Consider the following 135,170-nt stretch of genomic DNA (forward strand, 5'->3'; position numbering starts at 1 on the left):
CTTGCAGGTCCAGGACGGTCCACCACTTGGAGACGTGTAGTGTACCCAGAGTGTGTCACTCTTCTGACTTGAGGAAAGTGCTCGGGCGCGAGACAAGAGTCAATCCCGAGTCCCAAGTTTGGAAGCGAGACCGCAGCATTGGGTTTTTGCTGAGATGTGACCAAGTACGCGGTATCGGCTGCGAAAGGTCCCAAAGGAGACACACAAACTTGGAAAACTTGACAAGTTGACAGATGGAGAAGCTGCCGGGTGAGGGCATCCCGGCGCAGCCCAGTGGGTTGGGGAGCAAAGAACTGCAAGGGGAAGTTTGCTTTTTTCCCCTTTCGTGTCTGCTCTCTGCCAGTCTGTCATCGGAAGAAATCCAAGCAGGTAGACAGACGGGTCCCGGTTGACAGCTAGGCAAACCTGGTTCTGGTTACGTCCGGCAGCAAAGAGTGCGGACCAAGAGCGGGCTTGAGCATGAAGATGGCAGACGGACGGTGGACCGGGGGTTAGAAAAAGAAACGACGATCATCACGTTTGGCGTGCGTCGGACAACAAGGACCCAAGCCCGTTCGTCCCTATTTGCTCGGTTACCAGGAGATCCTTGAAGGAGGACAAACGGAATAGGAGAAAAGACTTTTGGAGCCTGGAGGTTGAGGAGAAAGCTGACGGCGCCCAGGACGCTGGGTGGCCCTGGCCAGGGATATGCGGTAGGGGTGCAGCGCGCACGGTGGCAGTATATGCAGCATGCAGCATACAGCGATGTGAAGCGATAGCGATGAGATTCGCTGCAGTTCCCAGTGGTGGATGGTGATGTACAGCCAGGGTGCTCATATCACGGTCAGACCTGTGAGAGGCTGGGTTTGTTAGAAAGGTACTTGTCAAGTTGTCACTCCTCTCTTGCTATGTTTGTCTTGTTGGAATATCCGGTGGAAGAGTGCAAAGTAGAAGCTGGAATTTCTTGGTTGGCGTTAGTTTCTGAAGTGTCTTGCCCTGGACCCACGGTGTGACCAATACACTGGGGCGGCAGCCTCTTGTGTCAGATGCTCAATGGAATGATATTAGATTCTTTTGGCGTTGTTGGTAATGATTCGGCCTGCCTCGTAATTGCCTACATTGTTTCCCTCTGTAAATGGTCTTTCTTGATGTTGATCGGCCCGAGGTGTTGTCGATGTAATTTGACGGGTATACCCAAGATTGCCATGGGAAAACAGAGTACCGAAAGAGGTAATGATGCGACCGTTTTCATATGACGGGAACCCAGCTAGAAAAGAGAATAGTCGAGGATGAGTGGTGACTAAGAAATTAAGCAGGAACTAAGTCGATTCCGTGTCCGTCCGCAAGAATAGCAGGACATTTGTGGCTTGTTTTGGCTTCTCTCCGTCATCTCCCAGGCCGTCTTCCGTTTACAATTATGAGTTTTGCTCTACGGACATAAGATAAGGTACCTTGTAAGGCATGCAGAGAACGTCGGCCGTTTTCTCGGTTGATAATGTCTCACAACCGCGTTGTGTTTAATAACACACAATGAGCCTTCTTTTCATTTGCAATCTTGGGTTCTGTACACAATGCCAGTCAAAATCATCGCCAAATGAGCGAGATTGAAATGATAGAAGCAACGCTAGCTTCGGCATGTTCCCGCCAACCTAGACTGCTCATGTTCTGAGAGGCTTACCTTACCTAAGGTCGATGGATAGGGGAAGAGTCTCTCACTAACAGAGACGATTCACAAACATCTCACAATCCAAAACCCGGCCGTCCCAACGCCGGCAACGGGCTCAAGCGCTAGTTCCTCCTCCCTAGTCCTGAATTCCTGCATCTTTCAGGCCCACCACCAGCACGAAAAAGGCGCGAGGTGCCCGAGAGTGACGTGACTTGTCACCTCGAGCCTCTCACTCACTCATTCTTCACTCACAACTTGTGACTTTCACTTGACCCAAGTGCAGGGAGTGAGTCTCAGCGCATCTGGCATGAAGGAAGCTTATCGGCTTATGCAGCGCACAAACCGCATCGGGCTGATATTTTGGGTCGGGGGGTTACATTCATTAGTTCCGTGGGCTCTTGTAGATCTCATCCGACGTGTCGACTATCTATCTGTCTATGGAAAGGAATGCGAAGCTACTGAAGATATTTACACTCTCATACACTCACACACACAGCCTATGCTTGGCTCACAAATTCTGCAATGCACGCACATTTCAGCTCTTTGCATCTTCGTCAACTCTTCCCCCTGCCTCAATACAACCCTCGGTGCATTCATAGCTTGGTGGTCCATGCACTGCTGAAGTCCCCTTTCGTTGCCCTCTCCCGATCTTCCCCCTTGCTCGCGGCTATGAATAATGCATCGGATCGCTGGGTAACCATGCACATGTCCTTGACTTCGTAACCCCTGCCCGGCATCCAGCTCTGCACTGCACCGCCAATGATCCATGCACAACTTGCATCCCGCTCGCTAAACTTATCCCAATGATCTCCGTGGAGCTTCCCCCCCCCCCCCCTTCCCGTCCGTCCAGCCGGACGCATCCCCCGTGAGGGATCCTCCCTGCCTCCGATTCCCGAGGCCTGTCGAGCCCTGTTTGGCTGTTCCCACTCTACTTGGTCTATAGGGGTAAGTTTAATCCCCTAGCTCGGTACCGATCCACAGACAAGGGTCAACGCACTAGTTAAATAGTTAGTGCTAAATAGCTAATATAATTAATAATTATTAGATCTTAATTAATTTTTATAGCTAAATTAATATTTAATATATATTTTATTAATATTAATTATTACTTAGTAACGCGCGGGTATTATACTTAATAGTAAGTATAGGAAGTCCTTTAGAAAGGTATCTTAGGCCTCCTTAACTTATTATTATAATACGTTATATAAGGGGTTTTTTTATATATTTATAAGTTCTTATATATAATCCTTTATTTAATTCTAGTATATTTTAATAGGGTTAAGGTTAAGTAAGAAAAGTAGCTAGAATATTAAGTAGATACTATAGTTATTAAGCTCTTATTAAGTTAATTTTATATTATATACTAAGGTACTATCTTATATTAAAATAAAGTTATTACTATATATTTATTAATAAAGGCGAATTTAATTATTAATAATTAGTATAGTATATTCTTAATAAGTATTAATACGAATATTACCCTAATCCTTTTTTTAAAAAATACTTAGTCCTTTTTAATCCCTAGAAAAATATCCTTAGAATATCTAACCCCGCTTATATTAATACTTTTTAATAATATACGTTAGGTCCTATTTCTTATTATAATAGTAAGTAATATAGAGCTTATAATAATAACTACTCGTAACTTATATTTTATTTATTTATAGGACTTTTTATTAGTTTTTAACGGTTTAGTAAAGGTATTTTTAAGCTTAAGTAAGATATTTAATTTAATTAGTTTTAAATATAGGGAGCTAATAATAAGTAATATAATAGTAAAATCCGAGCTAACGTAGGGCTACTCGTATTATATAAGTACTAAATTAAAAAAAAAAGAGTATAGTTAAAAATAGTAAAAAAGAGGCCTAGTAGCCGTTTTTAAAAAAAGTAACGTATTTAACGAGGGCTTCTTTTTATTATAAAATTATAATTTACAGGTAGCTAGAATGCGGCGCAATTATTATTAATAAGGCCTTTATAGCTATACGGACTTAGTTTTTTATAAATCTAATTAATTTAATTATTTAAGCTTACGTAAATTTTATATTAATATATAGTATACGAATTTATTAATAATTAGCCTCGGTAAGGTACTTCGTTATACTACTTACTAGCTATATTATATTCGTAATAATTTATTAAAAGTAAAGTAAGTAAGTAAATAGGTAGGTAGTATATAAGAGGAAGAATTCGTAATTAGTAAAAAAGTTAGGCTGGGCCAATTAGTGGGCCTGTGCTGAAATAGTGGCTTCTGATTGGTTGAATTGCCCATGGAAGGTGGGCACGGGCCATCCCCACCGGTACCTAACAAGGGGGTTAAACTTTAGCCTGATACCGTAGTATTCAACTCCATCCCTCCACATCGCTCCAAAAGCTCGGCTTCCTTCGCGCACTCTTTTACCTGCTTGCTGTCTCCCTTTCCTCCCTTTGGACCCTTTCCCATAGGTAATGCTGACCAAACCAAAGATCCGGCCTATCGTTACCGACGACAACCGCATGATCGAATCGCCCTCCCGACAAGACCCCGTGCCGGATCGTGATGCTACTGTACGGTGACGACGGCAAGGTAGTATTCCGCAAAGAGACCCCCAGTCGCCGGGCACGCCACGGCCTTTCGGCCTCGGCCTCGACCTCGACCTGAACTCTCGGCTCCATCTCCCTCGCTCTCCCTTGCGAGGCGAACAGACCTTTTTTTTTTTTTTTTTTATCTCTCTTTCCCCCGTCCACCATCCTCATCACACACACATCACATTCACGACACATATCACACATCACCATCTTCAACTCCAGGCAAAGCCTAGAGTTCTACCTAGCTTTCCTACGCTCTAGGCTCTAGCCCTCCTCAGTTCCTAGTCATTCCTTTACGCCCCCTCCTTCCCCATCTTCCATCCCCCGGTCCGCTCAACAATCCCGCTTGACCCCTCTGTCTTACCTCCCATCCCTCATCCGCAACACAGGCCGCTCTGCAACCCTTTCTTTCACTCTCTCCGCATGCGCAAGAGCCGAAACATTTGTCCCAGAAACAAGAAACGACCCATGTCTGCGCCGTGCCGAACTTGTCCGACCCAAGATTCAAGACTTACGAGATCCAGCCATGGGCCAGGCAAAAAGCACATACCTTGATCTTCCCAGCCCAGCATCGCCTACCCACCAGAGACACCTAAAAGGGGGACCGTCGTCAGGGATCTTGTTGCCAGCTTTTGCTGAGTTGGTGCAAGCTACGGTTAAGCTGCCTTTGGAATGGTTCGCACAGCCAGACAGGGGACACCCCGTCCTCCCTTTCTATACAAGTCCATCCCATCCAGCCCGAAAAGAATTGTGTAACTGCCCGTCAAAACCTTCAGACGAACGAATGACACATGTCTCCTCTCTCCACAAAATCATTCAACCCGAGGTGCCTGACCTTGCTTGACATCCACCGTGCCATCCTAGTCGCTCATCCTCTTCGTCCTCCACATCCTTTTCGTCTGGGCTACACCAAGGTATTAAGTATTGGTAGGCACCAGCAAACTCTGCCTGTGTCTTTGGAGTACGGACTACGGAATACGTTCCACAAAAAATGTTTCTCTCTTTTTCCTTGCCCAATCTGAATCACAAACATCTGAATCATATTCTTAGTTACGCTGAGAGTCAGACACAGCATCTCGCCCTCCAAGTTCTAGGCTCCCGTAAACCAAGATCTCGCTCCTTCTTTCCAAGCCTTCCCACCATGGTCCATCTATCAAATTGTGAAAAAGAAAGCAAACTCTCCACAGAGGCTTGACTAAGAGAGAGACGGTGCCCCGAGCAACCGAATCTTGACTCGGCCGTCCCCTACTCCTCCTCCAAGTTCTCGGCTCGCCTATCCCTCCCAGGGGAGTAAGGCGTGTCAGGCTCACCCAAACGGGCGGAAGAGTGCTCACAAATTGTTTATTCCAAGCCCCCGAGATCTATCATTCGTCGCCTCTCGTAAAAAGACAGAATTACAAGCCACACAAGCAGCCAAAGAGGGGAAACGCCATGTGGTTTTCCCGCTACCGAGCCACGTTTGCTTTGCTTTGCTACGCTATGCTTCTCTTTTGCCTCGCCTCGCCGTTTGATTCCTTTCTTTCCACGCACATAGTCTCTCTTTTTTTCCCACAAACCTCACCAGAACGGAGTTGACAAAAGTACAAATTTTCGGCCGGCACTCGGACACACACAAGAGTACTTACACGACCCCCTCCGTCTATCACCAAGCACCGCCAAGACCATCCAGTCCACAAAGTAAGCCAACCACACATCTAGAAATCGCAACTCCGAGACGACGGCCACCGCAGGATTACCCATCCCCCGGGATGGACTGGCGCAAGTATCGTCGCAGTATATACGATAGCTTTCGCGCCCAAGCCCGCCCGCCGCCCGCCGCCGCCGACCGCCCGTCCGCCAGCCAGCCCATCCGGCACCGAGCAAACCTCCCTTCTTACTACCGTAGCCCTCCACCAAGACCTAGAAGACACACCTGCCACACCTGCCACACCTGTCTCCTCGTCAAAACGTCCGTCCGAGATCCGCCATTTAAAAAAAAACGGCTTTTCCGGTGATGGTCCCGTCTCACCAGCAGCGTCCCGTCACCACCCCCCGGGAAAACATACGGGTATCCCATCCGTATCGTCCGTGTCTCGTGTCGGCTAACCGCGTCAAGCTAAAAGGGCTCACAAAGTCAAAAGGCAAGCGTGACAACTCACGCCATCATCATACGAACAAGTAAACCCCAAGCGAGAAACTTCAAATCTTGTCGAATTCGACCAAAACTAAGGTGATCGACGATGATGACACTACACTGAAACTTTCCTCAACTTTCCATTCCCCCAACCTCCTCCTCCTCCTCCTTCTCGAAAACACAAAACCTCGAAAAGGAAATATCAAACGCCAAAACGGCGAGGCTTCTAAACGCGAGGACAGCCTAGCAGCTAGCCAGTTTAAAGTTTTCTTCTTCTTCTTCACAGTCTAGGCTCTCCTCCGAGTTCGTCTCTCTCTCTCTCTCTCTCTGCCCTGCTTACACTTAAACCACGCTTGCTCACTAGCTCTTTTCTCTCCTCTCCTCTCCAACACATCACATACTCTCCCCAATCATCATCACTTTCGCTGTTTCTAAAAGTGTCCAAGCCACCCGAACACACGCGACGCGAAAAGCGCGACGACGCCTTGTTTCCTTGATCTAACCTGAATCCCCCCCCCCCCCCCCCCCCCCCCCCCCCCCCCCCCCCCCCCCCCCCCCCCCCCCCCCGCTCCCCCCACCCCCCCCCCCCCGCCCCCTTTCCTTTCTCCCCCCAACCCCCCCCCCCCCCCCCCAGAAGGCGCCACGCGCCGTCGCCTCTACGATGCCCCTGCCATGTCTTGGGTTCCAACAGGAACCTGCTCCGTACGGGACTCTGGAGTAGGTATTAGTTTTGCCTTCGAGATGCCGTGATGGAAGTGACGAAATTGAAAAGAAAGAAAAAAAGACTGAAATCCATGCAAAAAACTAAAATAACAGCTAACGTTCCATCTAAGAGACTCGGTAAGCCCTCTGCTGGTTTTCTCTTATCCCCCAACCGTGACAATTCGTCTAGAGAGTTTTCCGAGGAACTCGCGTGCGCGATCACATACTGTACACACGCCGTCGTCATCCCGCCGACGCTTGTGAAGAACAGAAATTTTTTAGGAGCCAAACTACGGGAGAGCGGGATGCTATCCCCGGCCCCTGCATAAGTGGCCGCCTCACCAAGTTGATGAAGTCCCGCTCTTTCTCACCAACTCTCAACGCGATACGATGCCATGTCACTTTCCTGCCCATTTTTCCTCTTCCTAAGATAGTCAAGAGGCACGCGCGTTGAATGATAAATGTGCCTCATATGGACGGCACAGCATTATTCGGCCTACCTAAACCTGATGCCGGTCACCAGGGCTCGCCTCGCTTTCCTCCGCCGCCTCTCTCTGCCCCAAAGCTGCTTTTCCTAGCTGCTTTCTAGCTTTCCCCCTAATGCATCCTTGCCCTGAGGGGCCAAATGTCCGTGCCAAAGAGCTCTTTTTCTCTCCTCATGGCCAGACCAAAAGATAGAATTCCCTAGAGGCAAGCAAACCTTGTTGCCGTCACAAGATGATGCCCAATGTTTCCCCTTGCTTCAAGAAACCTGTAAACGCCAGGAGCTCATATGTCCCTTGTCTCCGTGATGCAAAAACCCTTGTTGTGCCCAATTCAGGCAGCTGTATCGAGTCTACTCTAACAAAAAATGGAAAAAGAATCGTCGCGTCGCAATTCCGATAGGTTGGCCTAACGTTTGTGAGGCTTTCTCTGAATGAAGGGATCGGCCTTCTGCTTCTTCCTATGGATGACTGGTCCGTTTGGTCCACCCTGTCCAGGAGGCTGGGGTTTGTGTTAGCCTCGTTCAGAAGTTCAGGGTCTCTTAGCTGACTTACTCTCTGTGGCAAATTACGGTTCTGCGGAAGTGAAGAGTTGGTAGGCAACGTCCTCGAAGACGATGCCGTCGTCTCCATCGCCGGCGGTCGTGCAGCTGGTGTCAGACCGAGGGCTACCATGGCAGAAGGGTCCTTCGCCGGCTTCGGTGCCTTGGGCTCCTTGGCCTGGATCATGGCTTTGGGCCCCGTCGGTGGCGGTCTGTTGGGCAGCCGGTTCTGTTCGGTCGCCATCTATAATTGTTGTGTTAGGAATTGCTGGGGAAGATTCTCTGCTAGTATCATTGCTCGTGTCGTCACATACCCTCTTTGCGCCACGCTGTCCTTCATTGGCATCAGATGGTCTCTTCTTGGACTCTTGCTTCGCCGTAGATGATTGGATAATTGGTGGCCGATCCGAGTTTCGGGCGGCAGAATGGTGTGCGTCGCCTCGGTTGTTTCCCTCCCAGGAGCCTGATCGACGCTCCGGGACGGGGTAGTTTGTCGGTGGTTGCTGGGCCGCCTGAGACGGCTTTCGGGGCTGCGCCGTGGGCGCCACATCTGCCAAGTCCACGTCTTTGATCTGAAGCTGGTCCACTATCTCAGCATCAAAGTCATTCTTCTGCGCGGGTTTCGGCGGCGACGGGGGCAACGCCTGTAGAACGCTCGGCTTCTGCAGCATTGACATGACATCTCCCTTGGTGTAGAGTGATCTTTGCTTGGCGTTGTCGATGAGCTTATTCCAGAACTCTCCCTGCACCAGGGCTCTAGAATCTCCCAAAATCCACAGAGAGGATTTAGCACGGGTGAGACCGACGTTCATACGTCTAATATCCTTGACGAAACCAATACCGCCGGTAGGATCAGCTCGGACGCAAGAGAAGATGATAATCTCGCACTCTCGACCCTGGAAGGCATCCGTGGTATTGAACTCAATGTCCTCGGTGATCGACTCTCCGTAACGACGCGCGAACTGCCACTTCAGCTCTTGCAACTGAGCTTTATACGGCGTAATGATACCAATCTTGCCGCGCACATCGTAGTTTCGTCCGAAATCCGTCTTGAACCGCTCGTAAAGCTGCATGGCAACCTTCAACTCGGAGTGGTTGACCAGAGAGCGACCCTTGCTGCCCTTTGACTGGGTACCCTCGACATCGAAGAACCGGTAGGGGCCAAGGAGGGCGCTTGCGTGCCAAGGCTGGCGACGGAGTGCGCTCATATCTTCTCCGTCCACAAGCTTGCCTTCGTAGAATTCCAAGCTGGGGAACAAGCTGATCTCGGGGTGCATACGGTATTGGCGGTCGAGGAGATGGACATAGTCAGGATGATTTTGCTGCATTCGGACGAACAGACTCTGGTCGTATCCAAATCTAGCGGCGGATTGAGAAAGCACAGTGGGTGGCAACTGCTTCGGGTCACCGACGAGGATACACTTGGTGCAACCGTACTTCAACGGAATCAGGGCGCTGAGCTCAACGCACTGCGCTGCCTCGTCGATGATGACCGTCTCGAACTCGACGTTGAGGTTCTTGAACATCTCGTGACCACTACCGCTGAGCGTGGCGCAGAGAACCTGGGCTCCATCAAGAATCTCTTGCTGGATTTGCCGGCGTCGAATCTCGGCTTCACGACTGACTGTGTTGCCGCTCGTCTTGTCATCGTCAATCTTGGCTCCAATGTTAATCTGAGCACGCTTCAACTGATCGAAAGCTCGCTGCAGGGCTAGCGAAAGATTGCGGTCACCGTTTTTGCGCGCCTCGTCCAGTTTGGGTCGGAGCTCCGCCAGTTCGTCTCTGATTTTGGCCGCGTCATTATGCATCTTGTCGCGTTCCTCCTTGGCTTTGTTCTGCGTGGTGTCTCCCTCGAGTTTTTTCTTGACCAACTCATCGAGAGTGACGTCTCGGACGGCGGCGTTGATTGCATCGCTTCTTCCCAGACGAAGCACATTGATCTTGTGGAAAGACCCGGTCATCGTCTTGACGCCCTGCTTCAGACGCAACACCAGCTCGTCTACAGCGGCGTTACTGGGAGCGCATACCAGAAGCTTCTTCGGCATGGCGGCTTGGCCCTGAGTAGGAAGCTTGGGCTTGATAGCCGTTCCAGGGGGTTGGATGTTGCCGGTGAGCAGCGAGCCGACCATGGCCACAATTGTCTTCGTCTTGCCCGTACCGGGAGGTCTGTAAAGTGTTAGCGTATGTATAAAAGATGAGAGGAACGAAATGGTCCTTACCCTTGAATCAAGGTGAAGCCATCGTTGTCCTTAGCACCGAGAATGGCTTTGGCCTGACCAGGGTTGAGCTGGTAATTCTGCATGACGCCCTTGACAGCCTCGTCGCCGTACTTCAGAATGGGCGATGGCTCGGCTTTGAGAACCTCAAGCATGAGGTCGTAGTATTGCAGACTCTCAAGGGCTGCATACTCTCGCTCAATAGTCGTCATGTTGGTGATCTTGACGGCTTGGAGTTCAGCGCCAACACCGAGGGCATTGATGGCAAGCAAGGGGTTATTCTTGCTATTCAAGCGGTATGTCACTTCCAGCCTTTCCTTCTTGTACGTAGTTTTCCAAATTCTTGCCAGAGCATGGGCTTCAGACTTGTCCGTCAGAGGATCAGTGCTATTTGACACCAAAATAATGTCACCCTCTGATAGCAGCCTTTCCTTGCTCTCAGTCTTCGGAATGCTGGCAGTCACTTCAAGAAATTTATCAACATTCATACGAGACGCGATCTTGAGTCCGTACGGCTTAGAAGTCGACTCATCTTTGGCAGTCACAAAAGATCGCCAGGCTTCAGAAATCAGGAGACCCAAAAAGGTCTGCTTGTACTCCTGAGGGTGGGCATACGAGCTTGCAACCCGTGTAATCGCCATTGAAGACGAGGTCGAGGGCGGATCATTGCCCTCGTGGAAGATGTCCCATTCCAGGATGGCTTGATGAAGTTGATCCATCGGGGGGATCAAACGCGCACGCATATCCTTGGCAGAGCGTTGTACCTTTACCTTCTTGACTGGGCCTCGCGTCTTTTCGAGCAGTGCCCGTTCGCGACGTCTTTGGGCTTCATCAACAGCCTTTTGGCCTTGTTGGCCCTTGTTAATGAGGTTGTTGAGATCCTCCTCTCCAGAATCATCATCCTCTTCCTCGTCGCTGTCGACCAGGATTTGACTCTTCTGCGTTGTGTGTTCTTTGCCAACTACACCACTAAGTCCCTTTAGCCCCGAGCCCTCACCCACATTGGCGGCTCCCCGGAGAGCGCGAACTCTTGCAACCTCATCGGCATCTCTCTTAGCTTTCTCCAATTTGGCTTTCTTGCGCGACTCAATGAGGGCGTTCTTCGATGCTTGAGTGACCACTGGCTCAAGCTTGGGCTTGACGGCCATGCGGGGGATGGCTGGCGGCGCTTTCTGGCGAGCGGCCATTTGGTCCAAGATTGATCTTTTCTTGTCGACGGAACTGCTGAGCTCGAGAACGTCGTCCTTGTTTGACCGAACGGCCTGGGACGTTGGTGTTGAAGAACCGGACTTGGACCAGGCATCGAGGAAACTCTGTTTCTTTGGCTTCTCCTTAGAAACTGGCTGGATCTGGATGATTTCAATGTCATCATCTTCACCCAGAGCTTTCAGAAGCTCGGCACGCTGTTGGTCGTTCATGTTGGTAGTGACTGGGTAGCGGCCGGTTGTCGATAACTTGATACAGGAGTCTTGGACGTAATTCTTAGAGTCGCTGGGGATGTCGATTGAATTCTCACGCAGTCTCGTCAGTAACTTAGCCACAACCTTAACTGTGACTTCAACCAGGTAGGTATCCCTCAGTCGAAGCATCCTGACAATGCCAAAGAGGTGACGCTGAGGATCCTTCAGAAGCTGTTGCATCTTGGTCAGTTCTTCTTCTTTCGGCTTTGCCTGCTTCACGTCGTTCTGCGAGGTAGTAGCTTGCAGCGCCGATGCAAATAGACCATCCTGGGCAAGCATGCCGTCTGCCAACTCGATGACATCGCGACAAAAGTCCTGCATCACTTTGATATCGGCAAGATGAGACCAGTTGCCGGTAGATGTGAACGCGACCTCGATGTATCTCCAGTGGGCAACCCACCAGCCAGTGACGGCGATCTGTTCATTGCTGTCCAAAGTCTTGGATCTGAGGATGCCAGATGAAAGATCACCGAGACCTGAGAGCACGACTTTGGCGGTGTTGATGATATTGCGAGCGGGTCCCCATGCTGCATGTGCCGGCTCCATGATTCTTCTTATTGCGAAAATCATTGAAGAGAGAGTGGTGCTAAGGTTCCGTTCAAGTAAAACGGTGAGTGCGTCCTCCTTGGAAGGCTGTTCGGTAATCAACTTGATAAGTTCGGCACTGGCACTGCTAATTTCGTCCTCGCCGTGGACTGTGAAAGCAATGATGGGCCGAATGCTCTGGGCCATGAGGCACAGCTCGTTGAGTTGCGTTGACGTAAACTCGCACATTCGCTGCAGAACGCGTCCGAGTGCCTCCGCAACCATTTGGAAACGGGTATTGAAGCTCTTCTTCGCCGGATCCAACTTTTCAGGTTCCTTTCTATTGGGATGGAATCTCTCAACGTTGATAAGAGGAGCCATTGCCATCAGCATGGTCTTGGCTAGGATGAGCTTGCCTTCGTAAAGGTTTTCCAGGAATCCGTCCCACAAGTCTGCCGATTTGCGGGTGACGGCAGTCTGGATCGGCTTGGGCGTAGCCTTGCGAAGTTCGAGATGCTCCTCAGCAGTTACTCTAGAGTCCAAGCTCAAGGCGGCACTAATGACGCTCATGGCTGCCTTGGGCACACCCAGTGTGTGTTGATCCGTGCTTCTGGTGTCCGCTCCTTCGTTGATGATATCTTTGTACTTGAGAGTGACGTTGAGAATTGTGTTGATGTAGACAGATGTGGTGCCTGAGATGACATCAATTGTAGGGTCCAGAAACGATCGCAGGACATGGTCTAGCGCATCTAAGCCAGCCCTGATACAAGCGGCCTTTCCTTGCTCTCCGATTCTAGCATCGTGGATGACTTGCTCGAAAAGCAGGTGAAGCAGCTGTTCGCAAGCATCGCCCTTTTGCTGACGTTTAAGTGAGGCAATCCATGTGTTGATCCACGAGGTTGTGATTGACTCGACCGAGTCATTTTTGCCCGTGCCATCGTCATACTTGATGGCGAAGGTCAAAGATTGCGCAAGAAGCTGCTTGAACAAAGGCTGGGAGAGGAGCTGCTCAATGACGACGAATGGTCTCGCGTCACCAATAGTATCCCAGAAAGCCTGTGGTGACGTTTCGAGCAGGACAGTCAACGCTTGAATGATGAGCAGCAGGATCGCCTCCGACTCGCACTGCATATGAACGAAGAGCAAGTCGTAGATGCTGGGCTTGATCTCCATACCCCGAATTCCGTGCAACAAGAGCTTCTCGTCTAGGGTCTTGATGATCCAGTTGACGGCTTTCCAGAAACGTTCGATCTCCGGAAGGGATGCGGGATCTCTGGGGTTGAGTGCTGAAACTGACTGAATAGCGACCACCAAGTTGTCGTGAATAGCCCAATTGAATTGCTCTTGTGTCAAAGACTTTGGCCGCAGGCGCTCCCAGGACTTTTCGGCGAATTGGAGGCGGACCTTGTCTTCTCCAAAGAGGAATTGGGTCATGGCAGGGAGCAGGACGTTTTCACCCAGCTTCAGTGGCTTCTTGCCAGAGAGGCGGACGAAGACGAACTGGAACAGAGTTCTTTTCTCCGGCACGCTGACGTATGCCATACAACATAGAGCCTCGTAAACAGTGAGCAAAACTGCGCCCTGTTCCTCGCCCAAGTCGCTCCTCGCAAAGGCGCGGCCTTCATTCTCAACCTTCAATATGATGTCCTTGGCCCATTGAAGACCTTTGTCGATTCGGTCGAAATCGAAGCGGTGGAGGCAGTTCTCGATGCCGGCGACGGCTTCCTCTGGCCATTTTCTAAAGTACCATTAGTTTGGTCACGGCGAACGCTCGTGGCGTTCTGGCTAGTCTGAACTTACTCGGAAAAGACCTGAAGATACTTCTTGCGATACATGTGCCAGTTGAGGACGCACTTGTCGCAGTTGTGGAGGTTAATAGCCATCCGGCTGCCCCAGGCGTCGAGCCAAACACCAGCCTTATCTTTGCCATAGGCAAGGAGAAGACTAGTCCAGTAGGCGATGTCGAGCCGCTCCTTCCATTTTTCTACTCTCTCCTTCTTCTCTAGAGCTGTGATATCTTCGCCATCAGTGTTTAGGTCGTCGTAGTCCTCAAAATCATCCTCGTCAACCTTGGGACAGAGAAGGTGGAAGTCGGGAGGAATTTGGGTAAACTTCCGATAGCTCTGCTCGAGGATATCCTCGACCGGTTGTGACTCCATTTTACTGCAGTGATCGAGCCCGTCGAGGCATATCGTGAGGGTGATCGAGATCGGACAAGCGCAAGATAGCTCGATGGTTTGCGTTGAGTGACTCGCGATGCGACAGGCGAAGGAGCTTCAGCAGTGGTGGTGGTGAATTCGGAAGGAAGGACTCGTCGTACTCTTGCGACCAAGACGGAAGGTGGTGAGATAGCTGAAATCTGCGCGCGATTCAAGTATGAAGCAAAGTCAGACCTTGCGGATGTCAGCTTGAGAGACACACGTGACAGGTCTTGCGTCTGCGAGCCGGAAGATTGTCGATTTTCGTGGTTGTCTCTCCTCGGTTGCTCGGTGTTGCGATAGAAACGGTCTCAAGGTCAGGCAAACGGAAATAGCCTCGTGGGGAAAAGAAAAATAGGCTTCAGCGAAACAGCCCGCTGTAGGGAACGGTGAGCTTGGAGGAGGAAGGCCGCGGGAAGGAAAGGGAAAGCCCACGATCTTCTGGTTTGGTTGTTGGAGGGGGAAAGAAGGTTGCTGGAGGCAATCAAAAGGTGAAGCCAGGCAAGTGGGCTGCAAAAATGGCAGTGACACGCTCCGGCCCGGCCAGGACGCGGCCAGGCGTCAATTCCCATTAAAGCGTGTCGACAAGGGGGTGGGGACTTGACCCATCGTGAGGTACCTCATTGGAGGTAGCGCGTGGCAGGCTGAAAGGGTACTGGAGTTTGTGCAGTGGCTAACTTGGACAATGCTGTGGCACAGGAACAAGGCTTTCACTGTGAGCGCACAGACCATACCTTAAATCTCACCTCAAAGCATCCAACATTGGTCCATTGATGACCTTCTTGGCCCTGCATTCTTCAACAACACCATAATTGAACTTTAGCTTAGCCCATGCTAATGAGTCCATGTCATACATGAATGAATTCAACGAACAACTAAGCATTTCTATTTCTGGCAAACCAATATCTATCCTGGCTTCCTGAGACCGCACCAGCGGCGTCTCTCTGAAGTCTAGAATTACAGTATGGCAATGTCGGAAGACCAACATGAATAGAAATCCATGACTGGGCTCTGTCATGGTGTTCATTACCTCCAAAGCGACCACTGGCATTTAGATTTTGTACTCAGTTGGATATGAATCACAGACAAAGTCGTCCCAAATAGCAAGGAGCTCCCTCGGGCTCAAGTTAGTGCAATAGCAACATTAATGTATGGCATAGTGGAAATCAGGGAGTGTCACTGCCTAGCAGTTCTCATTCATGTTTTTGCTCAAGCTAGTTGAATCCCGCCGGTCCGCAATCAGATCTCCCAAATGAGAGCACCCCCCATATGCCCTTCTGGGTAACTTCGTGCGCCCATCACACCATGCTATGGATGAGAATGGCGACCCGCCGCAGATGATAGATCCTCCAGATGCCTCTCCCAAAAATAGTCTTTTCATGACGTGTCTCTTTTGCGGATGATCCATCTCGATGATAGACCCAGCCACCTAAAATCAATGTAACGCATTCCCTTGGTCCCAGAGACCCAATGCTCTCCTCCCCGGGCTAAACGATATGTTCGTCTAATCGGCCCCTGATACACCAGCTTGAGGCTTGGTGGATTTTACCCACACATCGAGTGTGCCCGACTCTCTCACACTCTTGTTCTTTACCTTCGCCTGAGTCTGTTTCTTGTCACGAGCCAGGAGGTGCTCAAGTGGACAGACAGTACTATTCCACTTCGTAGTACCTTCCACTGTCGACCCTTGGCAACGGTAGCAATTTCCACCGTGCTCAATGAACAACTGATGAAGTCCATACTTGAGGTGGTCGGGTACTCGAAAGTCGCAGTGCATGTATGTGTCGTTTGGGCTTGCTTTCATGGGGGCCCATCCCAGCCATCTTGTCATCCGATGTACATGGGTGTCGACCGCAAAGCTGGGCATCTGCAAATTGAATAGTAGAAGACAAGAAGCAGTCTTGACTGCGACCTGGGGGTATTTGACGAGTTCCAGCATTGCATCATGTGGCTTCATGATTCGGATGTGATCCAGTGTTAGTATGCCCGCATTAATCTTGCTCAGCTGGTGGTCCCTTTGTTCTGGGCTCAATCTCGCTGTCCCAGGCGAATTGCTGGGATCTTTCGTGTCTTTCTCCTTGAGGTACATCTTTGCCCTTTTCTTGTTATCTTTGCGAATCATGCTGAGGCACGTCTTGATGGCATTATACTTTGTGGGACCAAGTCCACCTGGTCGAAAAGCCTCCAGCACTGCATCTTTCGGGGCCTTTCGCAGAGCATTCCAATTGATACTCTCTGGGCCAGGTCCTTTCTTGTCAAGCATACCAATCAGTTTGATGATATTTTCTATCACCTTGTCGGCGCTTTCTCGGGTGACCGACTGGCTGATGATTGTTCTTATCATGGCATCAACCAAGCATGGCACTTCTCCACACCCAGCGACATTGGCAGAAGCTGGCGGTATTGTGGCTGGTTGGACAAAGTTAAGTGCTTTGCGCTTCGCAGGCTCTTCACTCTGCTCTCTCTTTTGATATTCCTGAACAAGGATGTCGTAGACAACCTGGCACTCCCCTGCACTAGGTCCAGGCCAGTCGCGGTACGGTGTCTCTCCTGGCATCAGTCCATAATCCTTCTCCTTGACGACCTTCTGTTCGTCCTCTGAATCTAGGTCGTCAGTTGAATCTGGATCGCTTCCTGCTTTGTCGATCGCCTCTTCGTTTGCCTCACTGAGATCCACGGTCGCTGTTGTCGGCTTCTTTAATCGCCGGTATCTCTTGGAAGCTTTCTCTAAATCTTTTGCAGTCATGTTCTTTCTCGTCGACGCAAAATCATCAGAGCAGCTGTTTGGAGACGAGTTCTCATCTCTGACGATGACCTCCAGGTTGGGAATGTAACTTCCTAAACCATGGGGGAGATCTACCCTGATCTCCTGGGTAGATGATACGTCCTTAGATGCGGCTTTCACTCGCTTAATCGCTTGTGGATGGTGATCATCCTCTTCATTGTCTTCAGCGTGTCTCTTCACCCCAGGAGCAGCCGATCGTAACATTCTTGTGCCCCTTGAAGGTCTTTTGTTGGTAGCGTTCTTGATAGAAGTCAGCCAAAACTTTCTGTCTTCTTTTGGTGAACGCACGTTTTCTTGGTCCGCTGGCTCTGGAGGACTCCTTTGGGGGGTATGTGTGGTAGAAGTTTGGTAGAATGCCTCTTTATCTGCTGGTCGACGGACCGTCCCGTTGTGTATCGGCAATTGAATCGCTCCTGCGTCCGCTGGAAGTTGGATCGCTCCAGCATCGATTGGTGATAAGATCGCTCCTGCATCAGCTGGTGGTGGGATTGCTTTTGCACCCACGGCCAATTGGACTGTTCCATCTTCTACTGGTGAAGGAAGTTTTCTCCCATCTACAAGTGAATGTGTGCCTCCTTCGTCTGTTAGAGATACGACACTTTACAAGGTGGCACGCTTACCAGGAGACTGTTTGGACGTTTCTGCTTCTTCTAAAGGTAAAAGAATCTTCTGGGCAGCTCGCCTGGTCGCACTTCGAGTTTGCATGATTGTGCAAGAAGAATAGGACAATAGGTCAACAGTCCACGAAGACTCAGTAGCTATTGATTGATCCAGTGAGATAGCGCGAGTACAATGTGCTCTACTTCGTGGCACAAGTGTAGGGGAATGTTATGGCGATCAGGGGCCCAATAGCAAAAGAGGTATCGGTAGGTTTCTGGCTTGTTTCGAGACTTGATGCATTTATTTTGTAGAGACTTTCCCTGAGTTGATGTCTAGAAAGTTTATGGGTCGTTGGTCGTTGTCAATCACGCTTTGAGGGGCGATGTTGGGATGAGGTTGGATGAAAGCGTGAATCGCCGTTGTGTATTACGGATGAATTAAGCGAAGTCTTCCATCCCAACTACGTACCTTATCTAGAAGGATCCATATGGGATTGATCGAAAGTTGCCTGGCCTCGATTTTGGAAGGAAGGAATTCAAGCAGAGGTGGGAAGGCGTCAAGAGGTGTGGGTGCCTGCCTTATTTCCCCGGGTCCCTGGCGTTACATTTGGTATCTACTGCTGTTCACGGTATCGCTACTGCCTGAGGAACCTCACTCATGCAAGTTTGTGTAAGAAAGAAAAGGTTCCTGTGTTGCTTTAGTAATGTTTGAGTGCCAAAGAAAGAGATGGAAGAGAGGGAAGAAAGAGCCTATGAAACCAGCTTAAGCATTCACTATGGTCGTTGGTGAAGGGAGGCAAGGCCCACAAGGAAAAGTCCAAGCACTCACACAATGAGTTTGGAGATGTTTTGAGGACTTTGTGTCATTCGTCGATGTGAAAGTCACGGAGGGAAGTTATGACACGCTTAAGCAAGCAGACGATAGTCAGGCGTCAAGGCGGTATGATGTTATTCTATGTGATTTATCTCGCCATCTCGGGAGCTCAAATCTGTACTCGGGCCTCTGAGGTGGCGTTCAAATGGATGAGAATATGACTGAAAGACTTCACATGAAAGACTTCAAAGTTGCTGTTATGATCTACCTCTGGGTCAAGAGGTCAAGAACAGCCATGGGAGGCGAGGTGAGGGCGAGAGCAAGTCGGGTTATCCATTTCAAAAGAAGCAGGGGATTACCTGACCAGTGATCTATCCGGTTGTTTTCAAGTACTCTACCAAATATTCAGATGGTCTGAATCTTCTTCACATGCTAGATCCATATCAGAAACTTCTCCACCCTCAAATACTCCTCGTTCTTCCCTATCCTGTCCTCCATTGGGCAGGCAGTAGCCGTAGCTCCTGCCTCGAGGGCAACTTCAACCCCTTAGGTACGCCCAATCGGCTTCATCTTCTCAATCTGAGAAATTGACGCCTCACAGACTTTTCACCTCCAACTATCCCACTTGGACCTTTCGTTTTGACAACATCTCGAGCGGCGCAACCAAGATCTGAGCGACCAAGTGCCTGAATTGGCGCCAAGCAGCAGGCAAGGTTCAACGAACAAGTCCATTATAGGGTGGAAGAGGATAGTCTCACCAAGGTTCGTCAGGCTGAGACCAACAAACCAACAGACTCGAATACCGACAACTTTCCATACACAGTTCTTAGGCACCCTCTTTATCTTGCACCCCCAGCTGATCAGACAGTCAGTCCTCGACCATCAAAGCAATGGCTACCGCTGTATTCTCGGGCAGTAGCCCCTGCGCTGCCATCGTCGTGGATGATGATCACACATCTGAGGATAAAACCACGACAGAATGGCAGCGAAGGGTCAATGCCTATCGCCCTCAAGGCCGAGAGAACTCTGTCGTCACCATCAACAGTGATTTCGACGTCCTGGAACAGAAAGAAGAGGACATCGCCGACAGAGAACTCGAAAATCTTATCGATCTTACTGTTGAAGATGACCCGGTTGTCCGACACCGTCGACGACGTCGCCAACCGCTCCCCGCCAAGAATCCTGAGCGTCATCACCAGAGCATAGAAACTGGCCAACGGCTGATCAAGCTCAAGAAGTTTTATGAGCTGGATCCTTCGCAATGCCCCAAATCGGCGCTAGAGCCGCATTTTCTTCTGGTGAAAAAGATCACGGAGGATTTGATCACCAACAAAATCACAATTACCGGACTGCCGTTTGTCAGAGTACGCTCACTCATGGCCAAGTTGCCGCGAAAGTTGAATGAGGTGGCCGTCGTCTACGAACTAGACGAAAACGACGACAGGACGATCAACGAGCAGGCAAGCATTGAGGTCCCCTTGTCGGCAATCATCGGACCTTCCAGAAGCTTTCACACTACGAATGCGCTCTACCCGCACCATCGCTATGACCCGAAAGCCTTCGCCAACCTAGAAGCAGTCGAGAAGGAAGGTCCACTGGTGTGTCGGTGGAAGTACTTCATTCACTACCGAGACTCGCGCGAGAAGAAAACAAGCAAAGCTCATCATTGGACGTTGGAACGTGTTCGAGAGCACGAAGTCGAACGAGAAGACTTTAGGGTATCTGAGGAAGATTTGCGATCTGACTGGCGAGGCGTGACAATCCGCGGAGGCGCACATCTTCCAGAGATGCAGCCTCAGGTGCTTGGAAAACCCACCGAGAAGCAGAAATACACAGTCTTCGATTCTTTCTGCGGCGCCGGCGGCTTCTCGAGAGGCGCCGAGCGGGCAGGGATGAAGGTCCAACATGCCGTCGACTCATGGGACCGGGCGTGCAACACCTACCGCCAAAACTTCCCGGATACCAATCTCTTCGAGATGACTGTCGACGAGTTTATTCTTCACCAAAAAGATGTCCCAATGAGAGTTGACGTTCTCCATCTATCGCCACCATGTCAGACATGGTCACCAGCTCACACCGTCGCGGGACAAAACGACGAGGCTAATATCGCCTCGCTCTTTGCCTGCAGAAGTCTCGTCGAGAAAGTGCGCCCTCGACTCTTTACGCTGGAACAGACCTTTGGAATACTGCAACCGGCTTACTCGCCTTTCTTCAATACTCTTCTGATGGGGTTCACCGAGTTCGGGTATTCTGTAACTTGGAAGCTGGTCCATCTCCAGACCTGGGGGCTCCCTCAAGTCCGAAAGAGACTGATTATGATTGGCGCCTGTCCCGGAGAGAAGTTGCCCCCCTTTCCCAGAGCAACCCACTCTGAGACGGGAGCCGGCGGTCTGGAAAAGTACGTGACTATCAAGAAAGCACTCGAGAGGATCACGAATGACTGCACCTGGCACAACCCGGAGGAGGAGATGAGAGACACTTTGCCCACGGGCTCAGTCGTGTCCAGCCCGGATGAGATCTTGAAGAGAGCCATCACATGCTCGGGAGGCGGAAATATGCACTATTCGAATACCAGAGCCTACACGGTGCGTGAGTTCGCCAGCCTTCAGGGGTTCCCCTTCTGGCATCAATTCCCCAAGGCTCCCAAGTCAGTCTTGAAGAAGCAAATCGGGAATGCATTCCCGGCGTGCGTTGTACGACCGCTCTATGAGCACCTCAAGAATTGGCTTCTAGCCGAGGACGGCCTCGCCCCTGCCTGCGACGTGAGAGCCAGCGTTGGCGGAAGAGCCAGCGTTGGCGGAAGAGAATTGGTGTTCCTGACCGAGGCGCCTGCGCCTACGCCTACGCCGCGCCGCGTCCCTGTTCCCGTCGCGATGCCGTCGCTCTTGAGAACCCAGGGAGACTCTGCGAACAACGCTATGGTGCTTGATGAAGATGAAGATGATCAGATTGAGATCAAGTTCTACGGGGACTCCGACATTGAGATGTCTGACGTGCCCGAGGCGTCTAGGAGCCCGGATACCCCTGACACGCCGCTGTCTTATTACCGGTACCGGTCTCGGTCGAGGACGATGTCGCTTGGACCGTCTCCAGAGCCGGTGCAGTCTGGGCTGAAGGACTCGCCTATTGTGATTGACTGAAGGGGTACAAGAAGGATTTTATTGTGTGTGTGTGGAAATTTGCGAACTTTGTCACGTTATCATTTCTGAACGACGACTTTGCACGACAGAATAGGAACAGGAACGAAAAAAAAGGAGTGGTGTTGAACACTGGGCTTTCTCAGAGACTACGAGGAATGGGCCGAATGGCACGGATCTTCAACGTCACGCAGGAAGCAGATGATGAATGTTGCACTGAATGAAATGGAACGAGAGGAAGGGAATTACTTTTTTTCTGTAGTCTAGTTTTGAGATTAATCTGCCTTTTCTCACTAAACAGTCCCCCCTAACCATTCTTCTTCACCACAAGAGCGAGGCATAGTCACCACCACCCTCACGACCTCAACACACTCTGGTCAACCCAGCTAACAAACCCAAACTCCCCCTCGGGCGTCTGGAACACGTCCTTGGGTTCCCTGTACGGCGCCGCGCCCGCGTCGTCCAGCACGATCGTCACATTGCTCGCCTTCATCTGCTCGGGCGTCCAGCCCGGTCCGCGGTCGTCGTAGACGGCCATGAAGGTGTAGTTGTTGACGCGCGGCTCGCTGGCCTGCCACTCAATGTAGCCCTGGGGCTTGATCGAAGCATCAAAGAAGGACTGCATGAAGATGGAGCGGTGCTGGGCGTTCCAGGGGCGGCCGAGGGCGCAGGCGCCGCGAATGGTGGGCGCGACGGAGGCGTTGGCGGCGAGGACTTGGGAGTCGGAGATGTAGACTCCGTACTTGTTTTCAAAGGTTGTGTTCGTTCCTGTCATCTTTTGTGTTAGTTTTTATGGGATGATGGTGGCTTGGGAGAGACAGAGAAAGGAAAACATACCCTTCCAAGCAGTGATACCGCCGCCGCAGTTCCTCAGCGAGAGCGTCGACTTCTCAATGTACGCCGTGCCGAACCCGTACAGGAAATCCGTCTGGCCTGCAATAACATTGTCGTAGAAGTAGGCGTTGCCCAGCTTCCCGACGTACAGCGTATCCTGCCACCCGTACAGCCCGCACGAGTAGAACCCGGCGTTGGCCCTGCTCACGCCCACGGCGTGCGCGGGGCCGTTGGAGTACGGGTACTCGTCGTTGCGGAAGTCAATGTTGTAGGCGCGGAAGTCGGCGCAGCCGAAGGGCGTGTCGGCGGGCACGGGGAAGCCCGTGGGTCCGGAGCCGGTGAGCGTGGCGTTGAGGGTGGGGCCGACGGAGAGGACGCTGGTGTAAGCGTTGTCCGGGAAGCGGACGTTGTGATTTGTAGCGTTGAAGAGGACTTGGACCTCGTTCTGGGCGTTGCCGGCCGTGGCGTTGCCCGAGGCGGAGTAGGAAATTCCCGTGCTGGGGGAGTCGGTCATGCCCAGCAGGGTGAGGGGGCCGGGGCGGGTTACGTTGAGTTGTTCTACGTAGATGCCTGGTGCGATGAGGATTGTGTGGGCTGTTGTGTCGTGGGGGAGGGAGGCGATGGCGTCTTGGATGGTTGTGAAGTTTGCGTGTTTGGAGGTCTTTGAGACGAAGATGGTGTCTGGGGGGCAGCCCTCGAAGGGGTTATTGCAGGTCTTCTTTTGGCATGCTGCGTAGGTCTTTGCCGGGCCTGAGGGGATCGCGGCGATGGCCAGGGAGGCGAGGGCTCCGGAGAGGAGGATGGATGCCTTCATCTTGGAGCCTGTTTCCTGGTTCTCTCACTTACAAAGTTACTCGTAAAGAGAGAGGAAGAGGAAGAGCTAGAGGAAGGGGGAAGAGCGAAGACTCGGCCGAGCTTGAAAATATATACAAAAAAAAAGAGCGTGGTGGTTGAGGTGGCATTCTTCTGAACAAGCTGAACAAAGAGACCCGATGATCGGGATGGGGTTTGCTATATATCCTTCCCGTCCGTCCCATTGCTACCTACCCTTGACTACCTTGGCCAGTGCTACTCTGCCAGCCTGAGCTTTCCCTTGCCCATATTACCCGATGCTTGTCACAATCTCCTCGACAGCTCGCGAGTTGGGGGCGGGAGCAGGTTTTCCGGGTATCCCCCCTGTCCCGGGTTCAAGTCTCGCCGTAATAGAATCGAAGGGCTGTCAACAACTTGCACACTTACAAAGAGCAAGGCAAACACGCATACAAAGCTCAAGCGCGCGTATTGTGGGCGGAGTCAGATGTGGCACTTGCAGTGGCAGCGCCAAAGTATACCATATTGGCCCCTCAGGAGAAAAGCGAAAATCTCGCAAAACTCGCAGTTCGCGGCCTCCATCGACTATCAACAGTACGAAGTACATCGGCCCAGCTTACGACTCTCCCTCTCTCTTTCTGTTTCTCTCTCTTCCCTCTTCCCCCGGGCTGGACGCGCGGGGTAAAAGACGGAGTTATTACCCCGGAAATCCCATCGCCGGCAGACGTGTCCAAGGAATATTTGTGTCCCATGGGGAAGAAGAAGCGTGGCAATGGGACGAACATGATGAGCACATGGGAGTGCCGTAGGCGACCAGGTCAAAAGTTGGGGAAAATGAGGAGGTCGAATCCCCAACTTTTGGGGCTCTGCAGGGCTTCTGCAGACGTGCAGGTGGAAGAACTGCAGCTGGCGGATTCCACGAACCACAGCTTGCAGGGCCTCGCAGGGCACTTACACTAGCCATAAGCCACGAGATTTAGTGTCATTAAGTGTCAACGGCGGTTGTCGATGACGCGGGGAAATGGCAACTTGACAGCCGGCGAGAATATACTAAGACATATGAAGGGGACATATGAAAGGGGCCGGAAATCAAGCAAAAACCAAGCAAAACCAAGCCTTCGGAAACGCGGCATGGGCGTAAGCCAACCGGCTTGGCCTGCGAGCTCCCCCACACTGGGTACGTGGGGTAACCCTGGCAAGTCCACCTCAGTACGCAGTACATAACGCTGAAAGTCCACTGCAGCGACTGCGCGCCTTCAGGGGCACCAATCAGTGAAAGTTCGCGAGAGGTGCCCCTCTGTTGGCCCTTAATTAGCGCTAGCCCGCACTGTAATTGATAGCTTGGAATTGCCCAATAAGCACTCGGGAAACCTTGTCATTGGTCCACTCTTTTTCTTTTCCGTCGCCTTTTTCTGCCCGTCTCCAATTCCCGTTCCTCTCCTTCTCTCTCTCATACTGACTCTCACTCTTACTTTCACTTTCACTCTCTTTGAATCGTACACGTGTAAGTTCTCTCAGCCTCCATCCCCTTCAAAAGAAACATTATTTCCCCTGAGGGGCTCGCCCGGGACTCCATGTCCAAAGTCTCCCAAAGCACCATCACTATATTCATCTCCTGCCAGATTTCCTCCTGCTAAGCTTTTCTCGGAAACGGCGGAGATCACCGCAGGCTACCACTCACCAGCATGTTCCCGGTTCCGCCATATAAAACACAAAAGCTTGATTTTGTTGGCTGTCTTCTCTCTTCCTTCGTACCCAGACGTTCAGATGAATAACCGTCCGCCTTGTCCCCCTCATGGTTTAGCTCCATGTATCCGTTCGCTTTCCGTCCATCAAAGGTCTGCGAGTACCTAATGACGGCGAAGCTTTGCCGTCTCGTCCGTCCATCTCATCCCCATGTGCCCCTGCCGTTCTTCCCTGAAGACTCAAACCCCTTCATATGGACGGAAAAATTGCAGCCATGGTCCCATGCCATGTGCTCTCTCTCCAATCTTGCCCTTGCTGCTAGCTAGACCCCTTCTCTAGTGCCCCTGCTTCACCTACAGTAGTCATCCCTAATCGAGCTATCGCCGTGTCATTCATGGTGGATATCCTTCCAACGCCGAGAAGCTTGCCCCCCCTGCTCCGCATCGGCGCATATCCCCTTCCCGAACTTCAAAGGGCTCCAACACTCACTGTCACCGCGGAAGATCTGATATAAATCCTTTCCCCAGCCCTTTCGCAGCGTAGCAGTCTCAAAACGGCTTTGTACAGCTTCTCCAATTGCTTGGCAAACTACCCCCAATCGTCCTTGGCATCAGAACAATCCTGGCCGCCGTTACATTCCTTTGACTTGTTCATTCTTTTTTTTGCCCATCCAATTACTGTTCACCATGGTCGCTCCAACCCTGCTCGGTGGTCTCCTCGCCGCCGCCCTGGTGCCCTTCACCCACGCCGCCGCCGGTGGCCGCCCAGACATCAAGGCCGCCCCCTTCCACCCGGGCCGCGCCTTCCCCGCCTCCGCCCCGAGGACAAAGACCTGCGCCGTCAAGGCCGGCACCAACGGCAGCGACGACTCGGCCGCCATCCTCCAGGCCTTCCACAGCTGCAACAACGGCGGCACCGTCGTCCTCGACAAGACGTACACCATCTGCAACCCGCTCGACCTCACGTTCCTCAACGCCGTCGATGTCGCCCTCACCGGCACCGTCAACTTTTGCGACGACATTGACCACTGGCTGCCCCGCACCTTCAAGTACACCTTCCAGATCTCTTCCTCCATGTGGAAGTTTGGCGGCAAGGATGTCAACATTTACGGCAACGGCGTCGGCACGCTCAACGGTAACGGCCAGAAGTGGTGGGACCGGTTCGCGTCGAATGCTACGCTTGAGAGACCTATTCTCTTCGTCACTGATGGTCTTCATGGCGGCTCTATTACCGGCTTGAAGATGGTCAACTCCCCTCAGGTAAGATTCACTCACCCGTTCACTCATTCACTCTCACCCACCTCTCATGAACTCTCATCCACCTCATTTGGAATCTAAAGAACGACCACTAAAAAAAGCCTCCAAACAGTGGTTCAACCTCATCGCAAACAGCACCGACGTCCTCATCTCCGACATCAACATCAAGGTCGGCTCCACCTCCTCCAACCCGGCCAAGAACACCGACGGCTGGGACACCTACCGCTCCGACGGCATCGTCATCCAAAACTCCGTCATCAACAACGGCGACGACTGCGTCTCCTTCAAGCCCAACTCGACAAACATTGTCGTCCAGAACCTCGTCTGCAACGGCTCCCACGGCATCTCCGTCGGCTCTCTCGGCCAGTACATTGGCACCTTTGACGTTGTCGAGAACCTCTACGTCTACAACACGAGCATGTCCAACGCCTCGGACGGCGCCCGCATCAAGGTCTGGCCCGGCATGGATACCCCTTTCCAGCCCAACCTCTCTGGCGGCGGCGGCTCGGGATACGTCAAGAACGTCACCTACGATACCTTCCACAACGACAACAATGACAATGCTATTACTATCGATCAGTGCTATGGTCAGAAGAACCAGACTATCTGCAACCAGTACCCTGTAAGTTTCTCCCGGCAGGTTTTGATGTGACGAGAAATAAGAAATCGGAGTACTGACACCATCCGTCTTAGTCCAACATGACCATCAGCGACATCTACTTCAAGAACTTTGACGGCACCGCCTCCTCCAAGAACGACCCCCGCGTCGGATCCCTCGTCTGCAGCAGCCCCTCCGTAAGTTTCTCTCTTCCAATCCTCTTCCCAAAAGTCCATGGCACTAATAACCAGCCAGAAATGCGTCAACATCAACGCCTCCAAGATCAACGTCAAGGCTCCGAGCGGCAAGAACCCTCAATGGCTCTGCGTCAACCTCGACACTGGTCTTCTCGACATCAACTGCGTCACCAAGGTGACCAAGAGCTAGAAATAAGTTCTTGGTCTCGTTCAATCTTATTCTGTATATTTGAATTTGTTATTTCTTGTATTTAAAAGGGAAACTTTCCCCGGGTGATTTCATGTAAACACCCATAGGTACAAAATTTCCTAGAAGGGAAAAATGGTGGATCTTACACATATTTGATACCTTCATCTCTCCCATGCCTATAGACTTTGTGAAGGGTCAGAAATCGACTGATCGCTCAAGGGAGGTTCGACCTTATTAAAGACACAATCCTTCCCATGAATTGCCATTTCGTCGGTCGAGTCTAAAAAGCCCCACCGAAGGGCCGAAGAATGATCGGTCAACCCTTCAAGCTTGACTCGACACACTGTCTGAAGGTTTATCAAACCTCCACACAGCCATATCCCTCATCTCGGCAAACCGCCACACCTTGATGCACTCCTTTTCGACGGCAACGAGCCTCCCGCCGCACTTTTCACAGACTCTCATGCTGCCTACATTCTCTAGATCAACCTGCGCAATGAGGTGCGTGATCTCGATCTGATCTCCGTCGTCATCGTTGCTCTCTGCGCCTCTAGTAGCTGCCGTAGCCCCATTACCTTTGATCTGCAACCCTGGATCCAGATCTCCAGCAGAGGAGGCATGGGCACCATCATCTCCTTGTTTGCTCTGACCTCCTGTTGCTGACGACCGAACCTCGGGGACAACAACCATATCCCTCCTCGGAGCCAACCTCATACGACTCCAGTACATGTCCAAAAAAGCCGTGATCGTGCGCGTGGCGTACCCTTTTCCCCAGCAATCGGACCGCAGCTTGTACCCGATCGACAGTCCCCAAGCTGATACCGTCGTCGTCCTGATACTTCCGATCATTTTGGTCTCTCTGGTGATGTCGGTGGCAGGAACCCCGTCGTTGCCGCCTTCCGCCGGTAATGGAGGAAGGGACGCGTAGTCCGAGACCATTACGGCACAGCTTAGGTGCCAGGGTTCAGTCCCTGGGTTGTTGACTACTATGCGCTCTTTGGAGGCTTCGAGGGTAGTTGTGCGGAGCCGGGTGCTTTGTAGGCATGAAAACTGATTAGCGATTTCTCTCTCTCTCTCTCTCTCTCTCTCTCTCTCTCTTTGTGTGTATTGTTTGTGTGATACCCAAGGGATGGCAAGTAGAATTCAGGAACAGTGACATTACCTCCAGAGATTCGCTTTCTCATCGGAACATAGTTCGTGGAAGCCTTGAAGGTGTTTGTGGGGGTCCAATAGCTCTAGCCATAAGTCCGGTCTGGGTGAGTGTAAGGACATCGTGAGGGTCTCAACTAGTCTGAAATAAGAGTGTGAATCATCAATGGGAATAGGTATCGGACAATCAAGACGTGGCAGTTGGACAGGACAAGATCATTGGTTTCAACGGTGCCGTTTGAAAGGGTTGTGAGTTATTATTAGGTCGGCCTGAAAGATCGCCCGTTCCAGTGAGTCACGCCATCCTGGCTAACTCTATGGATGGTGTCAGACTGAGCTTGTCCGGGGACTTCAGCAGTAGCGCCTAGCTCCTGGCTCTGAATTTTGCAGAGTTATGTTGACTGAGGATAATGTTGTAGTTCAGAGATGTGCTTTCTCATTATAGATGCTATTGTCGCTACAATTGGTGCTTATTTGTACGGGTGCTGGGAGAGGGGAAGTAAGATTTTACAGAATAGGTTCAGTTGTAGCAAGTGCTTGAAGTGCCACGAAATCATTGTGAAAGAAATTGAGCTTTTTCATAGGCGTGCGGACTTGGAAATCAGAGATATGAGTTTACAGAAACTTGTTCTGCTCAGAGTGTCTTCTCAGCTTGAGCCAGTGAGATGAAAGAAAGCTTGAATACCTCAAGGCATCCTGATGAGTAAGGTAACTGAAGAGGCAGGAGTGAACGTCGCTGCTGCAGACCCCACATCGTGCGCCCCTCATTTTCGTCTACCCACCCCAGGGGCATCTGCAGAGCTTCCCCGATAAGATAAGACATTTTTCGAACCTCCAAACTTTCCAAGCTCATAGAGAGTCACCTTGACGCGACGACGCAACAACCCAATCCCCACTCATTGCACTCGCGCCATGTCCAGCAATGTCGGCAGCAGGTTCTAACTCGAGACCCCTAAAGTCCGCCTTCGCCAACAAACGGAAACAGGGATCCTCAGGCGACAATGGCGGAGGGAACAACGGCGCAGCAGGCGGTGGAGGAGGATGGGCGCAAAAGCGCGTCAAGATCCGCCAGGACCGCGAAATCGCAGCGCAGTCCTCGGACGCGGCCCTGCGCGACGGCGAGCTCGATCTCCAGTCCTTCCTGAACGCGCGCGAGTTCGAGATCCGGGCGCTCGAGGAGAGCATGCGACACACCAAAGCCGAGGCCACGAGCCGGGCGTTCCAACAGGTGCCCCGCGGGCTGAGGCGGCGGACGGCGAGCCACAACGCAAAGAGGGTACCCAAGAGGCTGCGTAGGCGGGCTTTGAAGGAGATGGCGGAGGATAACACCCCCGTGGTGCTCTCGAAGCGCAGGAAGCCCAAGACGACGAGGGCGCGGATCCGGGCGGAGACGGCAAAGAGGTTGGGGATGCTTGCGGAGAAGAAGAGGAGGAGGGCGATGAAGGCGGAGAAGGCCAAGGCAAAAGACAAGGACGGCGAGGGGCACACGGACAAGACGGGCGTTGACGGACCGAGTAAAGGCGCAGTCACAGTCGCGACACGGCCGCCGCGGCCCAAGATCCGCCGGAACCAGCTCAAGGAGCCGCCGCAGCGCAAGTCCAAGTTTAGGAAACGGCAGATCAACAAGACGTGGCTGCCGACGCACCTGTGGCACGCCAAGCGGGCGCGCATGACGGAGCCCGCGAACCCGCTCTGGCGGTTCGCGATACCCCTGACCCCCAACGAGAAGACGTATCGGGCGACGCACCGGTCCCACGGCGATAAGGGCGCCGTCGCTTGGGACACGAGCTACGTTAGCACGATTGGGCTCTACGGGTCGGCCAAGGGCGTGGAGCAGGTCCTGCGCCGGCTCGGCGTCGTGCAGGAGAGTTGTTGGAATGAGAGGGGGAGGAAGTGGAGGGAGGGCACGCGGCACTGGAGCGGGTTCTTGAGCAGGGAGGTGAAGGGAGGAAGCCTCGGGGGGAGGCGGGAGGTCTGCCCGGCAACGATTCTCTGGAACCCCCTTGAGCCGGTTGCTGAGGATCGGGATGAGGCGCAGACGGTCAAGGTTCAGCGACAGGTCTTTGTGAGGGTGCACCCCTCCGCGTTCCTCGAGGTCTTCAATGAGCTTCTTCGGCTCGTGAAGATGCAGAATCCCAGGATGTATATCGAGGATCTGCGCTTCGAGATTGGCAGCATCGAACTCACCGGCCCCGCATCGACCGAGGCCCTCCTGGGCATCCTGCACCCATACCATACGCAAGAAGGATTCAGAGAACAGCACGCAGACATTTTCGAGGGCCTGAACAGCCTCATGAGTCCCGCGTCGCTTCCCCTCAACGCCACGTTGAGTTTCTCCATCATGGACCCGCGCCTACGATACCCCCCGAGGAAAGTCGCGCAGCCCGACCCCGACGACGAAGAAGAGCAAAACAAGTCTCTCGAGCTACTTGCCAACTGGCCAGCGGACACCAACCTGAAGCCCCACGGCCTCTTCCACCGAGACGCGCGGGCTTCAGCCACAAGACTCCCCTCGCAAAAGTCAATTGACAGGCGCAAAGGGGCAAGGCGTCCCGGTACAGACCTGAGCGTCTCGGACGCAGATCCGCCGATACCCGTCATACTGGTAGGATCACGCGCGGCCGGAAACAGTAGCAACGGCAATAGCAGCTCTCAGGGGAACTGGACGGTCCTCGCGCCATGGCGGTGCATCCAGCCTCTGTGGCACAGCCTCGTCCACTTCCCCCTTAGCTCGGGCGGCAATCCGCGCTTCTCTGGGCTGGATCAGATCCGGCAGGTCGCGTTCGAGCGGGCTACGCCGTGTTTCCCGTTTGATTTCCTCGGCACCGACGCCGGCGCCGCGTGGGAGGTGGAACAGCGGCGCCTGCGCAAGGCGAGCTGGGAGCGGCGGCCTAAGAGTAAGCGGGTCGCGTGGGCGTCGTTGGATCTGGGTGCCGGGCGGAAGGGGGAGGTTGGCTGTGGATGGGCGTGTGACGTAGAGTTTTTGTTCCGAGAGGAGACGACGACAACGACGACGGATAAGGGTCGAGAAGAGGAGGTGAAGAGGAGGGCTGCTGCTTCGGTGGATGCAGATGAGATGGACGTTGATGAGCCTTCTCCAGCAAAGAAGGAAGAGGAGGGAGCCGCCGCCGCCGGTGATGCCGCGTCCGAGGGGGAGTTCCTCAAGACGCTCCAACATATCCGCAAGGACGCCTTCAAGGCACACACATCTTCGCCATCATCAGCAACACCAGCCCCGTTACCGCCGCGATCCGTCATCAACGTAAAGATCTCAATCCTCAACCGCGGCGTCGCCACCGCCTGCGCGAGAATCTACCGCCTTCCCTCGCGCCCCGCGCCCACCGATCCGACCTCCTCCGCCGAAATCCCCGCCACAGTACCGCCACCCCCGGCGCCAACGACATCCGTCCAAGGCGGCGACAGCAGCAGCAGCAGCAGTCTACCCCCCAACCTCCGAGCCCAATGGCTCGCCACCCTCCCCGTCTCCAGCGCGAGCGTGAAATACCCATCCAAGAAGAACGGAAAAGCAACACACCAACGACACCAGCAAACCAAGCATCTGCCCCTCGAAACCCAAAAACAAATCATCGCCCAGAAACTCCTCGCCTCACCACCTGCCGAGGTGTCATCACTGCTACCCGCGAAACCGAACCAGGCGGATATGAACGGGCACCACCCTCTCGTCCCCGACGAAAGCGATCTGCTGGGCTTCGTGACGACGGGGTCGTATTGTCTCGCTGAGGGGCGGGGGACGGCGATTGGGTGTTTAGCTGCCGAGAAGGCTGCTGAGGCGGTGAGGGATGGTGGCGGTGGTGGTGGTAGGGAGGGGACGTTGTGTATTGTGCGGAATGCCGGGGAGAGCGTTGGGTGGATTGCGCGGTGGGAGGTTGTTTGAAAGCCGAGAGGGTGTTTTGTTTCTGCACACACACACACATACACATACACGACAAACCACTGTGAATGGGACGTGGGGTTTCGTTGTAGATGTGTGAGGTCAGGTAACTTTTGTCCGGCAAGGCCAGGAAAGGAGACATTGGTCCCTATGAGGATGCGTTGACACCAGGAAAGCCGATCACTAGATTAAAAGATAGGCAGACCGTCCTCGGGACGGAGGTGAAAAAAAGCAAGTCGCCCGACAGACGGGGATGATACGTTTCGTCAGAGCCAAATAATTACATATCCACGACCCCCCCCCCCCCCTCTGCCTTAAGTCTTGGTCTACCTCAGGACACGCCATCTGTTACTTGAAAACGATCAATCTGGTTGGGGATCCCAAGTGAGACTGAAGCATGTTCAAAGCACTCACCAGATCCCCGCCCAAAATGGGTGATGAAATAAGATGTTAGTCAACACGAGACTACGATGCTTACTTGCCTACTGATTATTCCTAACTTTCTAATTCCTTTCGTCTTTTTATTTCAAGTCTCGACTACCTCGATTATTTCTACTGTCCCTATTATATTTACTATCTTTACTCTCTCTATATTCATTAGAGAATACTCTTGAGGAGAATACTCTTGAGAAGAATAACAAGGAATGATAATAATAAAAGAGCTAGGTACCGGGATACCCAAAGAGCGGCAAGCGATTATTTCACCCACTTGCCCCCGTACCAAGACCCCTTTCGACGCAAATGAGAAATCAGACATCTTTGCACATCGTTATCGTCACAGCACAAACACGCACACACAGAGAGAGAGAGAGAGAGAGAGAGAGAAAGACCTAACGTGACGTGGGTAGAACACTCGACTGTTTTGGCGAGGTTAATTCTGTTCTTGCGTAGGTACTGTAACTGTCTAGCCCCTGGGCTGAGATGAAAAACAAGAACAACAAGACGCGTTTGACTGTGAGATATCCTGCCTGGGTTGGGCTCGCCCGTAAAGACGGGGCAAAAGAAGGCCGCCTTGATATGTGAAGAAAAAAAAAGGAAAGCCAATAAAATGACAGTAACTCCTTTTTTGGTTCCTGCTGTAAAAAACGCCGTCATTATATCACCTGCCGCTCTCGATGAGGGTGATTTTCTTTTGAAACACGCGCGATAAGACCTCTCTTCTTCCAATGACTTGCCCAGGGAAATTGACTCTCCCCTCGCACCTTACCAAGGCGAGGAGTTTGGCAGTTGGAAGCCTCTCAACAAAAAAGAACAAGGAAAGCACCACCAGGACGGCGGGGCCTCTAATCTTCCTCACTGACCTCACTCTCCTCAGCGTCGCCGCTATTCGCAGCCTCGAGCTCCTTCTCCAGCTCCGCCTCCAAATCATCTTCCAACGCGTCCTCAAAGTCGGGCTCCGAGTCAACCTCCATCTGCTCCACCTCACCCTCGGCATCCTCATCTTGGTCGTGATGGTGTTGCTGTTGCCGCTGCTGTCCGTTCATCGGGCTCGGCAGGTTAAAGTTTGCGAAATCGCGCTCTTCCAGGTCCGACTCGCCGTCGGCGTCGTCGGCCTCGGAGTCGCGCAAAAAGTCGGAGAAGCTGCGGACCTGGATATTGGGCGCAAAGGCGGGCGAAAAGTCGGCTCTCTTGTTCTTCTGCTCGTCGGGGTACTCTATCGTCAGGCCAAAGTCGTCATCATCGTCGTCGTCCTCCTCGTCCGAGCCCGCGGGCGCCTTGGCCTTCTTCTTGGGCGGCGATGTGGCCTTGGGCACCGGTGGCGGCGCGTCGTTTGTCGGCAGGGCGAGGGTGATGTTCTTTGGTGGCGGCGGCGGACGGGCTTTCTTGTTGCTGCTGGCCGAGGGCCGCTTGGGACCGGCGGCTTTGGAGGCTGGCTTCGCGGGGGACTTGTCCTTCTCCTTGGCTTCGGCGGCGGCGGGTTTGCGAACCTCGGGGGTGGCGGTTATGGATGTGTCGAGCTGCTCGAACTGCTGGCGCAAGGTCTCGGGGTTGTCGTTGGTCGGGGTGCGGGTAACGTTCATGTGGAAGGTGGAATCGATCTTGTCGAGGATGAAGGCTTTCCTATTGGGATCGAAGTAAAGGACATATTGGTTATCGTCCATAGTACGAGTACCGGCGTAGCCGTACATGCCATTGTTGCCGTCGGGAAAGGAGAGGTCGAAACTGGACTTGCTGCCAGGGGTCTCGGGTTTTAGTCTGGCTGTCGCTGGCTCGGAGGCTAGTTCTGGCTTGTGATTGTCTGCAGTGAGGTCGCGAAGGCGAAGATGTTAGTCCAGGCATCGGCATCGTGGTTCAATGATGGAATTTGGTGCGAGAGTTACGTACATCGTACAGAGGTAAAGACCTCCTTCTGGGTACGCCCGAGGAGAGTGTCGCTCAGGATAACGGGATATTTTCCCGTCTTTGTCGGGTCGATGAGGCCATTCAGGTTCTTGGGAAGGGCCTTTTCCCTGTGATTTGGACGGAGAGCCGACATTGTGGCGCCTGTCGCAAGGAGGGCAGTGATGAGAGTGAGGTGAGGGAAGAGAAGTGGAGGGAGGGTAGACGGTACTGCGACTGCGTAGACCGATGATCGTTGAAGGGAAGTGGGGAGAGGGGACCTCGTAGCCTGTAGGGAGGAGACGGGATGATTAGAGGCGGGAACTGGGGCCGGTCCCTCTGCAGATTGCAGTGAGGTGTGCAGTCGAAGCGCTGCTTCCTTCCGTTGCCGCAACGGTTCCGCTAATTACGAGTCGCCTACAACTTTAGGGTCGTTCCGCGGAGGGTGCGCTGATGTTCCAGCTCTTCAGGCGGAAAGGCCGAGACCGCAGGTGGGTTGCACTGCTAAAAATGCACGTTGACCAGGGTGGGGGATGCAGGGCAGAAGCCTGGTGACGAATGGTTGATGACAACGGAAGTATGGAATGGCGACAAGAAGGTGATGGACACGTTGATGGGATTTGAGGTGGAGATCTGGTTCGTCGAAAGAGAAATATTCCTACCGACCGATGTTTGTGAAAGACTCGTGAAGCAGACCAGCAACCCGGGAGGCTCTACCTACCTATTCGCTTCGCCTACTTGCCTTACCTAAGATAAGGTGGTCTGAGGCTAAGTGAGAGGTCGGATGTGAATTACACTTCAGGATCCGGTCGTTTGATTCGGCTTCATTGCCTCCGTTCAATTTCCAGATGCTTTCACGTCGCCGTCGGTGAATGGAGTCTGTGAGGTGGGATATACCTGGGGCTGACGCTTGGACGCCTGAATCAGTGGCGGCGACAGGTAACACTGGGTAAGGTCTTACTACAGGAGGATTGTTGTTCAAACATAACTTACATTGAGATCAGGCTGCCGTCAACAGTTTGGACTGCCATTCGGCACTCAACAGGATAGGACCCTTCGTGTGCGGCTGTGCTACTGATTTGTAGGTATCCAAGAATAGTCCGTGACGAAAGCCAATTTCAGTCGGGCGAGCCAAATTGAATTTGGCTTACTCAACTGCCCGGCGAACGACAGTGCTCAGACGTCAATCAAGGCCTTTGTTCAAGAGCATGCTGTGATAGGTACGATTTAAGTGAGGCCATCGTAAACTCACAAGTCGGAAGAAGATGACCGGATTTTTATTTTCATTCTTCCAACGGTAACTGCTTGATTTTGGGCGCGACTACCTCAAGCCAGTGCTAATCAATACTTCTTGACGCCATTTTCCAGTTCTTGAAAGGAGACAATCTTGTGTTTTTCGTCAAGGCTAGGACGAAGCATAATTGCTCTTAATGCGCATCTAATCTCAAATGCACTTCCTCAGTATTGCAATCTTTCCGGCTACACAAGTCACCCAGGATGTCTTATGATACAATCACTGCGGAGCTGCCAGTGCCAAACTGCAAGGTCATTGAAGGACTAGTATGAAGAATGCATACCTTGGGCAGAGCATGTGGCGTAGGTAAGGTAAAGAGCGATTTCTCGACTTTCCCCGTTATCCGCGGGAGCCCCAGATTTTGCGATAAGATTGAGTTCGTCCTTATCTAGAACCCGCCACTAGCCGAGGAGACATCCGGGTTTTGCACGGCTCGGTCGACATCCCCCTCTGCGTGCACCTTAATGGGGCATTGGCGTCCCTCTGCCATCTCACTTGGCATCACTGAGATTGTCTTGATTGCTCAGAATGCTGTGCAACTCTTGAAAGCATTCGGTTCGTCAATCGAGTGGTTTCCGTCAATTGATCATTCATCATCATGCTGTGCTGATTCCAGGGCAACTGATGTATTGAACACCGGCGGGGAAATCACAGGTGCTGGCCGGGGTTCTCCATATTCCTCTCCCAAAGGCCCCAACCTCGTCCAGGTTCACGTCAAAGCTCCCCCATTCCCCCGCCCGCTGCCCCAGGCTAGAGAGGAGCAATTCAGGCCCTGTGGGCTGTAGCTCTCGAATGCCATCATGGCCCGCCAGGGGTAAGCGCAGACAACCTCGGATCAAACAGCCACACAAGCTTCGGCAACGAGCGGCACCCTACCATCCTTACCCTGCCTCCCTTCCACTTGAGCGAGACAAAGCTCCAGTTGCTACGGCGTAGAAAATACTGCTCTGCCATTCTTCTCTTCCTTTTCCAAACTCTTCTTCTTCCTGATCCGAGTGACCAAGCAGAAGAGAGAAAGAGGCATTGAGACTGTGACAATACCCAAATATCATTGATACCCCCCCAAAGGCCATCCACTTCTCACCACTCTTCTCCCAATCAATTGACCTGCATACATCCATCACACCTCCTCGCGGTCATGTCTGCGGCGGTCAACCGAGGTCTCAGGACAGCTTCCCGATCATTGCGTCTCCAATCGCGAAGCGTCCGCCTGGCCACTCCTCTCCGCGCCGGTCTCGCCTCCACTAACTTTGCCGCCCGCTCCGCACCTCAACAATCCCACAACTTCACCACCTCATCTGCGAGACAGAGCGCCGCACCAGCCATGGCCGAAGCGAGAGAGTACGATCCTGAGATCAAGGACATTGCCAACTACGTCCAAAGCTACAACGTCGATTCCGAGCTTGCTGTAAGTCTTTTTTTCTTTCTTTTTTCCTTTCCATCCTTCTTTCATAGCCTGGGCGACCCGCCCGAGTTTTACCCCGCGTCACAGTCAGATCGCCGCCGCTAACCGCCGCTTTCGTGAGAATAGTTCGACACCGCACGATGGGTTTTCCTGGACACTCTCGGCTGTGGTCTTGAGGGCCTCCGCTTCAAGGAGTGCAGCAAGCTCCTGGGTCCCATTGTCCCTGGCACCGTCGTTCCCAATGGCCCCAAGGTCCCTGGTACCGACTTTCAGCTCGACCCCGTCAATGCCGCCTTCAACATTGGTGCCATGATCCGTTGGCTCGACTACAACGACTGCTGGCTCGCCGCCGAATGGGGACACCCTTCCGACAACCTGGGTGCCATCCTGGCCGTGGCCGACTGGATCACTCGTACCAACAAGGCCGGCGGTAACATTGCTGGCGGCAAGCAGTTCACCATCCGCGATGTTCTCGAGGGTATGATCAAGGCTCACGAGATCCAGGGCTGCTTGGCTCTTCTAAACTCCTACAACAAAGTCGGCCTCGACCACGTTGTCCTCGTCAAGGTCGCCAGCACTGCTGTTGTCTCCAAGATGCTCGGCCTCAACGAGAAGCAGATTGCCGACGCTGTCACCCAGGCCTGGGTCGACGGCCAGAGCTTGCGCACCTACCGTCACTCCCCCAACACCATGTCCCGCAAGTCATGGGCTGCCGGTGACGCCTGCCAGCGCGCCGTCAACCTGGCCCTCAAGGTCATGAAGGGCGAGCAGGGCATTCCCACCGTTCTGTCTGCCCCCGTCTGGGGTTTCTACGATGTTCTCTTCAAGGGAAAGAAGTTCGAGTTCCAGCGCCCTTACGGCAGCTACGTCATGGAGAACGTTCTCTTCAAGGTCTCCTACCCTGGTAAGTAATTCATGGTAATACTCATAATTCTGAGCATGTCAATTGACGAGACACAGCCGAATTCCACTCCCAGACTGCCGTCGAGGCCTCTTCCAAGATTCACCAGCAGCTCAAGGCGATGGGCAAGTCGGCGGCCGACATCAAGGGCGTCACCTGCCGCACGCACGAGGCCTGCATCCGCATTATCGACAAGCAGTTCAAGCCCATGGACAACTTTGCCGACCGTGACCACTGCATCCAGTACATGGCCGCCACCATGCTCGTCTTTGGCCGCCTCGAGGCTACCGACTACGTCGACGGCAGCGAGGCCGCGACCTCCCCTCTCGTCGAGTCCCTGCGCCAGAAGTTCAAGTGCGTCGAGGACCCGCAGTTCACCAAGGACTACCACGACCCCGCTCTCCGAACCATCTCCAACGCCCTGACTGTCGAGTTGAACGACGGCACCGTGCTCGAGGAGGTTGTCGTCGAGGCACCTCTCGGTCACCGCCTGAGAAGAGAGGAGGCCAAGCCCGAGATCCTCAAGAAGTACAAGAGGCACTTGGAGCCCCACTTCGATGCCGGCAGGGTCAAGCAGCTTGTCGACCTTGGCCTGGACCCCAAGAAGTTGGAGGCCACTCCTGTGGATGAGTATGTCGATCTGTATGTTGCCAAGGACAGCAAGTTCATCTAGGCGGTGGCGCATAAATGATTTCTAGGGAAAGATCTAGGAAAAAAGATTGGATACTATAGATGTTATGTTTCTAAAGGATTTAGATATGGAAATCTGACAAATAGTAATGTGGCGCTCAAAGGAAAGGTCCATCTTTGGTATAAGGGGTTTCGTTCCTCGTGTCGGCACCGTGTACGAGGAGTCATCGGTCAGTGCATCTGAGTGGCTGTCTCTAAAGATGATGTCCGTTTGGATATGAAAAGTTTAGGCGATACGAGTATTGTTGGACACCCGACTGGCTACGCGCTAATGGCTTGTCGCTGACGAATCCGCCCCTGCAAGAAGCTCCTACGGCGCCCTCCCGACTCGGACAAGTCCTGCCCAGGCACGGCCAGGTTTGGCGGGCACAGCCTCCCCGAAGCTCTTTAGGGGATGATTGGCTTCATCGTAACCCAAGCACCCAAAATCTGTACGGGAGTATAGGCAGTACCTTGGATGACTGATGATCGCCAAGCCCAGTTCCCTGAGCTGGAGTCTGGGCGACGTTCACCTGGTGGGTATTTTTCAGTGGATGTTTCTCCTGGAGCGGTGGAAACGGAGACGACGAGGACACCAGGACACCAAGAGAAACGGCTAGCTCGGGTCACGGCATTGTTTTGCGTTTCACAGGCCAGACACTTTTCGTTTTCCAGAGTGTCATTTGGAACCACAGGGACCACCAAAAAGGTGAGGGACTCCAAGTCTCGAAATGCATGGTGTGTTACCTAAGCCGCACTGCCACTCACCTTGGGTACCTACCGTGCTACGGCCTGCCGACGGATACTTGTACGGCGTACGGTCTGTACCTCCCACTTGGCCCTCCACCAAGAGCGCCACTTTAGTCCGTACTGATCTCCTGTTCGGACCTTTACTTCACTCCGACCGCATCTGTTTGTTCTGGAAACAACTTCGCCTCCTTCGATTTTTCCAACGTCTGAATCTGATACCCTCTTGCTTTTCGACTCACGAGAAACCGTTTGCTTTACTCACCTTAATACCGACCGACAACAACACTCGACTTTCCACTGCACACCTCTCGAGCAACACTTTGATAGCCCATCTAGATTCAAGTGGGGGTTAGTCTCACAACAGGCACCATGGACAGGCAAACCATCATCGAGACCAACCGGTCGCTGCGCACCATCAAGAACGTAGGTCAATTCCCGACACCTTTCCGAGGCTGTCGAGAGAGGCGCGGACGATGCTGGTCAACTCTGGCTGCTTCCGATTCCAGATCTCTCGACATCCCGCCCGATCCGCAATCCCACGGAACCGCAGAAGCACTCTATGCTAACGTACCTTGACTTCCAGGAACTCGAGAACCTCCTCGAAAAGGGCGTCATCTCCGAAGATGCCTACGACAGCATGCACGCCACCCTCCCCGCCGAGACCCCCCTCCACGGCGCCGCATCCCGCGCCGCGCCCGCCGCCGCCGCTACCCCCGTCCAGCACAACAACCCAACCTCCCCGCCGGCCCCGACCGCCGCCATGGCCGCCCTGAACGTCAACCCCTCCGCCTCCCCGGCGCCCCCCTCCTACAACCAGACCGGTCCCCCCTCCCTCCCCGCCCGCACAAACGAGAAGCCCGTCCTGGCGCACGCCCGCGCGCTGTACCGCTACGCCGGCGCCGACGCCCGCGACGTGGCCTTTGAAAGGGACGACCGCATCGCCATCCACGAGTACATGAACGCCGACTGGTGGATGGGCCGGAACCTCCGCACCGGCCAGGAGGGCATCTTCCCCAAGACGTACGTCCTCGTCGAGCAGGACATGGCCAAGGGGGCCTTAGCTCCCGTCCCGGCTCCCGCTCAACCTCAGTACGCGGCCCAGCAGCCGCAGTGGGCTCCTCAGCCGCAGTACGCTCAGCCTCAGGGCCCGCCGCCCCAGCAGAACCCGTATAACGCCGACGCGCCGCCTCAAGCTGTCGCGGACCAGAGCACGGGTGGTAAGGAGGGCGGCGGCAAGGGGGCTGAGATGGGCAAGAAGTTCGGAAAGAAGCTTGGTAACGCTGCTATCTTTGGTGCTGGTGCTACCATTGGTTCCAACATTGTCAACAGCATCTTCTAAGTGTGTTGTTGATGGTGAGGTGCTGAAAAATACGTTGGTGGTTTGCTTTGTGACATACGGACAGAAATGGTTCTTTCTGCTCGAGGATGAACATTGCTGGAAGGAACTAAAGGGCTAGATTGCCTGTCCTCCTTTTTCGTTATCTGCTGGGGAACTGGGTGTATATCTGAAATTGTCCTCAGGAAAGCTCCAGCCCAACATGCCCCGCCAATCGTGGGGAAGCTCGGCTGAAGTTGCTTTGAATCGGGGTTGCTACATGGAGAAGATTGGCACATATGGACACGCTCATTCTGTTGTTGTTCCCTCTCTCCCGCTAATTGGTCATGGGCCCAGGCGTTACATCTGAATTTTACAGGGCCATTCCGTATATTGGAATCAAATGATATACTTTTTTATACAAGCTTCCCGGTGACGTGATACCGGGGCTTTCCACGTTTTTTCTATGCGTCTGTTTGTCTGTCGTCACTTGTTGGGCTCAATCTATGAGTGAACTATGAGTGAACTATGAGTAGTAACGTGACAACCTAGAAAGTCAGCCTGCTTCGTTCAGGTAAGCTAGTCGATCGAAAGGATCTCCCGAAGGCATAGACTTGATTGGGTGGAGGGGGTTGTATCTTTCGTGGGCAAATCAACTCGGAAACGGCTTGGTCGGTGGGCAAAATGACTCCAGGTTGCTACCGGAGGATTTCCATGCCATGCCTCCGTCTTCCTAGGTGTCCTGTTTTGTGTGTACTATACCCAAAACACGCGCTTCTGAGATTCGAAACTCCAATCAACGCACGAGCTTCGGGGCAAAGAACGTGTGAACGAGAGAACGAGTACTAGAAGAGAAGGGGGTATGTAGATGGATGACTTCGCGGCTCGGTCACCCCGGACATCCGAGGTTGTCTGGGTCTGTGGACCGCACCCTTCTAAACTGCTCGTTACCGGTCTGACGGGTGGTTTCCCTTTTGATCGGGGGCACCAGGGTTGATGGAGAGGAGAAGAAGGGGGGGATACTAGGTTTGGGAGGTTCGGAGGGCGAAGGTATGTGTGTGTGTGTGAACTAGGGGTAGGGGAAGGGGGAAGGGGGCGGAGGGTGGTCATGGCTCGACGATGGCTTCGTTTTGCTTCTCCTTTGAGGTATTTCGCAGAGGGAGTAAGAGAGAGACCCACGGAGGAAGACGGAGATATGCCAACATTGACCAGTCGGGTCTGGTGTATCTTGAAACCAGAAGCTTGCTCGCCCTCAGGCGATAATACGTCTCTGTTATTCCTCACGGTTCTATGTGTTCTCCTTTAAATCCGGGGAAAGTGATGGATACCCCGGGATTTGACGGTATGCTAGGTGGACTCAACCTTGTAAGATGACGAAAGAACGGCAACTTTCGAAGGTTCGTTGTCTCTTCTTGTCACTATAAGCCAGTGGATTGAAGAGAGGCGCGGTATATCGTAGACTTAGGGCCTGCCAAGCTGCGTATATCAAAGTTGTGCGTCAATACTGCCTGCTTTCAAGTTCGCTTGATACAGAATCCGATGTCATCATACCCGTCTCTGAGAGAAAATATCTAATAGGGATCATGCCTCAATAGGTAACTTTCGGGACAAAAGCAGAGATGTGAAGCAAGAGTTCTTGATTTCCTCTGACGATCTATCGTATCCCACTCATCCCACCCGTACACACACATACACTTGCCTACCTACGACGATCAAGAGAGGCGCACGCTGTGCACAAACCAGGTACTGCCCTCCCGTCCATCTCTCATACTGATACGCCGGTGTGAAAGTGCGAGGCAACCTCTCTCGTCTCTCCCTATCCTGGATACTTCTCCCAGTCCCAGTCCCATCCCACCGCCAAAACTCATCCAATCCCCATCATCCCCCCGGGTGAGATCTCTCCGACCCTCACCCTACCCCCCTCCCACACATCACTCTTCACCAAACCCCAGACTTCATACATCACCCACCCCAGAGTTCCTTCCATGGATTAACCCCCCTTCTATCCCACCACCCTCTTCGAAAACCTCCAACGGGATGAAAGGATGTAAGGTTTAATCGAATCGCGCTGCTCCGTCCATCCCTCCTTCTCTCATTTCGCCATCCATCCCTAACCGGGTTATTCTTAGACTTTCTTCTAGTTCCCTTGGTTCAAATGTCGGTACCGAGGCCGTGGACGAACATGTGCTCGGTTCGGGGAACGGAAAGAGATCGGGGAAACAGAGAGGGAAAGAGACGGGGGGAGGGGGGGAGAAACGTGGGCAATCCGGTTCGGGCGTGAACTTTCACGCCTTCCACCCCCGTGTTTGGTCAGTCGTGCTCCCCAGACTGGGGTAGTTCTTCTCATGAACGGGGAGGGGATCCGATGGGAGTTTGGGAATCTGGGGGTTCTTGTGCGTGATGGATTTGGATCTGGGGATGCCGTATGCAGTTCTGATTACGAGCTTCCCCATGGATAAATCGATGTTTGTTGGGTTAGGTACTCTCCAATCGTCACTTTGGTCTTTTCATGAGGCAATCGAGCAATAATCATATCTTCGTGTTCGTGAGTCTCACTGATTTTGAAGTGTCTACCGTGATTCGATAGCCCAGGTAATGTGTACATCCTCACATCTCATCCTCTCAAGATGGTAGTAGTCCATCGTATCGGCGTTCTCCTTGCGGTCACAGTCGCAAAACATCACAGAGAGCATCAAAAGTTCAGGACAAAAAGAGGGTTGATATTCATTCCGCCATCCAATCTACCCCATCCTCCGTCGTGCCGAGAGAAACTTATGCCTACAGTATCTTAGAGAACACATACTCCTCCCAACCTCAACGGAGTACCATGGAGTAAAATGAACAAGTTCACCGCCTCTCCCTCGAGAATATCTCTCAACAACATCCAAGTGTGGAAAGACTTTGCTTCTCCCCAAATCTTACCGCTGCCACAATGCAGCTACAAAAGACGGGATTAAAGAGATGAGGTTAGTGAAAAGGGGACAGCAGAGCGAAAACGCCAACAAAAACACCACCAGTCTAGCAGGCTCCGAAAACACGTTCCCGCTCAACCCACCACCGCCTCTTTACTTCTTCTCCGAGAGTGAAAATGAACATAACAGACCCGAATCGAAGTACGGGTCTGCTGGCGCTGGTGGAAAAGAATTCGGACATGACGCTTCGGCCACTCGTGGTGCATGCGCCCTTCCCACTTTGTGACAGCTTTCCAAAGGGTGGAATTGCAAGTTCTTCTCTGCTCCGCTTCATCCTCTACAGCAAACGCTGAAATGCTCCTCTGTCTCTCCGTATTGAACATTCTGTCGTTTTGTTTTCTTTCTCTGCAATCTGTCGTACGCTTGCGTCTGTCACGCAGGGGCTACTACACGCACTTCGAAAAGTTTGTAGTCCCCTCGAGAAATGGCAATGTGTATGCCTTTACATCGGCCGAGCAATGCCAATGGGAGTACCCATCTTCTCGTCCTGCCACTGTGGGCGCTCGTTGTTCCAGTACTGGTCGTCGTCCTCGAGCGTCTTGGCCGGGGCGACCTGGGGCTCGAGGCGGCCGGCGGTCCAGGCACGCATCGGCTTGCCGTACTTGTACATGACGGGCAGCAGCATCGAGACACCCGCGAGCGCTGCGCTGTAAATGCCAAAGTTCTTCAAGAAGCCGAGCTGCTCGATCCAGGTGGTGACGTTGAAAGACATGATGAAACCGATGATGAGACGGGATGAGGAGACGTTGACCAGGACGGGTCTGACCACACATGTTAGCTGCGAGATTTGAGTTTGGTGATGGGACAAAAACTTACCCTGCGAAACGGGGATAACTCTCAACCAAGTACACGGCGAAAATGGTGTTGGCGGTCAACAAGCCGAAGCCGATCAAGAAGATGGAGACAAGCACAACGATCGAAGGCAGTGTTCGAATGTTCTCACCGGCGTACCCGAACAAGATCGGGCCAACGATGGAAGCGAGAAGAGGGAATATCAAGCTGAGAAGATGGGCCTCGGGCTCACGGCGACCTCCATTGCGCTTCGCGATATAGTTGGAAATCTTATCGGCCACGTAACCGCCAAAGAACCAGACGAACGGACTGGCGATGACGATGGGGATGACGGCGAAACCAAGCGTCTCGAACTTCCAGCCGGCGGCAATCAGGAGTGACGAACCGACCTGGCCGGCGGCACCCTGCATGGAAACAAGGATGGAGTTGATGATGATGACCCAGATGATGTTGGGGAAGAGAGTCGTCTTGAACATGTCAATGACGGATTGCTTGGCCTCCTTCCACTCGTAGCCGTAGTTGAAGACGCCGAACTCATCCCAGTTAGAGCGAGGGCGGAAGGTCGATTCGTCGATGCGAGGACGGGTTTCACCGGGGCGCAGGGGGTAGACCTCCTTACCGGCTGTTCCATTTCATTAGCCATATACATCAATGTTTATATGATGATACTCACCAAGCTCATCGTCGCTGCGGATCCAGCGGGTCTCGGGCACGAGCAGGATGAGACCAATCCAGGCAATCACACCAACACCGGAGGTGATCCAGTAGATGAAGCGCCAAGAGAGGCGGGAAACAATAATGGGACTGTTTCAAATGGTCAGTCACCGTAGAGAGCCACTAGTGTATTCGACAAGTGTTTCAAAGTCTCACCTCATGATACCCAAGCTCACAATCAGGAGACCTTGAGAGGCACCGACGGAAGAGATGGCCTTGTTGCGCTGGTGGATGAACATCATGTCCTGGATGATGAGGGGAATCAGAGCCTCAACGGCACCTGCACCGAATCCCTGGAAGCAACGAGCAGCCAAATGGCTTCCGAGACCCTGTGAGAAGCCAGCCCAGAGACCTCCAGTCCATGCCAGGAAACCAGAGAGCAGAAGCACGGGGCGACGGCCAATGGCAACCGAGAGCGGAACAAGGAGGTAGGAACTGAGTCCGTTGACGAGCAAGGGGACGGAGGCCAGCAGGGCGACCTGGTACAGTGGCGGTCCGCCAAGGCCAGAAAGAAGCTTGACGGGGTCGAGGTTGACTTCGCCGGGCTTGTTCAGGGCCGTGATATCGATCTGGCTGAGGATGTGGGGGTCGATGCCAGAATACTCCAGCACAAACACTGGTACCAGGGCACCAACAATGAACTCAGCCGCGAGGGCGAGTGAGCCGACAGCGGGTTGATCAGTATCCAAACAGATGTTGTCTCCCAATATCTCACTTACAGAAGCAGAGCGCGCCAATGGATGTCCATTTCCTCCAGTTGGGCAAGTTCAGGGGATCTGTCAAGCCGTGTCAGCAACCATTATGCGCCATCAAGCCGATCATCCCTCTCCAAATTCTAAGTCACCATAGTCGCAGACTAACCCTTGGGATCCGGTGTGGGCATGGGCACAAATCGAATAACTCCTCCCTCGAATAACTGCGTCGATCCCACGACCAGGGCATTGGGGCTCTCGACCCTCTGCACCGTGGCGAGGTTATCCGTAGATTCGGTCCAGCCGCTCTTTGACGCCATCTTGAAAGTCCTGTCCAAGGAACTTATCTAGATGTCGGATATTGTCGTCGTCGCCGTTCTTGTACAATGTATCGTGATGTATATCGGCCAATTTCCAATCTCTAAAATCTTTGTTGATCACGGAGTCGCTTTCGTATTCCTCCCCGCGGAATTTAGTCGTCTGGCCAGGAAAGGAAGCAAGAGTCTCCGGGAAGGATGGACGGCGGCGAGGGTTTGGAAATATACTGCTGCATGTCGCCGTGCGGTGACAGGTTGGCACGAGGGGCGAGCGCTCTGTCATAGGCCGGCCGCGGTTAGACGAGCAGTCTAATCTGAGACGAAGGCCGATGTGTGCAACTGCGCAACTGTTTGAGCGCACGGAGCAATGTACGGGGGGGTAAGAAGGGATAGACTCGAAGCATTTCCAAATTGGTCAACTCATGCGGATGTTTGGGGGGTGATTTGATTTGGGAGGGATGGGCGGCATCGGATCGACCTAATCCTGGCCTCGCATCTGTTGGTCAAGAGCCTATTCGGGCAATACGTCAACCTGGGTCTTAGTTAGCAAGACTCAACAACTCTACGGAGTACGTAGTATAGCCCTCCACTGGCCCACACAAACAAGACAACCTAATGGAGCCTTCAGTCGATCTGCCCCGCGCTGAGCCAAAACGAACAAGCTTTATGAAATAATCGTGTTTGGTCCGCCTCTACTGCCGAAAAAGACAGCAACGGACAAAGTCTCTTTCGGAACGGACCAACGAGAAAGTGAGATCATGATGGCAACCGACATGAACTTTGGTAAGCACGACAACTAGAGAAGACAGAGAGAGACAGAATGAGAGAAAGAAAGACTGCCATGCCATCCCTCGGGAAAGCTCTCGTCAACTCATCACTGGAAGAGGTCGGGCCTTGCGAGCAACGTATAGTTGGGATGGTTGCAAAGTGACGGCACCGTCGACCCTTGTGTCACTCCTGAACCGCCACGATCCCACTGTTGTAAAACTCTCAGATACGGCGAAGAGTTTTGAGTTGTTGCGATGGAGGGGTGGGTTGGCCTCGAATTGGTTCGAGCTGAAACACCATCACAGTAGTCTATGCAAGGTCAACCCTTGTCTCTCTGCCTTGAGCCTCAACGCAGCCCACCCCGGTAGTGGGCGGCAACCTACAGTAGACCAACGGCATCGCAGCGCTCGGAGAATTTGAAAAGAAAAAATACAACACCTAGAGGTTAATTTCGACGAGCCGGCGTAGAACTTACGTACGATCCCACAATTTACCCCATACTTTACCATAGGCCCATCAACTACTCCGTACGATCCATGGCAAACACGCCGACACTGTCGTGAACTTGACATCCGATTTCGATGAGAGTCATACCCTCTGATGTGACGCCAAGTTTCCTACGCACCCATACATCTTCCAAACATGCTTCGACACGGATGAATATTTACTAGTGTACAGGCGAAGCGTGGGCCGCCATGTTCCACCGCCACTCTCGGCCCGCTTTCACAAGCTGCCGTTCATGGGATGAGCCTCGGGCCAATCTTTCGAATCCCAAAGGCCTACTTAGTTACGTGTTTGCCTTGTTCGGATTCTTCATTCAAGACTCGTCGTGTTGTCGGTAAGTCACTTAACACCAGACGTCCGCCGGCAATGAAAGAATCTGAAATAAATCGTCCATTCGTGTCCGGTTCCCCTTTCATCGCGCTCGCCAACCGGCACTACCTGATCCGCCCGTCTGTGTCATGAAATGCTGCCATCCGTCCACCCGTCATCGCAAAATAGGGTGTTGAGAAATGTCAAGCCCCTTTCCACCTGGTGACTCAAGGAAACATTCGCAACCAATGCTGCTAGTGCAGGTGCTAAACCAATGAGTGGTATCCATGCCCGATATGTACCAAAACCTCCAAACTCCTTGTAAACATCAAAATCCTAGGTATCTGTGCGCGACGTACGAAGCCGAAGAACATTCGGTTGCAGGTGATGCTACGAATCGAAAGCAAACGTTGATGCGAGGCGGCGGCGAAACTAAATTAGTCCCTGCTTGGGAGAGACTCGGGAAGTGATGATGCTAGGATCTCATCCTGAGTCTCGGTATCGTCAGGCCATGTGGGCAGGTCGAGCGATGCATACTGCTCGCCAGTCTGTTCCTCCAGTTCCTTTCGGAGTATTTCGATTGCAATCAGCCAACGTCGTTGCAGTCTCTGCTTGCGGTCATTAAAAATCTTGACCAGGGTATCTTCTTCTTGCGCAAAATCCGTTGCCAGATTCTCTATATCCTGCTCCTTCTTGTCGGTCAGTTTCTCGAGTTCTTGCTCCTGTCGTTCCAAAAGCTCCTCCATGCGCTTGGCCTGCCGGTCTCGCAAAACGTTGATTTTTGCCTGATGCAAACGCTCCATGCCATCTCGCACGTTGTACTGTTGTCCCAGCAGGCGTAGGTCCCTCTCTGTAACTACTCGTGGTGGCAGATCAGCATTCTGCGTCCGGCCAAGCCCATCGCAGTACGCCTCCATGTGCTTGAGACGAATCTTGACACTCTTTTCGCTCTGGTCAAGCGTTGACCGAAGATCCATCTCAGCCTCAATTTGACGTTCCTCCAAGTGAGCAGCCGTCTTCGCGTGACGCTCTTTCATCTTATCGATCTGGTCCGAGTATCGGTCCGTCAAGGCCTGCTTCTTCTCAGCGTGTCGCGTCCACATGACCCATTTCTTCTTCCTCAAGTACGCCCGGAATCGATCCAGCTCTTGGTTCATCTCGTCTTGCAACGCAGCGAACTGCGCGTTCTCACGGGTCCGCTTCTCTGCTTCAACCTTTTCAGCGGCTTCGGCGGCTGCCGCTGCTTCTTGAGCAACCTTTTCCGCCTCCAATTCAGCTTCTCTGGCCTCTTCCTCCATTCTCCTGCGCTCCAACTCTTCGTCTCCGTTGCAAAAGTTGGGGCAACCCACGGATGGATCCCAGATGGCGCCACAGATGTAGCAAAACTGAGCTTTGCATCTGCAGGTCATGTGGGTGCACCCCTGGCTTAACTCGACTAATGTTCGACACTTATAACAACGTCGCCAGCCGGATTTCTCGCCCATCTTGAGAACGGCCTCCAGTTCCCAGTCAGAAGGGCAATCTTTGCCTACGGGATGGGCATTACGTTTGCACATGACGCATACCCGTGTCCGACATTTACGGCACACCACATCAAAAGGGTGCTTCGGGTCGATCCGGTTGCGAGGAGGGATAAATTCACCACAGGCCGTATTTGGGCAAAAGATCCTAGCTTCCCAAGGTGTGCTGAATTGCAAAACCGCCTTCAAAAAGGCATGTTGCTCCTCTCGGTTGAGGATTCTCTGAATGATGGATCCCGGGATTGGCTGTGTGCAGCATCGAGGCGGCATTTTGGACTCGTCCGTCGTAGCTTGCTGGATCATGATACTGAGGCATTCGGCACAGTATGTGTGGCCACACGGTAAGCTGTGCAAGGCATTCGACTTGTTGAAATCATTGCGACAGCATATGCAAGAACTTGAGGTTGGTCAGCGCGGATACGAAAGTAAGAGGTGGGGGGATTACATACACTGTGGATTCGAGCAAGCCAGACTTGCGCTTCCATCGTATTTTCCTAATGCCCTCTTTGATGCTAAAGTAGCTTTTTCTTGAAGTCACGCTGAAGAGGCTGTGTGCGGTTGTATCGTGCGGTATGGCTGGGGAGGCCTTTTGGATTTTTGGTTGGTGGATATTGGGATCTATTTGCGATAGATACTTGTCGTACTGAGAGAAACTGAGGCTCTTGGAGCGTTTTCTTGCGAGGGAATGCGGAGGAACGTCGGCGGCAAGCGGGACAGCATGTAAAGACGGATGAGATGTCAAGGTTGTGCTTGCTGAATCTCGCGAGGCATTTGAGAACGTTCGGACATGTTGCGTCGCGATGGTCGAGGTCTGCGATTCCGCGCTCGAGGTATTGCGCTTATCGTGTGTGAACCGGGACGTTGGAATACCCAAGGCGGCTGCCTTTGCGACCAATTCCTCCTCAACATCTGCTTCTGATCGTTGCGACGACAGCCGCAACACCTGGGCGCGATATTCTACCTCGCCATCGTCTGGGGTAGTCATGAGAGGCGGCGGACGGGCCATGTCCGGAGATGAGCTCGTCTGGCCAGCGAGCGAACCCATGGCGGGCAGAGGGGTCGGAAAAGAGGAAATCGTCAAGTCAGGGCAGCGCGAGCAGAGGCATCGTGGTTCGGGGCTCGGTGTGGTTGACAGCTCTCCGGACCTCGCCGGCCGGTCAAGCAGACGAAGGTGGTACGACTAATTGGCAATTAATGCGCAGATGGTTTGAAACGGAAGTTGCAGGTACTGACTTGACATCGAACGGATCAAGTGAGGCCGGAGAAAGGATGAACCCACGAGGCAGGGCAACCACAAGCTCTGGCGAGTAGGCGAAGTGGACAGCGGCAATGATAGGACGAGAGGAGAGCCAAGGTTTGCCAGTGGTGGAGGGCAAGGAAGGCCCAAGGGCGAGAAGCAGGAATAGGTGCGGTGGGATGTGCAGTAGGTATTGGTAGAGGGCGCGAAAGGGTGGTGTACGTCGTTTCTTTTTTGGGTGTGAGGGCGAAACGGCGAATTGGGATGCGGCCTGGACCGCGAACGTGACTTGACGGGATAGGAGGATGATGCAAGGTTTGGTGAGTGTCGATTGATTGTCGAGGAGGGGATGGGGAGCCGAGCTGAGCGTCGCTGCGTATGCCGGAAAGACGATTGAGTGTGAAAGGGCGGTTGATGGCAGGGGCGTAAGCGCAGATCTTGGGGACCCTTGAGAATGACAAGGGGGCTATCCGTCCACGGCAGGCTAGAAACGGAGCGGGGAGAGGCAGTAACTGGTCGTGCTGCGACGCTGTGGTGGTGAGATGGGCGGGTAGGGACTGTAGTAGTGACGGTACGGATGGAGACCAGACCGTAAGGAGGACTCGGGCGGAGGGGCTCTCCAAGGTGTCGACAATCAACGTGCCGATGCTAACGTTTTCGAGACAAGGGCCGAACGGTGAGTGCGATTCAAGCCGGGTAGGTGTGCGGTGAATCGGTGGAATGCTAGAGAGAGATACCTCTCCGTAGACAACAGCGGCGCAGGTAAATTCAGGCAAAGGGAGGAAGCTGTGGATTGATTGCCTGCCGCGGCCTCTTACTCTGCTGGTCTGGTACTTTGTCGAATGCAGAGAAGAGTTGGGTGAGAGCGGGACCGCAGTATGATTTGTTGGTGATTTGTCGGCTGATGTGTGACGAGAGCGATAACAGGACGGGACTCTTTCGAAGGGAGTGTGAGAGGAAGAAAAGGAGCCCCGACTGGAGACTGCCCAGGTGGGAATCGGGTAGCGCAGGGCGGGCAGGGGCGGTGGACAGTGGGCCTCCCAAGGTGAGAGCGGTGTTACCTTCTTGTTCGCTGCCCGTGTGGAGAGATGGACACTAATACTCATGGAAGGTACAGGAGACGGTAGGGATGGGGACCCGGGCTTTCAGAGACTACATACTGCGGACAGACTGCAGTCAATTTTCGAGGCAACACAAGATGGCTGGTAAGAGATGACAGAGACATCCAGATGGGCATTAGAGAGCGAGCATAAACATCATAAGAATCAAGATGCAGGCGAGAACCACTGGTTTGGGAAAGATTGGAACAAACGGGACAATGGAGGGACATGGTGACATGGGATTGGGCTTCCGACTGTTGGCGCCACATCCGACATGACCTGATTCCCCATTTCCTGCATGGCTCGACTCCCGTCCGCACTCTGCACTAATGATGCTGAACTCCGTACTTATCTCATTTCACGTGTCTTTACTGCTTCGCGTCAGTAGGTATCTGGGAGGATTCAATAAGTGCCTTACTGGCTGCATCTTCATATAAGAAGAGGTATACGTAAGGTAAGGTACGGCAGCAAACATATAAGCTATTCCTCAGTACAAATCTGCCTTGGCACGCTTGGGCAAGATGTAGCAGCAACAGCAGCCGCCAAAGTTGGCAGGCACCTTGCATCCAATCCCTCCTTCTCTTGCCTTACAACTTTAGAAGGCCCCGCCGGTGCCGCCGCCACGGACAGATACGTACCGAGCCCCGTCCCACCCCGGGCACCTGCACCAACTAAGGTACTTCTAAGGTACCTTAGGCATCTCAGCCATTGGATCCCCAGTGGAGAACCCGGAGAAGGAAAGAACGCCCTTGCGCCGCCTTCCCTTTCCCAAATCCCGTCCTGGGTACGGAGTAGGTACATACAACATAAGGTATTCAGTGCGCCTGACCTGCGTTGCCTATCGTTCCAGTGTGAACCTGCCGCAAAAAACCTTCTGACCGGAGGTAGATTTGCGTCTCATGCTTCTACGTTGATCCGCTTGGACCTCAACGAGGACAACTCCACCTCAAGAACCTTTCCCCCAGTCAAACCACAATCTCCAACTCACTTTTGACAATGGACTTTACAAACCGCAAACGCCGCCAGCAACCCCTCGCACCTTGCAAAGCCTCCTCGATAGACAGGCGATAGATGGACCTTAGCCGCCCAGTGGTGGGCCAACTGACTTGGACAATGTCACAAACTTGACTACCACAGACGGAACCATGCTGATAACACCACTCCTGGCTTCTTCGTCATTGTCGGTCCCTTGACCAACTGCCATCCTCCAGCCTCTACCATGTGGCACGTCGACGTGCCACACTGTTAATGTACAACGTTGGCGCCTGGCGGTGAGCGAACGAAACCGTCCCCGGATACAAGCCTTTGAAGCAGCCTCGATCAAGGCAAAGCTACATTCGGAAATGCATCTCATTCGTTTGTAATACGTGCTATCTGCCCTCTCCTAGGCACCCAGGGGTTATTGTTTCCCCTTTCCCTGTCACCGCCAATAATAAGTTCTGTGCTTGGTCGGCCTGTTGGTACTGACGGCAAATCCAGGTCTTCAAGTTCTCCGGCCTTCACCACAGATCCGACTTTCCTGCATGTGCGACCGGGGAAAGCCACGCTCATTCTCCAGCACCCTCTCGAGCGCCGGCCGTTTCCCTCCATCAGACACCGTTGGCACCCAGTCATAATTCCTAGTATCCGTCGTATGCAGCACTAGATTTGCCGAACCCGAGAGTCAATCCTTATACAGCTTGCCGCAACAATTCGCAATGCATCATGAGCTTTGGCCGGTTGAAGGAAATACCGGAAGCTATCCGTCCCCATGGTACCCGTACCGAGTACGCAGGCATATATCAGCCCACTTTCTCCAAGAACCCCATCCCTCTTCCCGCCGACCGGGGTGAGGCTTTGAGAGGCTCCGTCAAGACGAAGTTTCGTTTCCCACTTGTTTCCCATTCACAATGGCCTTCTACTTACCCGCGCTGCCGATTTCTGCATGCGCTAACAATATTCCCCAATGCTGAGGGGCCTCGGGCTGATGGTAATCAGTCTTCCTGAGGAGACAGACACTCAACGTTCATGTCAGCTACGCCCATGGCACCATCCAATCCCGAATTTGGTTGCCTGACAACTGCATCCTGGACTTCAACACGCAGCCTCGAGATGATCTCGACGCCCACAATGCCAAAATTCGCGTCTCCAACAACTACATTAGCAGTACATGCGAAACTATGAGCCCTTGCCTGCTCGCCACTTAAGCTTTGGAAACGTCCGTGACACTCAAGGTCGATAATAAGGTCGGCCGATGGTCTGAGCTTCGCACAGCTCTATTGACAGGGCCAAAGTTACTCATGACTCCAAAGATACCTCCAATGTCCCCTCAAGACGACCGCCTTGACTCGCCGACGGATTCTCAACCATATTGGAGGAGCTCCAATCGAGATTCTCCTCCACAACTCTAATTGCACTCGGGAAGTATGCTGCATGGCTCTCTTGCCCCTTTCCCCGATTCCCCCGCATTAATAACTCGAGTCCGAGTTCCCGCTTCATGCGGGACTTACTTTAGCACCAAGAACTGCACCGCACCGGCCCCACATTGCGCCGTCCGCTGCCGGAGTCATATCCGGGCTGCCGGAGTTCATTCACATTCACCATGAGACCTAGATCTACTACACTCGCAATCACCTCATCTAAACGCGCAGGCGCCAAAGTAAATGCTGCTTACATCGAAAAACTAATGGTTGGTGGCTGGGAACAGGTACCTTTAAATGTCTCAAGTTGGCGACGGTTGGTTTTCCTCACTGCGAACAGAAACAGAAACCAACAAAGAATGGGAGGGAACAGGACATTGAGCACAAAGCAAAAGGAAGAGCTACGGCTTAACCTTTGCACTCCAACGAAAGTGAGCATGGCCTAGATTGAGGACTACTGGCCACTCAAGCTTCCTGGTCATTTCCCCTTCGACTAGTGATCATTCAGTGCGATTCCTGAACCACGTTCCAAATTCAGCAAGGCTGTTCCGGTCAACTCATCGCAATCAGAAATGCATTCTCCATTCGGCCTTTCTATCATCCCAGAAAACTTCGTAGAGAACGAAGGATGCCGTCAACCCTGCTGCTGCAAACAACTCGCGAAGAAACCAATGGAGATGTACAGGCTGCAGCAGCCCTTCTTGGCGCCCGCAGCAACATCGAGAACTAGCTAAAGCCATGTCATTGTCCTTCTCCCCATCGCTTACTTGTCGAGATCATTCGCCTCCTGCCCAATATTCGTCGCCGCACATCGAAAGGCATGGCCGCCATCGACCATGGCATTACGTATTTCGGTTCTGGGTAAGCGGCAAGGCGAATAGCTGCTCTTGATACCTGAAGCGGGGGGCGCGTCTCATAAGAAGAGGCTCTCTACTAGAAATTACTCCTCGTCATCGATGCCCATCCCAACAGGGCTCTCCCACGTATCCAGGAGTAGGTTTCTGCCAGAGATGACATGGTACCCAACTTTGATCAAGGAAAGCTACCAAGGTCTCGAAGTACACCGCTTTTCACAACGTGGCAGTACTTTATGGCTTCCTCCCAGGCCGTTTGCTAGCAAAGACCACACCGGAATGCAATGCCACCCTACGCTCGAGTCAGTCGTCTACATAACACCGTACGCCTTCCACGAAAGCCGGGGTAAGGGTGGTCTCAGCAGCCCTTGTCTGCCCAATGCACCTAAATGCAGTCACAGACTCCCGAGCCCGTCTTTCAACAGCTGAGAGCAGCAGCACATCAGACTCTCGTCACTGTGATCTGGTTGAGGGAGCTCTGACCCTCCACGCCGTTTCTCAATTTGAGGTCCGGCTAGCCTCTTGATGCGGCTAGTAGTAGTGGCTTACCTGCCAAAGCTTCGCGAACCAGCGCATCCCCTCGTGGCAGCGGTACTGATATTGGGCTGATTCGCTCGGACATGCCATGCGGAACTCTGGCTGACCTAGAACCGCAAAAGAGAGGGGGAGTAACTTCTCTTCTGCAGCAGCGGGCTCTCTGATGCCAATAGACGAAGTCGTTTGAGGTTTCTCGTTTCTTCATCGCCTCGTCACCCTGCTTCTGCCGTCAAGTGCAGATAGGTGGCTTGGGTGGGTAAGTACCATCGAATCGATGCCGGCTGGGAACCCGACTTTGACGTTTCCGGTCGACGCTCTTTCTTGTTCCAGCCGATCAAAGGAAAGCGTTAACCCTAGCGTCTTTGTGCAATCACCGACTTTCCTCAAGTCTGGGTGCCCTCTTTTCGCAAGCCCATCTCGATGGAATGGGAAGAGGCTGAGAAAAGTTTGAAGTCGCCACCGGGCATTGGTGCTGCTGCTTCGATAACTTGCGGGGGCCATATCCAAGTGCTTGTTGAAAGAGAGGCGGGCAGTGCCTTGCTGCAAGCTATCAGCTGTAGTGCTTCGTACAGTCGAACAAAAGTTCGGATAGGCGTCTGGGAATTGACAAGTCTCGATGATACAGAAACCGACAATACTAACAGTGGGATCCCTCGAGGAAGACTGCATCCAGGAAACGCCATTGAATCTCTTTGGATTGGAAAGGTCTGTTTGTGTCTATCGAATCTATTGGGGGGTTGTGTTGGGTATAGTTACTATGCTGTTCGTACAGGGGTGTGTGTTTTCTAGCCGCGCAACGGAGTATTTACAGGCTCTCTCTCCTTCTAATGAGCTGAGAAGATGGTGATTTGTCTCCCGTGTGGAGGAAAGAAACCTTGACAATATACAAGCCGCATGTGTTGTACAGAATTACGAATGGTAAGAAAAAAAGAGGAAGAGAGGGGGGAGAAAAAAAAATGTTGCTCGTTAGCGCTCGTATAACTCTTTTTTTTCCTTTCCTCTGCGCCTTGCGCCTGCTTCCGGAAACGCCGCCGCCGTCGTACAGTCCGTTCTAGGGATTGAGTTTTTTCGCACCAAGCCTTCAAATGCTTGAACAGTCTACCTTTCGCTGATGAAAGGCTCATGTGGTTTTCTGTTATTTCCCTGCTCTGGAGAAAGACGCGATCGCCGCGCTTAAGGCTGACGTGCAAAAGGCATGCAGGAAGCAGCCCATAGGAAGACGATGTCGGGCTTTGTCGGTGGTTTGCTCTTCTGTTTCATGCCCTGCCCGTTGGAATTCGTTTCTTTTTTTCTCCCTGTTTCCTGTTTCGTTTTCTTCTTTGTCGCTACCGAGGCTTAGCTCACTGGAACCATTTCTTGGTCGTGCTCTTGGCATTCGCCGCCGCAGCAGCCTTTTGATTCGTCACGCGCCGCATCTTTTCGCGGTTCCTCGCGTCCAGCTGGCTCCCCGGCCCGTCGTCCTGGAACCAGTGCTGTTGACCGACGGCCTGCTGCTGAGCGTGCGCTGACGATGACGAGGAGGAAGACGAGGACGACGACGACAGCAGGGAGCGAGTGTTGCGCGTCAGGGGCCCGCGCTCGTCAAACATCATTTTGACGCGCTGGACCTTGCGGAGCTTGACGAGGCCGTACCAGCAGACGATGAGGGAGCAGATTGTCGAGGTGATTGTGACGCCGGCGAAACCCCAGTTGGTGTCCTCGATGAAGTTTTCGAGGTTCATGCCGTAGAGGCCCGCGAGGAAGGTGCCCATTGCTAGGCCTAGGGTGCCGACGCTGAAGCGGAGGTCTAGGAGCATGAGGGCGTTGCGGTTGGCGTCTAGGATTGCGCGGATGCTGGGTGGGTTTTCCATGTTAGTGATGTGTTCGAATTGTGGAAGCCTCGAGAGTCGCTTTTGGGAGTAGAAAAGGGGGGGGGGCTTACATCTCCTCAGTGTTGCGGATGCCAGACACCAAGTTCTGAGCCTCCTGGACGATTTCATCGCAGAGCTTGTTGTACGATTCCAGCAGCAGCTCCACCTCGGTATGGTCGTCGACGCCGCGGTAGAGGTCGTGGGCCTTTTCGGTGAGGTACATGGCAGCCAGGTCGTCGTCGGCCTCGAGCAGCTCCTCAATGGCGTCGCGGACCAGCTTGGCCTTTTGCTCAAAGGTGCTCACGCGCTTGGAGAGGATGAGTAGGACGCGCAGCTTGTGGCGGTCGATGTCGTGCTCGAGCTCGCTGAGGACGCGGATGACGGGGTCCCGGACGGACTCGAAGTCGGCCTCGAGCTCCGACGTCACGGAGGTGAGGACGGCCTCGAGAGCGCGGAACTCGTAGGGGAGACCGCCTACGCCGTTGCCGCCGCCGCCCTGGGCGTTTTTCTGTTTCAGCTTGCCTTGCAGGTCGTACATGAAGGCAGATTGCGGGTAGGACGTCTTTGAGCCGTAGACGTCGAAGAGGAGGACGCGGTCCTTTTTGATGAGGACTTTGAGGTGGAGGAGGTTGAGGAGGATGGCGGACTGGCGGACAAAGATGTGAGGGAGGTTTGACGAGTCAATCTTTCGCAAGTCGCGGGGTAGCAGGCCGTACTACAAAATATCATATCTTTCGTCAGCGATCCAGTCTCTCATCACCGAGTCTCCCTCATTATCTATTCCCCCATGGAGCACTTCTCTCACCTTTGCGATGAGCTCCGTCTTCTTGAACTCGCCATCCACCAAGATGACCTCGCCGTTCTCGTCCACCTCTGTGCACCGCAGCCTCGGCTCAAGCGCAGCTTTGGCAGTCAGAACGCGGCGATTGTTGAACATGGAGCCCCCTTCGTCGTGGAAGGGGAGGTCGTTGGGCTTCAGCGCCTTGGCGCCGCCCCAGCTCCTGATGCCCCAGAGCTTCTCCTTCCAGGTCCGCCGGCGGGGGGCCGATGGGTCGTCGTCACAGGCATCCTGCCTCACGCGGGTTGTGCTAAAGAAGGCGGTGGCCGTCGAGGGCGACGACGATGCTGCTGTCGCTAGTGGTTCGAGGGCTCTTGGCCTGCGGGATATCCGGGCCGCGGCGGTGATGTGGAGCTCGGGTCGTCTACAGCTCGTCGTCGTCGTCGTCGTCGCACTCGAGAGGGATCTCGTGCCCGTCTTTGGGGTCCGCCTCGCGAGGCACCGGGAGTATTGAGCTGCTGGTCGAGGGGAGCCGCCACATCGGGAGATACAGGCGGCGGAATCGATGCCTTGGTTCCGGCTGCTGAAGATTGGGGCCTCCGTTTGCGACCGCAGGAATCGGAGCAGATTTGTCGAGGGTACTCGAGTCTGCATCGCGGGAGGCATCGCGGTCGAAGGACCCTTCACCGCATATAATTTTTTATGCTTCCCTCGTGGAGGTTGTCGGGTTCACTTGCACGGTGGTCTGCAGGGTCGGAATTGGCGACGCGAAAGCTCTCAATTGTCGTCACTCAACCAACTTTTTTTTTTTGGTCGTTTTCGCAGAGAGTTTAAAGTTGGGACCACTGCTGCACGGTCCAGGTGATCACGGACAGTCTTTGATGTCATTCAATACGGCTCTCGCACAGTACGAAACCCACAGGGGGGGAAATCTCGAGGACCCTCCAGTAACTTAATTAGCGGGTTGAGCGAAAAAAAAAAGGGCATTTGTTGAAGGGTTTTCACGGGGAGGCAAGAATATCTGCAATCAATCTGGCACGCCTGCTTGGCTGCAGTATTTCTCTTTGGCTTCTTTTGCATAGTATCTCAACTGCCGAGCGCATCGTCCCTTTGAAGTCCAGACGAGGTTTGATAGTTGGAGGCACAAGGTTTTTCACTTACACCATTCTTACCTCAGCTCCAGCTTTTTCTTCAAACCATCCTCATTGATACCCCTCTCATAGAAAGGTCTATCAAGCTCGGCAATTATTTTCGACTCTCATCTCTGAAATGAGACCGCAGAGATAAAAGCCCGTCTGGGGATACGAGAGAGCGAGAGAGAGCGCAAACGGGGAGAAAGGTGGCTGTCTGTCCATGGGCAGATCATGCAGTTGACCCCGATCAAAGTCCGAGGCAAGCGTGGCAAAACCGCTTCCTCCAAACCACAGACCAAGGAATCATCATCATCACTGGCGAAGAAGCGGGCGTCACGCCTTGCAAGTCGTCCAGTCGCCAAACGCTTCTCGCTCTTTGAGCAGAACTTTCCCCTTGAGATCGCCGAGCATATATTCATCCTCAGTGAGAATCTCAATCTTCCCCGTTGCAGCCCGCGCATCGGCGCTCTGCTGTCTGGGCGATCTACTCTTGTCAACATCATCATCGCCGCCTTCCATCCGACCTGGGACTGCTGGTTTGGTGTCGATAAGCGAGTGATCAAGACGGCTTTGAAACAAGGCGCCGCAGACGACGGGCGAGGACTATGGCGTTATGAGAGCTTCCCTGAGTTATTCCCAGGTGATTCTGAATTTCAGGTATGACTCAATTTCACCGCAGGAAAACTTTCCATCTTGCTGACTTTTATGACCAGTCTTCGCTACTGAGCAGTCCATGGATCAACGTAGACGTCATCTTTGAGGCCCGACAGGTCTGGGCTTGGCGCTTCGCTCGTAACAGGTGGTACTCACACTCCCACGTGAGCCTCAAGAATGAAGAAGATACAGAACAGGATAACCCCCTCGAATCACCGCACGATCGAATAGGCGGCTTCGGCCACTTTGACTCCCGCGGCTGTTTCGAATACGACTGGCTCTCCTACGGCCTCAACGGCTCGAAACCGGCACTCGACTTTTACGTCGATGTACACCCAAAGACGACGATCCCAGACGATATCCTCACCGGCCCGTGGACGCTCGAGCAGCAGAGGCTCCTTTTCTGGCTCCGGAGAGGCGGCGCCAAGATTCAGCCAGACAGTCAGACCTGGGAAGTAAGTTGACATCTAGCTAGAAAGCATTGTACTTGCAGCAAGTTTAAGGGGGCTTGCTAACACGCACACAGACTCTTCGCGTCGGCCTCCAAAATGCCGTCACGCATCGCAGTCCAGGCAACCTAGACGGCCGCTTGATCGAGGTGCTCCTCCTGGTGGAAGATTATTTCCCCTCTCACGCAGTGGAAGACAACGCGTCGCTGTGGCCGCTCGAAATTCTGGAGGAAGAGCACGATAAAGTTGGTCGGCTGCTAGCTGCGAGGGCCCGCAGTACCGCGGGGCCTCTGTTTGAGCTCGTTGAACTTGAGAAACGGATGATTGAGTACCATCGCCGCGTGGTCGATCTGCTTACATCAAGACTTAGCCGCCACGATCGATTGGCGCCGTCTTCTATCATGGCTGCTGGTCTTCTACCCCAGCCGCGGAACCGTTGAAAAGTACAGACGGAAGGGAACAGCCTATGTGGATTGAAAAGCATGCATTGGTGTTGCATATGACTTATGAGCTTACGGGACTTACATGCCTATTGTAATGTAATCCGGGTGTATGGGCGACGAGTGAGACAGGATGAGCATGAGCAATCCGGGCCAAGTGGGATCTTGAGTTTGAGATATCAAGATACGAAAAAGAATCAGCTTTTTCATGTGTCTGCTTCAAAACTATCATAGTGAGCGGCATGGACATCCGCTGACTTCACGTCCCTACATCCTATTACTATTGCCATCATTGTCACTGGTGCTATCCTTACTTAGCCAATTCTCTCGAAAACAAGAAAAGTAATTGGATTAAATGCACCCCGAAAAGCCTAGGAAGGTAGCAGTAAGGCTAGCATCGTTGAGGAACTGCTTAATCATGTATCACGACTACATCAAATGTGTGGTACCAAGAAACCGCTTGCTGGTGACAGCACGGGCAGAGGGGCACAGACAATCACTTTGTTTACTTGGATGCAAAATGAGACGGGCAGGATATTGTAGACCAAGATTTTCCTATCTTGCGTTAAATGATGTCTGTGGACCTCCTGTGGGAATTTGTCGCAAAGATTTGGCGTTGTGGGGCGAAGAGGTACTTAGGATTGCTGTCACCCCCCGAACTCCAACACCGAGCGGAGCAATAGCTCCGATCCTCCCCTTGGTGTAGTTGGTTCATCACGTTCGACTGTAATGGTTACATTGTCATCGAAAGGTCTCTAGTTCGATTCTGGAAGGGGAGAACTGCTTAATCTTTTGCGTTTTTTGGGTATGTTTCCTTTTTGGAATTGGGCCGCAAGTTTTTTGGCGCAGTCGATTTTGTCGTTTGTCTGTTGGGAGTCAAAGGAGGCGAGGGAACCACAATGTTGCGGAGCTCTCTCCCGGTTGTGGAAGCTGGGCGTTTGCTTTTTGCAGTCCTAAGGGTTTTTGATAGTAAACTGGTCGGTTGACGTTTATCAAAACGGATACCTAGAGGAAGAAGAGTCTTTCTATTGCCCTACTTTCTTTCCTCGTTGGATGAGATGATTTTGTTGGATAGAAGGTATGTGAGTTCCTGTTCCTCACTCCACATGTGTTTGCACTAGATTTATTTCGTTCAAGAGACACATTTTAGTGAGGCAACAATATCTAGTGCGTTTCTTCTGTCGGATTGAATGGAGGCATGAGAAACAAGTCGAGCAAACACCTCACGAAGATCGAAGTACATATAACCTTCCCCAATAGTTGAAGCAATGGTTAGGAGAAACACTTTCGGAAAGGTCCAAGAAGCTAACGCCGTTATTCTCTTGAGTGCTACATTCTGATTCTCAAGCACAAGGTTTCAGGGCCGCCTGGCTGAGAACCACCGACCCCGAGGAAAACTGCCCACTTGAGGAGAAGCGAGTAAGCCAAATGAGAGGTACCCTGGAATTGAAATGGTCCTTTGAAGACTCCTCGCATCAAGAAGACGCAAGATAGACTCACACCTGCCTTGCGAAGCTCGCTCCTTTGTTGCATACTAAAACATACCATCGTCACCTTCTAGGTTTGATATTGACCAAGAGCATGAGCATCAGGAGCAAGGAAACTCGAGCTCGAACATCACCCCTCCTGCTGCTGGTATCAAGCATCAAAGCCCATCTACTCCCATGCCCCAAAGCGTGCGCGCAAACGACATGACATAAACAATCCATCAGAAGATCCCCGTTACCCCCTCGAGCAACTCAGTCAAACACCTCCGTGATCCCCAAGATTCTGGAATACCCATTCACTTCCCAACCGCCGGATCTCTCGGTGCCTCCCCCACCCTACTCCGCCCGGCCTGCGGGGCAGGAACACATCTGCAAACACATACAGATACATTGCATAAGGTAGGTAGGCTCCTCCGGTATCCGCGCCGCACGCATTCGCAGCTCTCTTCCCGTGCCAACTTTGATTAACCCCAAAATCATCTCACCGAAGGGTAAGATGTTGGAATACCCCTCTCCACTCGGCGAGCTGAATCGGGCAGGCCGGCCGTCATGTCTTCCCCCTTCCCCTCTCCTTATGTCGATACTTCCGTCACAGAAATAGAGACGTAGAAAGTAAGAAAACATTTCTATGGGCGCTGACCGAGTGAGCAAGGCGGCCAGAACGGGAAGACTTACCGCACCGGGATATCCGGATCAGAAAACCCCCAAAAAGTCGCCGACTGCAAAGGCATCACTTACACCGATGACTGGTTTCCACTAGGAAACAGATCATCCAGCTCCCCGGGCCCCTCGTCTCGGCGTCCCTGATCGAGTGTAGTTGACATCTGACGCCCTTTCGCATCCGAAAAGAGTCATCCAACAAACCTTCGAAAACTCTTCAGAGAATCAGCACGGCCTGTATCCTCGCCGCCTTTGAGAGTGATGCGGGTAGAACGGGCCCACGGGTCCAGGCAGTCGAGCAAAACGTGACGAAACAGCCCTCTCCCGGCCCCCCATCATCGCCATCCACGACACGACTGGCTGCCTGCCTGTCTGCCTACGAAGACGAACCCAAACGAGCCATCCATCGTGACGAAAACCTCAGAATCCAGGCTCTCCAGGCTCTCAAGCTCCATCGTAAGTCCGTGACACCAAGAACCACGCCCCCCTCGCCATCCAAAACGAGAAAGACACTCGTCATTCCGATCCAAGGAAACCAAAGGCCCTCAAGAACCCTCGTGTAAGGCCTTCTCATCGGGCACGTAAACCCGCCCCTCAAATCGTGAAATCCATAAGCGCCTCCCAGAATATGCGTTCCACCACTCGGTGACATACCTCGTCCCCTTGCTCCATGAATCCATCCCCCTCTTACGCGGATGACAATAGTCACCAGCATTCCCTCACGCCGGAGCCCAAAGTGTGAAAGGTAAAACGGTGAGTGACTCTCACTATTCATCCATCTTTGTAAGCAGCCGTGATATAACAAAATTCAACATCATGCTGAATCGTCCCTCCATCACCTTCCCGAAACCTCCGAAACGGGCGCCTGGGACCGTTTCACGCATGGCCTCTCCCAGACTAGAGACTGGCTAGTCCTCATAGAAGAATGAAGAAGCACCGATATGCGGGTGTCAGCCACTCATTAGCGTCTTGTTACAAGGAAAAAAGAACAAAAACCAGACTTCACATGACAAACCTGTATCAAAAGACCTACCTTGCCCGGCGGCCCCCTGCCCGATGCGTGACCAGGGTAGTGCAAAAGGAAAAGAAAAATCTCTTGCTCAAAAGTCCATACTGGACTTTCCTCAAGCGGCAAGCGGGAAACCCACCACCGAACATCGGTTGGACGGTGGTCACCGCCAATGGTGGTGACGCTGGTGAGGTGGTGGTGTCGTTGGAGGCCGGGACCACGGGCGGCGGCGGTGCGGTATGACTCACACTCTCTCACGCTCGCTCACTTTCGACAACCCCCCCCCCCCCCAGCCGGCCGCGCGCCGCGTTATCGCCGACGAACCATCGGGCGTTAAGGTATTCGTAGTGGTAGCAGCAGCAGCAGCAGCAACCGCCGCGCTGCCACCAAATGACATCTCGTCATTTTTTCATGGGTCAAAACGCTTGTCAAAGAAAAATCAACCGGTTTTTTGTAGTCTGTTGCATCAAGCTTCCCCGTCTCGGGCTCCGTCTCGGACGGTTGATTGAGGTCAGACTGAGGTCCGCAGCTTGGTCACGGTCAACACGTTGGTAGCAGCTCCGTATCAAAAGGCCTGGCTCAACTACTGACAGTCAAACGTAAGAGGCACCTAATGTCACCGTATTAGCAGTCATCGGAAGCTCTCCGTTCAATGAATAAGCAGTCGCAAGTACACCAAAGGTACTTGCTTTCACAAAGCACGTTGTCAACAAGGCTGTTTCCAGCACAAAGGTACACAGAAGAAAACTCGGTTCCAAATCTGGTAAGATTTTGATTTGATAGGCCAGACAAAGCAACAACTTATGTCTCGTGGTCGAAAAGCTAGCTATGAATCTCTCGAGTATAGCTTCATCGCTTTCATGTGAAGTTGTAGTAACACGTGCCGTGTCGTTTCCATGCGCTTTTGCGTGATGAAAACATATCCGATGAATCGCGGCGGATGACAGGTGCCGCTCTCAGCGAGTGAGGTGATGTGTTTCTTGATGGCTCGTTTTGGTCGCCCCTTTCGGATCTCCCATCGAGCGCCCAATCACACTCTCCCAAACTCTGATCGCGGGCGATTCGATGCGGAAGACCCTGTCGTCTCCAAATCCCAGAGTGCAAATAGCCTGAGAACCAGCGATAGCTCGATTCCCAAACCGATAAAAAACGCAAAAAAATTCAAAACGCATATCAACTCTCTTCTTCGGCGTGATCGTACAAACACAAAACGCGACGAAAATGCCGCAGTAGCTTCTTCGCCATCCACCGCCCCCATATGCCTTGACCTGTTGATGCATGCAAAGATTATCACGCTTTTCGTGCCGTTCCTTGACGCCATCTAAGCTGTTCTAAGGACTCGATGAACCGCCAAGGTGGTATCATTAGCACTTTCCGTATCCCGCCGCCCCGTATTGATTTCGTTTTTGACAAAGGAAATGGAGGATATTGCACAAAAAAGGTCAAGATGTGTTCAACTGTTGACCAGTGGGTATCTCGGGAGGTGTGCACAATGTGCTCAGTTGAGAATTCCCTCCCACATGCCCGGTCCGCGGTATCCGTCGATTGAATGAAGCATTGATGCCTCGTAAGCCGGAGCAGCCTCGCTAGCGCAGCAGACGCGCTTGCGAGGGGTGCCACGGTCGTTTGTGCCCATCTGGCTGTTGCGAGGGCGAACCAGATCCTGGGTCCATTGCTTGCCCGAGTAGTTACCGGTGAGCATATCCCGAACATTCTCCTGGAGGCAGTTGTCGACGATTGAGACACCTCGAGCGCGCTTACGGGAAGACATGGCAGTAGGAGTAGAGTCGTCGGAACGGTAGTTCTGAAGCTCCTGTAGTGCCCGTGCGGCGTCATTCGCGGGATCATGCGTCATTTCATCCAATTCGCGTTCTCTCTGAGCCAAAGGAGTATCCAACGACATTTCGCAGAGTCTGCCAACCGGGCCGGTGTAAGACTCAGGCGAAGAGGTGATGCAATTCTCTTCGTAGTCCTCAGGAACCGAGGCGATAGTCGGTCTCAAGCTTGACCTCTCACTGCACAGCTTCGCAGACCGGAATCGCGCCTGGACCCCCAGAGGGGCCGGCGCGTTGACCAGTGAGGAGGCAGATGAGATGGAGGAGGAGCGAGAGGTGCGCGAGGTATCAGAAACCATGGATTCGGGAGAAGACGCGGTTGAGATTGAAGTGGCGAGAGAAGAACGACGAACGGGGAAGTAACCCTGAGGAGACGAGGTGTTGGCAACAGGCCAACGATCGAGGCACTGGGTTGCACTGACGCATGAGGCCTGGGCCATGGCGAGGCCCATCGCGCTGCCCTTGCTGAGGTGGGATGCAGCACCCACGGCAGGAGTGCTGTATCCGCTCGACTGGGGCGTCAGACGCGGGGTGGGAAGTAACCCGAGAGCGGGAGCCAGCCGGCCCGGAGTGTATACGGTGGCCGGGGAAGGCTCCATGATATTCGGGGTTTGGTAGGATCTCGGGGTAGGGGTAAGGTCGGCTGAGTCGTACCCCAATCCACAAGCGCCGGTCGTAGCCAAAACATCTTGCGCCGCCGGCAGCATGGTGCGGTGACGAGGTAAGGTGCGGGAGCTGGGAGCGACGTGCGCCGTGGGAATCAAGCCTTCGATATTGTCCAGCTCGGGATTGAGTTTGAGAATAACCATCTTCCAGTTCGAGCTCTGTTGCGCATACCATTGGGCGGAGGTTCCGGGAGCGGGAGGGGACGGAGGGGTGTACTTCAAGACGATTTCTGTCCAGCGCTGGAAGACTTCGTCGGTGATGTGCAGCTTCCAGTCGACCGCCAGCAAGAATGCAATCTCGTTTTGGTTGATTTCCCCCGTGTTGAGCCCGGAAATCTTACTCCAGGCTCTGGCAGAGTAGTTACGATCTTGGAGGTACTTGGAGGCGAGGATGAGAGCGGCGAGGAACATGCGGCGGCCGCATTGAAGTGCGCGGCACTCCTGCTTGTCGTCGGGCTGTTCCATGGTGAAATCGTGCTTCGGGACGTGGGGCTTAATCAGAATCAGGTAGTACAGCGCAACCTGAAGGGTGGAATAGCTGGTGCGGGAGCGGCGCAGGGTCTCCTGAATGAAGGTGCGCAGCGGTAACACCGCCTTGTTGCCGAGTTCATTGCGACATACGACTGAGGAAAGGGGCCAGATGGCCTCGACGATCTGTGTCGAAGAATCTAGAGTGACGATTGGATTAGGAGACTGGACGGCTGCACACATGTTCAATACTGCTTACCAACAAGGTTGTCGACAAAGTTGACCTTGCGCTCAGCCTGGCGAACCAGGGTCGGGGGTGCTCCAGAGCGGGTGGCGCTCCCACTGGTTCGTCTGGGGTTTTGTCGCAGCTCCTGGGGAATGGCAGCAGCGGCTTGCTGAGTAGGTTGTCTAGGCCAGGGGCTTGTGAATCTAACAGCAGTGTCGCATGCGGCCGAGGGTCGCGACAAGCAATATACGTCGGCGGAATCGGAGTCGGAGGTGTTGGTGGGGGATGTCGAGGTAGATGATTGAGAGGATACAGCAGACCAAACCGAGCCGGACGATGTGGAGGTCAGGGATTCGAGGGAGGAGCTGTAGGTGTTGTTTTGGTAGGTGCTGATGAAAGCCGCCGAATCATCGGTGGCGTACTTCATCTTGGATATAAGTGGCGGAGGGTATTTGGCGTTTGGGGGTTTTCGATATGGGAGTGATTCCTCCAGTCGCCGTCAAGCTAAGTCAACCGGGTAAACCGTGAAAGGGTTCGTATGAGCAGATCGTGATACCGTATCAGAAACGCGCAACTTCACAACAGCTACTAGTTACTGTTGTAAAGTCTTTGAGAGTCGTAGATAGGGGTGGCGGCTTTTAGACGCAAATGTCCACAGCCGACGTTACACGAAGGATCAAACCGGAAGACGAAACAAGACGGGCGACTGGAGTAGATTTTGTAATTCGAAGAGGCATCGTATGTTTAATGCATCTAATAGGAGGGGCTAAAAGGTCCTGATTATATGGTGAGCTACTGCAGAGCCACCATTGATGCGATGCGATGAAGTGTATAATATTAGATGTATAATAGGTGAGTGATGATAGGGTGGCTAAGGGTTGAGAGGAGAGTTGGTGAGGTTGATTAAAGGAAGGCGAAGTCGGAGTCGGAAGGGTAGAGTGAGGGGAGAGGTGAGGGGAGGCAAGGCGCTGGGCCAAGTGTGGCTGCGAGGAGAGGTTATATCCAAGCAGGTGGGATGAGGTGTGACTCTTTTTCGCCTTGCGCCGCCCGTGGTATCTCGAACGAACGTGTTCAGAGGGGCGACTTGGCCTGGCGTGACGAAGTCGGAGGACCCCTTGGGTGGCTCAAGTCTGGCTCGAGGGCCCCAGATTGGGTGTGGATGACTCTTTCGGGTTTGGGGTGGCGAAGGGGGGTGAACCTGGTTGGGTTGCCGCCCAGGCAGGTGGCTCCAAGTGACCGACAGGTGTGAAGATGGAAGGGGGGGGGGGGACCACACAGGGGAGAAGGGGAAAGTGCAAAGTGCGTGAGTGCGTGCGCGCGGGAAGGAAAGAGAGTGAGTGAGAGGTGCAAAAGGTGGCAGTGGCAGTGGCAGCCTAGGGAAGGCCGAGAAGGAGACCCCGGGGGTGGACAGGGGGTGGGTAAGAGTGGTCCGGTTGAGTGCGTGATCGCTCTCGAGAACCAGGAGAGGCAAAGGGGAGAAGAGTGACAGGCAGGCCGGATAGGTAGCGTTGTCTCTCTGTTTCTCTCTCTATGACTCTCACTCACTCATGCTGCTTCTCATCCACTTTTGCGGCGTTTGACGTGTTCGTGCTAGTTGGTGCTGGGCTGGGAGGAAAATGCTGTGCAGAAAATCAAACTGGGCTTGGTACTAACCTTGCAGGCAGTGCTTCGAGTCCCTCGGCTGGAGATGTCTCTTGGCGACTACAGAGGAGTGTGGCGAAGGAGATGCTGGGTCAGCTGATGAGAAGCCAGGTTGAAAGATGAGTCGTAATCGTCGTGTGAGCTATTGTCGTGGATATTGCCAGGGCAAGTTGATTAAAAAGGAATGAGTATAATGTGTCAGAGCCGAATGAGATAGTTGCAGGGTATCGGAGAGATATTTTTTTGTTGAAAGGCAGGAAAATGAGTAACTGTGAGAGACAAGGAGCTTGCGTGAAAACGCTGGTAGGCAGGTAGGCAGCAGAGGGTCCGTTGGGTGATGATGAGAAAGGCGTATGACTCTATTGAAGCCTTAATCCGATCTCAAAATATCCCAGCGTAAGAGGGATTGAAAGCCTGCGTGCCTGGGCTGGATGGTGATGGTTGTTGCTGGTGGTGGAGCTTGTGCCGAAAATGGAAAGTATCCGTAGGTTGATGCCTTTGTTAGCCGCAAGGAACAAGTGAATGCCGCTGCGGTTGCAAACAAGGAAGCCTAGGAATGGCGAGGGTCAGGCGGTTGTCGTGTGTTGTTGAGGATGATGATGATGTGTTGCGGTGATGCTCGATGAGTAACGTGACCGAGGGTGGCCGAGATGACTCTTGGAGGCGAGGATGAAGGGATCCGGTAGATTAGGACACGGTGAGTGACTGATCTGCTGGCGAGGACGGGAGTGAGAGGAGAGAGTGAGAGGCGTAGTAGACGTGTTGCTACACGACCTAGAAAGCAAGTTTACAAAGGAATAAGCGGAGAGTTGGTCTAGAGTCTCTTCCCAGGGATTCCCGAGATGAGGCACGTCTAGCAGACTTCGGAGAGTCGCTGTCGTACAAATTTAGACCTTGGAATCGAACATGGCGATGGCGATTGTTCGATGGATCAAAAGGAAAAGGAAGGGGGGAGGACATAGGTGCACGGCGATGTGGGCGCGGCGATAGTTTTGAATGCCTGGGGGAGCACTCACACACCCAGCCAGACTCCACGGGCAGGTCTCTCCTACTCTCTCTTTCACTCTGACCCTGCTGTCGTCGCGACGGTACGGATACAGGCAAGAGCAAGCCCGGTAGGAAAAAGATACATTGGACGGGACGGGCAAAGGTACATGGAGACAAGTACCGGACACTGGATTCTGGTATGGGAAACTGGTGTGGGCCACTGGGAACTGGAACCTGGGAATTTGTGCACACGTTGATTCGAAGGCTGGAAGGCGTAGAAGGGTGGTACCTAAGGGTTGGTGGGAAGGAGCAGATGGGGACTTGCTGCCACTTGCAATTGCCTTGCACCGACCTCTTGCTGGCCACTACCACCTCACCTCACCTCACACCTCACTCGGTTTCCCTGGGAAAGAAAAAGAGAGGGGAGAGGGGAGACCTGAGAGAAAGGATGCAGCCGGGGCCCGGAACACCCAGCGAGTCTCAGCATTCGGCCACTGTCTTTTCTTCGTCTGTCTTTTCATTGGCTCATACAGTGATACAAAGTGGGTCGCGTCGTTCTCCTTCCCGGGGTGGAGGGCATATTGAAAACCAAAAAAAAAAATAGCCACCGTCTCCACTCTTTTTCCATTGCTCTCAGACTCACACTCTCATCCACCTCTCTTTCTCATCTGGAAGCGAGTGTGTCTTTCCCTCGCTGCTCCTCACTCATCTTTACTGCTATTACTCATACTCATCCAGCTACTCATACACACCTCTCACGCAGCACACACACACACCAAATGCCCCCAAAATGCCCTTGCCTCCTCTTACTCACACTCTCTCACATATTGGTAGCTGCATACCCAAACTCCACTTTACCCACCTCTCATGTGTCTATTCCAGTGTTGCTATCCTCAGGTCGTTATCTGTTCTCTGCTTGTTCTCTGGCCAAGGCCCCAAACTGCTCAATCATCAACTGCGTTCCTACCTGCTTCGGTGCTTGTCCTCTCATGCCCATGACCGTTCAGGTATCTCTGCTTCTGTTCCCACCCGGCCCAAAAGCCCGAGATGATGCCCGAACTTTCCATCGCCACCAACCAGACCAAACGGCACTGTGACCTTGTGGTAGACTGTGTACCGTACTGCAAAGTAAGGTATCCATTTCCATTTCGTTCCATGTAGCATTCATCCCGCCCCTTGATGCCTAGCAACCTTGGGGTCTGTCTGTCTGGCTTTCTGCTCCGGTGCCTGAGCTTTTGGAGCTTGGAGCTCTTCCCAAGTTCGCTATCCCCTCACGGCCTGCGTCAAATCTTCTGCACGACTATTTTGGCTCTGGCATCTTCCGTCGCCAAGTGGCTGCTCACGTCGTAACCTCCTTCTTGATTGGTCAAAGTTGTTCCACGCCATGTCGTTTGAGGTTAGCCCCGCCAAGCCTAAAATGGCTTCTCAACCACTCGTGTGCGGCAGCAACACACCCTCTGCAGTGGCCCAGCCTTTGTGGTTTCTGGCAAGCTGCACCGCTGAATGGCTGCTGCTGCCCAGCCCCAAGCCGGCCAGGCAGGAGCAGACTGAGGTGCAGTTGCAACTTGCAAGAGAGAGAAGGAGCCCCCCGGGGTAAGGCAGCGTGGCAGGCACGGATGCTAGCGCAGGGAAGGAGGGGGGGAAAGAGTCATCGTTGACCATCAAGCCCCCCCTCCGCCACGCCATCGCAATCAATCCTCATCCTGTGCCGTGGACTTCGAAATCTGCAGACATTGACGCCCTCTTTCAACGACCTACCCATGCCTTTCTCTTCCGCCCATCCACACCTGCTCCAGCTATAGCGCCACCTTTATTTGGTTATTGCAATTACAGCCAGGCGACAAACCCAGATTTGCAGGATGAGATAGAGACACAGACCTTCGATAACCCTTGCAACCTGGGGATGAAGCACGCCGTGTCTTTCGTGTAAGCATGAACACGCCACGGCTTGTGCTTATGAGGGTATCACGAGTCTGGTCTCAACGAGATATTGGCCTTGAACATTTTCGATTTATTAATCCGGCGAGCTGCAAGCGAACCCACTCGACCCCCGGCGCACGCGACAATCTTCGAAGAATCGACTGACAACAGCTGTTGTCTCGCCCAAAGTCTCGCCACTAGACAACCAAGCTTTGATCCAGAGGAATATCTCGAGGGGGGAGAGATTGCGTGCCATCATCCTGTCTCATCATGCCACCACACACCCTTTGAGAGCTCGGGGAATCGGGGCAAGCAAGCCAGCCAACCGCAATGCTCCTAATTACCTTAGCCACAGCCAGAAATCACCTACGAGAGATACCGACACGCGCACGCACCACACAAAAGCGTCAGCTCCAATCAGCGCTGTTGGCGAATCTCGATGGGCTACCGAGTTGAGTTTACACGGCCATGCAGACATTGACCTGACCACTGATGGGGCATACGGAGTACTCAGTGTATGAATACTGCGGCCCGGCTTACAAAGTCAAAGCAACATTCAAAGGGCGTCAGCCCCTACCATCGCGAGCACTCTTCCACCGAAATGCCGTAGAGCGCGTCCAACGATGATATCACCCCAATTTCGCTGTCGGACTACTGATCGAGAGCCGACGGAACTTCCTGCCGAGGTCGACAACCTGAGCTCCATCAGGTATCCATACAGGAACGATGGGCCTCTGGACGGGTCGTTCTAGGGTCCTCAGAATCCTCCCTAGACAGTGACCTCATACACACTCAGAGCCCAAACCCCAGTGGCTCAGTGGTCTTTGCAAGCCTGGAGCATGACAAACTGTCGCTGAGAAAGGGTTCATCCTCCAACTTGGGTACGGATACCGCGCTGCAACTTGTCCGCCGACGACGGGCTCCCGTGACACTCAGTGGTTCCTCAAGCCCCGAGATACCGAAGTGCGCCCCCTCAGATTCCGCCACGAACTCCGCTTCAGGTTCAGAGCTTTGTTCCTGAATTACAAAGGTCAAAAGAGACGCTCGACGGGACGCTTACGGACCACGGCATGCCAGTTGCGCGTCTCCGGCGCTTCCTTTTCTCAGAGGCGATTTCTCAGCCGCTCTACCTAGTTTACATCTTTGTCAGCCGTCTAATAAGCTACAGTGATACGGGTGCACCAACTTGGTTTTGGACTCTCACAAAACACGGACGTCTCGGGGACAATGGAACAGATCGCATCCGGTGGATTCAGCCACACTGTCACCAGCATCCATCTCATTTTACGTATCCTCTACGGAGTACCTATCTTGGATCCACAGACCAAGCCTCACTCTTCGATAATCCTCCAGCTCGATATTGCCATCTTGTCCCTCCTTCCACGACCCGAGGGTGCCGTCTGCGCGTCTTGTCTATCAACTGCTTACGTGGTTGCACGTTGCATCCTTTCTAAAAAGACGCAGTCGTCTCGCAAATAAGCACAAGGCCATTCACGCTTCAAATCATTCCTTAAACATAGAGAATGATATTAAATGTTTGCGAAGCATGGCTCTTGCCTGGTCTTCAAACACATTACACCTGCTTGACCTTCAAATAGATGCCTCGAAACATCCCAGGCGAGAACCCTGATACACTTTTGTGAGGTCAATCATGTTGGAACGACCTGAGGCAGTACTTTCAAGCTAAACCCCCACACGCTGCATATCTTCATTGCGAGAAAGGTGCACAATGTGCACAAGTCACCCAAGCAGACCATGGATGCTCTATACTTTGCTGGAAGTACCTGGCCCCAGATAAGAGGGGAGCACCAGAGCAAAGTGTCAGTATCAAGAGGGCAAGGAGTACAGGGGACACAGGACAGGGAGCACTCTGTTTGTCAAGAAGTATACGGAAAACGCTGCGGGAGAGACAAGCAGCCAATCAGTGCCAAAGGTCCTGGGCGGCTGCTGTTGCTCATTCGCCTGATGGTCTTGGCTTCTTCAGTTCAATACATGGGCTATATGTACCGACTCGTCTCGCCCGCCGGACTGCACTCGTGGCTCTGTACTGGGCAGAAATGGAGACGGCTGGGCGCGCGGGAGACCGACCGCCAGTTTAAACCCCGGCGACTACGAGATTTGTTCCGATTCGTACCGAACCTGCAAGCTTTGGCATCATTGCCCAGTATTTCCTCAAGTACCTTGTCAGGCTTGTCAAGCAATACTCCGGGCGTACACCAAAAATGGCCGGGTTGATGATATGCTCCCTCAAATATCTCACAACTTCTCCCCACCAACGGATATTCATAGCTATGAATCTTCTAGAAGTTGGGGGCCGGGAATGGCATCAAGTTTGCTGAAGGGGGGAGGGAGAACGTGAAGATCCGAGTCTGCTTGCCTCGAAATGCCGTCATCTGGCCACCGCCCCCCTTGTGCAGTTCGCAGGCATCACTCGGTCTAGCTGCAAGCTGCAGGAAAGCCTGCAGCTTTACTGGTATTGCCATGTCACACACCTCCGTCGCAGCCAGCCCCGCTCCGCCCCGCGGCAGACCTTCATTGGAGGGCTGTCCTCAATCTGTCCAGCATTGCCGTCTTGGATGCAGGCCAACGAACTCAGATTGTCGTTCGGCGGCAGGGCAGCGTCGATGAAGGGGAGATAAAGAGGGGCGAAGAACACACAGCTGGCGCTCATTGGACAAACTCTCACCGTTGTCTGTCCGAAATCTCATTCGCCCGAGGAGCTTACTCCGAGAGCAGAACAATAGCGTGGAGATCTGTTCTCCAAGCTAGGACGGAATTCTACGATATCCGTACACATGATCGGATTCCGTGCAACAGGTTCGTTGTCTTACGGAGGACTGTGGATGTCCCTCGTGAAGCCAAAGACTTGCGTGTGCCTTGCAAAGAGGCACATATGTTGTTTCCCAGTTCGTACGGGATCGCGAGTAGGCTCTTAACATCCTAAGCCCCCTGTGATACGTGATCTTCTTTGACCAATGAGCGCCGGGTTCTCATGCTCTCAATACGTCTCAAGCCTCGACAAAAGAAATCAAAGAAGCAGAGGGATGCTCTCCTATCATGTGGCGGCTTGAAGACTTGCGTCTCCACAGCGCCGTGGCATGAAAAGCGAGGCTTCGTTTGCGCATCCCCTTAGATTCTCGGATTCGCTCGATTCGGCCCACGAGATAAGGAGTTTTCGCAAAGGCCTATGCTATGACTGTATCATGTTCACGATGGTTTCAACGGAGACACGCTGCTACTATTGAGGGAGAACGACGACGGTGAGTTGCATGACACCGCTGCCGTGGTTTGCCGCGCGGCTGATGCACACGACTCAAGCAAACGGTGAGCTGGATTACAGCTCAAGCCTCGAAGTTCGAACAGCGCGGCGCGCAACCCAATATTCGTATGACTCTTTTCAGCTACACGCCGTTCTAGCCTTTCGGTAAAACTCGCTTCGACATTGCACCGGACCATGAAGACTTTTCGCTGATGGTGCGCATTCGATCTCGAACAACACACCATACTGGTTTTCAGATACACAAAGTGCGACACACCAAAGGAGTCACCGAGACAAAATTTGGTTGCCTGCTGAAAAGAATCGGTTGGCCCAGGCCAACCAAGGGCCTCGAGCGGTCTAAAGCGGAAGGCTTCGAGAAGATCGCGGCTTTCTAGCTCGACTGGCACACCTCATCTGAGCGACAATCTCGCTCTTTTTCAGCATGACTAAGGCCCAGCGATACAAATATTCCCTGATATGGCTCGCTTACGGACATCGGCGATAGCGAGGAGTCCTTTCCGTGATCTTCTCGTGCCCTCTGGAGTCGGGAATCTGGAGTCTGGAGACATTGAACGTCCCACCCGGATCACCCCGCGTGTTGGTGAATGGGGAGATCTACGGATAGACATCACTCGATGGTGATGTTGAGCGACTTGTTTGCGAGAAACGCAACGCAGACCCGTGATGCGGAGGTTTCGACATGTGGAGAGACGTCTGCCGTTATTCCGTCAGCGTGATCCCACGGAACACCGCTTGTCAAATCGAGAAATTGTCATTTGTCGACGCCATTTACTCATAAGTCATCAACTGCGGGGACGTGATTACACCACTAGGCTTCAGTCACGCTTCGTCGCCGGCGATTTGCCGTCACTCAGGTGAGCTAGCGAGTGAAGTTTGGCCAATATTGACGTTAGACAAGCTGTTGGTGGCGGACGGAACCCCTCATTTTGCCCCCCCCCCCCCCCGCCTGGCTAATACTATGTGAACTGGCAAAGTCGTCTGAACGGCCTGCTGTTCAGTAACATCAAGAGGAGGCAAGCACAGTAAGCGGCAGTCCAAACGTATTCCACACCAAGGTATGGAAGGTGGAGAACAGTCCGCTGCCCCGGAAGTGTCGGTGATTGGGACGTTTGTCTTTTTGTTTCCTGTAAGCAAGACGTGAACTAGCGTGAGCAGTCAGATTGCCTACTAGCATCTCGTCCCCTCGATCCTCGATTCTGCGAGGCCATCACTCAGACAGCTTGGCGCTAGCGGCGCAGCCTGTGGGAACTTGAGCCTGGTTTCACGGCTATCCGTGAGCTGAGTTGTTGGAGAGACGCGACAGCGGCACCTCGCGTGACCCTTCAGCTCTGCAGGCGGCGTTACTAACGATATGGGGGCCATTCCAGCCACGTCCCAAAGTCCGACTACCTTCGTCGTCATCCGTAAGGTATTATCTATGGTATAATGGAGAGACGCTGGCGTCGACGATGGGGTTCCGGAGGCCTATCCGAAGAATCAAGGTCGAGGCGTCCACTTCCACAGCCTTAGCAGTTAGATACTCTTAGTCGGGCACCGTTGATGAGACATGCTCGCATGGAAAACGGACCCGGAGAAGAGTTGATGGGCGAATCACCTTGCCACCCTGCTTCAACAATGGATCTATCTGTCTATTCCTGGTGACCGCTCTCACCCACTTGTTACGGGCGAGGGATCACCGAGCCCTTTGGGGGCCCGTCCTCCCAAATCCTGAACCAGGCAGCAGCATGGATTGGATGTCATCCACCCGTCTGCAACCCCAGCTTCACCGGCACCACAAGGCGAATCACCAAGGGAACAGTAGGAGGGGCCTACAGAGTATGGATACTGATTGGCCTTTTGGCTCGGCACGACAGCCTATGGGGACCCTTCAACAGGTCATTGTCAAACAGGCAGCCCAGCCATCCCTCATCCATTGTGCAATTCTTCACGCGCAGGCAGCTGAGCAGTAGCCTTGCATGGGCTTACGGCGTGAATCTCATCTCAGATCTGATCCCCCGGGCGCCAGCGGCTAACACACAGCTCCGGTCTTAGTCTAGACGTCATGAAGCGCGAAATCCCTTGAACAGTACGGAGTAGGGTTTTACAAAATGCGAGGACGAAAGTGTCCCCCCCAGCCTCGGGCAAATGACTCCCTGGGAATCTCGGGACAGGGCTGGACCAGCCTAGCGACGCGGAGCATCGTGTAAACTTCACAAGTTCGCATCACCGCCGTCACGCCCTTGTCGAAACCCGCCAGGTAGCACCGCGTGCACGCAATCGCTCCAGCGGCCTCAGGTTTGGGAAGAACACTGTGGATTCTGCAAGAGGAGGAAATGGACCGGTGTCGGCGATAGAGGGACAGCGTGGGCGATTTAGTCACCGGTTCGCCGACGTGTCAACATGGAAGCGACCTATCCTCTCTGTCATAGAGAATGACTCTTACGATGTGCTGTCCTTATCACCGCAAATATGGCCCGTTGCGGGGGAGACAAGTCCGAAGAGGTAATTTTACTGGACTGGACGGTTGAACCTACGATGCCTCTTTCAACCCGACCTCTCCCGTAGAAAGCGAGCCCGAACGATCGGAGGCAGAAAGGGCCAAGGTGTTCCGAACTCTTTGTCGAAACCGTGTCGATTAGCTGCAATGGTTCCCGCTTTGCGCAATCCGAGACTCCACCGCCCACCTATCCGGCTCCCGCGTGACAGCTTGCTGGAGTCGCTGCGGCCCTGCGGCCATTTTTGAGTCTTGGCCTCTGTCCCCTCCCCGCCGGATATGCTTTTGCCCCAGATCTTGGGTTTCGCGCACGACTCGCGGTGGGAAGACTTGTGTCCAGTGACGAAGTCTCTCGGCTCCTCAGGGTCCCTCTTTTTTTCTTCCCTTAATTGTAATTAGAGTATCGGTACACTTTTAGCACGCATTCGAACGGAGTCCACGATGCTCTGTCTTTGCATTCGTAAGGGACCCCAGGTGCTGGTAACCGAGGCACACGGCGGACGCGGCTGTCCCCAGTGAAGGTAGGCGCGCGTACGCAGGCGCAGGCGCAGCAGGAAAGCCAGCCAGCATTCGAAAGCAGAAAAAACGTAGAGATTTAGAGTAGGTTGGCTGCCCGCGCTTGATTCAGCCTCCTTTTGTGGCTGTGTTTTTTTTTCCTTGCTGCGACGAACATGGGAAACGTAAGGCTATCAAAGAAAAACGCATGCGCCTTACGGGCTGGCAGGCAGACTACAGGGAACTATGACAATGATTGTGGGATTTTACAAAGGTCATTTACGGATACGTTACGGAGTACATTTCATTGCGGAGCGGAGTCCAACATGAAGACGCCACGATCACGGCACGGCAGCATGCCAACGTTCATAGCCGTGTACGAAGATGCGAAAAGGAAAAGTGAAAGTAGGCTTTTGGCTTTCCGGGTATGCGGCGCTTGCGTTTGGCCAAGCCTTGTACTTTTGTTGCGTATGACATAGGTTCGGCAGGCTGTCTTGCAGGCTGGGCGGTATAATGTCTTTCAGCCGCTTTTGAGGGGTCAGGCTGCGAGGCTTTGTTGGTTGGTATGTAGGCTGACTTTGTTATCTGGCTAAGGCTGATATTGGTGAAATCGAGGTTGGGAGCCTGACATGGAGTTGGTGCATGGTAGCTAGGTTTTTTGCATCGTCTGCTTCGTTGCTTTTGATGCGTCATATGTGATCTCGTAATATATGTGAAATTTTCTACAGTTACCGGCTGGTGATTCTCTGTAATAAATGACTTACCTAGCAGTCAGGTAGGCAGGTAGGCAGGTAGGCAGGTAGGCAACGAGGCCGATTCAGGACCGAGGCTAGCTAGCTATCTACCCATTCCGTTGAAGAGTGAGGGAAGCAAGAGGAGCACGGGAGAGTACGGGTAAGCATGTGAATCATCGTCGTTTTGAGGCCTCGTGGTGTTTTCTGCCTGGCTTGGCCGTTCCTCGGGAGGTGACGGGTGAGACGGCCACTTTGGGTTATTGGCCTCGCTTGGAAGCGGGAGGAAGAAAGGTGTGGAGGGACGAAGAGGATTTGTGTCCCTTTCTGTGTAAGTCATGCCTGATTGAAGAGTTTTCCTTGGGTGTCATGGGGGGATGTGATGACTCTTGATGTAAGCTTTCTCTTCTCTGGCGGTCGGAGGGCTTTCGGATCTGGGTCGGGCTGGTGTAAGGGAAAAGGGTATGAGATAGCTCGACAATGACGGCCATGGTTGCTGCGATACTTACGCAGAGTTTTGGCGTGTGGTTTCTGTTTAGGGATGGACATGTTTGCATGCTGAGGCTGTTTGGTTGGGAAATTTGCGAGGCTGGATGTTACATGTCGAGGTCGAGGTGAGGTCTGAAGACTTTGATGGTGGAACCGTAGTTATCAAAGGTGCACAATACTCGCTCTGCTGGAGTTTCCAAGTTGACAGTTATCAGATTACCCTGGCCATGAAACTCGTTTCCTATCCTCCCTTCGCGACGTAGAAGCAGATTGTGCTGCGGAGCGAAGTTTTTGTTGCAAGATGGATTTTAATCTTGATAACTAGTGACGCTGTCCCCAAAACCAATCATGTTGGGAATCATAGGGAAATGTGTTCCCCTCACAAGGGAGAACACTACCAGACGATATTCTGCATGTAATACTGAGGAAAGAGATTGGAAATTGAAGGTATAGATAAACCTTGTAGTAGCTCAAGGAATGAAAATCAGGCAACATAAACTCTCGGACTGAAAGTCATGGGTTCCACTCACTATATTGCTCACTATGTTGCTTCGCCTAAGATTTATAGATGTATCACGACAGCATCGATGCTCGATTCCAAATTCTAAGTCCCCCGAATTGCTGTCCTCTGCCAGTCACATATTCCGCGAAGAGTACTCCATAGCTAAAGGGGTGGAGCATGCAAGGACTACATATAGTGAATCATGTATCAAGACTTTGAGTCGATGCTCCAGGAGCGACTCAGGGGGGCCGACAGGCTAACAGTTAGTAGCACAACAGAAGAATGAAAAAGGTCTTCCCACATCTAATGGTTGCCTTCTTAGACACTGTAGGATCCTGCAAAGAAAGGGTCTCTCAATATTCGCGTCGGGAACTGAGCTCTCAGTACCGGAAATCACCTGAACTACTACTGGAACAGCTTAGTTGGTCGGCTCTGATTCCAATGGTAGGGCTCGTGTCTGGTGTGTGCTTTGATGGGCGCATCAGGGCGAGGAAAGAAGCGTCTGGAAATGAGAACCGTGAGCAACCCACTCGGGATTCCTTATGTTATCTTGCAGATGGGAATGGTGTCATTTCTGTGCGACCAGTATGGCAAGCATGTGCTAAATTATGTTGAAGACGATGTGGCGAGGTCGTGATCATAGTGACAGTGTCAAAGCGTGGTCACTAGGAGCCCAATTACTGGACTCTAGACATGGTGATGCATAAAGTTCGATCCTTTCCTGGTCTCTCTCTGCTCTCGTACGCGTAATGTACCCTCGGCAACAATTGATAGCGGAAGACTGTGATGACGACCCAGCTCCAAGACAAGACACCTCTAGAAGCCGTTTGCGACAGCGTTTCTATGGCAGGGGCCTCTACGTTGCGAGAAGCAGACATAGATGTTGTGGGTTCGCAGCAAGCATGAGCCATCGAATGACTTTGGGACACGCTGAACCGTTCTGCATCAAGTATCGAAACAATGTTTGCCTCCAAAGATCTTTGACAACCATTATGCAGTAGAATGCATCGTAGGCAGGGCGTAGTATCAGCGATTATCAGCTTTCTTAGCTCTTCTTAGACTTGCGACTTCTAAACACCGTACTTCTTATCAAGGGGCCGGCCGTGAGACGATATCAAAGCCCCCTCCCCTTACCATTTGCCTAGTGTCGCTTCACCATTTAGGGCCTCCGAGATGTTGCTACACCTCCGAGATGCAACAACCTTCTGACAGGAAAGAGCAAAAAAGAGGCCGGGTGAAGTGTCCCAGCGCGGACGTGACCTCTGACAGCTCTCCGCTAGCTACACATACCAGTCTAGGCTATTCGCCATCAAGCAGTGCTGCTTCTCATGTATTGCCAGTGGAATAGGTAAGCAGTGACAACTATGTTCATAAACTTCCAGGCTGCTCTTGTTTTGATGATGGTTACAAAGACCTACGAGGAACCTTCCCTCAGCTTTCCCTTGGCGACTTTGAGAGCTGTTTCAACCGCGTATTGAGAAACAACAACCACCGATACGGCCTTCGCGCAGTGGAGAGCCGAGTCAGCATATTCAAATCAACTGTGGGCGGGTTGCCGAGTATGTTGCTGCTCCAGAACCACTTCTTCACCGTGCCTAGCAACCTTGCAGAGGTCACTAATCACTTGATGGGGGACCTTTGTTTAGAGGCTGTGAGATAGGGCAGGATTCAATACAGTCGGTGTAGACCCTGGAGTTGCTTGACTTGTAAAGTCTTTCATCGATGACATAGCGCGCACTTACCATAAGACGACGTGAAAGCACAAGTATCTACACCTAATCATCCTCCTCCTAGGAAAGGAGGCCGAGTATTGTGCTAGACTTCAAACGGAGAATACTGGGCCGGGTAGCGTTCATCGGCGTGGTAAAGGCGTTGTCATCGTGGGCACCCAAGCCCGGACAAGACATCTGCAAGCCAGGCTAGAAGCTAGAGTATTGCACAAAGTGACAGCATGGCCTAAGCCGTAGCATCCCGCAGACCGAGCCTGTCGTGGGAAAAACATCATACAATTGATCAATTACAATGAGCGTGGTGATCCAGTCTTGATTCCATGTTGATAACTACTCTGTACAAACAGCAAGAGACCTCTCCGTGAGAGGCTTGATAGACTTTTTCTCAGTTGCACTTTAAAAGCAGCTTCATTTCTTCCCTTTTGCGTGACCGCTTTGCGTGTGCGTCACCCACGTCCAAATTTTGCAATTTCCCGAAACCAGAACCAAGAAAATACACCAGCAGATTACTCTGCCAAACTGTGGCATGACGCGCTTAAGAGGCCATGTAGGTGCTGGCATCGATACCCTCCTTGGGGAACTCACTAAGAAATGCGTTAGAGACTTGACAAGATAAGCTAAGTGTTTTGAGAGAAACTTACGGAAGAGCAACCTCGAAGCGCTTCTCAATAGACTTGAGAACCTCCTGGTCCTGGTCAGTGCTCACAAAGGAGATGGCAAGACCCTTGGTACCGAAACGACCGGCACGACCGACTCTGTGCAGGTACGAGTCGGCATCGGCGGGCAGATCGTAGTTGATGGCCAGGTTGATACGCTCGATATCAATACCTCTGCCGAAGACATCGGTAGCAACGCAGATACGCTTGTTAAACTCCTTGAACTCTTTGTAACGGCGGATACGCTCCTCCTGGCTGACGCCGGAGTGGACGGCGATGGAGGGAAAGTTGCACTCTCTCAGCAACTTGTCCAGCTCGGTCGCACGGAGGGTGCTCTTGACGAAGATGATGACCTGGTTGAACTGAAGGTCGTCCAGGAGTTCGTTGAGCTTGCGGTTCTTCTCGCGCTCCTCGAGCTTGATGTAGTATTGCTGAAGACCGTGCAGGGTGAGCTTGGTGTCCTCGTCTACATAGTGCTCGGTAGGGTTCTGCATGAACTTTCTGCAGATGGGCTTGATGTCATCGGACAGGGTGGCTGAGAACATCATAACCTGCTTCTGGGTGGGGGTAGCGCGGAAGATCTCCTGGACGTCACGGCGCATGTCTGGTTGATGTTAGAGGTTTGGTCGGCGGCGGGTGTGAGGCCGTTACTCACCGATCTGATCGAGCATCTTGTCGCACTCGTCGAGGACGAAAATGCGGACGCTGCCGAGGCGGAGAACCTTGTCGCGGACCAACGCGTTAAGTCGGCCAGGGGTGCCCACGATGACATGGGGGCAGGTCTCCTTGTTCTTGATCGTCTCGACATCCTTCTGGATGGGGGTACCGCCGTAGAAGACACCAGTCTTGATATCGGGCATGTACTTGCTGAAACGGTTGTACTCGTTGCGAATCTGGAAGGCAAGCTCACGAGTGTGGCACATAACCAACACGGAGACCTCGCCCTGAACGGGCTCAACTTGTTGCAGGGTGGTCAGGACGAAGACGGCTGTCTTTCCGAGACCAGACTTGGCCTGGCAGATGATATCTCCACCGAGGAGAGCCTGAGGGATACAGGTTTGTTGGACTGTTGGATCGCGCCGAAGTTAGATATGTGTTCCAAGAGCAGAAGAACGACGTAGAGGGCGTGCAAAGGGCCCGTCCATCTGCGCAAAGAAGCCATTTTGTCGAGTTGGTCTCCTCCTCCACTACGACAATACGCCAATCATTCAATCAAGATGATGACCGGGGCAGAGCACGAGTCGCGAGCGTCGGCGTCGCATGCGCCCCGTGTCGCTCGCGACTGTGATACAAAAGAAGCCAGACCGCCGTGAGCCAAAGCTCTAGCAGCGACCGACCGACTGAAGTGCACTCGGGAACACCGCAGTGTTCGCGCAGCCTGGGGGTGCTGTCACGCTTCCCCCGAAACGGCCGCTTGTATAAATCCACCTGTCACCGGTGAATTCGCGAGCAGTGCCCGTACAAAAACTTGGATGTCCAACTTGACTCCCGCTTCTCGGTACGTTTTCTTCTCTCTCTTCTTCGATGGCGACGTCGATGGCTTTTTGTTCTTTGTGTGGCTTGCGAGATGGACGGACGCTTTGCTGATGGGGGAGGGGATGATGTATGGGTTAGGGTATCATAAACTCAGGACTGACCCTCCGAAGGATGCTCGAAACCGCAATCGCCAATAGCGCGGAGAAGCTCGGGCTTCAAAAGGAAGTCGCGGAAACCGGTCGAGTGGATGCCGACATAGCTGCCCTTCTTGTCGACGGCGTTACCGGCGGCAGCGTCAGCCTTCTTTCCGTTGGAGGCGGCCGCAGTCTCGTTGGTCTGGAGCTCCTCGTCGGAGTAGTCGATGAGATCCTCCTCAGCAGACATGTTGTCAATTGTCGGGGGTGTCGTTATTGAAGTGTCGGAGAAGAAATGGCCGTTGTACTGATGCGCAACGGCGAAAAAGGAAGGTCCCAAGGCTGCGGATGCGAAGCTTGAGATGTCAGGAGAGGCGTGACGATCTGTGTCGCGTGAAGAGGGAGGGTCGAAAGACTATAAAAATCGCAGGAATGAAAAAACCCGCGTATTCGTGTCGAGAAAAGTGCACGACAGGCGGGGGGGATTAAAAGCGGATGGCAACTCGAGGTGCAGGGTTGGAGGGCGTGATGGAAGGAGGCGCCGTAGTTGATGTGGAAGTGGAAGATCCAAGGACGACGTGGAACTGGAGGCGAAGGGTGAGGCGGGCAGCGCAGGTCAAAAGCTTTCGCGTAAGGAAAGGCGGCTGAGTCTCACCCCCAAAAGGCGACGTCATGTGACCAGACCCGTTTTTGAGAAGACCGTGTCCATCTATGGTCCACACGGTGAACACCTGCCTTTAACCTTAACCTTTGAACTGGAGAAACACTCATGTTTGGCAGCCATACATCCCCACCACCCCTGCAGAAGTTTTTACGACAAGGTCCAACACTGACTCTCGTTGCAACGCAGACTTCAATGCCATTCAGGGTCTGAAACGTGGGACAAATCGCAAGGAGGACGAGCGAGAATGGCAAAGCCCAAGAGCGAAAGCCTGCCAAACCGGCACGCATATACGCGGGTATCCTACCTGCATCAGGCCGCCTCATACCTGGCGACTCTGCAGATCCCGGGCGCCGACTCACTCCAAAACTCATCATCACGGTCTCAAGAAGACGCGCAGCTCGCCAGGATCGAAAACTTGCGCTCGACAAATGAGAAAGTTGCTCGTCGATTTGTCTCTGATATCCGAGCCGTCTCTCTCAAGGCCCAAATTCGCCCGAGCCCTTCGGTCAAGCAGATGATGTGCAAGTTCTGTGACTCACTGCTCATCGAGGGAATGTCTTGCACTACGACGGTTGAAAATATGAGCAAGGGCGGGAAGAAGCCTTGGGCCGATGTTATGGTCATGAAGTGCAAGACCTGCGACAATGTCAAGCGGTTTCCTGTCAACGCGCCCCGTCAGAAAAGACGACCATTTAGGGAACCCAAGACTGTTGAAGGGCCGGACGCAATGATTGAGGACACGACGGCTGAAGCTTCTGCTCAATCAGCTGGAGGTGGATGAGAATTGGCTGCCCTTCTCTTCACCGAACTAAAACACCACCAAGTGATACCTGAGTGGTAAGCTGCTGTCAGAAGGCTCCTACATAGGGGAGACCGGAGCTTTCCAAGAAGAAGCTATGTCGCTCGTAGAGAGGCCAAAAACCTGGCAAACTCTTACATCAGGTATGGTCTTTCTGGGGACAGGAAAACATGGGAATGCCTAACAAGACTATTAGAATCACTCGCAAAGCGCGCAGCTTATAGCTCGGCTCGACTACCAGGTTAAAGACACTCCCAAAAGAAGTGGCAGCTAGATACCCTACCTCAAGCTTAGACTAAAAACATAGAATAAGCTTGGTGCATGGCTATTTATGATTTTTATTCCGGGTCGGACGCTGCGATGGGTTCCAGAGATGTTGAGACATGAGCAATCCTCGATGAGAGTAGACTCATAATGGTCCCTTGGGTATGAGACGCCCTTATTACTATCCATATGGATTTGCCGATCGGGCAAATATTACCAAGGAGATCTTGAAGCTAAAATGTCATGAAATTTTCGCTGCTACCGTTGTACCGAAATTACTTGTTTGCCAACACCTCTACGCCTTAGCATACCGCACGATGAATACCATCCTCCATCTTTCTAACTCCATCTTCGACCCCCTTGGCAGCGCCCCCCTTCTTGTGCTTCTCCTCATCGCCCTTGACGCGCACCCGCCTGCGGCTGTGATGCTTCTTCAGAACCTGCAAATCGATCTGATCATTCTCAATGAGTGTCTCCGTGACCTCGACAATGTCCGTCAACAATCGCTCAAGAAGATCGAACGTCATAGTCTCGCGGACAACGACGCGAAGGATCTCAATCTTTTCCTCATTGGGTGGGAGCGGGTAGTTGGGAATGATCCAGCCCTTGGCGCGAAGCATTAGGGAGACGGTCTCCTGCTTGATGTGTTCGTACTTGGCCTTGAACTCATCCGTCAAACGGAAAGAGACGACAGGCAGGCCAGCAACGTAGTCGGCCGAGGTCTCCCCCGGGGCAGCACTCTCGCCTCCAACGGCGGTGGCGGCCTGGTTCACAATCTTCTTTACAGCGCCGCTGGCTTCCTTGTGAGGTGCACGGCGGTGGATGTCGGAGACGACGGTGTACCATCCCGTGGCCTCGAGGCTCTGAGCGAGGATACGGGCGTTGGAGAGACAATTCTCCATAATGGAGCGGTAGCCGTCGAAGCCTAGGTGGATAAGGTTGTAGTATTGCACGATAACCTGTGCACCTGGGCGGGAGAAGTTGAGAGTAAAGGACTTTTCTGTGCCTCCGAGGTAGTGAAGCTCGAAGATGAGGTCCTCTGGGAGGAAAGACTGGTCGCGCCAGATGATCCAGCCGAGGCCGGCGTAAACAAGGCCGTACTTGTGGCCTGAGACGTTGATTGACTTGACACGGGGAAGCTCAAAGTTCCTGCGGGCTGTAAGTATATGATCAGAAGAGAACAAGCCAATATGACTTACCACTTGGAACCGCCGGCCCCTGCGTGGGTGAAAGGGGCGATGAAGCCACCAGAAGCGGCATCGACGTGAATGGGGATGTCGATGCCAGTCTCTTCCTGGTACTTGTCGAGAATTTGCGAAATCTCCTCAACGGGCTCATAGTGCCCCGTGTATGTGCTTCCGAGAATGACAAAGACGCCGATGGTGTTCTCATCGACATTTTCTCTCACAAGAGCCGGATCCAGACGGTAGTGGCTCTTCTTGCTTACGGGCAAGATGCGGGCCTCGACGTCAAAGTAACGGGCAAACTTCTCCAAGGCGACCTGCGCGTTGGAGCCCATGAGAATGTTGGGCTTGGAGGTGTCCTTGCCCTGTTCCTTGCGCTTCAGCTGCCATCTACGCTTCATGGCGAGACCGCCGAGATGGATGGCCTCGGAGGAGCCCGTGGTTGCGGAGCCGATGGCCTTCTCACCAGGCTGGACACCCCACAGGTGGGAGATGATGCTGATGCAGCGCTGGTGCATCTCCATCATGGCAGGGTACTCATCTGCGTCTGAGAGGTTCTTGGAGAGGTTCTCCTGCATGAGCTGGGTGGCATTGGGTTCCATCCATGTTCCCACGAAACTAGGTTGATATACTGTTAGTGAGAGGATCTTTATTGGAAATGTCGTGAATGCTCACCTGGCTAGGTTCAGGTTGGGTTTGCCATCGAGGTCCAGCTCATCCCTAATCATCTGAAAGACGGTGTCTCCTGGGGCGCCTTCATCGGGGATCTTGTACTTGGGAATGTTGGTTTGACTGGTGTATCGGCTGTCATAGGGTTGGATGTGTGATGATGTGCCATGGCTGGAAGCATTGGCATTACCCGGAGCTGTGATGTGAGTTGCCTGGAGGCGTTGGACAATGTCCTCTGGGTTGACCTGCGTAAAGCGTCAATTCTAGTGCAACATCTTCATATGACGCATCAATCATCGACGGAGGATGCTTGTCGAGACCTACGTGACTTGCAAGAGGCATATTGACGTCTGGATTAGCAACTGTGGTTATGGTATCAAGAGTGTAGATGAAGATTGGGCATGCACTAGAAGAGAAAATGCGATGGATTGATGTTGAGATCAAGATTGCCAAGTCTGGGGGATCACCGCTTGAGGCTTAAATACAACAGCAGATCACGAAGGATGCTGGGCATTGGAGGCAGCTAAGGTGGCCGTCAAGCCGATGATGAGGGATGAATGACGACATACGGTAGACCGAGCGGAGCACGGGAGTTTCCTTATGGGTAAGTTTTGTCGGAAATAGTAGCTCCAAGTGCATGAAAGACACGCCTCATAGCCCCAGATCACGGGCCGAGGAGGGGAGGGAATCGTGATGGGCTAGACAGGAATGATGTCTCTGGCCTCTTAGTGCGAGGACCTCCAGGGTTCTCTGCCAAGGCCATGGCCAACAGCAGTCGATGGTGCAGCATCAGCTCGTCAACTTTTGCTGGGGACGTGGAGCAGGCTCAGTGAATGGGGGAGAACTGGACTGGAGCAGCTCAGTGCCCCATAGGTATGGTCCAATGCCGAGTTTGCCGGTGGATTCCTCTTTCATCGAGTACTTACGTAGGTACGATGACTTGCGTGTCGCGCCAGTGCAGCTGAGAATTGACTTTTTTTTTGCCGAACGAGTAGCGGAGGAGAAGGAGTTTCTGTTACGTGCTATGACATGGCTGACATGTTTGGTGAGGTAACTTGTAAAATGCAGTCAGGTTGGCAGGGAAGGAACAATTGGATCGCAGATGCTCAGGTGGTCTGGCCCTACAGAGTGGATGGGTGACGGCATTTAACATTGGGAAGCTGCGACTTGGGGCCCGGACCTGAACAGCCGGGGAGGCTCCTTCCGCTCTTCCTCCCACTGCTCCAGGAGTTCAGTGACAGCTCGGGTGGGCCCCGTTCCCGTCTTGGCACTGCACTTTCGCAGCAGGTACGCCGGCAGACGGCAGGAACCCAAAAATCGCCGTGGAATCCGGAGGTGATCAGTCTTGCCCGAAATCTTTCTTACCTTACCTTACCCACCTCATGTCAAGCTATCATTGTGTTCTTCCTCTTCTTCTTGCTCAATGCTGTCGAATCCTCTTTCTGGGTGAGGCCGCCCCCTAACGAACTGGAGTCTTCTTCGACGATAGACCTCCATAGTCTACAATGGCTATGGATCACCACAATGCCGATACTCCTTAGGCTACGTCTCCGAGAACGACGCTTCAAGAGTTGATCCGAAAGGAAGCTGATAGTTTTCATTGCAAGATCAGATTATTCAACAAAGCGTACATCCCCTTGAACTGTGTCCGACTACTTGATCCCGGTCATTATCTTCAATGTGTTAGAGCAAGGACAACAACAACTACTGCTTCGATTATGGGGGTTTCAAATCTCCAAATATTGACTGCGAGAGGTTGACACCTCTTCTAATCAACCAGAGCCCTCAAGAAGGTCCAGTACCACCGTATCACGGAGGACCGGTAGTCAGAAGAATAGCAAACAGGAGATGATGCAAGTCTAATGGAAAACCCACCGAGGTCCACGGATACTTCCATGGACCATCGATAACCGACACTTCAAATCCAGGGGTTCACGAGCTAGGACTCCAATCTGTGGATCGTCCAACAACGCGTGTTCGATAAACCTTAAAAGAGTATCATGTCCCGGTGAGCATTCATCGACCGACGACAGTGGGAGAAGACACCATCGGAAATAAGATTAGATTGTCAGCACTGACGGGGGGTTTCCCAGTCTCCAGTCACATTGGTTCATTCACCAACCAGAGATAAGCCAGGCTCTCCCAGAAAGCCCCCGGTCGAAAATCACGACTGGTGATTGGCCGATACGGCTCAATTCGACCAAAGTCCCGTTGCGGTGACTCGCCAAGTTTCGCGCAATGGCCGCGGCTGGGCCGAATGGACGGCTACAGTGGCATTCCAGCATTGGCACGCTGGCAGCTGTGGCTTTCATCCAGACCGAGAGCCCAGGACCCTTGGGACAAGCGGCCTGGCACTTGAACAGTCTTCGAACTGGCACGAATTGGCCACGCGAACTGCGAGAACGATGGCAAGGCTAAACGTGCCAAAGTACGGACTCTCCAGATATCGGACGAAGTTGAATCGTAGCTGTTTGCAGTTGGTCCGTCAATTGTTCGTCCCCCCAACTTTGCTCCTGGACGATCAGCAGTATGCACCAACTCCCGGATCGGTGGCAGGGGCACATCGGCAACTTTGTGATCTGCTGATCCCCAAGTTTCGCGGACAAAGGGTGGGAGGCAGAGCAGCTCGAAATGGGAAGAAGCCGGACAGCCAGAATCCTTTCGTCTTTCCAGCCAGCCAGACCAGCAGGCATCGAGCCACCGAGGCGTCGACTTTGGACCAACAGAGAGTCAGCTTTAGGTGTCCCCCGGCTCCGAGTTGTACTAGAGATTGAGAGGTGTGGATCAGAATTGTCGCCCATTGTCCTTCCAATGTCACCATGTCCCCGGCGAACCATTCTTCTTTTCCCCTCGCCTCCTCCACAGCCCCTCGGATGTCGCTACCCCAATTTAGGAAGGTCGACAAACGGCCGCTGGACCTGCGGGCTGTCGCGTCGCCGCTGCATTTGGTGTCGTGATAGCACGCTAGAGGACCGATTTCTTTCTAGTCCCCTTGGGTCCCCCCGTCCCTTCCAGCGCCTCAAGTCGCCGACAAGGCCCCAAAGAAGAACCCACACACACATACACGGGACGATATTGGGGAGGGATAGATACGGGATAGTGAGGGTAGAGAGTCGGCTCATGGGTATCGTTGGGCGCGCCATTCTTTCGACTCTCTGCGAATCTTAATCCAAAAAACACACAACTGGCACACACTCTCGACTCTGCAGAATCCCTAGGGACTACTTCACGAGTTCACAGAGGCCCAAAGCCAGCTTGCCTCTTGCTGGTGTTCAATCTCAACATCTTCGGGGAGTGGGACTTTGACTCGTCTGGCGGGCTGACTCTACCTTGTCACATTGTCTTGGTGTCTTGTTAGCCTGCAGACTGCCGACCGGCACCACCTTCGCCGCCGCCGCCGCCATCTTTTCGCTTGATTTGATTGAAAAAGCCCTTGGCGCCCGCTGTCCCCAGTCTCCCCCGTTGTGGCCTTGAGGCCTTCTTTTCGTCCTCTTGCTTATCTCGTCGGTCGCTCTCCAACCAATCCGCAATCGGCGTACCTAAACCCTCATCTTTCAACCTACTCTGTCGACAGTAGATTGAAGGAGAGAGGCACAGTCGTCACGATGCCGTCTATTTTTCGCAAACGTGGCGAGCCCGAGGAGATCACGCCCTACCCCGCCCTCGAAGACGATGCCGAGGCCACGGGCATCGAGCCGCTGAAGGCTCTGGCTCAATTCGAGAAGGCACACAAGCTCGATCCGAACATGCCAATTGATGAGCTCAACGATGTCGATACCGCGCTTGCTACCGGAAACGCCGAGAAGGGTCTCGAAATTGAACAGGCTCTTATGGAGGACAACTCGCCCTATCCAGAGGTACGTCGCGAAACTCCGCCCAGGCCTTGAGAGCCTTGTATCGCGGTGGGACGGACAGATAGAGGGGAAAAAAAGCCAAAATGAGAAACTCGTTCAAGTCGCTAACATGATGCGCCGCCGCAACAAAGGTCCGCGCTGTAGTACGGAATTACGATGTCGATTTGCCAGCAAATACGATTCGCGCATGGGTCATCGGCATGCTTCTCTGCACGGTTGGCTCCGGTGTCAACATGCTCTTCTCACTCCGCAACCCCAGCGTTACCATCACCACCTATGTCGTCCAACTTATCGCCTATCCCATTGGCCTGGGTTGGGATTTAGTCATGCCCGACAAGGAGCAGAACGTCTTTGGTGTCAAGTTCAACCTTAAACCCGGCCGTTTCAACTACAAGGAGCACGTTATCATTGTGGCCATGTCTAATGTGAGTTCGGACGATTTTTATCAAGAGCGGGGCGCTGTCGATACTCCAGATTGGGGGATAGCAGCAGCCAAGATTTCGAGTCACGGCAAAAGAGGCTTCTTAGAGAAAAAAAGATCAACGGCAGAACTGACTATGATTACTAGGCTGCCTATGGAGGTGGTGTCTTGTACGCAACCGATGTCTTGCTTGCACAGCAGCTTTTCTACAAGCAGCACTTTGGCTGGGCTTTCCAGTTGCTCTTTGGCATTACTACCCTTTGTACTGGATATGGTCTGGCCGGTCTGGCCCGACGCTTCCTTGTGTGGCCCTCTGCCATGATCTGGCCCTCGAACCTGGTTAACTGTGCTCTCTTTTACACCCTCCACGATCACTCCGGCTCAGACCCGACCAAGACCAACGGCTGGAAAATTGGCCGCTACCGCTGGTTCCTCATCGTCAGCAGCGGCGCCTTCATCTGGTACTGGTTCCCCGGTTGGATTTTCCAAGGACTTTCGTATTTTACTTGGATCTGCTGGATTGCGCCCAAGAACGAGATCGTCAACAAGGTCTTTGGTGGCCTTTCAGGTTATGGACTCATGCCCATCTCATTTGACTGGACCGTCATCTCAGGTTACCTCACATCGCCGCTGATCCCGCCTTTCCACGCCATCGCTAATGTGATTGCGGGCATCATCATCTTCTTCGTTATCGTCTCTTCCGGCATCCACTTTTCCGGAACCTGGTATTCCGACTACTTCCCCGTACAGAGCTCCGAATCTTTCGACAATACTGGCGCCGTCTACAACGTCACCCGAATCCTCGATGCCAACTTGCAATTCAACGAGACCGCCTACAACGACTACTCTCCTCTCTACCTGCCGACTCAATTCGCTCTGGCCTACGCTCTGTCGTTCGCCGCCGTAGCTGCCGTTGTCGTCCACGTTGTTCTGTACCATGGCACCGAAATTTGGGGTCAGTTCAAGCTGGCACGCCATCAAGAGGACGACGTGCACATGCGTTTGATGAAGAAGTATCGTGACGCTGAGGACTGGTGGTATCTGGGTACGTTTTGTCGATGGTATTTTCCTTTGACCTAGGCTAACAATCATTCTCAGCACTCTTCGTCGTCATGGTTGCCATCTCGTTTGGTGTTGTTGCCGGGTGGCCAACTGGGTTCCCTGCGTGGGCCTACGTTGTGTGCATTCTGATTCCCGTATTCTGGCTCATTCCTATCGGCATCGTACAGGCCATCACCAACATCCAGCTCGGCCTCAACGTTTTGACCGAGTTCATCATCGGTTACATGGTGCCGGGCCGACCCCTCGCGATGATGATGTTTAAGAACTACGGCTACATCTGCATGTCGCAAGCGCTGTACTTTGCACAGGATCTCAAGCTCGGTCACTACATGAAGGTCCCCCCTCGTACCATGTTCGCCTCCCAGCTTGTCGCGTCGCTCTGGTCAGCTATCGTTCAGATTGCTGTCATGAACTGGGCCCTCGGCACCATCCCCGACGTCTGCCAGCCCGACCAGCCCAACAGCTACACCTGCCCCGGTGGTCGTGTCTTCTTCACCGCATCAATCATCTGGGGTGCGATCGGCCCCGCCCGCATCTTTTCCGGCCAAGCTCTGTACGCCTCTCTCCAGTGGTTCTGGCTCGTTGGCGCCATCACACCAGTTATTACTTGGTTCCTTGCCCGGAAGTGGCCCAAGAGCATCTGGCGCTACGTCAACACCCCCCTCCTCTACGGAGGTTCCGGCTGGCTCCCCCCTGCCAGTGTCTACATCTACCTCTGCTGGGCGCTCGTCGGCACCATCTTCAACTTCTTCATCAAGCGTCGCTACACTGGCTGGTGGTTGCAATACAACTACATTACCTCGGCAGCTCTCGATTGTGGCCTCATCGTGGCCACCCTCATCATCTTCTTCACGCTGTACCTCACATCCGCCAGGCCACCACAATGGTGGGGTAATGTCGACGTATTTCAAACGATGGACTGGAAGGGAACGGCAATCAGGACGCAAGTGGCACCTGGCGAGATTATTGGCCCCAGTCGCTGGCCTTGAGAGTTTGACGAGGATGTGAAAATTTGTGAGAAGCGTATTAATGATGTTCAGTTGGACAAGGATATAGGAGTTTGGTGGCTTCCTGAACGTATGTATCACGGTCTCACGGCCCTTGGGGAGGAGTATTTGGGTATTGCTATTATTTCACGGCTCTGATACGAGGATTGTCTGTACGGCTGATGATACCTCGGTGCGAATTTAGTTGCCCGTCTTTTTATAAGTGTGAATCAACGATAGTATTTACGTTGCAACTCAATTCCAGTTGCGTATGGTGTTGTGAAGAGTGCCGCTTTATGCCAAGTAACGATACCTTACTTGCTCACGGTATCTTTTTTAGTGTTATTTTGAGTGTACAACGCGGCTTCCCAATGGAAATTGATAGCAGCGACAAGCGTGCAAGCTGCCTCGATTGGAGGCTCGCCTTCCTCAACTCGGCACTCGACGCTATTGGGGCAGGTTCTCGGTGCATTTGACTTTCTACGAAGGAGCATCCCATTGAGAAGCTCACTTACCTCTAATTCTCTTGCCTGGGCACATTAGTCGCAAAGACCTCACCTGCTTCGAGCTTTGAGCTTCCAGATCCATCGTACACCCTTCTCGACATCCGACAATCCGCCTGGCTTGAAGCAACGAAACATCACATCGCTACGAGTACATGTACCTGCTAGAATACCCCCAAAAGTTCGCTGATGAATACAATGGCCGGACCCAGCCCTGCCTCTTGGAACGAACCACCAATCGCTCCACTCCTTTCCCCCTACCGCGAAGATAAGAGCAAGAGACTACATAGCCGCGAAGGCAGCCACAGCAGCGGCAAAAGCCAGTCCTTCTTGGCGTCCTTGGAAAGGCTGAATTCTCAATCTAACTGGAGCATGGGATTGATGAAAAAGAAGCAGGCCATGCTCGTGTCGCGGATGACGCCGTCTCGGGGGACACGGAGGTCGAGGGCATCGACCGAGTCCCGGGGGCCCTTTTCGTCAAAAGAGGACTTCGATGTCGACGACGTTGACGATGTAGACGACCTGGAGCTGCCGCCGAATATCCTGGCGGATAATTGGGGTTCTTCGGCACCTTCTTCTGGTTCGGAGCAGCGTCCAAGGCGTCGTGGCAGCAAGAAGCCGAAGAAGAGGGTGCCGAAGAAGGAGCAGAAGAAGAGAGGGTTTCGGGCCAGGCTTCGACGACTCCTCGGTCGGGATAAGAAGAAGAGCAAGGGTGGTCACGAGTCGCCATACAGCCACAGGGAGACAAGACAAAACATGCAGAGCGAGGACTCGGGACTGTCTGATCAGCAAGATGCCACGGCAGAGCGGAATCCTCAACCAACCAAGGCTGGCCTATCTCCACCGATAGAGAATACGCCTCGATCCAGCTGCCGCAACATTCTCAGGTACGAACAAGCAATGTTGATATCGCTGGATAGGACTTCGGAGCTAGTACACTAATAAGGACCACCAGAGACACTTTCGCCCAAAATCGAGCTGAGGCAAAGGAGGAGCCGACCGATAGACCGAAGGAAGCTGTCAAGCCCATGGATGCTGGACATACGACAAAGCAGTGAGCTACTCCTAGTCAACGGCTCAACATGCCTTGATAACGGAGATTGGCAAATAGCAGCACGAAGCTGTTGGGGTCCTTTGTGGCAATGCCCTTCAAGAACATCCCACGACCTATCGGCCTGATTATGGTGTGGATGAATGGCGTAAGTTTGTACATTTTCGTATAGATGGTTTCTTTTGGCGGACCTCATTCCGATCCTAATACACTTCCTCTTCCTAAGAATACCAAATTGCTACCTTTGGCCGATGCTACTCGATAGATCTAGGGTATTCAGAAGAATGCTTGACCATCTATCGCGGCCGAACCAGTGCTGGAACACACGGCAAGATGGCGCCAGGAAATCTGTCTCGGAATTTGAGACACTAAGCATCGATATTTCGGTTCGACGTTGCCTTGGATTAAGGCCGTAGTGGAAGTCACCGCCACCTCGGTTTATCGCCTGGAATATGTCAGATCTCATCGCTGATGAACGCAATTCCAAAGCGCAGGAGAAGGATCTCGACCACTCCCTCCCGTGACGGAATGAGACGACATTTCCTGGTGGCGCTGTGCCTGACTAGCGAGGCCTGACTCCCGGGGGCTCTTTATAAGTGCTTATCGCCCTTCCCATGTCTAATGAGCGAATCCTTCTGAATCATCGGGGGCGAGCTTCATCCCTCATCATCACGATCATCGCAGGGGAACGAAGAACGTCTTACTTGAGCCTCTTGAATGGAACTTACCAACAGAACGTCATACTGGCGGAGCGGGTCCCGATCCAATCCCAGCCGTGCCCCATTTGACCACCCAGCCGGGTCCATCTCCGTGGTCTCCCCGAGATTTGCGAACGATCTAACAAGCTTGACAGGTTTGACAGCGTCTGTATTGCATGTCTCTTTCAGGTTCATTGTCTTTCGGAACTTTGTGTCAGTCCAGACAATGGAGAGGAGGGGCCAGGGGGCCAGGGGCACGGGGAGACATGCCAATGCAGACTTACCTCCCTTGCTCAACAAATACCAGTGAGAGGGGGGTCTCGTACGGATTTGTTGTCTCACTCTCTTCTCCAGGCACAGGAAGACAACGATAGTGCATTTGCATTTCGTCGGGGCGGGAATAAGAAAAGGGGAGAGGACGAGAGGGCGGAGAGGAAAAAGCAAAAAAAACAACAATGAGGAACACGTCCTCTGTCCATCTCCCTTGTTTTCTGACGAAGTTTTAGTGACACCAAGGAAAAGCCTCCTGAGACAGGCTGAGTCAGTGACGGGCAAACAAAATACAAGAAAGTCTGGGACAAATTTCGCAACCATGATCTCTTTTGGAGCAAGCAGCAAGACAAGCAAGATGGGATTTGCGACTCTAGTGCTCCATTTCTGGTATTTGGCTCGTATAAAGCAAAAGGGAAAGACGCATGGAGGTCGAAGATTTTGCTTGGTTCTGCGACTTTTGTCATTACACAGGAGACACACACCCAAACTCAACTCCATATCCACACACTTCCACTCGTGATATTTTGTGGGGGATCAACGGTCGAAATCAACAATCAGTCACCATCAAATACCATCAAATCAGCTTTCTTGACTTCAAGTCTACTATAACGAGAGTCATTGTTGAATCCATCTATCGCTTTTTACCTTGAGCAGAAATTTGAGGCCATTCCACTCAGACCATGTCATTCGTAAGAGAAAGTAGCAAACACACGAGACTTTACGAGACGATATCTGGTTGCCGAGGGCCTGCTCTTCTACGACCGCGGCCGCCCTGACGCACTCATTTTATCAATCTACTTTGAATCACTATACGAGAGGAGACCGACTCCTCCAGACCGGGCCAACCCTTCACAAAAAAAGAAAAGCTCACTTCCATTGTCGGAAGGAAGCTGAAAGACACGATTCCAGTTGGCGCATACGGGCGCTTTTAATCGACTTGACCATTTGGGATCCGGAATCCCTCCTTTCCGGAAAGTCGCAAGCACAAGAGGCGAGGAGACCTCTCACACGTCCACCAAGTTCATCAACGCACCGCGCGACGAAACAGTTACACGAAATACGTGTAAAGACCGTACGTTCGACGCGGCAAAGGGAAGGACAAGGGGAGAGGAACAGAATGGGTCGGAGCGGGTACGATACCTCAGACCTGGGAGGATTCGCAAAGAAGAAGAAGCCGAGGTCTGTCGGCAGTGCTGGTACGAGTGGGGGTGCTGGTGCCCAGGCAAGCCTCGCTATTCAGAACGACGGCGGTGATTACGGAGCCTCGGCTCAGAGGGCGATGATGCAGCGGCAGATGCAGATGCAGATGGCGCAACAGCAGTCACAGCAGCAGCAACAACAACGGCAGATGGGAGGATGGAACGGCACGGGTTCGGGGTCTTCCGCTTCCGCGTCGGCTCCGAGTAAGAATCGGGCTGGGGGCGGCGGTGATGGGGCTGCGGCTAAGAAGTAGAGGTACTGTAAACTAAGGATGGATGGCTTCGTTAAGAGGGTTCATAAGACTCGGGATGGCGGCTGCTCGGTAATATGGTTGTGTTCACTTGATCTTCCATATCTTGTGTGGGACGTTCGAAACTGATGGGAATTCTAACCAGTGTGGAGGAGTAGCCAATTGAATTGTTAGACAGGGCTCGGGGCTAGATGTATGATGAGCCGATAAGTTCGGGTGCGCGGTGTAAGTAAGAGAGAGGACAAAGCGGGATGAATCGACGCGCTGACGAGGTTCAGCAGAAAACCACATAAGTTGACATCAGCTTTGGGCCTTGAGGGCGATGGCTGTGGCGCCTCCCCTTAGCCTCTCAGATGGACGACAAAGAGTGTTTACGCCGTCCGTCGGCCATCAACACGCAGTCTACGGCTGACTAAAGGACAAGAGGCGAGATACCAGCCCGATGTCATTGAGGAGGTGGATAGGGAAGCTTCGTTGGTTGGAGCATTGGTAGGCCCTACGGGAACCGGACTGCGTCGCACCTATAGATGGGGCACAAGAACTCCAGGTATCGCAGTGCGTGGACTATGGAACATCTGTTTTGGCGACTGGAGCGTATGGTTGAGAGATACTGCAAGGTGAAGAGTGGTGATGTAGGAGGTATGTACCCAAAAATCAAATGAGTAATAGTAAAGTTTGAAGTTCTGATCGAAGTTCTGTTCTATATCCTATTTTGTGACACACATCGGTACATGCATCCTTTTGTACTGACAAAAGTAATACGAAACGCTAAATTGAGGAAAAGGGGTATCGATCCAGAGAAGGGAAGAAAGTAGCAAAACGTTGAAACAAGGCGTATCATCATAGAAACCCAGCCCATCATCATTCAACCATGGCCCGAGACGTAATCCGAACCGGGACATCCTTTAGCTATACTGAGGCGGGTGCTGTGTCGGCGCCGTCTGAGAAGGCGGCTGCGGCATGTAATACTCGGCCGCCGCGCCGGTGGGAGCCGGAGCAGCACCGGCCGCCGGGGGCTCAGCAGGTGACGGAGACCGGTAATGAGGCGCGTAGCCCATGGGCTCATACTTGCTGTCCGCGTTGTTGTTATTGTTGTGGGTGCCGGCTCCGGCTCCGGCATACCAAGAGTCTCGGTTTCCGGTGTCATCGGATCTCCTGCCTTCTTCAATCTTGGCGTATGTGCCGCCAGCGGAGCGCTTGGTTTCGTCGCCGTCGCCGCCACTTCCTCTGGACTTTTCCCTGCGCCGGGAGATGAATTTTCGGTAGAGAGTAAAGGGGATCCAGAGGCCCGTGGAGACGAGGAGGGCGTGGCCGAGGACGTGGCCGATGCGGAATTTCTTTCCTTCCTTTTTGCGCTTGTATTCTGTTCTCCGGTGTAAGTCATGCTGTTCTTCAATACTCCTGCAGTAAGACGAGCCTTACCTTTGACCGTGTAAAACGCGAGCGAGACCAGGAACAGAATGAACCACACAACCAGGACGATGATGAGGATCCGGGCCCAGAGGGGAAGCGCGCTGAAGCCGCCGCCTCCTCCACCTCCCCCGCCTCCGCCGGCGGCACCGACGCGGCCGCCGCCTTTGTACTTGTTCTTTCCGCTCTTTGATTTGGATGATTTTGAGGATTTGCTGCTGCCGCTGGAACCGCGGCTGCCGCTGGAGCCACCGCCTTTGGGGACGCGGGAGTCGAGGATGAAGTCCATGTGTGCTTGGGTTGGATTGGGTTTGTTGGTAGGTGTGTTGCTGTTACTGTTGTGAGCTGGCGGCGGCGCTTAGATCGATTGGTTCTCGTCCCTCGCTGGAGGATATCTGATTGGTTGTGCGAGACTCTGTTACACAAGACACTCGAACTGAGGGGAAGATGTGATAGAGGAAATGTTCGATGAAGCAAAGTAAGAATGGATTTAAGGCTGAAGACAGTGAGAGAGAGAGAGAGCAGCGGGCTGCCAAGTCTTTAAGTATCAAAGACACCGCAAGCGGCGCCCGCCCGTCTTACATGCGTCGACCAGCGGCCGGCGGTTTAGTCCCACCACCACCACGCACCCAGGCCACCGAACATTGGCCTTTGATCTGAGCCCTGCTAGTTACACCGTCACACACCGTACAGATACAGATGGTCTGGGGGTGAGGCGGGGGTTGAACTTGTTGGTTGGGCGGCCCCCTCTCTCGTCATTTCTGACCTGCAATCTTTTTGACCTCTTTTGAGAGGCTGCGCAGCTGCGCATATTCATCAAACCCCGAAACTAGGAAGTTAGTTGTAAGCAAGGAAAACAAGCTTAACCTGCCCAGGAGAAAGACACTTGGAGGATGCCATGAATTGGCCCAGCAGACGGCGACGATCACGTCTCTGCCACTCTGGCAAGGTCTGGCTGGCTGGTGAGAAAGAGCGAGGAGACCGAGTTGACAAGGTGTGATTGAGGATTTTCTTAGTCTGGTCTTGGCAAAAGATCAGCCGTAGGCGATACCATTCGCCAGTTTGCGCGCAAAAGGTACAACGGTATTCGTAGCGTGGTATAATCTCGCCATGACAGCCCGCCAGGGGCTCTTCCTTGGCGCCGTCCTGGCTCGTGGTAATAGGCTGTAGCCTGTAGGTACGAGATGCTCCATAGGAGAGAGGAAAAGTCGAAGAAGTCGCGACTTGATAGTTCCTCTTTCGGCATCGCGGTAACCACAGTATCGGGCGGTGTTCTCAAAGCTGCCAGGGGGGCATGCATGGTGTATACTTGTAAGCGCTGTTGGAGGGATAACCCCTTCTGAACCTGGAGACTGACCAAGACCAAGACCAAGAACCCCCAGTTGGCAGCATCAACAGCGGGGGACCTGGCGTAGCTTTCAATCAGCCTTACGGAGCGGCCATGTGCGGTCCTCCCTCCCTCCCCCTTCTGTTCTGGAGAACTGGAGCACCACGGAGGCAACCGGAGGGCTGTGATTCCCTGAGAGGCTTGTGAGAGGAGGGACCAATGCTTCCCTCGGAGCTTATCGCACATTTAGTACAGGGGCATAATCCCAGTGGAGTGGACCAAGGTAAGGTCGTGCCAAACTCCCATGCTACCTGGAAGCTTATTTCTCCATGTGCTCGACTTGACTCCGCTCTCATAGTAGTGTATCCGTAGTCAGCGCCAATGATCTTGCTCTTCCAGGAAACAATTTACGAACATGTTCCCACCCTCTAGGCATCTATAATATAATCCTTGGCACCGATGGCATCTACAATCTCACAGGCCTCTTGGAACTTTGGAGTATCCGTAGAGAGAAGGACAGCGAGAGACGATCGAACTCGTAAGGAGACGAGAGGGCGGTCGCGACGTCATTTGAGTAACACTGATTGCAGATCGTCGCCCGGCACACGTTGAACTTTTGGAACTCAATTGGTCCAGACTTTAGGGGATCTTTCCTCCTCTTAAGTTCCTCCTCTGCTCCTCATCTGCGGCACAGCACCGATCGCCTGCTGCTGTACACAACATGCCGTCATATCTGCATAGCACTACCAATCCGCAAAGACGGTGATGGTTTGGCGGGGTTGGTTAATGCTCTGCATTCTCTTATCATCGAAGCCTTGGCAACTTGGCAGGGTCGATTCTTCCTTGGTGTCTCAAGCTATCCTCGTAGACGTACTGCACACTTCGGTCAGAGACGAAGATAAAACAAGCTTTATCGTCGAGGAACACACAGAGAGAGAGCTCTGCTTCGATTACGTAGGAAGGATTTACTATGACGGAATTCTCCTCATTCTCCTGTTGGCCAACTCTGAACTCCCATGCAACGGGTCTCCGCGGGCGGGCGGCGAAGCCCGGTGTAAAGCCCCTTCCGGAGTAAGGTGCCAATGCCGGATCTCGGTGACCTTCCTTCCGGGACTGTCCATACGGACGGAGATGGTGTTTGCCGTTGGGAAGTCAATTTCGACTTCATTCCGGTCTCCAGGAAACGGGGGTAGGCCTGTTCGTAACCCAACTTTCAAGACCTCACGTGCTTCGTGCCTTGCTTTAAGTAGGTCGATGCTGCGCCTCTGTGGTGGTGCTTGCTTGCTTGCTTCCAATCTAGAGGCTAGAACCCATGAGGCTCTGTTTGTGTGTTTCTGTTGGTTTCAGTTTTAGCATGGCAAACCACGTCTCATCCTTTCAATGTGCAAATCGAAGGAATCTTGCCCCGTACGTGAAGGATCAATGCTTGGCGGCACAATTTCTCCCTTTGCTAGATCCGATCTGTCCGATCTTTTGATAATGAGATCTATGTGTAGCAAACCCAGCTCCCTGGGCCTGCTGCTCTGTGGTATAATTTCCTTACGAGGCCCGGAGATATGATTTCCATTGCTGAATTAGGGTAATAATCTCCTGGTGATTGCCGGCACCGGCAAACAACACACGAAGCATCGATCGGTTCTAGAATCTTATGTTCATCGCCAAATACGATCCACCCGAGATCACGTATCTGACGAAACACGACGCAAGATACCAGATCCAAGATACCATGTAGTTGAGGAAGAGTGTGTGTCCCTGAAAGAAGTCATAGTCTCTCTTTCATCCGGTATCTTCTTACTCAACTAGGGTACCCGAAGCTATGGCCTCGGACCTTCATCACGCTACTCCGGCCGCAGGAAAACCTACCTTAGTCTATCAATGGACGCACCCGAAAACTTTCTTCTTCGTCTTCGACACGGACACTGGCGGGCAGCCAAAAAAGTAAAAAAAAGAAGAGGGACCTGCTTTCAGGATCAGTACATAGTTCCAGGACCAAATACCCACAATCTTCTTCCCGCCAAGATGACGACGAAAAAAGCTGCTTCAGCGCAGCGCAGCTAGTAGCTACTTGGTTTGTTCCCCATCAAACCATCATCACGACCACCCTGTACTAGCGCCGCCGCTAGGCCGGTTTGCTAAACCTCATTGTTCAAAGCTGGGCGCCACTTTTGTTCCCGTTAAGCACGTATCCCGGCACGCAGTAGTTTTGGGGGGTGTTTGTGAGGTGAGGTGATGGTAGTGGCGGCGGCGTGTAGTGAGGTGGTGGTCTATTATATGGTCTACGGGACCCGGCCTCTCGGGTAGATACAGCTCGAGCTGAGAGAGACAGAGAGAAAGCAACTTCCCATCTTCTCCCGTGCTCCAGCAAGTTTCCATCGCAAAGGACACCCGCACGGAAGCGAATTCAAAGATGGCGATCCAAACCATCCTCTCGGGCCTAACCACCCTCGCCCTCACCCCGACACAACTCGCAGCACTCCTTTCCCTCCTCTGGCTCCTCTACGCCCTCCAGCTCGGCGTCCGCCGCCTCTACTTCAGCCCCATCTCCCACGTCCCGGGTCCGCGCCTCGCGGCGCTGACGCAGCTGTACGAGTTCTACTACGACATTGTCCTCGGCGGGCAGTACACGTTCAAGATTATCGAGCTGCACCGGCGGTACGGGCCCGTGGTGCGGATTAGTCCGTGGGAGGTGCACGTCGGCGACCCGGAGTTCTTTTCGGAGCTGTATACGGGACCGGGGAGGGTCAGGGAGAAGTGGGGGTTTTATACGCAGCAGGTGTGTAATATTGCGACTTTGATCCCCCTTTCTGAGAGTGAGGTTGAAAAGAAAGTAAACGTCTTTTTGCTAATGTGGACTGAATTTTAGTTCGGGTCCCCTGGTAAGCAATATTATAAAGCCTTGTCTCTCTCTTCAATGAAGGGAAACGTGTCATGAGCTAACGATACCTGGAGAGAGCGCGCTGGCGACTGTGAACCATGATCACCACAAACTTCGGCGCGCGGCGCTGAACCCTTTCTTCTCGACGCAGACGGTCCGCAAGTTGCAGCCTGTTATCGAGGAACGGGTCGATGCGCTGCTTGACCGTCTTCTGGAATTTAGCGAGAGGTCCAAGGAGCCGTTGGACGTCATGTATCCCTTTTCGGCCTTTACTAATGGTAAACCAAAACCAACCCCTGGCCTCAATGCCTTTGCTGGAAGGATTTGGAGTTTTCAGTTACTGACGGGATGGATCAGATGTTATTAACGAATATAGCTTCGCCAGGAGTGACCACCTAAGTGAGTAGCGCGGTCTGAAAGGTTGGCATACATCAGTAGTGGAAGCTAATGAGATTTCCGCAGTCGAGGACGAGACGTTCGGCAAGGTGGTGACGGATAACCTCCTCATGGGTACGCATCTGGGGCCCATGATCAAGCATATGAACTGGGCCCTGACGCTGGTCAACGGATTACCAGAATCATTTTCCGGGCGTTTCGTTCCCGGTAAGTTGTTCTTTGCCTCTACACTATCATGGCTTCTCACTCTCGGCTCATTACTCACATTTCACATCCACAAACAGGCTGGGGCGGCTTCCTCAAGATGAAGAACGACATCAAGGACCAAATCGGCGAGATCAAAGCCACGCAGCACACGGAAAAGTGGCAGCTGGACGTCAGCCACCCGACAATCTTCCACGACATGCTCTCCTCCAAGCTCCTGCCGCCCGCCGAGAAGACGGTTTCGCGGCTCGCGCAGGACGGACAGATTTTGGTGCAGGGCGGCACGCTCACGACGTCGTGGACGCTGTCCCTGGCCGTGTTCCACCTCATCAACCGGCCCTCGACGCTGCGCCGGCTGCGCGACGAGCTGTTCTCCGCGATCCCGGACCGCGATGCCGTGGTGCCGCTCGCGGAGCTGGAGAACCTGCCATACCTGCGGGGTGTCGTCAAGGAGGCGCTGCGGCTCGGATTCGGGACGAGTTCGCGGCTGGCGAGGGTGTGCCCCGACGAGACGCTGGTGTATCACGACAAGAACGGCAGTGGCAGGAGCGTGCACCTCCCGCCGGGGACGGTGATTGGGATGAGCACGTACAAGACGCAGACGGATCCGCGCATTTACTATGACCCGTTTGGGTTCCATCCGGAGCGGTGGGTGGAGGACGGCGAGCGGCTGGAGAAGTATTTGACCGTGTTTTGCGGGGGCACGCGGGTGTGTCTCGGGATGGCGCTAGCGCAGGCCGAGTTGTATCTCATGCTCGCGAAGCTATTCCGGCGGTGGGGCGGAGCGGGCGTCGTGGACGGTAGTGGAAAGGAAGGAGAGGACCGGCGGGCGGGTGATGTTGGTGTGCTCAGGATCTTTGAGACGACGGTGAGAGACTGTGAGATGGCTGCGGACTATTTTATTCCAATCCCTTATAAGGTACGTTTTCGACGGATTGCATTGAAGGGTTTTGTGTATGGTGACTGACGAGCCAATCTAGGAATCCAAGGGGATCCGCGTGATGTTTGACAGACAGCACTGACTGACGATCCCAGCGGCGTTCATCGTTAGTGTGCAACGGATAGTCCAGTGCCGGTGTCTTGTTCAATATGTCCGCGATGTGCTGCAATTTGGGCAGAATTGGTGGCTGAGCAAGCTCGGGGAATGCGGATTGCCGTCTTTGCCAGTGTGACATTGTTCCATCGCCGGGCCCTTTAGAGTTGCGATAGTCTGAGAAATTGGCGTCAATTCGGGAAGGACAAGCACAAAGGTCTTGGCCTCGGCTGCCCGTCATCTCCCAGCACTATGCGAAGCATGGACGGTAATGCTGACGGCAGACTTTGTCATCTGATGATGTGAGATGGGATCGAATGGCAGTGCTGCAGCGTCTGATCAAGTGGGTATATAATTGATGATAGTAGGATAGATATTCAGAGATCGGATTGTTTCTCGTACATGCACAGAAGAAGAAATAGGTAGAGAGAAGTTAGTAAGTGAGGTCCAAGTTCGCGCCTGTTGCCGATGTGGAGGTCAAAGTGCCTGTTGAAAGCAGCGTCCAATAAAATCACCCCAAATAGCAGCTGACTACGGATACGTACTTGGCCGAGTCCGGGGTGGGGGACAAGTCAACAAATCCCCGGTCCGGGGTGGGTGCCGTCCGATGTTTAGCGCAGCAGCAACTTAAGCCCGTGGGCCGCAAGGTGCAGGAGCACAGGAGCACTGAAGGTCGGGTGGGCCCCACCAAGTCCCAGCCATTGGGGCGGCCAGCGTCAGCCCCTGACCCTGAAACATCGGACTGGGCCGACTGGATCACCACCATGGCCCCAAATTCAGGGGACAAGGGCAGAAAGAGCATGTTTCTGCACCACTCTCCACCACCACGGACAGGTACAGTACTGCAATGCACCGGCCGACGGCAATGACGGGGGAGCTTGGACACCGCGCGCCGCGACTTCCACGCTGTTCCTTTTACTGAGTGGCCCCGTTCCCCTCCAGTGTCCATCCGTTGTATTGTACCTTCATGTTGTGCTGTCACCTGTCGTCCCACCTCGATATCCTTTTTCTTACTTCTGCATACTCATTCTTCTACTTGTCTTCTTCGTTTCCGCTTTCTCATCTTCAACTTCCGAGTCCCCTGCCTAATGCAGACTTGGCCTTTCTTTTCTTGCCTTGGCTGATTCACATCTTCTCCCCTGTTCGACTCGACTCTCCAACTACCCCACGCTCATTCTCTGCATCACCATACAACGGCTAACTGTTGACGAACACCGAATATAACGTCCTCCACGATTCGATTTACCTCGCTCTTACACACAAGACAATCAGCGCAGGCTTGCGACAATGGCAGTCGCAGCGACATCACCGTCGCCCTCAACGGCAGTCGACCCCTCCACGCGCAAACGTGTGCTCAGGGTCATTGCCATCTCTCTGCTTCTCGACCTGGTATTATCCCACACCCTCAAGCCGCTCCGGCCCTCTGTCTCCCACCGTTTGACTCCCAAAACTAACAAACACTGTTCCTCCAGGTCTCCTTCACCTTCATCCTCCCACTCTTCCCCAAGCTACTCGAATTCTACCGCGACCGCGAGGTCGGCCCTGAGATCGCAAACGCAACCGGCCCCGCCACCCTCCTCCAGTCCGTTCTGTCCGGTCTGAACCGTTACAAGGCCGCTTTCGCTCGCCCCATCGACTCCCGCTATGATATTGTTCTCCTCGGTGGCGCCCTCGGCTCCCTCTTCAGTCTGCTCCAGGCCATCGCCTCCCCGCTCATCGGTCACCTCTCAGACCGTCACGGCCGCCGCACCGCTCTACTGGCTTCCATGTGCGGTAACATCCTTTCTGTGCTCCTCTGGGTCGTCGCCGTTGACTTCCGCACATTTGTCGCCTCCCGCGTCGTAGGTGGCCTGTCTGAGGGCAACGTTCAGCTCGCTACCGCCATGGCGACGGACATTTCGGACGAGCAGAGCAGAGGCTCCACCATGGCCCTCATCGGTGCCTGCTTCTCCATCGCCTTCACATTTGGTCCCGGTCTGGGCGCCTGGCTGAGCAGCATCAGCACCGTCAAGGAGAACCCCTTCGCCACGGCCGCCGGCTTCAGCTTGTTCCTTATTCTGACCGAGACTGTCTACCTCTACTTCTGCCTCCCCGAAACCCTCCCCTCATTGACGGGCAAGGGCCGCGGCGCGAAGAAGGATGACAAGAGCACGACGAAACCGAAATCGACACCCTTGGTCCGAACGAACTCGCACTTCCTTCTCAACGCCGTCCACTTCATCTTCCTGCTCTTCTTCTCCGGCATGGAGTCCTCTCTCTCCTTCATGACCTATGAGCTCTTCGCCTTCGGGTCCGCCAAGAACGGCCGCCTCCTCGGTTTCGTTGGTCTCGTCGCCTCGATTCTTCAGGGTGGTGTCACTCGCCGCCTCCCACCTCTGCTCTCCGTGCGCACTGGTGTCGTGGCATGTCTGGCATCTTTTATCCTCCTGGGCCGCATCACAACCACCGGCGGGCTGTACGCCGCAGCGACGTGTCTTGCTGTCACATCCGCAACCGTTGTCTCAGGTCTTAACACGCTGAGCAGCTTCGAGGCTGCTGAGGACGAGCGCGGTGGCAAGCTTGGTATCCTCCGCAGCTGGGGCCAGCTTGGCCGTGGGTTGGGGCCGATTCTCTTTACCAGCGTATACTGGTGGGCTGGCCGCGAAGTTGCGTACACCATGGGTGCCACGGGTATGGCTGTCGTGGCCGCCGCAGTGTTTGCCGGCCTCAAGACGCCGCCCGGGTCATTGAAGAAGAAGGTGTCTGCCGAGAAGAAGGCGGCGTGAGACAGCTTTCATGTGTAGAACAGTGAGATAGAGCCTACTGTGAGGCATTGTATGAACGGTCTCCTTCTTTGTGTTGATATTTGATCTACTGTACATGTATTCGGCACGGGAGCATTTTCAAGGAGTCTGATACAAGGTTCAGTGTAGTATACTCAGGGGGACAAATGTACATGATGTTCTGTTTTATTAAGTATGGTGGCAAGCTCTGGATGTGTTCATCCTCACTGAAGTCTCATAAGTAACGACTTGCATGGGGCCTGGAGGCTTCTTGTAGCTTCAAAATGTCGCTCTGTCACTCTGCCCGTCTTATACAGCAGCTCACGCACACGGAAGCAAATGAGGGGCATACGAAACATCGGGGTGAGTTGTCCGCCAAGAGAAACTCTGGGTAATTTTTTCTTCTTTGATTCTGCTATTCTATCACATCTCATCACGTCAAGCCAATAGCACCTCACAGCCCGACCCATTCGAGCGACTTCTCCCAAAGCAAAGTCGCCTTTTCAACGTCATACGCGTGCTCGCCGTACCCGGGCCCCCACGGCTCCCCAGCCGGATCCCACGGCCCGATAATCTGACAGTCCTCGAGGTACATCCCTCCCTTGCCCTCGAGCGCCGCCGCCGTGGCGGCCCACACGGACGTCGAGGCCCCCTGCGGCGCCGTCTTGAAGATCTTGGAAAGGTACGGGTGCTTGGCGAAGCCGCCCTGCTGCTCCTCGGGCATGTGGCGCATCAGCTCCGTGATGACGCCTCCGGGCTGCAGGCTCAGGGCGTGGATACCCTGGGCGCCGTACCGGCGCTCGATCTCGTTGGCCGTCCAGAGATTTGCGGTTTTGCTTTGGGCGTAGGTTGCCATGGGGTCGTAGCAGCCGTCAAAGTTGATGTTGGCGAAGTTTGGCTGGCCGAAGCGGTGGGCTACGGAGGAGACGATGACCACGCGGGAGGAGGTGTGGGACGGGGAGGTTGTCGCGGCTTTGAGGAGTGCGGGTTGGAGGAGGTTGAAGAGGAGGAAGTGCGCGAGGTGGTTCGTGCCGAACTGCGTCTCGAAGCCGTCCCTTGTGCGGCCTTCGGGCGGGGTCATGACGCCCGCGTTGCAGATGAGGATGTCGAGCTTGTCTGTGCTGGCGAGGAAGGCGGCGGCGCAGGCGCGGACGCTGGCGAAGGATTCGAGGTCGAGTTCGAGCAGGTGGACGCGGGCTGTGTCGTTGACGAGGTCGTCGCCGAGGGCTTTGCGGGCTTTGGAGAGGTTGCGGGCTGTCAGGTAGAGGGTTGCGCCGGCGAGGTAGAGGGCTTTGGCGGTTTCGGTGCCGATGCCGGCGGAGCAGCCTGTGATGAGGGCGGTTTTGGAGGCGAGGCCTGAGGGGACGAGGTTTTCGTCGCGGACGATTTGTTCTGCTGTTGGGCGGGCGTCGCCTGGGCCCTTGGGGTCGGCGTGAATTGCGACGTAGCGGTCTGCCATGATGGTGGGGGTGGTGGTGGTTTGTTCAGGAGAGAGGGAGGAGGTCGTTGATGGAATGGCTCGTGGATTTACTTCCGCAGACGAGTGAGAACTTGAAGTTGTGATGATCCATCTTATCGTAGTCGCGGGAGGCTTTATATGACATTTGTACTGTTACTCTCATCGTTGAGAGTTTGCGACTATGACGTTACAGAAGCCACAGTACATACGGATTTACCGTAGCTAAGGGTTGTCATCGAATCCACATGTGGTGTTTTGTTTTCGTCTTGCTTTGCCCCCGGTCAGCAACTAGCTGACTCGCAGCCATATGTCCGGTCTCGTCCGACATACTAGACCTCACCACGCATCGCCAGACTTGGAAAACATTCGCCGTAAATCTGCAAATTCGTCAAACGAGATGTACAGTGATTGCTTTCGAATCGATTCGCAGGTAACGGGCCCACGAAGAACCCGATCTTTACCTCCTTCCTTAAGTCCGAGAAGATAGCTACATCATTGCCTAGCTCTTCATGGAGAAAAGAGCTGTGATGTAATGATATGCAAGGAATGCTTTATTCAAAGTAGAAGAGATCTGAACCTCGAGTATCATTTCCTTTACTTAAATCTAGCTAGAATTAAAAAGACCATTTCCTAACCATCTCCTTTCACTTTGTCTTCGCTGATTGCCCCCAAACCCATCTAACCCCCTCCCCCCAACTTCCTTCACCATCAAAGCAACAATGACCCAATTAATCTGGCTCATCACAGGCTGCTCCTCCGGCCTGGGCCTAGAACTGTCCCGCGAGGTCCTGAAAAGGGGCCACCTCGTAATCGCCTCCTCGCGATCCCCAGAAAAGACGCCCCATCTCGTCGAGGAGATCCAGCAAGCAGGCGGCAACTGGATCGCCCTCGACGTCACAAAAGATAGTGTCCAACAACAGGTAGACAGCGCAGCACAGATCCACGGGCGTATCGACGTCCTCGTGAACAATGCCGGCTACGGCATCGCCGGCGGCTTCGAGGACCTCAGGTGAGAAATCCCAGGCCAGCAAGTATTCACCAAATCACAATTTGACAAGCGAACAAAACACAGCCTCAGCGACTTCCGAACCCTCTTCGACACGAACCTCTTCGGCATAGTCCGCGCAACCCAGGCCGTCCTCCCGCACATGCGCGCCGCACACTCGGGTACCGTAATCAACATCTCTTCCACAGGCGGTCTCCGCGGCCTCGCTGCCGTATCCGCCTACTCGTCCTCGAAATTCGCCGTAGAGGGCCTCTCCGAGTCGTTGGCGGCCGAGTACGCCGACTTTGGCATCCGCGTTATGCTCGTCGAACCGGGCCCGTTTCGGACTTTATTCCGGGACCAGCCCGGCTTCTCGCCCGCCGCGGGGCGGATGAGTGCGTTCTATGAGGGCACGGCGGCGGAGGGGGTTTTGAGGTATTTGGAAGATGGTGGTGGGAAGCAGGCTGGGGATCCGGTGAGGGCTGCGAGGCAGATGTTTGATTTTGTTACGGGGGAGGGGTTAGCGGAGGCAGTGAAGGAGAAGGAGGAGGGGAAGGGAGGGAGGTTTCTGAGGCTTCCGTTGGGAAAGGCTGCTGTCATGGCGGCGCGGGAGAAGGTTGGGGATTTGGAGCGGAATATTGATGCCGTGGCGCATATTGCTAATGCTTGCGATTTCGAGGAGTGAGAGAACGGCAGAAGGTCACTTGAAGTGGAGGTTTAGGCCCAGTCACTCCCGTCAATGAACTGTTTTCCGAGAAGATCAGGACGGTTGAAATAAATAGTCTTGCCTGGGGCGGTGCCACTTTCATACGGAAGAAGCATTGTGTTGGGACGACCAACCTGCTCGGATATGATGGCGCTGCCGCAATGTATTTGATATCAGCTGATGAGATTCCCCGTCTACTAAGTTCCCGCGCCAGGTTTATAGACAGTATATCTGCTGGCTATGGAGCACCTTCAATCTAGTCATCGCATGAAAGGCAACAATTCCATATGAAGAATGGAGCTGTAGATATACGATCTTGAATACCCTTGGCTTTCTTGGGCAGGTTGAGAGCGACCAGTCCTCCTTCAAGCCGGCGCCTCCCCTTTACTACCTATCAGAGCCCAATAGAACATCATATAGAGGTGAGCTTTTGCCCTTTTCGGCTACGAAAGAGGATATTAATACTATCCTGGTGCCCTTGATATCTTACTCAGCTCTCGATAAAACCATTGTTGGGATATCACGACGAAATCGCAAACCTCCCAAACCCCCAATGATTTATCAAGCCATACAGATAATCCATTCTCTGTAAGTTCCACTATCGCTGTGTTTCAGGGTCTTTCAGAAAAAAAAAAAAGGCTTTGCAGCCTAAGGACATCAACAAACGGAATACACACAAACCCAGAAACTTCACACCGCCCACCACTCTCCCTCTCCCATTCTTAACGCGCCTTCCCGTCATCTGAAATCCAACAAACAGAGCCAAAGACCAGATGGCCGAATGGTTACAAGCACGCCGTCGTGGAGCAATAGTAGCTTATTGGCCTCCTATCTTTGCCGAAGGAGTCTCAGCCAAAGGTTGCGGGTGCAAGTCCCGCCGTCGGTACAACTTTTTTTTTTCCCCAATCACTCATTACTTTAAATTTGTCCTTCGAGGCCATTTGTTTCAGCTCATTCCTTGTATTTACAATGAGTCTTCTATTCAGTAGTAATTTACGAACCGTAGGAGGAATTCTAGGGACAAACGAGAATCGAACATGTAAAAGTCCCCCTCCGAGGCTTTCCTCAAATACGCCGCCCACCTAAATACATAACGCAGTCGAGAGACAAAAGAAAACAAAAATCATCCAAGCTACATTGCGTGGTTAGATTACCACTACTATCTTTTTTCGTCCCATCGAACGAAATTACAAATAGTCTATAGCTAATTAGGTCGGCATTTCCATAAGCCCTCGTGTACATATAGGTTTCTACACGAGCAATGCGAATGCCGTCTCTACCAAGAAATGAGCCCAGCCTCGATCGCCCCTTTCCCACTTTATCCCATTCCCTATTTCATGACTCTTAGGAGAAGATGGAGCTTGCTCCAGCGCGTCCAAACCAAGGCCCTACAAGTAAGTAGTCTCGACAGAGACTTCGATATTAATGTTAAGTTTAGATCGAAACCAGCACCGTAGAGTCCGAAGACCGCCATCTAAGCCAGAGGCAACTTAACCAGAGACAATATTAAGCAGATCACAAACATATCTGTGAGATTTTGACTGCAGGAAGTAGACGTACAACGTACCTGGGGAAGGGGGCTACAGGATTCTGTCCCAAGTGGCAGCTTGATATTGACTCCCGATACAGATACACAAGGATCTACATCTGGAATCCAGAATCTGGGCCCAGTATAAAACAATTTCTAACGCCCTACTCATCGATGTTCAAGTGAATCTTTGCAGACTACTACAGCTTCACGTCTTGCTCGAAGCAGCTCGTCCTTGAGTATAGCCATCGTGGAGCGGCCTTGGTGAGAACTTCGCGCCCGGAGTCTCATGGAGGTCTTCCAAGCTTGCCACGCCGCCATTGAGTGACAATAATCGGAAGCTGCTGCGAGTGAACAGAGTTGAACATGTGTCTTCGAGGGAAGGAAGAATAGTAGTCTCAGAGAGCACAACGACTTGTTCGTGCTTGGTCTAAAAACTCTTAAATTGAGGACTGCTTCAATCGTTGAGCTCTCGAAATCTAAACTACTTTATCTGCTGACTAAATAACTGATTGCTCTTCAAGTTGCTGAGTGCTATATGAGCACCGACTCCCATCCTGGCCTACTGTATATGTGCCATGCACGGAGCACACATAAAAGCCATTAGAGATAAGTTGACATGTGGCTAGTGCTCGAAGAAAGTTGGACGCGGGGAAAATAACGACAACACAAGAAAAAAAGTCCTTCTCAATCAGAAGAAAGAAAGCATGTCAACAGCCGGGTTCATCCGAAGTTCGACGCAAAGAAGTCCGTACGTACATATACCGGGGCTACTGAATTGGCTTGACGCGCACCCCACCTTTTGAGTTTCCACACTCCAAAGGAAGACGACTTGGAAAAGGCTCAAGAAGGTTGAGCCGAGATGGCATATGCCCCCCCCCCCCCTCTTCCTCTCGTCCCTGATCGGGGCCTGATGCCAAAGGTAGTGTACGTGGGGAACACGCTCTTCCCGTGAACCGTGTGTCCGAATCTGCAAGCGCTGGATTGGATGCCATGTGCCCATGTCTGGCCAGCTCTGACTGGCTTCCCAGGTGTGATGTCGAAGGACCAAATGCAAGAACCTGCATGTCGGTGCATGCGTGGTTTGCAACCTCTCCCTACGTGACCCTCCTCTCACCTGCACCACCTGCTGCTGGTGCTGCCATCACGAAGGCGGCTGGCCCGATGGCGACCGTAGCTTTGAGCCTGGCAGTATTTATGGCTGGAGGCCCCATGATTTGGGACGAGCGACGTCCCCCTTCTCGGTTGCTCCAGGGCGAGCAAGAGTTCTTCGAGTTTGATATCTGTGATTCAATGCAACGTTCCGATTTTCTCCCGGCAACGCATTCCGGGCTTTCGGCAGCGCCTTATTGGCCTGCCGAATCGAGTGGCCCCCCGAGATCCGAGCCGGTGGTTGTGATGTCTTTCCGGGAGCTCTTTAGCTTTCTTCCGTATTGCAAAAAGTAATTATCATATCCGCCGTTCTCAGGACTGCCAGACCAGCGCCATGGCAGACCGAAATCCAGAGGGGCCAAACCCTCTGGCAACGATTGCGTACTGCCATTTCGATCAGCATGTCGTACGAGTCGCAATGACGGACCGCGGCGCTTCCAGAAGATTAGCCCTGGTGCAATTGGTGACATGCAGCCTTAGTGCTTTATTGGAGTGGTCCCCAAGCGGCGAGTCCAAGAGCAGCTAAGCGGGATTACCCCCATGTTTCCCGCTGCCCAGCGCCATTAATTTCGTCAGCAAACTGTGGGAGGCTATACAAGGTAAACCGTTGGAGCATTGCGTCGGAAGTTGTCCTGAATTCGGCCTGGTGTTGGTCACCGTTTCCTTGTCAGGCCGCTGCTCTTTGCTGTTCGGGATCGAAGCTGAGGGAAAGACAGGCGCTGCCTAAGTTGCTGCTGGAATGTTTTGTTGATTTTTGTGCGATGGGATGATGACTTCATGGCTGCTACAAACACTTTGGTCCCCGATCATCAGCTGTAGAATATTGTGCAGACAGGTAGCTTTGCTATCTTGGACAACTGCTCATGTCAGGTTTTAAACGGCGTGAAGTCGGGGACATGTCCGTAACCTGGTTCCCTGTGACCCCGCGAATCACTTAATTGGACTCGATCTCTGTACAAAAAGGATGTCTGACGCCACCCCATGCGAGAGTTGGGTGTGACAGCGAACTGGCCACAGAGTACAGATAGCTAGCTGGTCGCCCATAAGAAAGGCGGGACTGTGTTGCTGGACGTTGTTGACCTTGGTCGGACGCCATCAGCCAGCGGCACAGTTTCTTTCGGCATTGTCGGGACAATAATCCTTCGAGAAGACACAACACAGTATGACCACCACAGATCAGCTGGGCCAAGTGCAGTGTGGTAGGCAGGGAAATGGACAGCTGGCAGCCCGTTCATTGTACTGACTGAGTGGTTGCGCTGGACCAAACGTGCACTTGTGGCGTCGGTCACTTGCAAGTGAGGTCCTCGGTTTGATTCATTATACCTGACACGTCAAGATGGTTCTGAGCAGTACGGCGTCTAAGCTGTATCAGCCGGCCCTTTGACACATCAAGATTCAGCTCGGAGAACCTGTCATCAATTCCTCAAGAGAGAATCCAAAGTTTGGCGAGACGGGACGAGTGCGAGGCCCTCGGGCGGCGGGCTGCCATCAGACCATCACAATCCAGATCGTCGGGTTGGGCTGTCGCAGTCGAGACAGAAATCAAACTCTGCGCAGTACCGCCCGTGGGTTTCTCGCCATGGCGATTCCGAACGTCCAATGGACGTGACGGATCGTTCTGTCGTATCTTCCAGTCTCCCCAAAGATCCCTCAGGCCGGTAATGAGGAGTTTCCGGTTGGGAGAAAAATCGTACCAGCCAGAACCAAAAGGGTCCAAATAGGTGAAGAGCCAAGACGCAGGTTGCTTCAATGGAAGGGAGCAGGTTCAGGGATCCTTTGATGGGTCCACTTCCCGAGTCGACAAGAGAACAGAGTTGGAAACTGTTCCATTGAAGTTTCAAGAATCAGCGGCGCGTCTTCCAATCCATCAGGGAGGGCGCCAGCAGCCGACGGATCGCTGAGAGACATCGGCAAGCTGCCATCGATATCGATGCCGACTTTTTGCCGCGCACTGGTGGCCATTCTGCAACCGGTTACGGGTTAGTTGCCCCCATTCGGAGAGCTGAGCCACCAGTACTAGGACAGCCTTGCAGGCTTGCAGCGTGCGACCTGCTGCATAGGTGCGTGATGATGACCTCCTGCAGGCCGCGCGGGTTGCAGGTATGACGGCACGGCAGCCGTATGCTGCATTTTTGGCAATTGCGGCGGAGTGGTAGTTGAAGGTTGTGGTCGGTACACAATCACCCTCACTTCATAGCGTTTCCACGTCTTGCGCAACGCTCGTCAATTCCATCAAAAAAGGTTGTCCGCCTGCTCGGAACGATGGACCGACTCAGGTTGCATCATGATCAAGACCGTTTCGACATTGGGCCTCAGAGCAACCGAGCGGAAGCCGAAGAAGAACAGAGTCGGCGGACATTACTATCTCGTGTCGGCCACGATGGTCTGATCCCATAGCACGGCTTTGGTGATTCGTTGACATTGCGACGGCGCAGCTGACAGTCTGCCAGCGCCTTGAATCGTAAAGCTTGAGGGATCTGGGATCAGGGGAGGACGAGGTGTGGATCACCAGAGATTGAGGGATCTGGCCTTGCGGTATGAAGCTCGGGACGCTGACTGCCTGAGGCGAATGGGGCCGCAGCGCGAACCTCACAACCTGAAGAGAGGAGCAGTCCGGGAGAGTCGTGTTTGATTGCCGCTTCTAGGGCACACAGGGCTCTCCATCTTGGGGGCGAGAACTGTCCGTTCGTATCCTTCTAGAACACTGGCGACGCGAAGATCAGAATTATTGTCGAACTGTTGATATCAGTGATCTTCCTGTGGAGCTGGGCCGTGTTTGGTCCGAAAACGCCGACGCTATGAGACTCGAATGAGTAGCAGCGGTGATCGAACGGAGGCTCTCCCATCAAATCAAAAAGATAGAATATGCCGGTCGTGGTGTTTCCGCATACCGTTACCGACGGAATCCCGCCGTCTGCAAAGTCCTGTGCATGACCTGTGGGGGAAGATGGAGGGAGGTGGGAACGCGGCGGGAGTTCGGTCCATTGTCAGGAAGGTCGTTTAGTCGGATCCAATGGGTCCTCGGTGATGGTGCGTGAGTGTGCATGGCGAGCACTGTGCGGGGTAACAAGCTCGATTTTCTTGTTGCTTAGGAAGCCCTCCACAACCCAAATCATCAATAAGTACTGCGTCCTCCTTAAGGCAATGCCGATCACGTTGACAGCGGCCGGCAAGGAAACTTTCAGATTAAGGCAAGCCAAATGCTGACGGCACCTACAAACTACAGCACGGTAGCATGTCGACGTGTCAGTTTTGGTTGGCCAAAAGGGTTACAAGTCATAGGCGGCGCATCCTTGTCGACACCAGCCCGGCTGTTAAACCGTAGTCTGTTGGTAACAAAGTGGTAGCCTCTCGCTCGTAGTTGTCAGGTTTCGGAGGGGGAGAGGCGAAGCAAGGAGGTTCAAGGACACCCACCTTCAGAGTCAGTACCTGGTTAGCGGGTAGGGCAAGTCGGGCTAGGGCGGCCCCCAGAGGCGAAGAAAGGCAGCTAGGAAAGATGAAGAGCGACCATCTGAGACGTTAACCGATCAAATCGCATCTCGAGAGAGGCGGGTTGCGGCCTCAGCTGACGTAACTGCTGGCTCCGAAGCTGCGTGTAGCCGCTGGGGCTAGATGCGTCCGAGAGGACAGAAAGTGACCGTAGCACAGAGGGCAATTACCGACACGATGCTTCTTTGTTGAGGTTTTGCAAGCATGGCACGTTCGTATGGGCCTCGAGAATGTCGTTCCAATAATACGGAGTATGGTGAAATAGGGGGTTATCTGCGGGCTCGCGGCAGTGAATGTTCGTTTTTTAGGGACCCGTTCTCCATATGCCAGGGCTCAAGAATTATTGCTGCTAGAGCGCGCGAAAGAGCAGATCTGCGGTCCACTTGGCACCTGGGGTGTAAATTGATGAGAAGGGTCTCGGCCTCGACCATGGGGTTTGCTCTTTGGGATAGACATGGAGGCATGCGGAAGTAGAAGTACGGGACTGGTGGCAATAGCTTGCTTCCTGCGTCGGTGGCTGAAATTGTTGCTCGGCTCGGTCTGCAGAAAGATCAACCTTCCAATGGGCGCCAGCGAGATGCAGCAACACAGACTTGAGTGTCCAGACCGAGGCAGTTGACAAAGAACGGAGAAAGCTGATGCCGACGACAAGGGCCTGAGTCACAATTTGCTGTCTCGTAGGCATCGTCTTCTCTGGGAAGGGAACGGTGTTGGATCATGGTGATGCTGAGCTTGACTACTGTTGGTCCGGCGGCGTTGAAGGTCTCGAGGGTGTCTATGCTGAGCACGAGGTTTCCGATGTGAGAGGATCTAGTGTTCTGGTGTGCCTCCCTGCTAGATGGCGTCAATTGGTATGTCCGTACTTTCCTAAGAGATAATCATGAAGTATATATCTATCCGACTCTATTTCCCTTATATTCGCTTGTGAAAAGTTTCAAAACAAAGTAGAAGTTGGGGAAAGGCTGGACACGGATGTACTGACGCCTTCTAGCGGTTGATGGGATAGGAGACAGAGGTTTGTGTGTGCCCAGATTCCGCTTGCGCTTGGTTGTTGCTTGCTCTGCCTTCCAATGCGACCAACTTATTTGGAACTTCACATGACACGGTAGGACTGAGGTTCGCAACAAAGGGCTGTAGAGGTGTTCACGTAATGTGAGCGCAGCAAGCAGACAAGACGTAGGAAGGAGCGTTGGGCAGCAGATTTGTGTGCCATTGGAACGTTCCTGACGATAAGTCCAACGAGCCAAACGTTCTTTCCCTGATCCTTGAAGTGAGCATCGAAAGAACGGCTTCTCGGAGCTCAGGCTCATCTACCTAAGGTAGTTCGCAATACCATATCAGTACCTACAGACAGATACATAGGCACCTTGATTTTTCCATCTTCCATTCGCACTCTCAGGTCTTTCCGGGTTTGAATGAGGTGAGCTGCGGCGATACGGATAAGGCACGTCCCCGTAGGTTCCTTACTGTTTGGTAATGGCAATCGCGGAAAGGGCAAGCAAGGTACATGGGTACTAGTTGCTCGTTAGCGTGGGTGGATCAACCAGAGGTTTAAGTGGTTGGCAGGGGTGCTCCCCACGCATTGGTCTGTGTCTGGCCCAGTCGTTATTTCGGGTTTCTTGGAGATTGTCTGCGTGGTGCTTGCTTCAATAGTGACGCTGAGGAGTCGGTCCTGGTGCTGTGCAAGATTCCGAGAGGCACAGCAAGCATGTGAGATTTGTGACGCTCGCTTTCCGCGGTTCTCGTCTAGTACCAGGACTTCGTAAACACCGGATACAAGGACACCTTTCCAGGCCTAGGTCTGGCGACATTTTCTCTGGAATCCCAATGTTGAGAATTCAAGGGGCGGGAGAAGGACGAGGGCGAGGAAAGACGCGACATGGAATGAGAGACGGAACATGGAAATGCTCGGGAAGAAGAACGAACGGCGCGGGCGGGAACCCAAGACACATACAAGTACTGATACCGTGCAGTCGAAACGGCGCTAACGCAACAATGGAGATTTCGACGGGGAACTACGTACCGGGCTACCTTCCTCTGTCTTTCTGTCGTTCTCCTTCCTTTTTTCCTCTTCTGCTGACCTCATCACGAAGAACCGGAAACTGGCAACTTCACGAGCAGCTGTCTCGTCTTCCTTTTAGAAACCTGGAGACGGTCCCAGCGGATTCAACGGCAAGAGAAGGAGAGATAGGGCTGGCGAGATGGTACCTTACAAAGAAGTATGCATGTTCCTCTTTTCATCTCGAGATGCCAATCTCCTTCTCCTGCTTCTCCAATATCGAGTGGGTCGCCTGCCGACCCCGGCCCGCCTGGCTTGGAAGCTTGCTGAAGCCTGATCATTGACGGGATGGGATGGAGCAGGAGCACTGGAACAACTTAGCAAGTCTGGCAAGTTGGAGCCCCAGAGATTAGGTACGTTCAACTGATGGATGGCGTCTTGCTGTGCTTACCCACGCGATTTCCCAAATGTTAATTATCCCCGAGACCGCATGCGACGACCTACAGGTGCAGGTGCAGGTGCAGGCGGGCGACCGCCGACGATGACATGGCCTTTATCACATAAGCTATCCGTTCCAATTCCTACCTTAATAGGTTCCGGATGATGCTGAATGGTAGGGGCAGCCTGGCAGACCACTTTTCGAAAAGATACTGGACGGATACCATCCACAAGCTCCCTCGGCTTGTTTCTACGTCGACATGCCCCCGTCTTCTGCCTCCCCTCCCATTCACTCACGTCCACTGAGATACATGTTCCGAGGAGGAGGTCAATACCTCACCTTACTTGCATATCCTTACAGCCATGCAGCTTCCACGCAGTCCTGATGCATGCCCTGCAACTTGGAAATTTGTTCGAGCATCGACGTGCATCGACGAACATCGAGACGTTGCGGCGGACCGGCTGCTCGCCAAAGGGAGAGCCGACTTGTGGATATTAATGAAGGCTGTTGGCTGTTGAGTAAGCGCTGCCAAATGCTTACATGGACAGTGAGACGGCAAGTATCAAGTGAAGATATTTGGAGTCTGCCCAGTGGAGGCGTACCATCCAGCTTCAGTCCCTGATGACAGGTACATTGCCTCTTCTGGTGTCTCGTCTCAAATTGACGTCTCGACTCGACAGTGTCGCGGCAGGCTCCCTCGCCCAGTATTGGGAATTCCAACTTCAGGCACGGAGTGGAAGGGAGAAGCTTCGCAGGAATTCGAGGTAAGCGCGTAGACTTGGTCCAGTACCTAAGTAGAAGGGCGGTCGGCCTCGAACAGTTTGTTGTGCTTGATGTGGTCGGCCGGACATGATACTTCAGACTCATGGGATTGAGGAAAAAAGAAGATCTGTTAGGGAAAAGTGACGATGGTAGGAAATCTATTGACTGTCAATCCTAGGTGAAGAAAGGTAAGGTAAGTGCTTTCGAAAGGTACAGAGTTTTACCTACCTAACCTCCCGTTGGACAGTTGAAGGCAGGCACGTTCTTGAAGGCAGAGTGTACCGGTACCTTCCTCCGGTTCGGCCACCCCCACCCCGTCCTCCTCCTTCTCAGCGATGGAGTTCCCGTCAAGTTCTTGCGCTAGCGTCCCGTTGCTCAAAGTGCAGTGTCCAATGTCGTCTCTCGTCCCTGGCCCCCCTTGGTCCCAGATTCCCAGTCGGTGTCCTAGTCGCCGTTGCAGTTTGCAGTTGCAGTCGCAGTTGGTCTTTCCCACCCAGCATGTTGAGGAGGTGCACCTCACACCCTTCCTCCCCGGCCCTCCCCCTTCGCTCCTTCTACTTGTTGCATATCCGCAACAAGGCAAGGTACCCAAGGCAGAAACCTTCCACGACCTAAGGTGAAGCAAGGCACCTCGAGTTAGGTACCTACCTAGGTACGTAGGACAGATAACGTATGATACCTTTGGCAGATACGTCCGCACTTACCTAGGAATACAGAGTGCCCGCCCAGCACATAGAAATTTGATGCTCCGACATGTAAAAGTGTTAGACGGTCAAGGGCATGTGCGGGTTGTGCGCCGGGTGCCTCCCTCGTCGGTGCAGTGCTAGTGTGCTCCGTACACAGTAATGAAGTAAAATACGGTATCCAGTTGGCACCTTCCTCGACTTCCATCTCCTTCGCCCCTCCACCCCCATCCTCCACCGTCCATCCCTGCCTCGTCTCCTCGCAGTCGCTGCTGCCCCGGTGTGCCCCCAAGGTACCCAAGACTGCCTTACCTCACATTGGTATTCTCCTTCCTCCTCCTCCACTTCTGGTGCTTGGCTGGAAACTTGTCGCTGCCGAACTCCCCCAAGTGCAGGTGCAAGTTACAAGTTGCAAGTCACAGTACCTCGTACGGATACAGAGACAACCTGAGCCTACCACTTCCTCCTGTGTCCTCCTCCACCAGACCACCACCCACTGCGCGACTGCCAACTGGAACTGGGCCTTCCTTCCGCATCGGCTTGGCTGTGCTGCCCCCGTACGAAGTACCTTTCCAAGTCCCTACTGCTTCTGCTCCTCCCTCTCACATTTGGGTCTCCCACTCATTTTTTCTCATGTATTTTTGTATTTTTGATTTCATTTTCCACGCTCGCCTCTTTTGATCCTGCCACCCCGGGACTGGCTGCACTAGCAAACGCAAAAAGTCATCATCATCATTCTCTCTGTGACTTCCTCCCTGCCCTGCCTGCTCTGCTGGCAATGACTGCTCGACTTCTTCTCACTGCCTCGAGTCCCACATCGCCTTGCCACGGTCCGAAGTCAAGCCAAGGCACAGGCCTTGAACACCAGAGAGAGAGAGAGAGAGAGAAAGATACATAGTTACCAGCATCACTCTACCTAGGTACCTTAGGTTGTCCGACCCGGACGCTACCTTCTAATACCCAGACCACCTCACACACACATCCACCCACCCACCTACTAACCCATACGTCCGATTCGACCCGCCAGTTCGCCGTCGTCTCGTTTCCCGCATACCTCTTTGCTCTTCTCCGTCTTGGAGCATTCGCCTGATTTCTCTCCATCACCTCAAACCGCACCAGCCGACGACCGCCACCTCGAAACGAGTGCCCTCACACCAAACTCCGCTGCAAAGGAAATTCATCTTGCGCATCTCTGGCCAACAAAAAAAGAGTCTTTCTTTGCTCTACCTCTCGCCTGCTTTCGTACCCGTTGATCGTTGACTCGAGCCCGCGCAACAACTTCGAGGAACAAACCCCGTCCCTCTTTTCCCCTTTGGTGAGTGGTTTCCCTGTCAGTCCGCTACAACCCTGCGCAAAAAAAGCCGCGAGACATTTAACCGCGCCGCCGCCCATACCCAAAAATTTATTTTCCCTGTCTTTCCCGTTGGCCTCTCCCCTGACACTGCGGCGCCGTCTTTCAACCCATCCCTTTGCGACACCGTTCCCCCTGAGGCTCCTCAACCGCGCCTCTGGTCTCGAACATCGCCTTGAGAAGACCTGAACTGATTTTTCCCTTCTTCCAGAAAGGATCAGAAATCTCTCGACCGGCCTTTTTCGCGCGGCACTTTCATCTCGACCTCTCAGACAACAACTGTGGCCAACCGGGTTTCATCTCCCTCAACCACAAGCATCACCATGTCCTATTACGAGAACAACCCGCAATGGTCCAATCCCGGCCAGAACAACTGGGAACACCAAGCGCCTCCTGCCCGTGCTGGTGAGTCGGCCCAGTTGTCGCAACAGCACCAAATCGCAAAACCAGACGCCGGAATTGACTCGAGGTTCTCGCCAACAGGTGCCAGCGGCCCAACGCCCCAGGACGACTTCGCATTCTTCTACCAATTCGAGGGTAGGTCATCTCGAAATCTTCGGCGCGCGGCAATCCAATATCATGGCGCGGGCGTCTGTCCATCGTCTACCCGCGCCTACAGTGTGCCGTGCGCAGGAAGAGCAAGGCTGACGAGATAATTACTATAGATGTGGTGCGGACACTGACTGCTAGGCCTACAGAGGTTGATCGTGCGTACGAGAATCTCGCCAAGGGCGGGAAGTCATACGGCATGGGCGGTCGCGGACGTGAGTACCCAACCCCTGGTGGTCCCAAGATGGGTCCCGCCGGTCATGGTCCCGCCAGAAAATCCCTCGACTTCAGTAAGTCTGCCCGCAACTGGCGGGCATCACCGCAGCCTTCCCGATACTAACTTGTAACGCGCAGCCGGACGCATGGGAGCCGGAGCCGGTCCCGGACCCAGACCGCACTCGATGAACCAGTTCGATGATGCCCGAGGCCACCCCAACTCGAACCTCCAGAACTTTTACGCCTCCCAGCGCCACCAGCCCTCCCGAGGCTCCAACGACGCGGAACAGATGATGCAGGCCAAGAGAAGGATGGCCGCCCAACGGGAGCGGGAACTGCGAAACCTGCACACTGAGCAGCAATACCAACGAAGTAGGCCGCCCTCTTCTGTATAGCACACATACTCCATATGCCAGGGGGGAACCAGCAAAGCAGAAAAATAGATAATTCAGGCCGAGGGGTTTCACCATCATGCGCATCCTGCTGCCCCGTCATGTCACTGTCGAAAGATGCTATCCTGAAAGATCCTTCGTCCATCCCTTCCCCGTAATACCGAGAGATTTCGGAGGAAGCCATGCTAATCAACTGTGCGCGCAGCCGTCGTTTCTGACATCCCCTACGGTGCCAAGGCCATGTCCGAGGAGGAGACTCGCGACTTGATTGCTCGTCAGCGGAGCGCCTTGTACGGCGAGGGTCCGTTTGCTGAGAAGGCAGGTTATGTTGACGAGAACGGAGTCGTGCGCACTGGTGTCCCGACCCACAGCGGCCCCTCCAGCCTGCGTGGTCAATCTCCCTTGACCTACGATCCGGCTCGCGGCCCGCCTCCTCACGGTGATGCTCACACTCCCGTTTCGGCTACTGATGCTGGTCCCGGGCCCATTGCTGGACCCCCGGGCGAACAAGGCTCGCGTGGTGGCAGCATTGCCAGCCCTCAGCCTAACGCTCCGAGCAACAACAAGAGTGCGTTCGAGTCCGCGGTCAACCAGGCTGCGGCCCGCACCAACAACTCTTCGCCTGGCGGCTCCCCGCCGCGTCAGGAGCTTCCGGCTGGAGCCAAATCGGGCCAGACCGTTGCTCCCATTGGCACCCGACCTTCAGGAAACCAGGCTGGAGCCTCGAACCCGTCCTCGAAGAGATCTACCACTCCATTGGCATCCCCTGGCGGTTGGGGCCGTGGAAATGGGGTGTGGGGCCCCCAGTCTTCCGGCCTGAGCCAGCCTCCCGCGAGCGTCTGGGGCTAGAAGAACTCGACGCCTTGAACCGCATCACGTCTTTTGGAAACGTTGGCGCAATTATGGAATTGAACAGGAAGAGAATGATGGTTAGGAGGTTTGCGCGGGTGGGGTTTCAGCTTGATTTCAACATCGATTGATTTTCCACGGTCACGGAAAACTTGATATATACCTCGGTCTCGACACGGTACTCGGAGTGAGGGTGTCTTTCGGCATCTTTTGAGGAGTTTTCTTTTTACACCATAAGCAGGGGCCGAATCCTGCAACCTCGGAGTCGAACAGTATTGCTACGGGGTAAAAGGAGATGCATGTCAAATGAACACGAAAGAGGGGGCCAGCAGTTGTTTAGGGTGTTGGCAGGGAGATCACAGCGTGAAGGAACTGTTTCGGGTGATCTGGGAAATTCAGGCGACTGTGAACACGGAGCAGGGCGATTCATTTTTCTGTTCTTTTGGGCAGATGTCCGTTCGGGCTGGGCATGGAATGATTCGGGTGCCAAAAGCGTCGGAGGGCAACCTATGATTCGAATTGCAAGCATACAATACGGCGTGGGCGTGGATTCCGACATCTGGTTTGACTCGAATGGGTTGGGACTGGGAAACACACATCCGGGGAGTTGGTACAAAGCACACAAGACGACTCTTCTTTTCACACGGCGAAAAAAATCACACAAAAAATCAGGGATTTGGGGAATCGGGGTGTTTCTGGATTCTTACTTTGGGGGGGATCCGTTTTTCCTTGTCTTTCTGCTACGGGGGGTTTCCACACCGGAAGGTTGCGCCGCAGGAGTTCTTCACTTGCCTTTCCAGCCCTTGACTGCTTCTGGGACACCGGGACGGTCAGGGCTATAATGAGGTTTCGTGATTCTTTTTCGACACGGAAAAGAAGAGGGAAACTTGACCGCATCAAGAGAGGGGGTTTTGGTCGGGAAAGATGCGGATTAGATCATCAACATGGGTTTGCGTTGGAGACGGATCGGATGGGACTGTTCTTTCTTCATAGTTTTGCTTTGGCACGCACGCTTCGCTCAGGATAGAGCAGCAACCTAATGAAAAACACATGGATTTTGGTCTCCCCCCAAGTTTTGTTTGGCCTCTGAATGTTCGTGCTCGTATGCTAAAGTTGATGATTTGCTGGAGAGCAAGGAGTGACGGGAGAGCATAATCCTCAAAGGTCTAGTGTAGAGCCCTCTTTTGGTTCGGATAGGCCCGAACCTTGAGTCTGTTAGTAACTTTGCCAGAGGAAAACGTGAGGGAAGGTCACAAACTAAATGATGGGGAAAGGGAAAAGGGTATTAAGATCTACGGAGTAACAGCCGGTAGTTGATATTTTCGCTTTCACTAAACCCCCCCCCCAATGATGGGTGACAAGGTGTGATGGACCGGGGGTGAACGTTGTCTAGCGTGCTGGAGACAGTAAGGCGAGGGGATTACGGGGGTAAGTTTCCGGCCCGACGGCCTAGTAGAGATTTGCTGGGAAATGGGCATTCCTTCCATCGTGATGAGTGCGCTCGGACTATTGAAGTGTGATGATGATGATGATGATGTGCTTCTGCTGTTCTTATTTGCTACCTTGGTGTGTGTGTGTGTGTGTGATTGCCACGGGTACATGGTCCGTGGGAGGAGGTGGTTACTCATTGGGTGAAGCCTTGAAGGTTTAAAGGGGGTATTGGGTGAAAGGGTCCGGGCCGGTGGCTTGCGGGAGGTTCCGTTGCCGCTTCCGCCCGTTTGAACCGTTTTTCTGGAAGGGGGGGATGGCCGCGGCGCTCGGTTCGTTGGGGGGTTATTCTTTATTTGGGGGGAAGAAGAGAATTGGGGGCGAGTTTCAATGGTTTCGTGGTGTGTGTGTGTGTGTGGTTTTGGATTGATTGTTGAAGGGGTGGGATGCTTTACGTGCTGCTTGTTGTTGATATTGGGAATGTGGATATATTATGCGGAGCTTAAGGTAGGTAGGTATGGATGGGAGCTGTTGGAGATGTACGGGTAAGGTGAGAGGCTTTGAAGGTGTATGTTATTCTTGACTTGAGAGGGTCTGTTGACATGGTTCATCTTGATTTATTGAATTGCCGCTTATCAGAAGTTTATAATGACACAGTCCTTCTTCCTCAGGTTAATGTCCACCAAAACTGAAAGAAAGCTATGGATTTTATACTTCATATTACGGGTTAGAGTGATCCTCGGACGCCCGCTCCGATTCTGTCAATCCAATGCAAGGCTTATCCTTTTTTCTCTTCAACCTCAAATGGACGCAGTCACCAAAGAAACGGCCACCGTCACCATCCAACATCCAATGTCGGAACCAAAATTGACAACAAAGACGTCGGGAAACCGGGTATGTGGGACCCCCGGGCCGCGCCGGAGGATGGCACCGTGGGGCGGGACGAACGGGGCGGGGCGGGGGTGTTGAAGACTAAAAGAGGTCGGGTCGGGTCTGGGCGGCCTTGCCAACGACCAACAGCCAACGACCAACAGCCAACGACCAACAGCCAACGACCAACAGCCAACGGGTCTCGGGTCTCGGTACATGCGGCCTTCACCATGTACTACTTACCATCAATCTCATCCCCCCCCAACAGCTACTCGGGTGTATTCTTTGCAACTTTATTGACGTTCTTGGAGGGCAAGCCGCGTTTCGTCGGCTTTGTTGAGGATGTGTTGTTTGGTTCCGGGAATTACCTATGAGGAGAGAGGACGCACACCAACAGGCGATACCCTACTTACGTACTCAGCTTCACGATATGGGTTCTCGTTGACTTCGACTTACAAGGAAGTAGAAGAAAAGGCCCGCTGTTGGAGACGAAGAGTTGTTCATTTTTGTCCGAGAACCAGGTCACAGCGTGTTGGAAGGCAAACAAAACCCAAGGACTCATAGGATGAGACGTCCAACACGACCTAATACGACGGACTCGGAATTTGATCATGACTATGGACTATAGACCCCTCCTCCTACATTTCCCACATCTCACCATTCGCGCATGTGTTGATCAATATGCAAAGAGTGAGACGCGATGGCCCTGTGTCGCCATCAACATTACCACTGGCAACGCATCCCACAAAGGAGCTTAACCCGTTTGCGGCATTAATATCTAAGCTGTTCACCGGGCAAATTCTTTCGAACGCTGTTCTTGCTGTACTTCTTCTACTTCAACTTCCGTTAGCCTGTCCGAAGCTGGGAGGGAGATCACTGTTCCAACAGCCAACAGTACGGACCACGGACCGATTGGTTCATCATCGATATCCTTCCTGTGAACCAGCTGCTGGATGCCAACGAGAAGGAAAGTTTGCACACAATCTTCCCGCTCATCGCCTTACGAGGATATGCCTTTATCGGTAGAGGGCGAATACTACACAACCTCAGCCAATCGGCCCCAAAGCCCAACAGTTGGAAGAACAACCACGTCATCTGAAAATATTGCTAATCTTGAACAATCTCATTGCATACCCAAACCGCGCTATCAAAGCCAATCAGTACGCCACCCTTTCCGTCCGAAACCTTTTATAAAAACGCCTTACCACCGTACCTACATACCTCAGCCAGTCCCATCTGAGGGACAACGGTCTCCATGTGAACTCCTCCGTCTACACCCCCAAGACCTTGACCCCCATCTCCAAATCCATGGGATCATCAGCCCTCAAAGCCTTGCCACCCCAAACAACAGTCCCCCGCCCATCAACAGCAAACGCCCCAGCAGTCTGCCACTTATTCCCCATAACCGTACTCGCCCCTCCCTCCACGTCCTCCCCACCACCAACGCTCACAGCCGAAGCACCGCTCATCCCCGTGCCCCGTCTCTCCATCGGCGGAGGCTGCTTCCTCGAGTTCGCAGCGGTATACGCGGCGTTCTCAGCAGAAGCACCGCCCGTCCGCTGAATCGCCCCGGCCACCTTCTCCCCCAACCACCCTTTCTCCTTCCAGCCCTGGACCTGGCTCGTCGGGTTGAAGACGTACCACACGTTGCCCAGCCCCAGGCCCCAGGCGGCGTAGATGGCGCGGTCCTCGTCGACGACGATTTGTACGTTCCAGGCGCCGCCGAGCATGTCGATCCACTTGTTGGTCGCGGCCTGGGAGGAGTGGGAGACCGCTATGCAGGTTAGGGTGCGGGCGTGTTTGTTGGCCAGGTCCCGTAGGGCAAGGAAGGTCTTCTGGGCGACTGTGTAGGAACAGGCAGATGTTAGTCACGGTGAGGCTTCTTGAAGAAAAGGCATCGTTGTGCCACATCACGTAACAGCCGAAAGGTGAAGGGGGGGACGAGACAACGAGGTCCACAAACGTACAAGCACAACCAACGCAGCGTAAAAAGACAACGAGGACAGGACGACCACGGCCAAACTCGAGCTGCCTATCGCGGTCCAGCGGGGCGAGTTCACCAATTTTCGGGACCTCGCCGATGGGGACCGGCGGGGGCGGCGGGGAGAACCACGGCGCGACGGTGATGGGCAACGACTTCATCGACATCCACGCCGGCCAGCCCCCCGCGTTCCCGTCCGCCGCGTCGTCGTCGAGGCCCGCATTGGAACCCTTCTTGCTGCTCTTCGCGTCTGTCGAACCGCCGCCGACGCCACTGAAGTCGAAGCTCTTGCTGTTCAGGCCCACCTTCCTCAGGGCGATCTTGGTTGTCAAGCTCGATAGCATGGTGATCGATCTTTTCTTTTGATATGTGTGTATGTGTATGGGTGGGTGGGTGCGCGCGCTGCGTGTGGGTAACAGCAATGCGATCGATAGTATGTATCTCTGTTTCCAAGACTAAAGACGTCTCAGGCAAAGCAACGCCTTCTGCGGGAAACGGCTTGCAGGAACAGGCGGTGCGGGAAAAGAAGCAATAAGCGGGCAAGGATCAACTGGCTTGAGACGGCGTGCAGATGTAATGCAAATGCAAGATTGACTTTACGTAGATGGCAGAGAGAGGCAGTGAGAAGAGGGAAAGGAAGAGGATAGAAACATGACCGGCATGCGCAAGGCGGCTGGCGGCATCCCCAAAAAGACCACCTTTGAGAAACTGGTGGGAGGGGGGAACGGCGAGAAGCTCTGAGGAACTTTCCTGAAACTTTCGATACAGGGCGCGTCGCATGTTTGCTTAGCGAGCGCCCTGAGCTCCTGGTCGAACCATGGGGAGAATCACGTCGCGAGGCTGAAGCCGTCTGTCGGCTTGGCTTGACCTGACCTTCAGAGAACCCCTGATTGGGAGGAGGTTCCTCTCCGATGGTTTTTATCGCTGCATTGGGGACCTGGACGGTTGATCTTCAGCCTGGTGTTTTCCCAGGGTTGAAGAAGATCGGGCCCTCTGATTTTCCGCGCCCTGTGCCTCTCCCGAGGAAAGAAACAAGAGACTCGAATAGAACAGACATTTGTTTCGCTTCTACTTAAAGATGCGGGAGCTTGCCTTGAAATGGACGAAGGAGATTTCAGACCGAGAGACCGTTGATTCTGGATCGCCGGATTTCGGAGAGCCTTTGCAAGGAATCTTAGGGAACGAGATCACTCGGCTCTGTTTCTTCTTGCCATTCCTTGAGGCAGGCTGGATGCCCCAAATCGAGCCAAACTTTCATAACCCAAAAGAGAGACCAAATATGACTGAGTCTTGTAGAGTCTGCGATCCGAGGTCCGAGGGGGTGCCGACCTTGCTGGAACGCGCGCCCGCATTCCTGGATGGCCAATCCCCGTCGAAACATTTGCATATTAATCGAGGCACAACTCACTTGAACCGCTCGATACAGCTCACCGAACTCTAAATGACGATAGCGACCTGCGGACTCCCTGCAAATTGACCGCATCGCGATAGCCTAGTAACTCGCAAGTGAGTTGATAGTATCCTAACGGCCATGGAGGAATTTGGACGGAGCCTTGCGGAGACAGTGCCATTGACGCTACAGCCATCGAAGATGTCATGGAAATTTTTGACCACCGGCTTGCCACAGTTCCACTGACCGGGGAGAGTCTCTGAAAGAGACAGGAACCAACAGTTGAAACATGATGCCGTCCATCTGTAATGGTCCGCTTGAACAGCAGGGAGGTTGCATGGAGGTCTAAAGTGAATGTCATCGCTTTACCGGACCTGAGGTGAACTCATGGCAACCACGAACGCGGCGTCTCTTGAACTTCGAAATCATCATACAACTTGACGGTGGTCGCTTCATTTCCAGCATTAAAATCATCGAAGGACCGCCGGCAAGTTGAAGCCGAAAGAAATGTGCCAAGATCCGGAGAAGCCCAATGTTTGGGTGAACCGGAGCTTTTGGAACTTGCCCCGTTCGACAAGGAGAATTCGGTCCAAACAGCAGATTGGTGGAACTGACGTCGATCTGGGCACCCCTAGATTCAAGGAAAGCGGCGGGAGGAATGTGGGAAGCGGGAAGCGTTCACGGATCGTCTACCGCCGTACGATTTATTTGCGGACGTATCGTAAAGACAGTTGAGTTGGCGGGAGGTCTCAGTTGACAAACCTTGTATACAGCGGCATGGCGGTGCGGGTGGCTGAGAGTCTAGACTGTTGCAGGTTTCTCCCGAGTGCTAGGAAGATTCATCTTTGCCCGGTCTGGAAGCCGTCTGTCCCTCGTAGGAAACATTCTGGCTGACGCTACGTAAAACGTGGCCGTTCTCTGATGTCTGTCTCTTTGCTCCGGGAGCCTTGTATGAACGTGGACAACTGCCTCTGGCTCGTGTTGCCGGGTAGGGAAAGGTGGGAAACCCCAACTCGGAGCTGGCAGTCCGAGCCGGACTGCCGATGCTATTCTCGAAAAGCGACCAAAGATGGCACTTGCGGTTACCAGGTCAGCTCCGCACAATGCTGCGTAGAAGCCCAATGGTAGAATACGTATGTCTCCTGCGCCCCGCGGTGGGAGCCATCCGACGGAGGGTTGCACTGCATCTGGGAACGAGTAGCCGCGAGTGCACCTCTGCTTCTCATCACACAGATCCCGCTCGGTCGGGCGCCTGCAGAACACTCTCATCACTCTAGCTCATGGAGACATCCGTGTACGTAGTCGTTGGAAAGAGGTGGGCTTGAAGCGTAATGGATGTTCCTGGGTCCTAACCAATGACGAGCGCACGTCTAGCTTATTCCGTCCCTCTCTGCGACTCAACTAAAGTGATGGTTTGAGCAGCCATAGGCTGCATCAATGCGTGCATTGAATACCGTTCGAGTCGAAGCAATGACGTCGGCGATGGCAACCGGTCAGGTAAGCTTGTGAGATGAACAGCAGCCACGTTGCGCAATTCAGCCGCAAAGTTTGGTCAGGAGTTCAGCCTGAGGAGGACTATTTGGCTCTCTCGATACGGATACATTTGTGATGTCCTGGGCCCTCTCCACCTTTCATTGTAGGGCATTGGGGTTGCCGGTAAGTGCTTAACTTTAAGTTCTGGTTGAAAACGGGAGAACTATCAAGTAGCCTTAGCAAATTAGTAGAGTAAGACATTAGCGCAAAGACATAACGACGTGACAACAAGTAGCATGTTCCATCATAGCAACATTCGACTCGCGGATGTAATTGTTGAACGGGAAGTCTCGACCAAGAGGTCTTCGTTAACTGTTTGCAGTTACAGTCGAGGTAAGACAGGGCCCCCATCTCAGGTCATTAGCAGTGGCGGTGGTATACAATGTCCGATTGACACCTTAGTTGGCGATGCTGTGTGCGGGTTGGATACCAAGTGAGCTGCCAGTCTCTTGTACGTAAAAAATGTGTGTGACTTGAAGATGTGAACGATAGATCGGCTGGAAGTAGTGGCGATGCATTGAGAGAAGGTCATTGTCTTAGTCCAGGCGGGAAGACTGGACGAGGACAAGTAATCCAGCCGCAAGCTTCGGCCGCTTCTCGATCTAGCATCTCTCAGAGACATTTCGCCCTGGTTGCTCGCCCGTTCACGGATTGTGACCGCTTCCCAGCCCTTCTCTAACCTGGAGCCACATGGCCACGGATGTGTATAAGTGGCTTGCCAGCCAGCCGCAAAGCTAAAGGGCCGTCCCGACCAATACACAGCGGAGGAAGTAACATTGTAGGGGGGCTTCAACTTCGAACAGAATGAGGTTTAACGGCAGTTCGGGTCTATAGATGTTGTGCGTTACCTCTAGCTGTGATTAATTCTCGTGATGCCAAGTGTTGTGATGAGCGGGCGCGGCGATACTCTGGCTTGCTCATTCGAAGCTGAGCGAATGTCTCACCTCTAGTAGCCCATCACCGGAGAATTAGAGCATCTCGTTGAACCGACAAAGTACCTAGGTGAGCGCGTGCACACTGCCACATCTCAAGGTTTTGATCCGTGGCCTCTGGATTGGGCAGTATACTCGAAAGGAGAGGGAGGTTTGCTAGGCGCCGTGACGGAGCAATGTGACGACCCTCTCAGAGGGTTTGGGTCGCTGTACTAAACCGCCGAGGAGGCGACGCAGACGGGCGAATAGCTGATGGACGGCTCGACAGGGAGGGGCACTCGAGCGTATTCCGAAGTCTTAGTCACTGGGGGATTCGGTCGGAGGAGGGCCGAATCCTTCTTCAGCTGAGGAAAGCCAAGGGTCAGCCCCAAAAGGTGCTGCTGTTGCTTGTGCTCTCCTGTGCCACCTCAGGTGTCGTCGCTGACGCGAATTTTGACGTTCCTGGTGCGGTTTTGGTGTTCCGGGCGGCGGCGTCGGTATTGTAAGACCGCCTGAATTGACCGACTCGCTGAGAAGAAATACTGGAGCAGCCGTGTGGTGTTATGGCGTGGTCTGGCGGGGAAGCTTCGGCGTATGACTGGATCGGCGAACGGGTATCGGAAAGGACGAGGCTCCCTCATACCGGATCTTGGGGCTTATAGTAGCGATGGCAGGCCATGGGGGATGGGCGAGACGCACGGAGAAGGGGTCGACCGGGGAGAGGGAGGGTCCGAGACGAATTGGATCAGGAGCGACCAGAGAAAGACGAGAAAGCGGTCGAGGAAGTGGAAGACGGGGTGAGTTGCGGAGACCGGCAACGCGAAAACACGACCGGGCTTTGGGAAGCGCGTTGGTGATTCTGGCCCATTGTTGGCTCGACTTTGGACGGTTTGGGGCCCATGGCATCGGGGGTCGTCGAAATGGGTTGACGGACAGGCCTCTAGTAGGCTCCTCGAGTCTTGACAAGCCCTCGAGTTGTCTGCAGGCTGTGGCGGCAGACGCTGCTGTTTCTCTTGAAGCCAGGATGCGTACGGAGAGACCCCACTAGCTGCTGGGTTCCTAGAAAGATATTCAGGTGGCCATAGTATCGGGACCCTGATAATTTTAAGGTGGTGGAAATAGATGATGCCGGCAGGGGAGGTGGGAGCAATGGGAAATGGAAATATCCGTTAGGAAATAAAATAAGAGGGAGTGAGCAAGCGACAGGACGCGAGACAAGACAAGATGAACGACAACACGAGGCGGGCCAAAAAAAAGGGAGGTGCACGCCGTCAGGCCTGACGTTCGGAAATCAAGCGAGCGTCTAGAATGTGGGTTTGATTTCTCCGTTGTTGATACGAAGTTCAAGTAGGTAATATCGAGTACGGAGTACCTAAATACCTTACTATGTAAAAAAGGATGGTCTTCTTTCTGTTCGAGACATTGCTCTCATTCTTCACCATGTCTGGGCAAGTACGTCCAAGCTGGAAGGCGCGGTCGCGGTCGAAACGTGCATGGCAGGGCAAGGGGAGGGGAGGTGCAGGCTTCCAAGCTTCCAAGCTTGCAGCGCAGGCGCAGGAGCAGCTGCAGCGCAGGCAAGCAGGTACGGTACGGAGTAAGGTAGGTAGCAGGTACGGATACCTGGGCAAGCGGGCAAGCACATGCTCCGGTCCCAGAAAGTTCCTTCCCCCTTCCACGGGGAGGCAGGGTGACATGAGGAAGGCAGGGCCCAATTCCCCATCCACGCTCCCAAATGACTTTGCCAAATCCCTCACAGTGGAATATTGGCTTGAGTGCTTCTAAGCGGGGCTTTGCTTGTCTGCACGCTTACTAAGATAATATACATTGGGGCACATCTACCTTCAGACCATCACTGAGGTACCGACCTTAGTCAGATAGCAGGTGGGACACAGATAGAAGGGAGATATTCAGTGGAAGTAAAGAAACTACGGCTACCTACCTAGGTACAGTATCTTATGTCATAGATCAGGAATTTATGCAATGTTAGGGCGAATTCCCCCACTACGGGAGACAGCTGCCGAGCCACAGAGAGCATACGCATAAATGCTACTTTCTTTCCAGGTTTCTCTCCAGCTTTCTTGCCTCGGTTTGCGGACCACAAATAATTACATAGTGCTGGATAGCAGGGAGTAGTGTCCAATCTAACACGGCACAACACGACACAACAGACACACACATATACACACGCATACCTAATATTCGCATACACAAGCACACGCACACACGCACACTCAGAAAAGTAATTAGTGCCGGCCAGAACGCCAAAATCCAAGACAAGCCACAGGCTGGCGGTTTCTGCGACGTCATATCCCAACAGAGGAAAGGCCCGTCAGGAGCCAAGCAGCAAGTGACAAGCGGTGGTCGGAGGGGTGTGTGGCGCCTGTCTAACCCCTTAACCCCTGCCTGTAGCCCGTTTTACACCACGACGTTGGTACGGACTCGCGGAGCGGTAGCTGCAAGTACTTTGCCCATCTTGGGGACTAGGTACGTCTGCGCCTAAGGTAGGTAATCTGGGTCTGGAGTCTGGAGTCTGGCCGCTCACTACCTAACCACCTGTACTCCGTACCATGCCGACGCATCCCACACGCCGAGGGAGCAAGCAATGGGAAGTAATTTCAAGGCGCCAAATCTGTCCGTAAGTACCTTGGGAAAGCACGGTAGGTGCTGGGCAGAAAGTCG

At 53.3% G+C, this 135,170-nt stretch overlaps 37 protein-coding genes across 37 annotated transcripts; 20 read left to right on the plus strand and 17 right to left on the minus strand.

Moving 5' to 3' along the window:
• Positions 1 to 5,117: 5,117 nt before the first annotated feature.
• CCOS01_16459 (uncharacterized protein) lies at positions 5,118 to 5,246 on the minus strand (the record flags this gene model as incomplete). Its single annotated transcript, XM_060464595.1, has 1 exon — positions 5,118 to 5,246. One exon carries the CDS (start codon positions 5,244 to 5,246, stop codon positions 5,118 to 5,120), a length of 129 nt encoding a protein of 42 aa, XP_060304731.1.
• Positions 5,247 to 7,919: 2,673 nt separating this feature from the next.
• CCOS01_16460 (helicase sen1) lies at positions 7,920 to 14,412 on the minus strand (the record flags this gene model as incomplete). Its single annotated transcript, XM_060464596.1, has 5 exons — positions 7,920 to 8,012; positions 8,066 to 8,296; positions 8,367 to 10,218; positions 10,272 to 13,991; positions 14,054 to 14,412. 5 exons carry the CDS (start codon positions 14,410 to 14,412, stop codon positions 7,920 to 7,922), a joined length of 6,255 nt encoding a protein of 2,084 aa, XP_060304732.1.
• A 1,543-nt stretch (positions 14,413 to 15,955) lies between these two features.
• Positions 15,956 to 17,440, minus strand: CCOS01_16461 (HhH-GPD superfamily base excision DNA repair protein; the record flags this gene model as incomplete). Its single annotated transcript, XM_060464597.1, has 1 exon — positions 15,956 to 17,440. The coding sequence occupies one exon, from the start codon at positions 17,438 to 17,440 to the stop codon at positions 15,956 to 15,958; it is 1,485 nt and encodes a 494-aa protein (XP_060304733.1).
• A 2,099-nt stretch (positions 17,441 to 19,539) lies between these two features.
• On the plus strand, positions 19,540 to 21,789 carry CCOS01_16462 (C-5 cytosine-specific DNA methylase; the record flags this gene model as incomplete). The annotated part of the gene is made up of 1 exon (XM_060464598.1): positions 19,540 to 21,789. One exon carries the CDS (start codon positions 19,540 to 19,542, stop codon positions 21,787 to 21,789), a length of 2,250 nt encoding a protein of 749 aa, XP_060304734.1.
• A 352-nt stretch (positions 21,790 to 22,141) lies between these two features.
• Positions 22,142 to 23,434, minus strand: CCOS01_16463 (pectinesterase; the record flags this gene model as incomplete). Its single annotated transcript, XM_060464599.1, has 2 exons — positions 22,142 to 22,554; positions 22,624 to 23,434. 2 exons carry the CDS (start codon positions 23,432 to 23,434, stop codon positions 22,142 to 22,144), a joined length of 1,224 nt encoding a protein of 407 aa, XP_060304735.1.
• Positions 23,435 to 25,802: 2,368 nt separating this feature from the next.
• CCOS01_16464 (polygalacturonase) lies at positions 25,803 to 27,357 on the plus strand (the record flags this gene model as incomplete). Its single annotated transcript, XM_060464600.1, has 4 exons — positions 25,803 to 26,375; positions 26,485 to 26,994; positions 27,066 to 27,167; positions 27,226 to 27,357. 4 exons carry the CDS (start codon positions 25,803 to 25,805, stop codon positions 27,355 to 27,357), a joined length of 1,317 nt encoding a protein of 438 aa, XP_060304736.1.
• Positions 27,358 to 27,681: 324 nt separating this feature from the next.
• On the minus strand, positions 27,682 to 28,296 carry CCOS01_16465 (uncharacterized protein; the record flags this gene model as incomplete). Its single annotated transcript, XM_060464601.1, has 1 exon — positions 27,682 to 28,296. One exon carries the CDS (start codon positions 28,294 to 28,296, stop codon positions 27,682 to 27,684), a length of 615 nt encoding a protein of 204 aa, XP_060304737.1.
• Positions 28,297 to 29,428: 1,132 nt separating this feature from the next.
• Positions 29,429 to 32,401, plus strand: CCOS01_16466 (POPLD domain-containing protein; the record flags this gene model as incomplete). Its single annotated transcript, XM_060464602.1, has 1 exon — positions 29,429 to 32,401. One exon carries the CDS (start codon positions 29,429 to 29,431, stop codon positions 32,399 to 32,401), a length of 2,973 nt encoding a protein of 990 aa, XP_060304738.1.
• A 1,280-nt stretch (positions 32,402 to 33,681) lies between these two features.
• On the minus strand, positions 33,682 to 34,874 carry CCOS01_16467 (ELL-associated factor; the record flags this gene model as incomplete). Its single annotated transcript, XM_060464603.1, has 2 exons — positions 33,682 to 34,637; positions 34,724 to 34,874. The coding sequence occupies 2 exons, from the start codon at positions 34,872 to 34,874 to the stop codon at positions 33,682 to 33,684; spliced, it is 1,107 nt and encodes a 368-aa protein (XP_060304739.1).
• A 2,275-nt stretch (positions 34,875 to 37,149) lies between these two features.
• Positions 37,150 to 38,990, plus strand: CCOS01_16468 (2-methylcitrate dehydratase; the record flags this gene model as incomplete). The annotated part of the gene is made up of 3 exons (XM_060464604.1): positions 37,150 to 37,419; positions 37,543 to 38,320; positions 38,377 to 38,990. The coding sequence occupies 3 exons, from the start codon at positions 37,150 to 37,152 to the stop codon at positions 38,988 to 38,990; spliced, it is 1,662 nt and encodes a 553-aa protein (XP_060304740.1).
• A 1,115-nt stretch (positions 38,991 to 40,105) lies between these two features.
• On the plus strand, positions 40,106 to 41,075 carry CCOS01_16469 (SH3 domain-containing protein; the record flags this gene model as incomplete). The annotated part of the gene is made up of 2 exons (XM_060464605.1): positions 40,106 to 40,159; positions 40,320 to 41,075. 2 exons carry the CDS (start codon positions 40,106 to 40,108, stop codon positions 41,073 to 41,075), a joined length of 810 nt encoding a protein of 269 aa, XP_060304741.1.
• A 3,390-nt stretch (positions 41,076 to 44,465) lies between these two features.
• Positions 44,466 to 46,541, minus strand: CCOS01_16470 (major facilitator superfamily transporter; the record flags this gene model as incomplete). Its single annotated transcript, XM_060464606.1, has 6 exons — positions 44,466 to 44,784; positions 44,840 to 45,437; positions 45,489 to 45,619; positions 45,686 to 46,145; positions 46,249 to 46,305; positions 46,391 to 46,541. 6 exons carry the CDS (start codon positions 46,539 to 46,541, stop codon positions 44,466 to 44,468), a joined length of 1,716 nt encoding a protein of 571 aa, XP_060304742.1.
• A 2,015-nt stretch (positions 46,542 to 48,556) lies between these two features.
• On the minus strand, positions 48,557 to 50,684 carry CCOS01_16471 (IBR domain-containing protein; the record flags this gene model as incomplete). Its single annotated transcript, XM_060464607.1, has 2 exons — positions 48,557 to 50,036; positions 50,089 to 50,684. 2 exons carry the CDS (start codon positions 50,682 to 50,684, stop codon positions 48,557 to 48,559), a joined length of 2,076 nt encoding a protein of 691 aa, XP_060304743.1.
• A 2,996-nt stretch (positions 50,685 to 53,680) lies between these two features.
• Positions 53,681 to 54,162, plus strand: CCOS01_16472 (uncharacterized protein; the record flags this gene model as incomplete). The annotated part of the gene is made up of 2 exons (XM_060464608.1): positions 53,681 to 53,840; positions 53,954 to 54,162. The coding sequence occupies 2 exons, from the start codon at positions 53,681 to 53,683 to the stop codon at positions 54,160 to 54,162; spliced, it is 369 nt and encodes a 122-aa protein (XP_060304744.1).
• A 2,944-nt stretch (positions 54,163 to 57,106) lies between these two features.
• Positions 57,107 to 59,060, minus strand: CCOS01_16473 (CorA-like Mg2+ transporter; the record flags this gene model as incomplete). The annotated part of the gene is made up of 3 exons (XM_060464609.1): positions 57,107 to 57,599; positions 57,688 to 58,331; positions 58,422 to 59,060. The coding sequence occupies 3 exons, from the start codon at positions 59,058 to 59,060 to the stop codon at positions 57,107 to 57,109; spliced, it is 1,776 nt and encodes a 591-aa protein (XP_060304745.1).
• Positions 59,061 to 59,758: 698 nt separating this feature from the next.
• CCOS01_16474 (uncharacterized protein) lies at positions 59,759 to 61,070 on the plus strand (the record flags this gene model as incomplete). The annotated part of the gene is made up of 3 exons (XM_060464610.1): positions 59,759 to 60,184; positions 60,241 to 60,636; positions 60,708 to 61,070. 3 exons carry the CDS (start codon positions 59,759 to 59,761, stop codon positions 61,068 to 61,070), a joined length of 1,185 nt encoding a protein of 394 aa, XP_060304746.1.
• Positions 61,071 to 64,223: 3,153 nt separating this feature from the next.
• On the plus strand, positions 64,224 to 64,469 carry CCOS01_16475 (uncharacterized protein; the record flags this gene model as incomplete). Its single annotated transcript, XM_060464611.1, has 1 exon — positions 64,224 to 64,469. One exon carries the CDS (start codon positions 64,224 to 64,226, stop codon positions 64,467 to 64,469), a length of 246 nt encoding a protein of 81 aa, XP_060304747.1.
• Positions 64,470 to 65,724: 1,255 nt separating this feature from the next.
• On the minus strand, positions 65,725 to 67,847 carry CCOS01_16476 (cyclin; the record flags this gene model as incomplete). The annotated part of the gene is made up of 2 exons (XM_060464612.1): positions 65,725 to 67,394; positions 67,454 to 67,847. The coding sequence occupies 2 exons, from the start codon at positions 67,845 to 67,847 to the stop codon at positions 65,725 to 65,727; spliced, it is 2,064 nt and encodes a 687-aa protein (XP_060304748.1).
• A 7,061-nt stretch (positions 67,848 to 74,908) lies between these two features.
• Positions 74,909 to 75,070, minus strand: CCOS01_16477 (uncharacterized protein; the record flags this gene model as incomplete). The annotated part of the gene is made up of 1 exon (XM_060464613.1): positions 74,909 to 75,070. A coding segment is annotated over one exon (162 nt), but the record flags the coding sequence as incomplete, so codon positions are not given.
• A 5,617-nt stretch (positions 75,071 to 80,687) lies between these two features.
• Positions 80,688 to 80,939, plus strand: CCOS01_16478 (uncharacterized protein; the record flags this gene model as incomplete). Its single annotated transcript, XM_060464614.1, has 1 exon — positions 80,688 to 80,939. One exon carries the CDS (start codon positions 80,688 to 80,690, stop codon positions 80,937 to 80,939), a length of 252 nt encoding a protein of 83 aa, XP_060304750.1.
• A 1,264-nt stretch (positions 80,940 to 82,203) lies between these two features.
• On the minus strand, positions 82,204 to 84,184 carry CCOS01_16479 (DEAD/DEAH box helicase; the record flags this gene model as incomplete). The annotated part of the gene is made up of 4 exons (XM_060464615.1): positions 82,204 to 82,252; positions 82,310 to 82,928; positions 82,980 to 83,390; positions 83,962 to 84,184. The coding sequence occupies 4 exons, from the start codon at positions 84,182 to 84,184 to the stop codon at positions 82,204 to 82,206; spliced, it is 1,302 nt and encodes a 433-aa protein (XP_060304751.1).
• Positions 84,185 to 84,842: 658 nt separating this feature from the next.
• On the plus strand, positions 84,843 to 85,379 carry CCOS01_16480 (RNAse P Rpr2/Rpp21/SNM1 subunit domain-containing protein; the record flags this gene model as incomplete). The annotated part of the gene is made up of 1 exon (XM_060464616.1): positions 84,843 to 85,379. The coding sequence occupies one exon, from the start codon at positions 84,843 to 84,845 to the stop codon at positions 85,377 to 85,379; it is 537 nt and encodes a 178-aa protein (XP_060304752.1).
• Positions 85,380 to 85,963: 584 nt separating this feature from the next.
• CCOS01_16481 (glutamate decarboxylase) lies at positions 85,964 to 87,856 on the minus strand (the record flags this gene model as incomplete). Its single annotated transcript, XM_060464617.1, has 4 exons — positions 85,964 to 86,810; positions 86,861 to 87,463; positions 87,521 to 87,759; positions 87,839 to 87,856. The coding sequence occupies 4 exons, from the start codon at positions 87,854 to 87,856 to the stop codon at positions 85,964 to 85,966; spliced, it is 1,707 nt and encodes a 568-aa protein (XP_060304753.1).
• A 3,263-nt stretch (positions 87,857 to 91,119) lies between these two features.
• On the plus strand, positions 91,120 to 93,840 carry CCOS01_16482 (OPT family small oligopeptide transporter; the record flags this gene model as incomplete). The annotated part of the gene is made up of 4 exons (XM_060464618.1): positions 91,120 to 91,371; positions 91,500 to 91,793; positions 91,937 to 92,834; positions 92,888 to 93,840. 4 exons carry the CDS (start codon positions 91,120 to 91,122, stop codon positions 93,838 to 93,840), a joined length of 2,397 nt encoding a protein of 798 aa, XP_060304754.1.
• A 698-nt stretch (positions 93,841 to 94,538) lies between these two features.
• On the plus strand, positions 94,539 to 95,398 carry CCOS01_16483 (uncharacterized protein; the record flags this gene model as incomplete). Its single annotated transcript, XM_060464619.1, has 2 exons — positions 94,539 to 95,227; positions 95,296 to 95,398. The coding sequence occupies 2 exons, from the start codon at positions 94,539 to 94,541 to the stop codon at positions 95,396 to 95,398; spliced, it is 792 nt and encodes a 263-aa protein (XP_060304755.1).
• A 649-nt stretch (positions 95,399 to 96,047) lies between these two features.
• Positions 96,048 to 96,860, minus strand: CCOS01_16484 (uncharacterized protein; the record flags this gene model as incomplete). The annotated part of the gene is made up of 1 exon (XM_060464620.1): positions 96,048 to 96,860. The coding sequence occupies one exon, from the start codon at positions 96,858 to 96,860 to the stop codon at positions 96,048 to 96,050; it is 813 nt and encodes a 270-aa protein (XP_060304756.1).
• A 619-nt stretch (positions 96,861 to 97,479) lies between these two features.
• CCOS01_16485 (uncharacterized protein) lies at positions 97,480 to 97,815 on the plus strand (the record flags this gene model as incomplete). Its single annotated transcript, XM_060464621.1, has 1 exon — positions 97,480 to 97,815. The coding sequence occupies one exon, from the start codon at positions 97,480 to 97,482 to the stop codon at positions 97,813 to 97,815; it is 336 nt and encodes a 111-aa protein (XP_060304757.1).
• Positions 97,816 to 98,717: 902 nt separating this feature from the next.
• On the minus strand, positions 98,718 to 99,511 carry CCOS01_16486 (uncharacterized protein; the record flags this gene model as incomplete). The annotated part of the gene is made up of 2 exons (XM_060464622.1): positions 98,718 to 99,175; positions 99,235 to 99,511. 2 exons carry the CDS (start codon positions 99,509 to 99,511, stop codon positions 98,718 to 98,720), a joined length of 735 nt encoding a protein of 244 aa, XP_060304758.1.
• A 2,460-nt stretch (positions 99,512 to 101,971) lies between these two features.
• On the plus strand, positions 101,972 to 102,352 carry CCOS01_16487 (uncharacterized protein; the record flags this gene model as incomplete). The annotated part of the gene is made up of 2 exons (XM_060464623.1): positions 101,972 to 102,077; positions 102,159 to 102,352. 2 exons carry the CDS (start codon positions 101,972 to 101,974, stop codon positions 102,350 to 102,352), a joined length of 300 nt encoding a protein of 99 aa, XP_060304759.1.
• Positions 102,353 to 102,956: 604 nt separating this feature from the next.
• CCOS01_16488 (uncharacterized protein) lies at positions 102,957 to 105,046 on the plus strand (the record flags this gene model as incomplete). Its single annotated transcript, XM_060464624.1, has 7 exons — positions 102,957 to 103,322; positions 103,413 to 103,425; positions 103,499 to 103,702; positions 103,782 to 103,823; positions 103,887 to 104,027; positions 104,105 to 104,943; positions 105,005 to 105,046. The coding sequence occupies 7 exons, from the start codon at positions 102,957 to 102,959 to the stop codon at positions 105,044 to 105,046; spliced, it is 1,647 nt and encodes a 548-aa protein (XP_060304760.1).
• Positions 105,047 to 106,344: 1,298 nt separating this feature from the next.
• Positions 106,345 to 107,822, plus strand: CCOS01_16489 (major facilitator superfamily transporter; the record flags this gene model as incomplete). The annotated part of the gene is made up of 2 exons (XM_060464625.1): positions 106,345 to 106,446; positions 106,530 to 107,822. The coding sequence occupies 2 exons, from the start codon at positions 106,345 to 106,347 to the stop codon at positions 107,820 to 107,822; spliced, it is 1,395 nt and encodes a 464-aa protein (XP_060304761.1).
• A 451-nt stretch (positions 107,823 to 108,273) lies between these two features.
• Positions 108,274 to 109,278, minus strand: CCOS01_16490 (oxidoreductase; the record flags this gene model as incomplete). The annotated part of the gene is made up of 1 exon (XM_060464626.1): positions 108,274 to 109,278. The coding sequence occupies one exon, from the start codon at positions 109,276 to 109,278 to the stop codon at positions 108,274 to 108,276; it is 1,005 nt and encodes a 334-aa protein (XP_060304762.1).
• A 719-nt stretch (positions 109,279 to 109,997) lies between these two features.
• CCOS01_16491 (uncharacterized protein) lies at positions 109,998 to 110,948 on the plus strand (the record flags this gene model as incomplete). Its single annotated transcript, XM_060464627.1, has 2 exons — positions 109,998 to 110,287; positions 110,351 to 110,948. The coding sequence occupies 2 exons, from the start codon at positions 109,998 to 110,000 to the stop codon at positions 110,946 to 110,948; spliced, it is 888 nt and encodes a 295-aa protein (XP_060304763.1).
• Positions 110,949 to 113,490: 2,542 nt separating this feature from the next.
• Positions 113,491 to 114,175, plus strand: CCOS01_16492 (uncharacterized protein; the record flags this gene model as incomplete). Its single annotated transcript, XM_060464628.1, has 2 exons — positions 113,491 to 113,886; positions 113,951 to 114,175. 2 exons carry the CDS (start codon positions 113,491 to 113,493, stop codon positions 114,173 to 114,175), a joined length of 621 nt encoding a protein of 206 aa, XP_060304764.1.
• An 8,520-nt stretch (positions 114,176 to 122,695) lies between these two features.
• On the plus strand, positions 122,696 to 124,378 carry CCOS01_16493 (uncharacterized protein; the record flags this gene model as incomplete). The annotated part of the gene is made up of 4 exons (XM_060464629.1): positions 122,696 to 122,909; positions 123,038 to 123,211; positions 123,276 to 123,509; positions 123,735 to 124,378. 4 exons carry the CDS (start codon positions 122,696 to 122,698, stop codon positions 124,376 to 124,378), a joined length of 1,266 nt encoding a protein of 421 aa, XP_060304765.1.
• A 299-nt stretch (positions 124,379 to 124,677) lies between these two features.
• On the plus strand, positions 124,678 to 125,220 carry CCOS01_16494 (uncharacterized protein; the record flags this gene model as incomplete). The annotated part of the gene is made up of 1 exon (XM_060464630.1): positions 124,678 to 125,220. The coding sequence occupies one exon, from the start codon at positions 124,678 to 124,680 to the stop codon at positions 125,218 to 125,220; it is 543 nt and encodes a 180-aa protein (XP_060304766.1).
• A 2,727-nt stretch (positions 125,221 to 127,947) lies between these two features.
• Positions 127,948 to 129,001, minus strand: CCOS01_16495 (uncharacterized protein; the record flags this gene model as incomplete). The annotated part of the gene is made up of 2 exons (XM_060464631.1): positions 127,948 to 128,519; positions 128,644 to 129,001. 2 exons carry the CDS (start codon positions 128,999 to 129,001, stop codon positions 127,948 to 127,950), a joined length of 930 nt encoding a protein of 309 aa, XP_060304767.1.
• Positions 129,002 to 135,170: the final 6,169 nt, after the last annotated feature.

This window comes from Colletotrichum costaricense (assembly GCF_030867565.1).
Source record: "Colletotrichum costaricense strain IMI 309622 chromosome Unknown Scaffold_31.1, whole genome shotgun sequence".
NCBI classification, from domain to species: Eukaryota; Fungi; Ascomycota; class Sordariomycetes; order Glomerellales; family Glomerellaceae; genus Colletotrichum; species Colletotrichum costaricense.